We start from the raw sequence: 122,297 nt of genomic DNA, 5'->3' as shown, positions 1-122,297 counted from the left end.
TTAGTTACACTTGTATCTAACCCATAATCCAGGATATAACTTTCTATCAGAGATGAACAAAACCGTAATGTCACGTATATTTTGAAATACAAATACAATAAATATATATTTGTTCTTCTTTAGATACCACCTACAAGTACATTCATGTTTATTCTGTATATTCTTCTTCTTCTTCTTCTTCTTCTTCTTCTTTATTTCTTGGCAGACACCCTTATCCAGGGCGACTCACAACATAAGTGCAAACAAAGTGCAAGAATACAGTTCAATACAAGGCATCAAACATTACAAATTCATATTTTCATTATACAAAGCAAATCCAAGCATAATACATTACACAAGTGAATACAATAAACGAGGTCTTACATCCTGGACAGTAAAAACTGAGTGCGGATAAGATGTCAGGTCACAGTCAAGGGCTACGGGAAAGGGAACAAGGAGGAAAACAGAATAATACGAGTACAAGTAACGCAAGAAGCATGGTAAAACAGAAACTGCTATCCTACAAGTACTGTCTGCTTAGTAATATTCATCATCATCATCATCTCATAAATGGTGGTTTCTCATTTGAGTACTGTAACATCTCGTATCATACTTCGGTCTTAAAAAGGTAACAGGTGTCCTGTTCCTAATATTGAAATAACTGGCCATGCTGCGTGTACCGCTGCCGGCAGGGGGCGCCAACTCGCGAACGACGCGGCGTGACGTCACTGGGAATTTCCAGCAAGGAAGTAACATTTCTTACAAACTCGCCGAGGAATTGATACAGAGGAGCAATCGCGCCGTGAGGAAAAGAGCCGTTTATAAGACCTGTAGCGCGGATAGACCCTGTATTTGTGTGTCTGACAGATATACTGCAGTTTCGATTTCATTCCTGTCTGTGATTTAAATGCTCAGCCCTGCTTTGAGCTCGACATGGCGCAATAAGTGAGTGGACCCGAGCGGCGGCACTTTCACCTGATCTGCGGCTCTGCACCGACAAGGTAGGCTGGCCTGTGTGTTGCAGCACGGAGGGCTTTTCAGGCTGAGAGTAACATCTGTGCAGCTGCTGAAATCGGTTTCCTATCTCCAGTGTGTCCATTTCATCTGCACTGAGATCGGCGTGCCGTGACGTCTACTTCCTCATAAGAAAACTAGATACAAATATGCGCATTTGTTGCTACTTCAGTTTTCATGCGTATTTAACTGTTCGCTGTTTCATTGTAGCTGGGGAGATGAAATGCATCTGATCTGGTCTTCGCAAGGACAATGGGAGGAAATCAAATCTAGTTAACGTGTACAACAGCACGTCCGTCTCCCATGAGTATGCTTCAGTAGAGGTATAAGTCTGTGTCTTAGTCTAGTAGTGTTTACTTGTATATTTCCAAACCACGTTTTTCATTTAGAGCAGAGCAACAGTTTGAAATGACTCAGGTTTGACAGCTAATACCTGCTGTGTGCCGTTGAGCCAGGACCTGGGTGTGCGAAGTGCCTTGACTGATCATGTCGATTCACTCGTTGGACATAAATCAACTGGCATACAGAAATGTACCTTTACAACAACCTTGCTAAAAATAAGAATAATGATACAAAAACCCAAGCATCGTTACTAAAGATCTGTCTCAATAGGACCGAAATCTGACGATGAGTAGACCTCGTTGCTGTGCACAACAACAAACAAGGCAGATGACATCAGTATATATCGATGTGTCGAGTAGTGCCGGGGAAAAACCTACAGAAAAATGTGTGTTGTCAACGCCCAGAGCTCAACATACACAGAAAAACTGTGTAAATGCATCCCTCATAATCTTTAATCATAATAAAGATAATACTGAAACTACTTGAAACCCAAAGGAAATGCATTTAAAGGCAGGCTTTATTTTGTTATTCGACAATGTGTCTTTATCACATACACTATGTATAGTAATTAGATGCATATGGAAATGAATGCATCTCCAGTTCTCTAAGCTTTACTGAAAGCTCTTGAGACAACCCGTCCCAAACAGATGTTCTCCTGGCTTCATTCCTGATTTAAAGCATGTAGGCATATCCATCTTGTATGCCATTCATTACAAATCACTTAAGCCTTTATATTTTATGTATTTTGGGCATTGTAGTTGATTGGCTAGAATCATGCATTAGCAGTCAGTAAGCCACTTGTCAAAGCTTTCAAGATTAAAAACTACCAAAGTTCAACCTTTCTGACCACATCCTCTGCAGGCTGAGGATACAGAAGTCCTGCCTCCTTCAAACTGCATAAACACAAGGCTGTTAGTCTGCCTGCCTAGAAAACAAGCCAGAACTAGATTAGAACCAAGGCCTGGACTTTGGTCCTGTTTTAAAGTTGTTTTGTACAGATGTTTGTATTAGGTTTCTAATGTGGATATTGGTTAGTTTATGTACTTTGCAATGATTTAAACATGATTTTATTTATTTCCCCCTAAAACAATAAATAAACATTACAATGAATGCATAAATAATTTAATAATAGTTGTGCGCTAAATCAAGCATTAACTTGAATGCTCTACCAGAATATTATTAACCAATGCTGCAAGGTACTGTACCAAGGGGATGAAAGGGTTTCACCAAATGTGCATGCAAGTGTCCAGTTTTTTACATCTATCCTCAGAATTGCCCATTATGTTGAATGAGGAATATTAATCCTGTTTGTTTGACGAGTTGCCAGTATCGGAGGATGACCCAAGTTGAATCTCTTCTTTTTCAGGAGCCATGGCTGAAGAAGACGCTTACCTGCCCGGTCCTGGTGTGAGTATTGGGGCAGGGAGCACTGTTTGGGCTTGTTGTTCCCGCCTGATGCGCTTGTGTATTTACAATGGAGCAGAGAAACCGCAAACGCAATATATTCTTTAGTTACACAATGAGATGTCTGCCAGTTAAAAAATGCATGGGTGCAAAACTACAGTCATCTACTGTGCCTGTAAGAAGTATCCCCTCTTTGAATTTTTCACATTTGTCTCTGTTACAACCTGAAAGTTTGATGCATTGAAATGGGTTTGATTTATCTTTGAATAGCACAACAAACTCCTAAATAAGCTCCGGCTGCAACCAATTGCCTTCACAGTTCACACAATGAGATGAATGGAGTCTGTGTGCAAAAAAGTGTTTCACATGATTTCAGCGTTGAGCAGGTTGTTTAAATCAAAGGAAGAAATTCCCATTTCAATTAATCAAATTTCAGATCAATCAAATGTGAAAAAGTCCAAATTGAGTGAATACTTATACTAAGCAGATACTAGTAATAATAATAACCAGATTTTTAAAGTGATAATAATCTGAATCTAAAAATAGTAATCTTTTAGTGTTCACTTTAATCCAGGATAGTGGTGAACAAGAATCAATGTAAGAAAGAGAAACAATAAACTTACTGTCATCCGTCCAACGTCATGGTAGAAAACCTGTCCACAAGCAAGGATGTCACTGGCTTTATTAGGCCTAAAGTCTTTAATCTGGGCATAACTGCTAACAAATTAAACAATATGTTCAAACAATTAGCTGTTCAAAACACCGCACAAAGCTTGAAAACTTGTATTCCTTCAAAAAGCTGGCTAGTCTTGAAGATAAAATGATCGCAGTGATATTTCTTTTCTAAATCTATATTTAGGCTTGAAAACCCTTGATACAGCTGTTCCTGTTTTTGCACGTTACATGTGCTGCAGTATCTAGGCCTAGACACTTGTTTTATAGGTTGAATGGGTAAATTAAAAGGTCTTTATTCAGTCTTGTACCTTTGAAACCCTACATGAAGAGGAACCTGGCATATTAAGTCTGTATGCACTGTGTGACACAGGCACCGGTTCTGAAGAGGTATTTGACAGAGATTCATTACCGTGTTTGTGTTTTCCGCAGATTTTCGACATGGATGTGTTTCCCCCTATATTAGGAATGGATCCTTTTACTTTTACCCCCATGTCGTCTACGCCCTCTCTGAGAATAGGTGAGTACAAAGCTCTGTTTTAAACACCAAAGCTTTTAATGGGGGGGAAGGGGGGGGAATTATCTTTCGGGAAGAGCACTGTTTTCAAGAGGCAGGAAGGAAAAAAATCCCATCGTGGTCTAAAGCAGGACCAGGAGAAAAGGGATGATTTCTGTCAGAGAATAAGACCGTGACAGACTTCTGGTGTGTGTCAGAAGGTGTGATCTGAAGATAAGAATGAAAATTGCAGTTATCAAAAATCAGTGAACAAAATAGAGGAAATATGAAACAGATAAAAGCAAGTTATTTTTGTACAATGTCAGTGGATTCCTTTCTATAAATATATATTTTCTGTTCTGGTTAAGCTCACACATACTTTAATAAATAATCTTAAGAAAATGTAGATTACAAAATGTTTTTGATAACCTGAACATCTGAAAATAATATATAAACAATAAAGCATAGCATTAGACAGATTATCATTTCAATACACGGACACTGGAATAAAATAATGTTTTAGAGACTGATTTGCAGAAGCAGTTTAATTTTGTATTTCCACCTCAGAAGATTATGTAATTATGGGTATTTCTAACATATATTGGCAGGAATGGGATGGAGGTGTGGGCTCTCTGATATCACATGTTTTTAAGATGCCAGAAACAATAAGAATGTTTTAAATACAGTTAACCAACCCTTAACGGGTGCAATGATGCATCGACGCAAAATTCGAACTTAGATAGCCGCTAAGCTGCTGCCCGATTTAAAAAGACGACCTGTGGCTTCTCACCCAAAGAAGCGATGTCATCCTGGTGTTTTTATTTGATCGTTCACCCTTTATCTCCTTCACTGTGTCAGGTCAGAGTGATGTATTAATATGATCTCTGTGGACTGCAGTGAAGCACACAACCCCAGCTGAATTCCCGCTCTTTATTTAAAAAACATGTTGCAACGCTAGAGTGCTCACTGACATGTTGCAACAGTTATTTAAATTAATGTGTTGCATCTCTCACCCATATGGAAGCCAGTTAATCAACCTCCACCGATGGCATTGTGCCAGCTGGTGACTTTTGTTTAAATGAATGATCCCAGATAGCAGTGAAGAGGTTGCCATCAGGTTTTTCATCCTGTTAAAGACTTAAGAGTTGTTTCTGATCATTGTCAGTGCTTACGTCAGCCTTCCCTTCTGAAAGTCATCCCAGAGCAAACAATCAGGAGACCTTTTAAAGTCCTACTCGAAGGCAGTGGTTTGCAAATCTGGGTCGAGGCTTTGGAAAATAAAACTCCAAAGAGCAGTTTCTGTATTTCAAAAGGCCTCCAGTTTCATCATACAGACAGTGAGCAGTTCTCAGTCACCCAAGTCATCTCACTTCTCCATTCTGGGACTCGCGAAAATGAGGCCACAATTCCACACCTAGGAGATTATCAGTGTTGCTTGGCACCTGAGATGCTTAGCTCATCTCAGAGCGGAGGATGTGGGCAGACGTGCCACTGAAAGAAGCAGGAAGGCACGTCTGATTTTAGCACTGAGTGAAGGCTCTGTTCTCTGTCGAAGTGAAGTTGGGAAGCTGCTTCCTCTTTTTGCGGGTAATATTTTCTATTTCTGCCGCTAGTCGATGGTGAGATTGAACTTCCAAATCTAGTCCCTTACGTTGTGCCACTGAAGGGTAAAGTTGAATCTCTACAGTTTGAATTAACAAGTGGTCGACATGTTGAAACAGACACAAATTTTAGTCAGGCTTAAACCACAAAATTGATAAACCATCTTCCTGGCCTGAGGCAAACACTCCTATTTGGTTGGGTTTTCAACAGAAATTTGTTGAATCACAGTACTGATGAATTGCACTGCTGAAACCATTCATTTTTTGTAATTCGGATTTTGTTGAGATGCACTCACTGTTTAGTTTTGTATCTCGACTTTGAAATGTAAAGTTTAAATGCATATTAAACTTTGGAGACTTGCTCTTACTAAATACTTGTTTTGACAACAACAAAATGAGAAACTGAATTTAAGGAATTTGGAATTTATTCTCCAAAGTCGGGGCATGTTGAGAACTGTATTGGATGCCTGCATAATAATAAATAATGCTGGCACATTCTAAAGACATACAAGAAATTATGAATACCAGACAGTGTTTTTCTTATTATCCCATGGTCCAGACCTCCAGCTGATGTGTCATTAATAGTGCAATACAACATGTACTGGTAAACCGTTTTTGTTTTAAGCATTTGCTTATTTAACAGAGGAAAACAAATAGACCTTATAGGTTTGTGCTTCTGCAGAAAGCTGACCATGACCATTAAATGCTTATTTAAATATCAGTGTGGCAGGTCTCTGTAAATGTCACTCGCACTATTTGATTCAATACTAAAACAACAACAAGTATTTGACAGTGCTCTATAAACAGTTTTGTGTTCTGCTTCAGTACTGTTCCCTCTCACCTTCTGTGATATATGATGTTTTGATATGAACTATGACCCTGGACTGGATGAGCCTGTTATGGAAATTGGGTGGATCTTTTTTATATTCATAAGGACAGCAAGTTTAAATATGGGCTCTATGAAAAAACCCCAATGCAGACCTCTTCACACAAGGCTTGTGAATGATGGTATGCCTGTATTGTTTTATAACTGCTGACGTGTAGTTTAGTATATGCCATGCACTTAGCAAGAGTATTGCTTTGTAAGAATGTAAGAAGTAAGAATGCTTTCAAAAATAGACATGTTAATATATTATATTTATCAATTAACTAAATGCAAAGTGACTGAACAGAAGAAAAATCTAAATCAAATCTATATTTGGTGTGACCACCCTTTGTCTTCAAAACAGCATCAGTTCTTCTAGGTTCACTTGCACAAAGCCAGGGATTTTGTAGGCATATAGTCAGGTGTCTGATTAAACAATTATACCAAACAGGTGCTAATGACATTCAATTCAATATGTAGGTTGAAACACAATCATTAACTGAAACAGAAACAGCTGTGTAGGAGGAATAAAACTGGGTGAGGAACAGCCAGACTCCGCTAACAAGGTGAGGTTGCTGAAGACAGTTTACTGTCAAAAGTCATACACCATGGCAAGACTGAGCACAGCAACAAGACACAAGGTAGTTCTACTGCATCAGCCAGGTCTCTCCCAGGCAGACATTTCGAGGCAGACAGGGGTTTCCAGATGTGCTGTCCAAGCTCTTTTGAAGAAGCACAAAGAAACGGGCAACGTTGAGGACCGTAGACGCAGTGGTCGGCCAAGGAAACTTACTGCAGCAGATGAAAGACACCTCATGCTTACTTCCCTTCACACCGGGCCAACGCTGTAGAGTTCCTGGTGAAATCAGAGCCGAGGGGTTTAAATCTAGGCAGCACTGTGGAGTAGTGCTTAGGGCTCTGGACTCATAACTGGAAGGTTGTGGGTTCAGACCCTGGGTGGTGCAGTGCTGTTGTACCCTTGAGCAGGTACTTCACTTAGATTGCTCCAGTAAAATGCCCAGCTGTATAAATGGGTCTGCTAAATGACAAATAATGTAATGTAATTGAAAGATGTCCAGCAGTGCCATCAGCTCAGAATTGGCAGAAAACAGTGGGACCCTGGTACACCCATCTACTCTCCAGAGAAGTCTGCTCAGAAGTGGCTGTTTTGAAGGCAAAGGGTGGTCACAACAAATATGGATTTGATGTAGATTTTTCTTCTGTTCACTCACTTTGCATTTAGTTAATTGATAAATGTAATCTATTAACGTCTATTTTTGAAAGCATTCTTACTTTAAACATGTTTTTGCACCTGCCTAAAACCTTTTGCACAGTACTGTATTTCCCTTACAATTGACTTCAAGCCCTTCAGAGCTTCCTGTTTAGAAAGAGGCTGCTTCTCTTCAGATATGCTTCCTGTTGAAATAATATTGAAAATTAGGTGTGACTTAATGGAGTTGTCTACAAAAGTACATGCAGCACTGCAAACTTCCTCCACTGTATGAAAGTTTTTTTTTTTTTTAAATGGGGCAGGGCATTCTCTGTAATTTCAAAGACATTGAGCAGGATTTTGTTCAGATTTGCCTTTTATCTGCAGAAGACTTGAGGCAAAGCTTTGTGCATGCAGGTGGTTTGCAGTGCAATAAAGTAGGACTTTATCATCTCTGGAATGTCCCTTTTGCAGTTTTGCCGGGGTAGGGTGCAGGAAAGTGTAGCCGCGCTCTAGGGAGGTATTTCGGGGACTTTTCAAGACACAACTTGAATTCCAAGTGTACTTCTGACATTGCTTGCTCCTAGTCATCAATACATTTTTACAATGAACTTCTATATGCAAGTGAATATGTCACGAAGATGACAGAAGTTTTTTGAAATTCCCATTTTCAGGCACCCTGTGGTGTTCTGTACATTTAAACTTGAAAGATGGGTACCTTGAAGAGATGCTCTTAAATCTGGACAGGGTTTAAAAGGCTGTGTGGTTCATGCTGTATCTGAGCAATATCTGGTTCAGTCCTGGCATGTGTGCTTTGGGACAACCTGTAAGATTTCAAGACGGGAGGCTGTGGCATACATGTCACACCTTTTCAATTAGAGGTAGACACACGCTTTATACAGAAACAAAAGGAAATGGCTTGACATGGTTTGATTTCTGTAAGTTAATAATGACGACAAACATAGGATGGACATTCATTTTTTTTTTAGTATGCTCTTCACTTGCGGAATAACACGCAAGTGAGGATAGTGATATATTTATGTCTGCAAAGTTCTCATGAACACAGAAGGGAATGGAGCCAAATAATAGTCTTGTTTTTTTGTGTCCTCAAAAATAGGCCTGATGTTTGGGTGCAAGCTCGTCTTGGCAGAGCTTAATACAGTACTGTCTCCATCAGTCCACATTCCTCCCGCGTGTTTGGCTCGCCTAGTATTTGTAGAGGCTGTGCAGCATTGACCTGTTTGGATCGCTGTAGAAAGGCACGCCATGCACTGTGAGTCCCAGGTTGGCCAGGAACGCAAAACACTCCACAGATGTCTGAGACGCACATGCCATGTTGCGAAATTGTTACCTTTACACAGATGGCATAACATCGCTGCCATAGCAGTCTTGAATGCAATTATTGACTTTTACAATATTTATTTGTTTTTCTATTTTATTTTTTCAGCCGACGGACCCTACCTTCAAATCATAGAACAACCAAAACAGGTAAGACTCGTCAAACCTTCATATGATCATTCCGATGCCTAGATTGATCCGATACCTCCTCGCAGTTTAGCCTGCAGACTGAGATCGACCTGGTTTGTCAGACGAGTTTCAGCGGTAGTGGTTTTCCCAGGTAGTGGAGCAGATCCGTCCTCCCAGATCTTCAGTCCTAAAGGTTTCCCACTTGTCTTTAACTCCTTTGTTTTAATGATCAGAGAATAAAACAAGAAAAGATGAGAACAGAAATCCTCTGTTATTCTCGAGGACCACCGAGTGATTAAAGTAAAGTAAAAGAGATTATAATTTTTTGTTGATGATGAAGTATGATTACTTCTTCTTCTTGTAGAGGGGCTTCCGATTCCGTTATGGCTGTGAAGGTCCCTCCCACGGGGGTCTACCCGGAGCATCGAGCGAAAAGAACAGGAAATCCTATCCACAGGTCAAGGTAAGCCAGAACAGAGACTACTACTGTATTGGTTTTGTTCAAGAATCAAGGCAGGCAGCCAAGCGATCTCTAGGACCCATCCTAGACTGAGTAGTTAAACATTGTCTGTGATATTGATCAACACAGTTCTCGGTAAAACAAGTGCTGGTGATAACAAGTGGATAAACTCTGTTTTACCCTAATGGCCCCATCTACCACCAGATCAAACGCATTCCTCCAACATGATAAAGGGGAAAAGCATACACAGATAGAATTAGCACTGCTGAATTCAGAGGTGTGTGTCAATGTTTGTGTCTAGTATCAGATAAATGACATGGAAGCACAGTGTTATTTTTGACCAGTTGTCTTCCATTACCTCAGGTTGTCTCAAAGCAGTTTGTTTCTTAATTTCTGGATGGGGACGAGGACTGTAAATGTATTCTATATAAATACAAACATATGTATCTTCCAATATAGTAAAACAAAACAAAACAAAAAAAATATATAAATAAAATATATGATTATAAAAGTACACACTAGCAATGTGGTCCAATTTAGTGATTAACATATCGATTTGCTCATCACTGGGGAAATCCCCAGTCTGAAATTCTCCAAGAAATGTGCCCAGAAGCAGAAACTAGTGAGGGGCTGTTGGGAGGCCTCAGTCTCGCTGAAGCGTGTGTGGGTGGCTGCAAGGCAAGTGTACGCCCAGCTGGGAAATTCCTCTTATGTCACGGCTGCTGATAGGAATGGCTGAACGTCGTCAGAGAACAAAAGCAGAACAGGAAATGAAACGTCTAGCTGAAGTGTTAACTTTCTCTTTTAGCGCACCATATGCCAAACCCTGCCATTTGTTTTTCTTTTGTTTTGTGAAATAAGGTTTTGTTTGAGAAATTTGATATCAGCATTATAGGAGAGACAGGGAGGTTTAATAACAGTCTCTCTCTCTCACACACACACACACACACACACAGTGGACAGTACTACTACAAATAGTGTAATATTTAATATTTAATATTTAACTAGTTTTGAATTTGATTAAATTGTTATTGACTGTAGGGCCGACCTTAGCGTGGAGCAAAGAGCTCTTATCAGCATAGTGTGTAGAGTCTATTTTTATTGATGTATTTGTCATGATTTCATGGTTAATTGTTTTGTTTTCCTTTGTTGGTTGTTGGAGGAGAGTGATGCAGGTTTTTCCTTCTGCTTGACCAAAAATAGTGTCTTGTACCAGCAATCACTGTTGTTTACAATTCTGTTCACGATTCATGAAATCTCTTGTATATGCATGTGTGTGTGTGTGTGTATACATATAAATTATCTTCAGTCATGTTATCATCATTCTTTCAGACTGTGTTATTTGCAAATTATATGAAATGCTAAGCCACATAACGGGTCGTATAAAACCACCAGCCCGGTCCTGTTGCTGATGTCATCGAGAGCCTTTTGCAGGTGAAACCATACGGGCCATCCTTGCAAGCTTTTGCACAAGGATGAGTCAGGCTAGATATTTAAAGAGCTAGGGTCAAAACTGCAAAGGAAAATGATGGACTAAGCAGATTCATTGCTTGGATATTTGCTGAATATTTCATAGGTCTTGTCCATACACAACGTTAAGAATATTATTCAATCTGTGTAGTTGCTTAATTCTGAATGGAAATGAGAGAATCACGTGATCCTAAATCAATCTTTACTTTTGATCGTACTGAGAAATCTGTGCTGGCTCCAGTGATGCTCAATAAGGGGCTCATTTCAAATATTAAGGAATATAAGTTTTGGGTCCAGTGAGAATTTGAAATAGAATAGCACTATAATAATAATAATACACTTTGTATAGCACTTTCTATGGGGGAAAAACAGAAATTATAACAACATCTATGGAAATGATAGACAATATAAAGAGACAGAATTAAACAAAATATTAATTTTGAAAATAGATTTTAAAAAATACAGTAACACAAAACATACACTAAAACAACTCAAGTGCATTACTAAAATAAACAACAAAACTGCTTCTTAAAACTGTTCAAGGAGGTTGCCTGCCTGATTCTAGCTGGTATTTTGTTCCAAATCTTTGGTGCATAATGTTTTTTGATTTTTGGACATTTAATAAGCCTGCACTATGATTTCAAATATACCATATCGTTAAGAGCCTTAAAACAACAATAATAACAATTTAAACCTCATCCTAAAAGCGACACGGGTAGCCAATGTAAGGATGCTAGTACAGGGGTTATATATTCCTTTTTTGTTTTGTTTTCCTTAACACTCTGGCTGCTGCATTTTTTACGAGTTGGAGTTTATCATTTTCTTGGGGAGTCCAGTGAACAGCGCATTGCAATAGTCTAATCGTGAAAAAATTAAATCATGAATCCCTTATTTTGCACCCTCCAATGTGAGGTATGGTCTAACTCTGGGAAATGGGAAAAAAGCAGTATTGGTAACGCTGTCAATGTGTTTTTTAAAAGGCAGATCAAGTACCAAAGTACTCACTTCAGACTTAATCTGTGAGGCTTAATGTCAGTTTTTCTCTTTTTACACTAGAAGTCAAGTCAACAAAGCACTAGTGTAACGAGACACATGTATGTGAAAACCTTACAGCTCCTTCCCAGATTTATTTGCTGAAAGCATCTTCAGAGTTTCAACCTCAGGGCTGTTATTGAACAACATCCTAAACCTCCAGAGTTATGTAGCTGGTGTCTGTGGTTAGTTTGCTTATTTGATAGCTGATGCTTGCATGTGCTGAGATCAGAAAGCGTTTTTTGATTAATGTTTGATGTGTGTGTGTGTTTTTATAGCAGTCTTTTTTACTACATTTTACTATGTTTTATTGTGTGCTATACTGCTATTGTTGTCTGCTGCCAGTCTGTGATAGTGTTTTACTTTGATCTCTGTCCTTATCTTCATTGTAAAAAGGGAGTGTGTCAGCATTTGACTGATTTGATTCAATAAAGTCTTTGTGAGTCTGGTTGAGTGACCTTTGTCTGAAATTTCAAAACAACACTTGTGTATCATACTAAAGCGTACAGTCATGGATCATTTTATTTTACCTTTCTAGTGCTTGAATTCTTGCTAATTAATGTGAAACTATGGACCTGAGTCAAAAACCTACATTATTTGTAGTTGTAGTTGTCCTAAAATGTTTTCACACCATTAATGTTGTCAAGTAATTTTTCTCTGCTTCATGCCTAATGATTGTCTTTAATATTTTCTTTTCCATTTTTGTATCATTATAAGTTTTGTGCTATCATTAGTATTATTACCAATGTTTGTATCTGTACGATTTGGTTTTAAGTGCTCTGTGGCAATTTGTTACGAAGGGCACTCTTTAAAAAAAATAAAAAAAAAATAAATAAAAAAAATTCAAATAATAATTGGTGCCCTTATAATGTTCAACCTCAATACGTACTTTGAATTAAATCACTGGCCTATATGCGACACATGAGACCGAATGGGCGGTTTGTATCATTCACAAAATCTTTCTTGATAGCCAGAATTAGTTATTAGTTAAAATTATTTATTTGTTTTCTCTTTGTTCAGAGAGTTTGTGGTCGTGCTATGACTAATTTCACCAGAATGAAATTGTCTCTTTAAACCACTCGAAAACGAACCCAGAGTGATGTCAAATAATCACATAAAAAGCCTAAATTCTGGCCATTATGACTCATAATGGCGCGGATGTGCTCCTTTTGAAGTTTGAGTCCCAGCGCCGTGGTTTGATATGCCGTAACAAGACGTATTCATATTTGGGTAGAATAAGCCAGGGGGATTCGATGGAGGCAGAGATCTACGAAAATCTGAAAGCACTCTATAGGCATCGTAAAAGACCTCAACATGTTTTTGTTGCCCCCATCATTCCCGTTAGATCAACAACTATCAGGGGCCGGCCAAGATTGTGGTGCAGCTGGTGACCTACTCCAAGAACGTCAACCTCCACGCTCACAGTCTGGTGGGGAAGCAGTGTGACAAGGGCATCTGCATTGCCGACCTGCAGCCCAAAGACAGCAGCATCAGGTGAGAGCGAGGCCGCTGCGACTCCGTGGGACTTATGTAAAGTGCCTGCTTTCACTATTAGACTCTGTTTGTGTTTCGTTTTATCTCGACCAGAGTTTGTGCGTTCCTTAGTGAAAGACTGACATGTAAATGGCTAAAGACCGTTGTCGTTCCCTTCCACAGAGAAGTACAATCTCCTCTCACCTGAAACTCCTGACACGCTAGTGATCTTTCATTTTTCTTGTATATAAAGCCATGAGAACTCCCGACAGGAGCACCTCAAGGCCAGCAGAGTGACTGAGTGCGTCTTTTACTCATTGTGTGTTTTGCTTTTGCTAGTTTTCCGAACTTGGGGATTCTTCACGTCACTAAAAAGAACGTCAGCAAAACCTTGGAAGAGAGGATGACCGAGGCATGCAGGATGGGCTATAACTACAGGATCACAATCCACCCAGATATAGACTGCCATCAGAATGAGGGACAGATACCCAGAGAACTCACAGGTAAGACCACACCCCCATGCAGCTGGATCTTCTGGCCATTGTGTTAATAAATGGGTGACGGGTTTTCGAGCTATCGATGAACGTGTTGTGCAACGTGGAAGTACTGCAGACGTCACTGTGTCTGAAATTTGAAATTAAAGATTGTGACCAAACCACAATTACCTAATGAGCATCTTAGGACACAACTGATGTCTCCCTCTGTGGTTCAAACTTGTCTGTTTTTCACTGCATGCCATTTTTTATAATGATAATCAAATATAACATTTTACAATGTCACAGACATTAAAACCCGACTCCAGTTTGTTTTTGTGTGCTTCCAATGTGAGGGATCGTTATGAAGTGTCCTAGTATCGTCTTGAAGTGATCCAGTTAGAGCTCATCTAGATACTGTGGACAGTTCTGTAGCGTTTTCTCTCTATGCGCCTCTCCAGCAAATCCCTAAGGACTGTGGTATTTCTTTGCTTCCAGAGCACGAGAAGAGCCTCATAGCAAGTGCAGCCATTAACCAGGCCAAGGAGATGGACCTGAGTGTGGTACGTCTGATGTTCACCGCCTTCCTGCCCGACAGCGATGGGGGCTTTAGTCGCCGACTGGAGCCGGTCATCTCGGATCCCATTTACGACAGCAGTAAGTAAGAGGGCTAGCCCTTATAGACTACACATTGTTTGCCCATAGTGAACACATTGAGGTTTGACTATCTCTCTAAGCATTATTGTCCAATTGAAAACATTTCAGGGAATCCCATTTTGCATGGAAACCTCATTGTTTTCCCCAAGAAACTCCTTGTTTGACTCAGACTTCGTTACTGAGGAAGTACGAGTAATATTGACACTAAACCAAGTGGGTTAAATCTGTGTTTCTTTGCACAGTGCTATTGTGCTGTCCCATCCCAGTTCGTAAAATAAAAGCACTTGCTAATTTTGTAATCGTGTATCTTTGGTTGAGTGCTTTAAAAAACGGTTGAAACTTTGCAGATCAGTGGGCCTTCACTAGATGAGCAGAAAACCACATCAGTCTCTGTCTGATGGTTTCATTTCTACTCTGTCATGTTAGTTGCCACTGTCCTAAAGCAAACGTTATTGTAGGAGAAGGAAACCGGGCCTCAGGTTTCATTGTAGACCTTTATTTTTTCCCATGTGAAACTAAACTGCCAATTATCATTTCAGAAGCGTTTTTTGAGTGGCCGATCTGTAGTTGTGCCTTAGAACTTTTAAGGGGATATCATACACTCAGTATTGGTAATTAATTATGTTCTGTTCAGTACAGTGTATAACATTTAGACTTCATGGGAAAATGGAGGTGTGAGAAGAATTTAGCAGAATGGCTGGATGTGGGTGACATATTGTGTGGAGGTGGCTTTGAAAGTATAAGTATTCATAATATCAGATAAAAACCTAGTCATGGAGTTTACCAATATAAAGAAGGCATTCACCATGGTTTTCTCTCAAAATGCCCACAGGGTAAAACAGCTGCTGTAGTAGTGAAGACGTACATGTAAGACTCAATTATTAATTTGACATTTCCATCTGAAATGGTTGGTTTTGCCTCTGGTTGTTTAATCTCATTTAATCCACAGTCTCCACAGTACAGAAACCTTGATTGATGTATTTCCTCTTCACCTCACGACAGAAGCCCCCAATGCCTCCAATTTAAAGATCGTGAGGATGGACCGCACGGCGGGGTGTGTCACGGGGGGAGAAGAGGTTTATCTCCTGTGTGACAAGGTGCAGAAAGGTAAGCGGGTTTTTCCTTTATTTTGTGGTCTCTTCACCATGAGTCCGCCGCACTCGCTGTGAAGTTTAAGCAACGTTTCTGACTGCATGTGGGGCTTGTTGTCGATAATGGTTACACGAGCTCTTTGGATAGTTAGTTTCAGCTAGATCTTATGATCACAGGTTTTATGACACGGTGTACACCTCACTACCCATCCTCCTTATCCTGCCCTCGGCCCCGAGCCTGTTCAGCGCCTTGCTCTGGAATTCTCTAGCGATCTAGATCAATGAGGTCATGTCCTTGGACGTTTCTGTTCCTCTTCTGAGGTGGAAGTCAGGTATTGTTCCTCTATTGTGTCCAGGCCGCTGTGCATTGCTACACCACCATTTCAAAAACAAACAAACGCAGCTAATGATAAGGATAATGAAGTGTGATAACAAACTGCATCTGGGGCCAACTCAACATTTGTGCATTCAATAAAAGTAACAATAAAAGTAATTTATGCTGGTTGAGTGTCGTGTTCAGGAGGCATTTAGAAAACGAAAAAGTAAACTTCCTGCAATGTGGAGCACATGTTGTGCGCTCGAGTTTGCATGATTACGATCTGCTGTCCCTGGTGGTTTCAGTCGAACGCAGTCAGGCACTTGTTCTTTTCATTAAGGAAGTCATAGGCCCTGAATTTCTAACACTAGGGGAATTCCCCAACTGTTATGTAAATCGTGTAACATACAAGGGCACTGTACTTTTTGTGGATACTGGAAGGCAAGAACCGACCTGATCTGGATGCCATTGTCTTCCATTTACTAATGGAAACTACAAAAGAAAATCTCAGGCTAGCTTCCTAAGTAGTACAATGTTCTCTCGTTGTGGTTTCATAGTCAATGTCCTGTCAGTTGCTCTGCTACGCTTTGTTTTATAGTTGTTTTCCTTTTTTTTTTTATGTGGTTTTATATCAGTTAATATGTAAAAGAAAAAAATGAATGGACGGCCGACAGTGCATCTGGGTTAAACCCACACATTTTCATATGTTTCTGTTTCATCGGCCGATTTGTACAAAGAGCCGAGCTTGTGAGGCCTGAAAGTGATCAAACAGCCGGGGGCGGGGAGGGGTCTGCTTATTTGACCTGGAAACCTTCTTGTACCCTTTATGATAGACGATATCCAGGTTCGCTTCTACGAGGACGATGAGACGGGTCTGGCCTGGGAGGCTTTTGGTGACTTCTCACCCACAGACGTCCACAGGCAGGTCAGTCCTGCTGGTGAAGACCACTTGACCTGCTTTATCTGGCCCTGTTCTGGGTTAAAACAAACTCAAAAAACACAAAGTATTTTTTGGTTTACTTTACGGGATTCCTTTAAAGCCATTTCGATATTTTGCATTGTTTAATCAGGACAGAGCATTCATTCGCTTCCAGCAGTTTATTATTTCTTCCGTGGTAAATATTATTCAGCCAAAAGAACACCTTAAGTTTTCCTGTTATATTTAGTTTCATTTTACATTCATTGCTGTTATCTGGAATGACATACCTTTTTAAAGTTTTGTGTTTGATGTGGTTGGGGAAAAAAAGGGTTAAATGTTCTGTACATATAAAAAAAGAGATGGTTATTGGTCGGGGGAATGTTAGCCAGCAGGACTCCTTCAGCGTCGCTCTTTTCCCTTGCAGTTTGCGATCGTCTTCAAGACGCCAAAGTACAAGGACCTCAACTTACAGAAGCCGACGTCGGTGTTTGTGCAGCTGAAGAGGAAGTCTGACAACGAGACCAGCGAGCCCAAGCCTTTCACATACCACCCGCAGGTCATAGGTAAGTGTGCGGTCTGTCCTCCACCATCACTTTGACAGATACACAGACACTGGTGAGACCTTGAGCAGAGATTGTCCATCTGCCTCAGAAATATGAAATATGTTTTTTTTTTTTTGCTGGAATTTCCAGCATGTGATTAGAATTTTCATTCACTTCAAAAACCACAGCAATGGACTTTCCTTTATGTCAGCATCAATATTTTCTGTTTCTGGGCATTGTTGATCCTGTTCAAAACACTAGCAACAACCAGTTTTGTCTTACACACCACTGTGAGTCTGAAATATGTTTCTGTTTGTTTAATGTTGTTTATAGGGTGTGTATGTATAGATATACATATAGAGAGCAAGTCTAGCCTGAAACCAGGCTGAAACCACACAATACATCAAGGCCCATATGTGCTCTTTAAAGCCTGTATTGCTCGTCTCAAAAGGCTTCCCTGCTTTGTTACACAGACAAGGAGGAGGTGCAACGCAAAAGGCAGAAGACCTTGCCCAACCTCCAGGACTATGGCCCTGGGTCTGGGTCAGGAGGGGGGATGTACAGAGGAGGAGGGACTGGTGGGGGTCCCGGCACTGGAGGAGGTACCCAGACGCACCTTTCTGTCATTCCTATGGGTCACAATCTGCAGTGAGAGGCTGAGGGGCTGTCAATAACAGATCATTTGTGTTTTTAATTGCCGATCTGTCTTGTAAAAACGGCCTGTCAGGGAAGGCAGTTGAGTCGTGTTATGTAGTGTTTTGGATATGTTTCTGAGCCCCTGTCTTCTGTCAGGTTTAGCATTTGAAGGCTGGCGCTGCAGTTAGTTTTTCCTGGAGCGTTTCCAGAACGATAAGGAGTTTAGAAAAGTAAAAAAATACATATATATGTTTCCAAGGAACTTCCGAAAGAGAGACAACAGATTTGTGTTCGCTCTGTTTGTTGATCTGGGATTTGGGAACAAAACTGAATGAATATTTCACTGTTTCACTGTTTCTCTATTACAGGTCAATATAATTTCCCAGGATACACAAACTATAACAACTTTGGAAGCGGGTATTCGTACTCCCATGGCCAGCCTGGTCCGGGAACTGGCATGAAGCACGGTAATCACCAGAGAGCACTCTCACCCCTTACAGTTGCCTTTAATACACAAACCTGTTATAGCCAATAAAAGTCTCCCGTTGACTGTGAGCCTGTTAATGAGGGCCTCACCGTTCGAGAGGGCCACACATAGGATATTTGCACCAGAACACACGGGGGAGGTTTCTGTGTGTTTGCCTGTACCCAGTGCACCAGTTACAGGATTCATGCTGAGGTTGAGGAGGGGGCTGCTGGGTGCTCAGATGTAACTGGCGTCTCTGTGTCTCAGCTTCCAAGGGCCCGGAGGACGACCCCAATGACGACAGTGACAACGACATGGATGAGAACCCGGCAGTCGCTGGGGCCCTGCAGATCGGCACACAGCAGTTGGTTTTGGTTCCCAGGCAGTCTCTCGAGCAGGAGGCCGGCAGCACCGCAGACCTGGGTCCTACGGAGGACTCGGCACTCACAGAGGAAGTGCAGGACACAGCGGGTAAATTACCTGTTGAAATTAAGCATAGACAAACAGCCTAGTAGCATTTGAGTCTCCTCACTTTGTTTTGGGACTTTGCATTCAATGGAGAGGTTTAACAGTGATCTTGTAGTGTGTAAAGCACTTTAGTAGTAATATTCTGACTGCCGGGTGGCCCCCTGAGCAGCTCACTCAGCTAAATCCTCCACAAGGCGAGTCACTGTCCAAACCCGGGCTCCACCGCTTGATGACTGCATCTGGGAAGAGAGATTCAGAGTGACGATGAAGATAGCCCAGCTTTATTCAAATATTTGATACCTCTAAAAGTGTCTGACACATGCAATTATCAAGTTTGATCTTTAACTGTGAAGTGTCAGCGTAGTAAAGCTCAGTGCCATTTTGAAGTGCGTGCAAAGTGATTTTTATACCCATTGTAGAACTACAGCGAATTGCAAATCCAGTGTTGGAGAATTGCCGTCTGTATCGCTCGTCAGAAACACAATGGAGACACTGAGTTTGATGTAATGATTTGTAAAAGTTGCTGCTTATATAAGTTTAAAGAATTGCATCTAAGGAGTGTCAAAATCTAGCCTTTATGAGTCCTATGACAGACCCACAATGGCTCGTGTAAGTATCTTCAGTCTTACTGCACCAAAACTGCAGCTCATGCCTTCTCTCTCTCTTTCCCTCTCCCTCCCCCTCCCTCTCTCTCTCTCCCTCCCTCTCTCTCTCGCTCTCTCTCTCTCTCGCTCTGTCTGTCTGTTCAGACCTGCTTTTCGGGGAGAAGGCCCTGCAGCTGGCGCAGGTTCACACAGAGGCCCTGTTCAACTATGCTGTCACGGGGGACGTGAAGATGCTGTTGGCGGTGCACCGCCCACTCATGGCAGTGCAGGACGAGAACGGAGACACGTACGTCAGCAGCGTGCGATCGCCCCGCTCACGTGCACAGGCTGGGCACAGGTCAAAGGGCACCCACATTCTGGGAACCTCACCGGTTCATTAATGTTACGCAGGAGTTTGTGCTGCTGACTTCGCCTTCAGCACAGAAGCTCCACGCTTGTGCCAGAAATTGTCCTCCCTTCTTGTGCTTCACCAGTGCTCTGCATTGTTCCAGAATAAATCGGTTCTGGTTCCAAACGTGGGTGTCAATTTACCCGTGTCACACTGATTGACTCCTCTCCACTGGCGAGACCTGCATCCGAGATGGCTTATTTTACCAGAAGAGGACAGTCCACCCCCCACAAAGGGGATCTGTCATTTTAAGTGCATTAGAATTTGTAAATCATCTGGAAATAGAGATGCATATAAGCTATGCCCAGAAAGTCAGGTGTGTGGGAACACAATGAATGTCGGTGCAGCAATATTAGCAGCAGGGAGTGATGTCTCTCGTCTTTCCCCCGTTTCCAGAGGCCTGCACCTCGGTGTGATCCACAGCCGGACTGACACGGTGAAGGGCCTGGCTGAGGTTATATCTGCTCTGCCGGGGGAAGATGTTGTGAACATGAGGAACGACCTCTATCAGGTACAAGCCTTGGGGTGTCTTCAGACTCCGCAGTAGAGAGTTTTCACTCATCTCCTGTATTGTGGGTGGCAATACCAGTATCACCAAAGGCTTTTTAATGGTACCAATGCCTTTGTTTCAGACACCTTTACACTTGGCGGTCATCACCAGGCAGGCGGACGCAGTGGAAGCCCTGATCCAGGCTGGCGCAGATGTCAGTCTAACAGACCGCCACGGAAACACGGCTCTTCACCTCGCGGCTAAAGAAGGCGAAGGGAGGATCGTGGGCCTGTTGCTCCGGCACAAGGAGGCAGCAAAACTGATCAACCTGCCCAACGCTGCGGGTAAACGATCCAACCCTGCCTGTGCCATACGAAGTGTGACTTACAGAAATGAATGCCACAGATGTTTATAACACAGAAGAGAGGTTTTGATTGTGCCGTGCCAACGTTCCCCTTCCATGCGTTAATCGAAAACGGTCTTTACCAAATCATTCATGGCTTAGTGACTAACTCAGTCGCTATATGCGAATGACGGTTAGGTTTCACTTACATTAGAGAGTCATTAGTTCCATTGATTTATTGCATTGATTCAAACTGACACTCAAGAGTTAACAATAATTTCCTTCAGTGGGCAAACCTGAGAAAAAACTGCATGAAGATCAGGGAGAAGTTTCACGTGTACTTTTTTTCTTTAATTTTTTCCAGTTCACATTTATAAACTCTTAAGAGATACGAGCACACTCTCCTAACTTAATTGGTCCCTGGTGTTGAGTGTGAGTGGAGACTCAGGTGCCATGAGTCCAGGTTAATACTCCAGGTGCCTTGTTTTTGCCATGTCCTCCTCCTTCAAAGCTGTCCCATTGTTTGCAGGCTTCTGTGCTATCCACTTGGCTGTGCTGGCCAACAGCCTGTCGGCCCTCAGGGAGCTGCTGGAGTGCGGGGTGGACGTGGACAGCTGTGAGCTGAGCTGCGGGAGGACCGCCCTGCACCTGGCCGTGGAGCTGGAGAACATCTCGTTGGCCGGCTGCCTTCTTCTGGAGGTATGCTGTGGCGCAGCGCCCATCCCAGGCATTTGGCTTGACAGTTTGGTGGAACCTACCTACCACAGTGCAATAAGAATATTTTTAACTTCAGAGGTAAACGAAGGGAATTAGTTTGTCACTTGAGTCCAGATATGCTTCAAAAAAACATCTCGCGCTGCGTCACTTGGATCACTTGGGTGGAACGGCTGTCAGGATCATTGACTGTGTGCAGGTGGGGTTGGAAGGGGTTTAGTCAGCTGGGTAACCTTGGCTAGGTGTGCAGCAGCGACTGGCTGGTGGGGCTGGTGGGGGATTGTGTGTTACTGGCAAGAGTTATGCCTGTCCTCCATCTGACGACGTAACTCACAGCACTCTGTCTGAAGAGAAGCCAGCGGTGTCGGAGTGCCTGTTTCAGAGGATAGTTTGGGGTTTCTAGCAGCCTGGCTAGTCATTTTGTTTTTGTCATTTTCAAACAAAACGGGGGTTATTATAATTTGTATTTTCAAGATGGTTGACAGAAAAAAAGTTAAAGAATGTCCTTTTTGATGATGGATGGATTTGAAAATCATTGAAATCGCACCTTCCGGGAGATAATAAAAGTGGTGTGGTGTCTTTGCAGGGCAACGCCCATGTGGACGCCTGTACGTACGATGGATCCACGCCGCTCCACATCGCGGCTGGGCGGGGCTCGGTGAAGCTGACCGCTCTGCTCATGGCAGCTGGTAGGTGACTCCACCAGCCTTGCTTTAAATCTCAGTCCATCAAAAACGCCACAGGAACGTGGTTGTAATCTCTGTACTCGAGTGTGGTTTAGTAAGGGAAGAGAAAGGAAGTCACTGCGAATCTGTCTTTCCCCTTTTTCATCCCCAGTCTTAAAGCTATAGCTTATATCTGGTATGTAGCTGATGACAGAAGGGGCAATATGTTAATGAGGCTGGCCCTCAGCTGGGTAACGTTAGACATTATGTTGAAAGATTTTATTTGTATCTTTACAATTCCATTTTCCTACTACGTTTCCTACTTCCTCATTTCCAGAGTTCTCCAGTCAGACTGCGTGTTTCAGGCTACATACTCTGTTCATGATTTGTATTTCCAAGAACTGTAGATACTGTACCAGGACATGTTGTAGATGAAAGGATTGCTTGGGCAGAAACTATTGTTAGATAAATACATCTCCAAAAATATTGATCTTGGCATTTGATAAATAGTTTTCAGTGAATCACCTGCACTCAAGGCAAGGGGATTCCCCCACAATGCACTGTTCTCTCAGATGAGTAAATGGTGGTTTCTGCTCCACGTTGCCCGCAGGCGCCGACGCGCATAAGGAGAACTTCGAGCCGCTGTACAACTTGGAGGAGGAAGGCTACGCGGAGGTAGAGGAGGAGGACGACGAGGGGTTCATTCCCGGGACCACACCTTTAGACATGGCTGTGTCTGCAGAGGTGTGTGTGTAAATCAGGGAGAAGACGATGCACATCATCTGATGAGTAACTTCCAAAAAGTGACAGATCTATTTGAGATTGTTTTTAATATGTACCTAAAGTGATTTTCTTTACATTTAAATGCATCACTCTTAAACCCATTAGCCATATTAGCGTTGCTTCAAGGTAAAGACACGGACTTCACCGGTGATTGTGACTCTCTCCCTTCATGAAAGAACTGAACAGTTCAGCTGTGTTTGATTCAGGCCAGTGATCTCCATGCTGGCTGTGGCCTAATGCTGTTCCCTTTGCTGTTTCCATTTCCAGATCTATGACATTCTGAACGGCAAACAATACCAACCAGATTCAAAATATGCCACCATGCTTCCTCCAGGTAAGACATTCCCTAAACATATGAAGATAAAGACTGCTCCTCCAGAATGCAGTCCTTTATGGCAATTTTGAATATACTGTTAAGGTTTGCTTTGATTTCCTAAGTACCGCAACCCAGTGTACTGATCAGCTCTGCACCCTTGCTCTCATGCACTTTCTTATTAAACTACGCTCCTGGTTACTTATTTTAACACTTTGATCATTTTACTGTAACTACTCCTGTTTTGATGTAATATATTCCTGGTATTTACTTGGAGTCACTGTAATTTAAATGTACAGGTTTCCATAGTTTCTGTTAGGTCTATGTTTGTCATAATAGTATAAAAATTACATCAGAGAATAAGTTGATTGGCCAACAGATTATATTTTAAGCAGATAAAGACCCCCCCCACCATACACAGATCAAAGAAATGCAAAATTCTGCTCAAGTTTAGCCAACGTGACAACTAATTTCTGAAGTGATCTCATATTTTTGATGCGTGCCAAAACCACCAAATGACAAACCTTCCGATCTACACCACGTCCTACCAATATGACAGTTCCTAATACGTGATGTGGTAGTGCATGTGGATTGTTTATTTGGTGCCCTAACCCTCCTGGATGGGTGAAGGGCAGCTCCTATATCACTGGTGGCTTTTCTTTCTAGGGGATATGAAGAACCTGGGTGAAGAAACCAAACGGGAGCTCTGCACAGTCCTGGAGCGGCCCGCGGGCAACTGGGAGATCCTGGCCCAGAGGCTGGGGCTGGGAATCCTGAATGGTGCCTTCCGACTGAGTCCCTCGCCAGCCAAGACCCTGCTGGACAGCTACGAGGTGCCACCCTTGCCCTTTACTTCATGGGCTCTCTAGAGATTCCTGGCACCAATCTAATCAGAACACACCGCAAAATAATCGCTTTCCAAACCAGTCCCACTGGAGTCGCCTGCAGAGAGAGGGAGATTTAGAAGGAAGATGGCTGTTGTTTTTTATAGTAGTCCTCACCGGGGCACAATGTTCAGAAAGCAACAGGCCTACACATAGAAGTCATATTCTGGAAATAAAAATGTCACCACGGTCGGGCGAATGCGCATGATTTTACTCACAGGTCTCTGGTTTAAGATTTAAGATCATGCGCTCTTGTTGTCACGTACATTTGAATTAGATTTTCCATAAATCATTAAAACCAACATATCTTACACTCCTAAAACACCGACCCCCTTGTCAAACCCTTTGCTAACGATGCCGTGGCCATCCTGAGCAGCCGCTAATGGAGCTGTCCCGACTGTATCCACAGGTGTCCGGGGGCACCATGAAGGAGCTGCTGGATGGGCTGAAGTCCCTGGGCAACGCTGAAGCCGTGGACATCGTGCAGAGAGCTGTGTGTGGGGCCATGTGCACGAAGACGGAGGACAGCGAGGACAGCAGTGCGCTGCCCATCGCCGCAGAACAGACGGGTACGAGCCGAGCATTGACGGACACACCGACACACCTCAATGATCAGCCTACTCAGCCTGCCAGTTCAGACTTTAAGACATTGCTTTACCTTCTTTCCCCCTCATCTACAGAAGCATTTCACAAGTATATTTTAAAACTAATAAAGGAAAAACACATTGTCATGTAGTGAATTGGGCAGAGAAGTGTTACATTTGTCACATGTTAAAAAAACTAGACTAGAAATATGTTCCTATAGAAGAAACCACTCTGACACATTTGTTGTGTTTTTATGTGTATTAAACAAACGGAAAAGAAACAATGAGCATAGGCTGGTCTTCCCTGGAATTTCTTCAGAAGCAGACATTTCTTCTAAATGTCGAGAGGAGGGGCTTTCTGTTCTGCCGTCTGAGGGGAATTATGCTAAATCTCAACTCCAGAAAGATCGTAAACCCAATGGTCCCGTCGTGACAATGGCGAGAGGCTATCACACACACGTCAGCGATGTCAGATTACCGCTGTAGGAGTTTCCCTGAACCAGAGGCCAGGATTGACAACTTATTTGATCTTTTGTCTTTGTTGCACTTTGCTCCTAGACAATTTTCATATGCTAATTCTGTGATCAACAGATACAAGGGGAATCCCTTGGAAATTGTGAGGAAAATCCACCTGTTTTGGGGAAATTATACAAATAGTGACATTTTTCACTACAGAAAGGAGTACTGGCATGTTATTACATATTCATCTACACTAAGTGGATTTAAACAGTGAAGTAAACTTAACTCTGTTGAATAGGTTTGTGATCAAATCAGGGATGGATTTGTTGGTTTTTTACATTTAGTTTGAGTGAGCTTTGTTTTAGAAGTCATTTTCTGTACAGGTACACAGCAGTAGTGAACACAAAGTATTCGGCCTCATGTTGAATATATTTGAAATGTTTTTACTATGAGCTGTGAATGAACGATGCGCTTGGCCGCCCGGCTGTGCGAGCGATGCCTGACTCTGGTCTCTGTCTGCAGGTGTCCCCCTGGCCCAGCGTCTGCAGGGGTTGAAGAACGACAGCCACGAGGAGAGCAGCGGCTGCGACAGCGGCGTCGAGACGTCCTTCAGGAAGGTCAGCCTGTATTCCTGCGAGTCTCTGAGCGGCCCTGCCGACCTCGCGCCCGCCGCCCCCCAGGAAGAGGTATAACCTTCACCCGCGCCCCCTGGACACAGGCTCTCGGCTGCAACTTAGATTTTATTTTGAAGATGTATTGTTATTTCTTGACTGTGTTAAGGAATGAAGTAAATATTTATTTATGCTCGGGCCTCAGCTTTATACCATTAGCAGTGTATGTTGTGGACTCTACAAAGGGCATCTCGGATCTTCCTGGGTGAGTCCGTCATTATTAAGACGTTATTAAGTGCTGATTGCCCTCAAGTTCTCAGACTCATCTCTGCCAGTAATGGGGGAGATTGTCACAGTGGGTGGGCTCAAACCAAACCCACAGCCCAAGGGTATGAATTGCAGCTCGTTTTAAACAGACCCAAATAGTTTTAATTAGATCCAATATGTGATTTACTTTAAACCACCTTAAACCAGCTCTGTGCCATCCTGCTTGTACTCTTGATCATTTGTGAGGAGTTGTGAACTTTGCAAATATGGCGTCACAGGGAACTCTGTTGAACTTTAAAGCAAAATAACCGTTCAAAACACAGAGCTAGAAAAACCAGACTGGCCACTCCTCTTTGAGTGAAGCAGAGGTTGCAGTACGCAGATTGGTTTTGTTACAGCAGCTTTTGAAAAGCAGTGGATTAAGTTTCAGTATATCTTGTTACCGGAGCAATGGTGTTTTGTAATTGTGTCGTAATCTAAACTCTGTACGCCAACATCATAATGCGCCGGACACTCGCGGAACTCGATAAACAATTGTAATGTTTTATAATCTCTGTGGTATCATTCTATAAAATGGTGAACACATGTGTTTTGTGACTCATGGCTACAGTTTTATATCTTGAAGATGCCCTCCTAATACACTTCACATTGAAATACAGAAGAAAGGCTGTAGAATCATCAATCGTCACAATGTGAGCCGTCTCTAATCTGTGGGTATATTTCCTTAGTACTTCATTTTTTTTTAATCATTTATCATGGCTTTTCCATTGTTTTTATGTTAATTAGATATTAATGAATCTCTCAGCTTTATAAAATACTAAAATAATAGAAAACTACCAGACATATCAGTCCAATTAAGACTAAATGGTTTCAGCTGAGCCACAGCTAATGCGCAGCCCTGTGGGCAGTGGCACGCCGCAGTCACGCTCACAGAGAGCTATTGTTTTCCAGATGCATTGGCAGATCCAAATAATTGCCCCAGCTCTGCCGAAATAACTGACCCGATTTTACTCCTGAGCTGTCCACCCCGTTTGTGTTTTCCTGAGACTGTGAGGTGGAAAACGAAGCAAACATGAAACTTATAATAAAATCGCACTTGAAAAACTGCTTCTCAGGTGTAGCAGAACTCTGATCTCAGTTAGAGAGGATGACTGTGGTGAGAAGAGTCGGGGCCTATTACCCAGTGATCTTTCACAGCCTAACGGGAGTGGGAGTCGGCCACTGCAGAGTAGTGCAGGGCTTGGACTTCCCCGTCAGAGCAGGAGTCGGGAGGCGTGGTGTTAACCTCTGAACCCACCGAGGCAGCGGCAGCAGTGGTGTGAACAATAGTGTGAACCGCTCTGTAACTTTGTATCCGCTGTGTTTGTTACTCAGAACACTTGAAAAGGCCACTTCATCCATCGTTGGACACGGGTGGGAATGGCGTTCGAGTCGTTATAACCACTGCCAGGTAGAATAGTAAAAAAGGGTTGGAACTGGATTGTGATGAACTGACACTGTACATTGGGAATGACAGTTAATGAAATGCGTTTCAATGTGAGTAGTTTAGATTATGCTCGTACATTTATCTATAAAGGGATTATCTTTTAATATTGGTATACAGTATGTATTGCAAGTCAAAGACATCACACAGCAGCTCCACTCATATCCCAGGGGTCAGTTTGGGACGTCCCGGCATCCCAGAGCGTGAAATGAATGTTGTTTTAACCATTCAGCCTGCTGCTCCGGCAGAAGAGAAGCATCGTAAACACTTCTACGTCATCACATGTATGAGGAGGTTTGTTTCCTTTGTATTTCTTGAAAACATTAACTGTCACTTCTATTGGGTCTGTGTAAATCCTCCAGAAATATTATGCTAGTATTTTTAATTCCCCTTTTTGTTTGAGTAATTCAGTTATACCATTATTACCTGTTGATGTTGTTGTTGTTGATGTTGTGTAGTTAATGAACTAAAAAAGCTTTACATTTTTAGATAATTGTTTTTAAGTGGTACTTTCTTTAAAAAAAAAAAAAAAAAAAAAAGTATTTTCATAAATGATGTCCTTTTATTCCTACGTTACAACTTTGTACTTTGTATGACTTCAACTGTTCAACTTGTTATTTTTTGTACGGACAGATTCTAGGCATTTTTTTGCATTTAACTGTAAGTTAGGAAGACAGATTAGGCTTCCGCTGTGCCGGCCATTACAGTACTGCCCCCCCCATGCAAAGTCTATGCATATTTTACTTGAGTTAACATTGAGCTTCTATACAAACACAAGGTTTTTTATTTCCCCATGCGTTGTTTGAGGTACTTCATGAAGATGAGTGAGTGTTTAACAACCTAAACCTCAAACACGACTCTCAAACAGCAGCAGGTGGCACTTAATTTATTTGCAACTCCACAGGTTCCTTGTACAGATAGGCTTTGGAAAGAAAAAAAAATGCTGTGGAATTTTTTTTTTTAATGGCTTTTTAATTGGTATGTTTGTAATACTTTTATAATAAAATGGTGAAAACGAAAACAAAAACAAATGCTCCTTTGACTGCGATTATTGCCTTTCTGACATGTATGTGTGACTGTATATTCTCTATCCCCCTAAAGTCAGTCTGTGTCTGTATGGGGAAGTCAAGGCGGACCCCGGCCCCGGACACGCGTGTGCACAGTCCCTCCCAGCCTCCCGTTGTCCCAGAGCAAGTTCAGCTGGCTCTGATAATGGTCACATGACCAGGTGCGGCCAGCTGCCAGCACTCGGTTTCGTTTTGCAATTTAGGCACAGGCGCTAAAATGAAAACCTCTTCAACCACAACTCACTATCAAACCCTGCGGCATCATTTTTTCCACCCTGGTCCTAAAACCACAGTTTCGCGTCTCAGGGTTGTCACCCTCTCGTGATCTGTTTTTTCCTATTTTCATTTCAGTGAAAGTTTAAAATAAGACCTCCACAGCAAGGTTACTTATTCCCCCGCTGCCAGCAGAATTACTTAAATTAACACCAGCGTTCACATTTGGATTTCATCGACCTCGTGGGCCGTCATCTTGTTTCACCTGCACAGGAAGAGCTGGCGATTTTGTGTCATCTGCAATTAAATGCTTTCAGTAAACGCGTCACGTGCAAACAGACGTGTGAAAAATAAAAGTGAATTGTATCCGTCTTCCTTGCAAGTCAGCACACTGCGCCGATGCCTATCAGACGCGTCCGCTGTGGTCCAGAGCGCCGGGGCCTCAGGTCAGACTCGTGAGGGACGTCACCTGCAGAGACCGGGCCAGCTCCTCGCGGCTGCTGGGACGCCAGGGGTAGAACTTCACGGCCCTGCATTTGTTCAGCATGTGGAAGCCATTGGCCTCAAATCTGCCCGGGATGTCCCCAGCATCCAGCCACACGAAGGGCGTGATGGCAGACGTCTGAAGGATGATGACGTACGTCTCGCCCTGCTGCTCCACAGTGGCCTGAGGTGCGAGACAGAGACATGAGATCACCCCGCTCGATGGGAAACAACCAGCCGCTGCGTCACGAAAGCAACAAAAATTGTAAAAATGCTTCCGGCGTTGTAAGAGCTTCAACAACTAGTTTCTTTAGAAGGTTCCCACGGTAATATACTTCAGGACTGAGCGCACACCCCTGCTAAGAATAGATTATGCATACTGTAAAGATGGTCTGTGTTGTAAGTTTGTCATTACCCCCAAACTGAGCGTAGTAAAAGAGATGGGATCCTAGTGTTGCACACTGCTCTCTCACATTGAATCTACCTGGACCAACCAAGACCGGATTTTTATGTCTTACGGAAAGTTTCGGCTTTTCCAGCCCCTCTGCGTCCTTGAAGGAGGACAGGAAGTGGTAGTTTGTTGGGCCGTGCTGCTCCCGTCCTGCCTCCAGTGCGAAGGTGAAGAAACAGCTCTTTCGGGTGCAGTTCCCCTTCCCCAGCATGTCCTGCACGGGCCGCTTAAAAACCAAGAGGGAAGAGGCGGACCGGACCTCCACCGGAGAGAGCAGCGTAGAGGCGGCCTCCATCCGGCTCCACTGGTACACGCTGACCTAGTGGAGGAGGAGGGGAAAGAGTTTAATCTGAGCAGGCCTTGTATTGAAAGGAAAGGGTATAGCATGACACACACACACGATCAGTGATTATTTATTAGCATAGTAACCTCAGATCACTACATATTTAGTACTGAAAGATCATTTGGCTTTTTCTTGTTGCATTTAAAGCTTGAAACAGACCTGCAGCGTCGCAGACAGGTTACTCTGCAGGTCTGACACAGCGTAGATGTGAAACTCCTCCTCATCCTCGCAGCCCACCAGCAGCACAGGAGCAAAGAAGTCCTGGGCAAAGTAGTGCAGCATTTTCCACTTGCCCCCATACTCTGTACAGAAACGCACAAGCCGGTGGGGGTCAGGTATCTTGTGCGCACACTTCACTGGTGCTTTTAGCAAGTGAGCATTCCCATCCTAATTCACATCTTCAAATACATTTTTTCCATCAGCTCTGGCAACTCGATGCCTGACAGTTATCCAAAAGGAAAGCCTTTCGTTGTGCAAGAAAATAAGATTTTGAACAAGCACACTACCTGTTTAACTGTTTCACACACTTTTTATATAATCTGCATCCATGTAGCCAATACATAATAATCAATTAAAATGAAATGTATACAACATAGGGCAGCGAGAGCAAGCAAACGCCTCACACTCTGTGAGGTCAGAGCACACAGTCGCCAACAGCAGAGCAATTTAAAGAGGAAAAAAGACACGGATATAGTCAGGAGCATCAAGGTGTGCAGCAGGTAAGTGCAAGTTAGAAAGTGCATGAACGTTTTTCTACAATTAAGAATGTAAGATGGAACCAATCGCTGCGTTCGCATGTCTGTCATTTGAGTCACTGAAGGCCAGCACATGTATCTGGGTGGTATCGCTCTCTCTAACACGCATGAGCATCTGTACATCATGCCGCCACTACAACGTCATTACAACATCCTGCCAGGGTAACGCAAGCGCTCTGGATCGCTGATGAAGATTATCTGTGAAACAGCGACACCTGATGGACAGTGGGTAAAATCTCCACAAACACCAGGCCCTCGGCTGTCATGATCAGCTAACACATTTTAATTGCTCTCAGATTACATTACTTTAAGGAACATACGAATAACATCATTAGCCGTTAAAATGAGTTATTACTTGCTTTCTTACACCAATCAGTGTTAACTAGGGTAAATAGTTACAGCTGTATAACTAATAAAAAGGGAAATTGTGAATTCTGAATAATAATTAGAAACGATAACTTGCAAAGGAAGCATATTGACTTTTGGTTCACATAGTTCCCCTCATTATGATGACGTTATATATTCTTTCTTTGGTCCTTCTTTGGTCTCTGCAGGGCCAACCTTTAATTAGAGTAATGCTGGATTAATTGAGGTTAACTGGAGCTCAGCTCAAGAGCGGGGCCAGATTTCACACCGTCATAAAGCCACTGGTAGGGTTTATTCTGCTAAAAATATCTCCAAAAACGTAGAAGCGCCATCCCAGGTAAAAGCACACACTCCTGCCACTCACATTATTACAGATGTCTATTCAAATGAAAGCGCTGATCCACATGGTATCGATATGCAGAACAGGACGGGTTCAGGGAAAAGACCGCTCAGCACTCGCTTCAGGAGAGGAAGAAACAGTCTGGAGAAGCAGGGCAGAAAGGCTATACATCAGGGGTCTCAAACTCCGTCCATGGAGGGCCGTGTGTATGACACTGGTTTTCGTTCCAACCGAGACCTCAATGACTTAGTCTAATTGTTTAATAAGCTAGATACATTTAAACACCTATCCAGGACCAGCATATTTTATAAGATACTGTACCTCGAATCAAATGCACTTTTAGACCATCAACTGTAAAATACCTCGCAATATATTGTTTAATTAATTATTCAATTTGATATATTTAAACAAATTAAGTAATCGAGGACTCAACCAGCATACATGGCCCTCCAGGAATTGAGTTTGAGACCCCTGCCACATAGGAACAGGTAGGGGATTCAATCGCAGCAGCGTGCCGTGTTTCCCTGTCCCAGACCCCAGCAGTGCACGTGAGGGGCGCTGTGCTCACCGATGGAGGACCAGGACGGGCCCTGCCAGATGTCGTTCAGCTGCCAATACAGGGCCCCCATGGTGTGGCCCCGCCCCTCGATGATCTCACTGCGGCTCCTGCGATAGAACTCCGTCTGCGCCTTGACGCACTGCGCCTGCATCACCTGTACACAGGACACACGCACGCACGCACACACACATAGGACACAGGACACGCACACACAGGACACACGGAAGCACACACGCAGGACACAGGACACATGACACACGATGCACGCACACAGGCTGTTGTTAGTAAGATGCCCTATTTATACACTTCGCTGCGGTTTCTTTACAATGTGCTGCGTTGTGCTGCAGGTTAACCAGAGACAGTTGTGTCCTGCTGCTCCGCGCACACGCTCTGAACACTGCTGCAGTATCTGCCACTGGCGTCTGAACATGCCATATCAGAAGCACCTTGCCGTATTGGATGTGTATTGGAATGGCCGATGGCTTCTATAGGTTACCTGTGCTGTGCATGTATTACAGCTGCCAGTCCTACAGTGTGTCCAAATAGACAGACTGTCCCGTGCCATTGAGGACCTCACTATTCCACACGTGGATTTACTACAGAGGAGCACAAGAGAATGAGCACGGAGCTGTAAGTGTTTAAAATGATGGGCAGCAGCGTGGAGGAGCAGTCAGGGCCCCGGACATTGGAGTGGAGGGTCGTGGGTCCGATCCCGAGAGGGGGACCCCGATGCTGGACCCTCAAGCTAGATTTCACCAGTAAAAAAAAATGCAGCTGTATGTATTGTAACAACTGCAGGCCACCCCTGGATGTGGGCACCTGTGATGAAATATAATACAACGATTGAGACCTTTCAGAGGTTTGGTGTTGTCCATTGTTACAAAAGAGAGAGAATAGTTCAGGATTAAAAACATCACAATGAAGTAAATCACCCGGATTGTGTCTATTGCCAGATCTAAACAAGGTGAAGATCCAAAACACAACTTTAAGTGTAGAACGGTGTTCTTAGTTTGTAATTAATTGAATGTATGTTGATCCTGCAAAGAACATAATGACTGAAGTGGTTCGCAAAGCTCAAAGTAAACGCAAAGACAATCACTTCACTTAAGAAATCAAATCAATGACTGGGATCTATGCAAGAAGAGAGTGAAACGGGGCCAGGAATATCTAAAATAACTTGACTACATAATCTGGTCCAACGGGGAGAATTTCATTCACACAAAAACCTCCTGTGTGGGCGTTTAATAAGTCTGCACCTTGCAAACAACAGGAGACATTATCCAACAAGTTAATTCCTGCTCAAGTGATCATGAATATCAGGGTGTCCAGTTACCTGTGTGAGGAACAGCGTGTCTTTATACTCCTGCAGGGGGTCAGTAGACACTGGCAGGGAGAAGTGCAGGCCGGCCTGAAACAGCATCTGCTTGTTGCCGGAGAGGTGGTGCTGCCGGTGGGCCGTGAAATCACTGGAGTAATGCCAGTCCTTGGGAGCAGAGACCTGGGGAGGGAGAAGGAGCGCGTGTGAATCCCCAGGTCTGCTCGGGGAGTCTGTAATCACCCCCTACACACAAGAGCTCATTTGAAACCAAATGGTTATTGAGATATGATATTAATTGGTATGTTGGGGTTTTCGGTTTGTTTTTTTTACAGACACATGTGCCTGTTTTACATTGAAGGCATCGAACAGCCCGATTCCTCAAATGTTACCAGTTGATCTTGGGAGGCAGTGCGGCCATCAAATGAAAGCATTGATAATTAAAAACAAGCATGAAGCAAGCGATTTGGCACAGTTGTCTGTCATTTCCATAGAAGGGAAATGTTGAAATCTGCTAATGGGGACATAAAAGGGGAAGCAATTTTGAATACATTAGTTCGACCTTCTCAAGTGAATGGGAGTGAGAATCTTACTCGGAGACTCCCGTGCCACGAGAGGGAAACCATGCCAGAGCAGCACAGTCCCACTCAAGAGTACGGGTCTCTGGGTCGGAAAATGTTGCATTATGATCTCCATCTCACATGGACTTCAATAGACACGATCCAAAGGAAAGGGGGGATTATGTCCTACAACTTGGCACACACAACATTTCTCACCACACCCCCACACTTCACCTTCTGCAAGGTGGAAAATGACGGCCACGACTGGAAGCCGTACTCTGACGCCAGCCTGGTCCTGGGGAAGTTTTTCCAGTTCCAACAGTCATCCACGTAGCTGTAGAAATGCGTGTCTCCGTAATTCGGGTTATAAGGATTCTCCGCTATCCAGCCCTCCTGCACAGACTCCTCTCCGTTGGTGGGGCTCGAGCTAAGAAACGGACGGCTGCTATCCTCCTAGAATTGAAGAACAGAAGTCCGATGGCATTCACTCCTGGGTGTGATTTCCACTTATATCTTAATGATCTTTGACATGCTGCCATTTCAGTGACAAATTACAACAATGGAAAAGTGGGAATCTTGGAAAACTGGCTGGTTTTAGCAAATGGTAAAATAAAGCCGTTTCATACAGAACTCAGTAGGTCAGATTTGGAAACTGCTGGTAAAATAAGAGAGTCAAATAAAATCTTAAGAAAGAGTAAAGACATTTTAGAGCTAAAACAAAAAGTCTGATGCACATTTATTCTGGTTAATCTGAACATCACGTATGAAGCTGTTGTAATGAGTGGAGTAAACAACCTGAGAGACCAGACCTTTTATGTGCTGAAGATGTGAAATTGTACACAGAGTTTAAACTTGAAAAACAAAAAAGATGCCTGTGTGACAGATGACACACGTTGTTTACTTCCTGCATCAGAAACCCTGTTAAAAACGGTACCTCCTGGTACAACCGGTATCAGAATAATATCGGAGACATACCCTTGTGCAACATCTGTCAACAGACTTGTGCAAGAACAAGACAAAATCAAGAACTTCTTTTTAATAAACAGCGACATTCAAGACCAAAAACACTTCAACATCTGGGTGAAAGACGGGGGGAAAAGCTGTTCTTACTATAATGGTACCTCAAGGGTTACCTGAGGAGGCACGTCACATGATCGGTGCAATGCAGTTCTGCGTAACTAGGCTGAACAGCTGCGATTCATCCCAAATCTGTGCGAAGCAGGAGACCAACACTCGTCTCTGCGTCGCAATCTCCCTCGGCCACCACTAGGCCGCACTACTGAGGCCAAAGCCAAGGCAGACAACATGCCGTTACACTGGTAGGGAGGATGAGTCAGCTCAGAGGCACGCACAAGGCATTTTTTCCCACTTCTTCACATGGAGTCATTTCTCACAGGGAAATCAGCAGTAGTAACGTCAGCCGTCATTACCATCTCAACAATCCTGTACTTCAAAACAGATGACATATTTGGAATTGCTCATGAATTTACCGTTGGCAGGAAGACACCGGTTTTCTGTCTGACATGTACAAACTCTCAAGCTAAACTCTGGGAATCGCCAATAAGAGGTGGAGCAGAAAGACAGGGCTGTAGCACAGATATGGCGCTCAGGGGGCGAAAGCAAGGCTCTCGTGTGACGCTAAAAGACACAGTCACAGTGCCAGCTACTTGACTCTTCAAACGTAAGGACACAGCCATTTCACCAATCAAAGATTAACCTTGCAAACAAAGATCATGAAAAGAAACCAATATGACATGGTGTCAAACTGCCACTCGGTTGTAACTGGCTTGCATTCATCTCGAAGTACTCTTCACACAGAGAGGCGTCACAGTCTGAACAAACTCCCCAGCGATGTGGCTGAAGAGACAATTTGGGATCATTCAAAAACAGACTGGATAGGATCCTTGATCACTTAGTTATTAATGGACACCAAACGGGCACGATGGGGCGAATGGCCTCCTCTCGACTGGACACTGTCTTATGTTCTTAATTTAGCACTTGGCCTGTCTCTTATCCATATGCCACCCAAACAAACAAACTAACATTAGTGTTATGTTACCGGTTTGCATCTATGCCTCTCACAATAACACGAGACAGGAGTAAAACTGAAAACAGTCGGCTGATGACATTTCAATTTGAACTATTTGAATACCTCAGATGCCCTACCAACATAACCTATTTGCATGTGACACCAGTGCTGTCATGGAGGGATAGTAGGTGGGTGGGGGGATACGCCGGACTCGTTCTTTAGGCAGGTTTCGTTCGGTCTGAGTGGAGGAAGTGCAGGTCAGTTTTTGATACAGGAAGTGCATCCCAGTTTATGAGGGGGAGGAAGAGACTAAGTAAAGCTGAGAAAAGGGGACAGGACACTTATGAAATGCAATCGATACAAATATATATTTAAACTAAAATCGAAATAATGAATAATTAAATTACATAAATGTTTCTGTTAGTCAGCTGACCAAGATAACATTGCTTACTCTTAGAATAATCTCCCTGATGTTGTTGATATAGAGCTGTACATAGTCTCTGCGGTAAACCTCTCGCTCTGCGGGGGGGATGTGGAACCAGTCCGTAGCGATGGCCGCCTCGTTTTCATTGTTACCACTCCATACAATGATGGAAGGATGGGACTTCAACCGCCTGACCTGAAATAGAATCGGGATAACCCGAGAGCTTCAGAAACAGGCTTTCACAAGCCAGCTCTTCAGAGAAATGGGCGCCACTCCCTCCGTTATGCCTGGAAGAGGAAATTATGTTAATAATGATGTTCTGTCTTTCACATCAAATGAGGCATTATTTTTCAGTCTGTAAAAATCAAACCTTTCATTTACATCAGAAGGTTAGGGCACACTTCTCTCCTTTGATGGTCATAAGGCAGGCCGTTGTCATTACTAGAGTGACCACTTCCTCATTCGTTTACACTTCCAGTAAAAACATTTCCATAAATCAGAAGCATTCACTTTAATTACACATAAGCAAATTAGGCTTTTCCCAATAATATGAGTGAATGTGCATCACTTGTGTTGCAGTTAATATCTGGACAAGGCATTTCTGTCAGTGAGCAGAAATCACCCAGAATAACCCCATTTAACTGATAAATCAGACACCAGACTTTGGGTGAAATGCATTTAAGAGCAAATTCACCATTATTTCCTACGGTCAAAAATGATGCACTCCAAATCCAGACACAAACAAGTGCCTGATCAACATTCAACACAGATTTCAAGATTTCAGATTTCATCTACTTTAAGACCTGGTAAAATTCAGGACTAATTGTGATTGCCTCATTCAACTCTCATGAGAAGTCTTCATTGTTCTACGGTACAGAGACTGGACTCTCTTAACCTGTCCAAGTATGACATAACACTCAGTCCTGGGATGATTTGGCTTGTCACAATTTGTGCCGTCCACAAAACAGCAATGTCCTTTTGTACGACCGTGAGCAGACCAGACACATCCATTCCAAATGACCAGATCATTAGTGATTTGGTTTCCACTAATTAAGAGCTTGCCTCTTAAATGAATGCTACCCCTTCAACACGGGCAAATACTTTGTTGGCAAATAAAGAGACTTAACATAATTTGCTAAGAATCCACAGTCTGGATCGCTCTGGGTTGTCTCTGATGCTGGCAGCATTTGTGGCCCCTTCATTTCGAATCCCACGGTTTTATTTGACAGGTCTGTCGACGAGACCAGAGTTTGGGTCATTCATGTAAACTGTGAAAGGGCAGACGAGTTAAAGTTACTCGCTGCCTACAGCTCTCCTAAATGATCTCCTACACCAAAGAGAGGCTTCTGTTCTCCCAAGCATGGCCTGTTGACTGTACATAATCCACTTCTCAGGCACCATGCATTCACAACACGCGATCGTCGCCGACGTCACTTTCATTTGTCAAAGCACACTCGGAAATCTAACACCAGCATATCCATATGCATTTCATGTGTTGCAATTTACAAGTGCGACGTTTTAGTTCTATAAAATGTGAAACATGCATCCTGAAGCCAAACTTGAAACCGCATCTTACTACCTCTAGATCGGTTCTGCCAGTTTCCCAACTCGAGAGAGAAAACCTGCGTCAATTCCAGTTACTCAAGATTGTACTGTTACTGTAATTATCTTAGGTATACTTCGCATACATAGAAACTATTTATATTTACTGCAACAGTAGAGCAAACTTGGATGCCGTTATTCTGTTGTACGTGTAGACCAGCAAAGCATGGAAAAGTTCAGCTCTGGACTTTAAGTGTTACATAACCCTCCCGAATGCCCTGCTGAGAGAGAGCAGTGCTCATGAAACAGGCTGCCAAGTGATCCTGTTGGCAGATTGTGAATGCACACTGAAGAACGGGCTCCAAAAAGGGATTCTAACTTTAGAAACAACAAAAAAAAAAAGAAAAAAGAAAACGCTTTGTGCATCAAACAAGAGAGGCTTCAGCAATTCTACAGCGCCTTGAAACAAAAAGTGCTGCGTGCCAAATTTAGCCTGCAGAACTTGACAGCTAAAAAAGACAGGCGGCAAAAATCACACAACCATGGCGGGCAGAATGAGAAAGAACAAACCCACTCCGCTGCTTTAGTGGCTAATGAATATTACAGCACATATACCCCAATTCTGAACAAGAAAGGGTTTTATAGACAGTGAAAAAGTCCAGTCTCTTCTGCAATGGGACATACCCCTGTTAAAAGTGTACTTTGTGTAATATTTCCACAGTTTAATGCATCATTTATTCGACAAACACCAATCAAGAATCTGCAACTTTATGGTAATCGGTTATTCTTTCCGCTTCAATTATTCCTTATCATGCTTATGGGCAATTTGCGCAACTAAGGAGACTCAAAGCAGATGGTGAATGGGTTCGGACCGGTGTCAAGCTGACGTGCTGTGCATCTCACCTTGTGCAACTCTGATGTACTTTCCAGCGTCGGCTCCTCCCATTCAGTTTAAGATACCTTTTCAATTTCTATTCTTAGCAGAGTACAGTCAGAAAGGTGATAGCAGATGAGATAACGGCAAACACAGAATAAAACATACGTGTCGTTTAATAAAACGACCAGCGAACCCTTCCTTCCCAAAGTGCAGGTTTCCAGATCCCCACTTACCTTTCCCTCGGGATCTGCAGACACAGGTGAACTCACCAACTGGAAAAGAAATACCTGTACAGGAGAACCACTTACTTGATGAGTGACTTCTTCTCTCACTGTGTTTAAAAAGCTGGACTCCGATGGGTAAAGCGCACAAGCAAACATGAAGTCTTGCCAGATCTGAAACACAGAAGCAGAGCGGTTGGGCGGGTGGGGGTTCCCTCCCACAATAAATTAGCACAACAATGGCTGAGTGGAATTAAAAACACCCCAGGAAACACGATGAGGCCTATTTAAAAGCCAATATATTACTATTGCTAATTCCACACACTAGTGTTTGTGGCACTTTTGCTTTGGAAGAATAAACTGCAGTATTGGAATCTAGTAGAACATAGTAGAGCATCTCAGACAATGAATTAATTATCTGATAAGGCATCCCTCTTCCGTATGTAAAATCTCTGGTACGTCGCAAGTTTCTGCATCTGATTAAGCTGAGTTAATGCTCAACATGGCGTAGATGGTGAGTCAGCAGTTCACTGAACACACACACACACACTTAGCAGGCAAGTGAAAAGGCAGCACCAAGAACAACAACAAAACCTCAAAGTCATTACCATGATCCCGAGCTCATCACAGATGTCATAAAACTCCTCTCTCTCATAGAGGCCTCCCCCCCAGACCCGAAGTGTGTTCATATTGGCATCAACGGCTGACTGCAGGAGGTTCTTGATGCTGAAAGGCAAGGCAAATACAGACTTTTTTTTGTGAACAACCGAAGTAGGATTCCTCACCTTCCTCTTAAGGGATTTAGCCTAACTTAAGTTGTTTCATGCAAAACATACTTAAACTAAAGTACCAGTTAAGATGAAAACTAAATGGAAAAGTTGTTTTATGCAACTGGCCACTGGGAAATATAATACCAGAACAAGTACTTGTTTCTTCAGGCGCACATCTCCAATTTACTCATGATTTCACAGACCTTCAGTCCATTCAACTCCAGAGAACTACGATCTGTTTTCAACATCATTGCACAATATCACAACCACAGAGCCTAAAAATTATTTTTCAAGCCTACCAAAGCTTGAGGATAGGATTCACCAATGGGCGAATTATTACGATCGCCTTTGGAAAGACTAAAGCCTGAAATAAAGCCACGGTTTTCACAGCACCGATAGGACTTACTGTTTCAAGAACAAGAGACGAATGTGAGGCTGAGGTGACGGTTATTAAACACACACACTCTTGGGATATCTCGAGATTGTTCTATTTGGATGCACTGAAGGTCAAGTGGTAATAAATTGTTCTCTCAACACAACAGCGATTAGACGGAGAGAAAAAGCAGTGGGGGGGAGGAAAACAAAAAAGGCCAAGCTGTTAAGGGTTTAAATTAAAACCTGAGAATAAACAGCTGATGACATTTCTTGTTCTAAACAGAGACATATATCGGAGTTTGCAGCTTAAGCAGAAAGGAGTGAACACAGGGTCTTACACATCATAAGTTACTCTGTCTTGGAATGAGTCAGCAGGAATCCAGTTGGAGCCCTTCAGGAAAACAGGACGTCCGTTGATCCTGAAATAGAAACTCAGGCCTGGAGATCCCGCAATGGGCTCCTGGATCAGCTCCACCGTCCGAAAATACACCTGCCCGGGAGAGACATCCATTACTGACGTGCCACGGCCTCGCACTGGCAAAGCAGCTGGTGTGGATACCGAAACGGACAGACGCCAAGTGGTACGCATGAAAAACCTGAACCCATCACTCAGAAACTCGGACACGATGCTGAAATTCGGGAAATGGGAAATTAATGCATTAAAAGAATAATCGCAAACAAGATGCTTGCGGAGCATCCAGATCAACGCAGCTCAAGTGGATCCAGTGCCAGTCCGCTAATGCAGAAAGGTACAAGAACAAACCAGTGCAGAAACGTGCGGCCGCCAACTTCATATTACGGCATCTGTGGCCGCTAGTCAGAGTCAGAGTTGCTAGTCTTTGTTCAAACTTAAACCAAGTAAAAGGAACGTAATGTGGAGCCATCTTACTGTAGTGTATTAAGAGCTGTAATTATGTCAGTTTTATACCAGGATTTGCCTCAGGACCTCTTGGACTGTTCTGAAGAGTTATAATTGCATAGAATTAGGCTCCATGACATATATATATATATATATATATATATTTCATGACCCAGTAAGACCAGCAAATTGCACCAACCAAAATCAGACCAGTGGCAGAGCAACTGGCACAGAAAAACACACTGGTACAGTGTCACAAACTACAGCAAGGGAAGCTTCCACGAGGAAACTACACAGATATATTTAAGCAAGAAATGTTTTATCTATAGAGCCGTGATAAATGAACCCACGAGCTGAAGGAATGAAACTCTCCCCCCCCCCCCCTCCCCAGGGCTTCTGCACTTGTGGCACGAAGCAGAAGCTGCTACACAATGAATGTGTTTACATCTCTTCCACTTCGTGCTCAGCCTTTTGTCACACTTGTACTATTTTAAAGAGCACACTGAGTGATTTGAATACTGCAGGGCTCTGATGAATGTACATTACGAACCGGCTGGATCTCGTTTTACCGGGCAGAGCCAGTTAAAACACCAACCAGCGATGGTGCACCACTCCATCCCCAAGAGCAAAACAACGCAGACACTTCATACACGGTCTAGCCACACGGTCACAGAAAAGCTTCAATTGGGATTAGACGGTCCGTTATAACATGTTAAGACATGCCCAGCTACACGTGCCGATCCTCATTTGTTTCACACCCATTTCAGATGACACAATATCCAAGATGGTTCATCACAATGTTTATATCATGGAAGGAGTTCATGACCTTCCTAATGATCAGTGTGATTCGGAGTTATATTAGATTTAACTTGAACTTTTCTAAACCTGCTGTAACGCTTCTGTGATGGAAGAAAGTGCGCGGGAGGAACAGCGCTACACAGAACTCAAAAGGATTATAGGCCAGCATGACACTGTTCCCCAAAAGTTTTGAGGTAGTACAAAGCTTTTATACCCCGTCTGGGACATACCCTTAAGGGGTTTGACATTTAACAAACAGTGTCTGAATGGTCATTTCTAATAACTATAGCAGTGATTTCATTGGCATCCTAAACTAAACCTTCCCATCTCATCAATATTATAATCAATACTCATGAATAATAATCATTAACCTCTGAATTGCCAGATGCATTGGAAGGAAATCTGCAGATAATACGTTGCAAGAAAGGAATGTGAGCTGCTGATAACCAAGTTAGGAGTAACAGCACACCAAGGACAAAGGCAGGATAGGATTTTAATATTGTCCCCCACACTTCCAAGGCTTAGGTCTGTAAAGATCTTGTTTGAGAAAATGCCGACAGACTGCAAAGCTATTTAAACAAGAACAACATCACGAGGTCCTCAGACGGCATACGATCATGAATCAAACTGAAACCTGGACTTGAATTAGATACTGCCAATACAGATTCAGAATTAAAATAAGTGCATTTACCTTTTATTAGATTTAGTAGAATTTCCATCGCTATAATTAAAAGTACAACAGTCAACTAAGGTTAATGACAGATGGTAACTTGAATAAGAAATAGCAGCTGTAACACTAGATGGTGTGAAAGCCTCCTCAGGGCTGCAGTTAAAACCAAAAAACTGCATCTGCACGAGTCCAAGCAAATCTTCAACACAACATGCTCGTTTCAGCCACGTCAGTTGTTTGCTATATAAACATCTGTGGTGGTCTAAAAATAATCCAAACCCTTCTGACATTCAAAATATTGAATTTCCTTGGACTGCAAAAGAAGTTCTCTTTGTAAAGAACAGTTCATACCAGGTCAGTGATTTAAGGCGGACCCGATAGAGGGATTTCATTAGTTAACATACATCACACATACATGTCTCACAATCACCCAGGTGAAATATATCACATCACAAACATGGCATTGTAGAAATGTTAGTTTCTTTATTATCGTTTAATCCCTGAAGTCTTATATCTGTGCTTTGTGAACTTAAGTCCTTCTGTTCCTCCCAAAAAAAAGCACTGTCACACTTGCTGTTCATTTCCTGCCTTTTCCTCCCTCCGAGCACACAGACTCCTCCCCTTCCCAAAAGCTGCAGTGACATCAGCAGGGCACTCACCGTGGTGCGTGTGTGTGTGGATCCCCCGCCCACCTCCACACCGACACTCAGCTCGTACCCGGTCTGCTTGCCCTGTCCGTTCGGCCACCATAGCTTAACAGGGACACTCTTTAAAAAGATTGAAACATACATGCGTAAGTGTGATGGAAGCAAAGAAAAGTGCAATGAAAGCACGACGAGACATTCCTCCGACTCTGGGAAAACCTCAAAAGCTACACCTCTCTAACCTCGAATGGCACGAGCGTGGCCCAGATGATCATAGCTGACTTAACAGAGCCCGTTAAATCTGCTATAATTATCTTGGCTTCGGTTAGACAATTGGCTGAACAAGTGCCGAGGCAAAAGGTGTGACCTGTTTCTCTGACTCAACAGAACCCAGGGCTCCAGTGTGCCTCCATCAAAGCAGCTGTGACGCAGTGCGCCGAGAGAAACTACGAACAAGGCCAAACTGTCTCAATGAGGAGCAGCTACTTCCCTGTTCGTCTGTAACTCTGAACGCACCTCTTATACTCGTTAACTCAACTGTTAAAGTAACTAATTATTTACACAGAACTGAAAAAGAGGCAGAAACACTTAGTTTACGTGGTGTCCACTAACAATTTGATTGACAGACGTATTGCAGAGTCATAGTATTCCTACCAGAACCAGACGTTCTCATTACATTAGGTTTACTACTGGATGCAGACCAGGGCTGTCTGGCTGGAATTGGGCTCCACCAACAACTCTGAACAAGTGGCCAATTCATGAGGTATGAACACGGGTGTGAATTGCACTGGATTAACCAGTCTTATAATAATTAACATGCTAAAGTTTGGCAAGGGTCTAATTACTTAAATTTCAAATTCAAATTACCTAAAGCTGGACACTTATGACAACACATACAGCTAAATACTAATTAATACTAGTTTCTAAACACGTCGAACTTGAAAATTGTTTTTAAAAAACAAACAAACAAAAACTGAGCCTCGTCAATTATATAGTTCAATTACAGGGTTTAATTGGCTGCAGTAATTAAGAACACAGTTGGAATGAAAGCATAAAAACAGCAGGTCCTGGAGAAAAGGAAAGGAAAAACTGTGAACATGAAGGTAGATGGGACTAAACACAGCTTTCATTAATTTATTTTTAATTATACATATTTTATACAATAACGGTCTCCTCTGCTTAGGCGAACTTCAAGGTTAATTTGAGAGCGTGTGCAATAAACAAAACATTTCCATAAACAAGTTTTTTACTGTTATGGTCAACCTAAAGTCTCCCCAGCAAATGACATAATAAGAAATGTTACTCTGACTGACAGGAAGGTCCCACTGTGTCTTTGGTTCTGAATTACTCAACTGAACTACTGCCAACTGTTAAAAACACACTAAACTGATTTAACAAGGTCTTTTTAATAAGCATGTATCCGAGCACTCAGAGGTAAAGAAACTAGAAGTCACAGGGGGCTGGACTGAATCAGAAATCTGACGCACTGACGAATCCTTCCGTCCACACCCTGTCCCTGATGGCAATTTTCCATTTCCCAGAGGCATCGGGGATCTAGCACATGGAAACTGTTCAGCTGGGCGTGTAATCCGAGACTGTCGGGTGGGGCCGAGTTTTTATTTAACTCGAGCCCCGATCTCTCCAGGACGGAGATCCAGAACTGCTGGCCCATGGATTCAAAAACTACAGCCTTACAACCTAATGAAAACCTAATGGAAAAAAGAGAACAGGCATGACCGCACTGCCAGGTGACGTTTCTGTGAACGGGAAACATTTACGAGTAAAATCAGTATATTAGTTGTTCCCGACACATGGCTCAGGCAGTAGGACTCTCAGGAGTCTCCCCATCCACAACTGACCGTTCTCACCCTGTTAACGGGAAGCAGGAATGCGTTTCTACTCATTCCAGGCTGAAGTTTGGCCTCAAAGGTGTTTTGCGTCTTCAACTCGGGAATATGTAGGGTGACGCGAGCCACTGCCGCTTCCACCACGTCGAAGAACAACTCTGCTTCGATGCGCCACTGGCCAGCGACGGGGTCTGTGGGTAAACAGGAAGTCAGGTACCCGCACAAAACCACCACAACAAAGCAAAGAGGAAATACAAAGAAATCCAAAGCTATACTGAGGAATTTAATAAAAAATATTCCTTTTGTATTTAGGTAAGGACTTATTAAAGACTTAAATGCTGAATAAAGTTTCTGTGGGGGACGGGACACTAAACCAGTGCAAATGTATCAAATGCAGTTTAAGATGTATGTTACCATTCGTTATCCCCCTCCAGACTATTTTTACAATCGACTGTCTGACTTTGCGGTTCAGAAAAAGAACAACACGCCTGTTCCTGGCTTTTCTCAGGGTTGAACACAGTAACAGTGTGTGTGGAAAGGGCGTTTCAGAGCACAGATAAAGTATCCCGCAGTCCCACGGCCTATCTCTCGTGACAGTTGGTACGTGCAACCCGACAGCCTTTAACATACCAAAGCTGGGGGTCGTGCTCAGATAGACCAATCGGCAGACGTCGTAGGCCTCGACTCTTAGGTCTCTCCAGATTCCTTGCGTGGGGAACGAAGGACCCCAGTCCCAGCTGAAGGAGGACTGTGCCTACACGAAACAAGGAAAGCAGGCATCTCGTGTGGGCATAGGGATGTGGTTGACCACCACGAGACACCCTACTGGAACACACAGTGGCATTGAACGAGGACAATTTGGATTCCCAAAAGTGAAGTAATGCTGTGGCATAATTAGGTCTAGGAGAAGCACCTGAACGGGCATGCAAGTGCAAGACTCTCTGAGGGACAACATCATAATGTTAATGATGAGATGCTAAATGATTCATTATAAAATGCAAAATAAATACATCTGACAAGACCCTGGAGGGAGGCAGGGGGAAACACAGCTGACAAAACAGTGTGAATAAGAACGAATTGCTCTCCTTTCATGTGTCCTGTCTTACACCAAAATGATTAATGATAAAACGCACACACCCCACAAAAATGCTGCCAACGCAATGAAGAACACCTCAGACAAGACACAGGGGGGAAAAAAACAACTGACATAATAGTGTGAATAGGAACGACTTGCTCTCCTTTCATGTGCCCTGTCTTGCACTAATCAACGTTTCAAGAAAGGCTTCATGTTTCACACAGGCACATAATCTTGAAAGGACTAGAGTATCAACACTGACATTTTTAGTTCTGCTACTTGAACTCAAAAAGCTAAAAATAGATCCCCAGTTGTCAGCTTGAACATTCCCAGCGCCACGTGAACCTGTTTTATTAAAGCTGGATCCTCATGGGACAGCTTGCCCGGAAATAGAAGTCTGCCAGCCTCCTCGTTCACCCTTCTAACGGCACAACTTTCTTAAGGTCTTGAACGCAGAGTGCTCTCTATATCTTACAATGTTACTAGGTTAGATCAGGGGTGTATTTGTCCACGACTACCACAGAGCTGTTTTTATTACAAAAATAATTTTAGGCCACTCAGTGCAGCATACCATATAAAATAGGGAAAAAGGGTTTAATCAATTACTGCATGACAGCTTTGACTGTTTTAGTGCTAAACAGGAGGACGTAAAAGAGGAGATTCATAGCTTCATAGGCACTTCTGTAGGGTAGACACACTGCCAAGGGACTAATTTAGTCTCACTCAAAAACATGAGTAAAAATAAACAAATTATATAAAAACAGACGGAAAAAAACGTGTGGAGTTTCAGAGGTTCTCCTGGCTGGATCCCAGTCTGACTGCGAAGCACGAAAGACTGTGCAAGCAAGAGAGAAACACAATGAATGCCTGCATGACTAATACATTGGGGCAATAATACTGCAACAGATCTGACATCCACATCCTGCGCCGTTCCTGTGAATAAGCGTCAAGTGACACGGAGAGTTACACTAACCTAAAGGTGTTCTGGTTCAGTCTATCTGTTGAATGCAATAGGCGGGGTGTGAGCGACTAGAAAACAACATTATGTCACATTGTTACGACTTCTTTGGAACTATATCTAATGAAACCGAACCGCTAAAAACACTGCGGTTTCATTGAGTGCACAGCTGATTGGGAAACAACGACCAAATTGTCAGGATGACTAAGAATTGTGTAAGTGCAGTATTTTCAGTTTGAGTCGTGTGCTGAAACGCAAGTCAAGGCTCGATACTTACAGCCCTAAGGTTAGCATTTCACTGGGGTTGTTTTTATTTGTCCCCCACTTTCCATACCTTTCTGATAAAGTTGACGTGGCACTCTCCTTTCTGCACGGGAGGGGGGCAGTCCGGTGGGACTTTGTAGGAGGCGTGGGCCGTGCTGCGCTGCGCTGCGTACGCGACGGCCGATACGAATCTGACCTCGATGACATTGCTCTCCTGAAGCAGCGCGCTGACATCGAAATTCTGCAACACAGAAGGAAGGGGTCACGCCATCGCGTTCACCGGCTGCCGGCAGCCCGTAGATGCGGTAGATGCGTAGATGCACGGCGTCTGTCCGCTTCGACTCACGTATCTGCGAAACATGTTGTCTGCGTTACCCACAGCAGCGCCGTTGATGGAAACCGAAGCCACCGTGTCCAGGCCTTCACACACCAGAACCATCTTTTGCCTTTGCCTATTGGTATTAAATTAGGGATTATTGTACAGCATTATATGTACAATTTAAAAGAGTAATATTAGTAACAGTATTTAAAAAAACAACAAGGTTTTAATTGAGTCGTTTATTATTTTTCGTGTGAAAAAAATGAAGGAAAGTTGAATCGAAATTCCAGAATCATTACAATATCTAATCTGGATTTAGATTCACTGGGATTTCAATGTAAAGTTTTCTTATTTCAATCAAATAAAATCCATCCACATCCTTTCACATACCCAGATGTTTACAGTGCTTGCCCACCTTTGTCCTTTAAAGTGAAGTCTTTCCGACTCATAAAAACACTTCCTCCCTTTGAAACAAGGTGGCACTTAGCTAGTTCCCTGTCCCTGCTCTGGCACAGTAAGTACACTAAAGCGGATTCCTGCTCTGGCACAGACACGCTTCATTGCTTTTTAATGAAAGCCTCTGCAAGTGAGGGCGCATGTGTGTTTTCTTCTAAAAGAACGATCCTTCATAGATTTGTAGCGGAGAAATATTCTTTCAACTAAAAGCATGTTACTTTAAACTGCACAGCACTTTTGGAATGGTTGGTTTCTTTCCACCCATGGTATCTCTAACCATTTCTATACGAACAGAAAACTCTGTTCCTTTTGGGATTGACCAGCTCCACACAAATTAAACCATCTGTAAGAAATTCCCAGCTTTGCTCCCTACCGATGCAACTGTATCTTTTCAGGGATTAGATTCGGTAGCAAAACTGAAGTGTTTCAATCGAGATTTGAAATGGAACTGGATTGTTTGTGTGCGTTTGATATGATTTGATGATGGGCTGCGTTCATGTCAACAACACTAGGTCTTATTGGTTGCTGCAGTACGTAAACAAATAAATAACTACATTTCTGGGTCTTTTACCTCAGTGTCAGAAACAGTCAACATTAGGATGAAGGAATCTGTGTAGCCAAATATGAACAATGCAGTAAATCTAATGTTAGGAATCCATAACAACTAGAGGAATAATTACTAAGATTAATGCTAGAAAGAGCTTCTTTCTACCTGAATTCAAGGGGGAGAGAAAACGTCCTTGTGTAAGTCCAGTTGTCCAAAGCGATCCATCTGTAAACCAAATCGTTGAACCTATAGTATGGATCCTACAGGAAAGAAGCAAACGTTGCATCTTAAATATACAAGATGTATAAATAAAAGTAAGAATATTGACGGTAATTGTGTATATTGTGTACAAAAACGTGATTCATACATGTACAGAATTCTGCTATAAGAAATCGTAATACAACACAATGTGGGAAGGAGGTCACTTCAACAGGCAGAAGCCTAAGCTGATTAAAATAGCAAATTCAAATGGTGTTTCTCATGTTTAGCCCTCACTCCCACCCCCATAGGTGCTTAGATTAACATACTGAATAAAATATGGCAAATAAATCCTACTTATAGTATATTTCCTACAAAAGCAAAATGTTTGATGTTTTAATGTGTACACTTTTTAGCACCTAAAATCCAGCATTAGACCATGCAAAAATAAAAATAAAATATGCACCAGAGATATTCATCACTGGAGTAGCAATACCCTGACCTCACATCAGAACACAGAGCTCTCATTCTTATAGAAATACAAAACATACGTCACAAGAATTACGCATATCAATACTGACAGCCATTACAGAGCACTGTTGTGTGTCCCGTTAGGTAAGAAGGCACTTTGAACATGTATTAAAAAACCAAGACCCTGTCACTCCTGGAATGCAGTGAATATTATTCAGGACCTTCCCATAGCAGCAGCACCGGGTTGAGCGTGGTCAATGCCGTGTTTCACAGCTCACTGCTCTGTGATGGGCTAGAATAACAGCCCAGCTTCACACAATGAACTGACTTGCCAAACCCCTTCGAGCTACTGCAGGGCCGGGAACAATGGGTTACACACGCTGGGTTCTCCAGCTTACAGACATTAGCTTATCAACACACGCTCGCTGGGAGTCTCTGCAAAACTCTGCGATGTGTACAGTCCCCCATGGACCAGATATTATCACTGGCACAATAAGAAAACAGGAAATTAGAACTTGAATGCTAAGTTTTGCAACAGAATGATGAACCCATCACAACATCCATGCAACATTTAGTGCCTATTGATATCTAGGCTGTGTGTAAAAATGCCAAACAGTAGCCCAGCACAGCCCGAACGCATTGGTATGAGCAGTGAAACTCATATCAACCTGCCAAAAATATACTAAATAAATATTAGGATATGCAAAACCCTCTTTTCAGCAACAAGCAGATAATGCTTGCGAACTACCGAGCCAGAATAATTAACACAAAAATACATGAGATTAATTTAATGAATATAGAAAGCAATGGTCGGGTAAACAGAAAGTCTGGTAGCATCAGCATCAAGCTAATTGTCATGGGCTGTCGTTTATTTATTTGTTTTAGAGAAAATGGTACCAAGGATATGGTCTATCTGTTTGGAAATAAAGCATCTCTCACAATAGAGTCAAGGCAGCACTGGGAATAGTTATGGCTGAAGAAAACACTGTCGGACATTGTGCAATATGCAGCAAAAAGTACAAAGAGGTAGGCCTACATAGATCCCACTAAGTGAAACATCTCTAGTGTGCAAATTGACGCACACAATTTAAATGATGCAATGGCATAACAAAGATAAATCATTAAGCACTTTGTATTGTACTTTCAAACCAATGTTGAATTTTGCATTAACTTAGCCTCAGAGGAACCTTGTGTAAGACAAAATACACACCAGGTGCATATTACTAATAGGAACAGTAAAACTTTATTTTATTGCAAAAAGAAGCACAACAGGTTTTAATATTGATGTGCTGCTCTGTCCTATTCCTTATATATAACCATATACACCGATCAGCCATAACATTTTGACCACCTGCCTAATATTGTGTAGGTCCCAAAACAGCCCTGACCCGTCGAGGCATGGACTCCACTAGACCTCTGAAGATGTGCTGTGGTATCTGGCACCAAGATGTTAGCAGCAGATCCTTTAAGTCCTGTAAGTTGGGGGTGGGGCCTCCATGGATCGGACTCGTTTGTCCAGCACATCCCACAGATGCTCGATTGGATTGAGATCTGGGGAATTTGGATGCCAAGTGAACACCTTGAACTCGTGATTCATCAGACCAGGCCACCTTCTTCCATTGCTCCGTGGTCCAGTTCTGATGCTCACGTGCCCATTGTAGGCGCTTTCAGCAGTGGACAGGGGTCAGCATGGGCACCCTGACTGGTCTGCGGCTACGCAGGCCCATACGCAACAAACTGTGATGCACTATGTGTTCTGACACCTTTCTATCAGAACCAGCATTCACTTTTTCAGCAGTTTGAGCTACAGTAGCTCGTCTGTTGGATCGGACCACACAGGCCAGCCTTCGCTCCCCACGTGCATCAATGAGCCTTGGCCGCCCATGACCCTGTCACCGGTTCACCGCTTTTCCTTCCTTGGACCACTTTTGATAGGTACTGATCACTGCAGACCGGGAACACCCCACAAGAGCTGCAGTTTTGGAGATGCTCTGACCCAGTCGTCTAGCCATCACAATGTGGTCCTTGTCAAAGTCGCTCAGATCCTTACGCTGCCCATTTTTCCTGCTTCTAACACATCAACTTCGAGGACAAAATGTTCACTTGCTGCCTAATATATCCCACCCACTGACAGGTGCCATGATAACGAGATTATCAGCGTTATTCACTTCACCCATCAGTGCTCATAATGTTATGGCTGATCGGTATACTTGACAGGAGAGTTAAAAATGAGTTTAAAACGACGATCAGCTTTCTATGTGAGCAGATTACAACAAAGGTATGCCCAGCTGTACTTAAGGGGTGATATTTGCAAACACAAACCATTCAAATAAATGCTCTGTCTCATGATGGTATACACAATTTCAAATGGTAGCACAGTCTACTCAATGCAATATTGTAACGCAATACTCTTATTATGATGCAAGAAAACAGGATATAAAACATTAAGAAACAACTGATATAAACACTGCAGTGTAAAAGGTTTCTGCATAGTTACAATTGATCATTGTTATTTGTATTGATGGCATTTTCAGGGCACGTCGCCTACCTGTATCAGCCCCTGTTTCAGCAAAGCGGTGTGCACACAGCCGGGCACGTCCGCAGGGACGGCCAGAGACGCGTTGTCGTTGCGCAGGGTCCATTTCCCGCTCAGACTCCGGGTTTCAAAGCCCTGGCCGCCGGCCCGCAGGGTGCACAAGCCCGCCACCAGCGCCAGCAGCGCCGCCGCCGCGTCTCGGACAGAGGAGCTCATGTCGGCGGCTGTGCAGAGACGGGGATCCCGTAAAGCCTTCGGGCGGGTCCGGTGACGGAGGGTACGTTTCAGTTTTGGAAAGACTGCACTGAAGGCTGATTGTCCTCCATCGGCGCCAACTTCCTGCTTCTGACAGAAAGGTCATGTGACCGATCAGCTGACTGCGCTGGCTTCTCTCGAGTGCCGAGCATTATTGCAAAACAGGCGAGTTTGATCAGATATCATCGTAGGTGTGGTTGATTATCAGCTAATTCCTAGTTTATAATTGTACTTTTATAAGTGTAATGTGTGTCACAGATATGTTTCATCATTTGTCTGTACCATGAAGTTTAACACTGGTTTTAAATATATAATCGATCTGGATTGTAATGTTGCTTGTTTTTTTTTCTGCTCTGCATGAACAAAGTTTCTGTTTCTTTTAAACAAATACAGTTTTTTAGTTGCACGGCCTGCAGGGAAGAGATCCCACATTCATATGCACGCTTATGAAATGTACCAAATTAAGTTACAATGCATGTTGTGTGTTATGCATATGGCGTATTCTTTTATTCTATTTAGCACACACCTATTTTATCTAGTATAAAATGTATTTTACTTTCCTAAACCCTTTCATGTCAAGACAAATCTAAGCAAATCAAAGTACCCAGCAGCAAAATGGCAAGACTGAACATATGGTTAGATGTTAATGGCAGCAATTGGGTGGCTGATGGATCACAGTTGAAGGCCAGCTGTATAGTGGAATGAATGCATTTTCAACATTAAACACCTCGTTAGCAAAGCCACTGCTTTGGTTTGGAGCAATTACATGCGAGACCTGCAGGCATCCGTCCTGAAAACATTGCTAAAGGTCACTGTGGCCCATCTGGCCAGTTTTCAGTAACAGGTCTATACATATGCTTTTGAAACCCAGCCTGGGTATCGAGTCATCAGTCAGCTTCTTCCTGGGTTGCAGGCTGCGATGTGGCTCCTTGATATGCCTGCCTGCTAATTATGGAGGTTTGCAGACTTCATAGGTCTCTGTACATCAGCCTTGAAGTCCATTTTGGAGCACATGGTCAAGTTCAAACCCCTCATGACAGAGAGCGTGCTACTCTTGTGGAGTGGCGAGAATGAGGTGTGCTTCAGACGGCAGTTGAAGTTAAGCAGGTTCTTACTCCACTGACCAGAACCCCGTCAGGCCATACACACTTGCAGAAATCCCATATGGAGCACACCTACAAGTCCCTGCACTTAATACCTGAAGCAGGGAGATCTTCCTTCTAGCCAATGTAACTGCATGGTCCTGCAGACTGGAACAATGACACTCATGCTTGGTTTCCACTGGTGCGAGATTCGACAATCGTCACCCCCAAAAAACATCCAAGCTCAGATTTGAGAAGATGGATAAAAAAAAAAAAAAAAAAAAATCTCAAAGGCTTCATTTCCAGGAGTTGCTGTAGCTAAAACGTCCTGTTGCTTGTAGCCCTGCCACTATCCCTTTAGCAAAATAAATGGCCAGTTCGCAATGGAGAAAATCATGTAGTTGAAGACTGATGTATACACATGAAAATAACCAATCAGAAGTATAATTGTGGCAGTCCATTTCAAAATCTCTTCATGAAGACCTTTAGTCAAAAACCCACCAAACAGCATTTGTAAAGTTTCAAGTACTTATGCTACTCATCACGAAAGGGCAAAAATTGGTTTCTACATCCATGTCCATCAGAGTGCATCTGAGGAATAATTACCCAACAGGAAGCCATTTTGTCAGAATCTGCCTGCACTGACAGCTCAAATTATGTGGAACTAGCAGCTGGAATCCTGTCCATTTAACTTCATAATTAAAAGCTCTATTTGTCCAGTGTGCCACACTTTAATTACCCAATATCAGAGAAAACCATACAAAAGGAAGCGCCATACAAACAGAACCAGGCTATTGAGTATTGGTTTATGCAACTTTATTGAGGAAAAATAAATCAATAACTAGCAGAGCTATTAGTTGATCAGTCAACCATTGAGAGCTTTGCATCATTTATTCAGTGCTACAGAAAACAGTGTTGTGGAAGATAGATAAACTAATAGCTCCCGACTTCTAAAAACAAAACTGAAAATAAAAAACAAAAAAAAAAAAAAAAAAAAAAAAAATACAAAATGATCGGACCCTAGTTGGGGATTTAGGAGTATTCCCCACCCCCCCTCCCACACCCAAATCTCCATTCTCTGCAGAACATAAACTGGTTATTCCTTTATTAACATGCATAAAATACAGCATTATTTTTTTCTGCACTGCTGATGCTTATACACTCTGCAGCAATTCTCCATCCACACTGTCAGTTATGAGCATAAAATACATTTTCACAGACCTCAGGTCTCTAACACTATTCAGAAAAGCTTACAAAAAGGTGGATGCTATCCCAGCAATGAGGTGATCCTTACAAGAAGAGGCTGATCGCGCATGGAGCATCCTTTTTTCGTTGGCATCTTCAGCACGTGTTAGAGCAAATGAGGCACACTTTTAGTCTCATAACCAAGGGACTGTGAAGGTATATTGGCCATTTAAGGACACATGCTCCATTAAAGAGTTCAGAACTTTGGGCGATTTTGGATGAAAACTACTTTTAGAAATTCAGAAAGCTGGTCTTGTCCAAGCTGGAGAAACTATCTTCTTGTAAGAGCATGTGAATGAATGGGGAGGGTGAGGGGGAGGAGGGGGGAGGGCAAAAAAAAATATATGGTCTGATAAGGGGAGCAGCCAAATAAGATAACCAAAAGAAACCAGTAATTTAAAGTTTATTCCAGCTATAATGCAGGTTGTTCCGACTTCCACAAGGTAGCATCACATTGCATACTTCTGAGTCCATTCCCGGGCTATTCTGTTGTACCTGTGTGGAGAGAAGACGTGGAAATTGAGCGAATCCCCGTCCAGAAAGCATCACACCACAGAAATTCTTATTTCCTTAAAGGCTGGTGGCAAGTTGTGCAAAAGCAGTGATACACATTATACAAGTCAGGTCAACACAGCAAAGATCAGCATATCGCCAAGTGCTCATTTCCAAACGTGTTCACACTGAATGGACTGAATATTTAAAAGAAAAGGCTGAAAAAGCAAAATCATGGTGATCTTATGATGTCGAGAGTCAAATCGACAGCAGCTCAGTGGCACTGTTATACTTCTTACTAGCTCAGGAAGATCAGAGCGGGGATGTAGACAGTGACAGCACCGGCAGCTGTGGAGGCACTGAATACGGCCGCGATGTGGATATCTTAGGCGCCTGCAGACGTTCACCGGGAAGTGCTCTCTTGCGGCGGAGGCTTAACTGAGCTGGCAGCGTTACAGGAGCTGTAACGGGGCCGAGCGTAGCTTTAGGAGTGTGTGGACAACGGCAGGTGGCTGTCTGCCCAAAGTACAGTATGGATCACTGGCAGCCGTCTCCCATGAAGGGTACGCTTCCAACAGAAAAGGTGGCATTGACACGTCCTCACACCAGGCCTCTGTGCTTTTTTAGGGCTGAAAGAGGTGTGGAATGAGCGAGTGCTCGTATTATAGCATCTCAATCCTTACATTTAACTTAAGTACAAGTAAAATTAACCCACGGCCACAACACACCACAGTTACCCCAACCCCACCCTGTCATGAGGACACTGATGTCCCGAGGTCTGGCTCATTTTAAAAGGTCCGTGCATTATGGTTTCATCAATGCCTTTGAGATTCCAAAACTAAAAGTTTAACATTTAACACTTAACACAAATATTTAGTCTCTGACCTGCTGACAACTCGTTCACTTTGCACACACCAGCAAGCCTGTGGCTGATCAGGACACACGGCCCCTAAACTGAATTGTGAGAACAGTTGTGCCAGCATCTCCGATCTTCATGAAAAGGGTCTGTTTTGTTTTGGTTGGGCTACTTTGTGCAAAGGACAATCCGTTACCGTATAGTCATGGAACACGAACACCACACTAAATGTATAACATTTGCTGATCAATCGGGAAGTGAAATCAAATTGTCACATCAGGTTTTTCTGAATTTGTAACATCGGGAACACAAAAGGGATGAACTCAGGGTGGCAGAACATGTCTACGAGTACAGTGCTTCGAAACGTACAAGAGATTTTACACTGTTTCCTCAAAACCAATATTGAAATAGATTTTTGCTTAAGCCTCCTTATCAAACAAACAGCACAACCCTGCATCTCCAAGCAGTTAATCCATCACAGGCCAGAGTGCCTCAGCTCCATTAGTTAGTTCACAGCAGCAGTGTGGTCCTCATGCAGCACTTCAGTGCAAACGGTCCTGCTCACTCCAAGATGCCGGGGATCTTACCCTAAAGCATTGCATATTTCTCTGTCCATTCCCTCGCTAGTCTATTATACCTAATAAAGCAAAATGGTGCCACGTTACTTGGAGAATCAAGTGTTTATGCTCGTCAACATCTAGCAGTTGAGACTAGTTAGTTTTTAACATTTGTAGGACAATTGAAACTGCACGAATTGAAGGGCCCAGGCGGTGGATGCATACTCACTTTTCCCTATCTGTTTTGTAGATGCGTGCGATCTCTGGCACTAGAGGGTCATCTGGGTTTGGATCACATAACAGTGAACAAATGGACAAAAGAACTGTAACAGAAGAAGTTCAGCATTAAAAACCTGTTCCATCAGGAGGTACACAAGAAAAATCAACGCTTTTAAAATCGGGCGTGCTGAATGACACCACAGGAGCCACTTTGACTGTAACCCCTTCCTTCCGAATACAGCAGAGCGAGACAATCACAGGAAATTAAACCATCACAAATAAGCAATCGTCACGGTTTAAGTGTAGCCATTTAATACATTCAAAAGCAATAAAAGCACAAATTTGGTAAACACTTCCAGAAGAAATAAACCAGCTACTGCTCTCTTCACTCCTTTATTAACAGTTATTGTATTTTTACTGCTATCTGTGGATATATTGTTACTTTTGAGGTGAACGGTCAAATTCATAGGCTTGGCAATTCATTTCCCTCCTGGGAACAATTTAAACGCACACATTTACATACCAAGGCTGTTATTTACTTACATAAAAGTATTTTGTTGCTGGTATTTATGAAGGATGCAATTTTGAGAAAGCAATGCATAGACATTTAATATTTGCTTAGAGAAAAATCATGGCTTTCCAAACAAAGCCCTTACCTTTAGAAATAGTTAACGCAGGAGACCACTGTGATCTTAGAATATCAAGGCAGATGCTGCCATTACTGTTAATATTTGGGTGATAAATTCTTGTGGTAAATGCAACCTGGAAAATAAAAACAATCCTTTTATTTTCATAGCACACAATTCTCTTAAAAACATTCAGGGGGGGAAAAGTCAAAGTTGAAGGAACAAACAAATGAAAAATACAGGGGTGCATAAAGATCAGTGCTGAAAAAACTGATTTCCTCTGCAACTATATGCAGGGCAAAATTATTCAACCCCATGCCAAATAATTTGCCCTCTTAATATGCTACATCCAATAAGCATGTCCACACTAATATAAATGCAATCGAGCAATTAGTGTTGCACTGAAAATGTTCTATCCTGCAGGTTTCAGCCCCTCAAGCTGAATGGATACTGCACAATGGTTAAAATTCATCCTGATGCCCCTAATTCTTACTACAGGCTCATTTTCATTAAAATACATGAATAAATAAGTAATTCTACAAAAGCATGATCCCATGGTAAAACCCTGTCTCTTGCTCAGGTTTGCTCTTGGCATTATCTAGAATACATTAAACAGACGGTAATTGCAGCACTGGAGGCTAGAGCAGTATTACAGCGGAGCACTACTACCACAGACTAAGTGATGAATTTCAAAATATCAACTGGACACATCAGGTGTGTGCAAATGGTTGTGCTGCTTACCTTAGGTGGTTTGAAGGGGTAGTCTGTGGGAAAATGAATTGTCAAGAAGAAAACACCACCCTGATATGGACTGTCATTCTGTGGGAGAGAGCAACAGATGTCAAAGGCTGACCAGAAGAAACAGTACCTGAAGTCCAAAACGCATGCACAGAAAAGCAGCAGTACTTACAGGTCCCATGATTGTGGCTTGCCAATGAAACACTAAAAAAAAAAAAAAAAAAAAAAAAAAAAAAAACACACAATTAGACCGTTGGAAGAGATAGTTAAACGAAACACAAAAATGCTTTCATAAAACTTACTGTCATCCCCGACTGGACCCGCTGAACACTGTGCTGGTGGGTCACGTGCCAAATCGTTCAGCTCCTGGAAAAGAAGGTAAAGACTGTCAGAATCCAGGGTGCAGATGAACAGCAGCCATTTCATTCCTGTTAAACACCGTAGACTAGAACTCATTTTGCAAGGGTTAAACAAAACAAATTATGAACAAGAATGAGGTTTAACAAGATGAGACACTGACGTCCAGTATCACCAATTCACTGAACACAAGCACGCCGCATATCATACAAAGTGGTGGAAATACCGCACTAGGCATCTTCAGAAACCAGGGCTGAAATGATAGTCATTGATGGTATCTGTGCACTGCACCTGGACCTAGACTTGGGGAAAGCAAGCCTTCTCAAAGCACACATCTCCACAGCATGCAAATCAAATCAACAGACAACCACCCACACTGGCAGCACTCCAGATACATCAGCACATGCGGCAGGCTGCAGACAGTACTGCGATTAGTTTTACATTAGATCTATTTATACACGGGACAGAAGAGAATGAAGAAAGCAGAAGTTCATTAGAATGCATGTTGTCCATCCAATTTAAGACACCGAGGTTGACTACATCCCATTACACTGGTGCCAAATGTATTCTGAATTTTTTTTATGAAAAAGTGCTTGTGGTGAACTGCATGCATACCAGAGAAAAATACTACTTTCATATTCATATTACTTTATATTAAAAGTAAATTGAAAGTGCTTGAGTTAATTGGGGTTGTGTAATAGTCTCACGAACAACCAATTTCACAAGGTGATTCTTAAAAACAAACTATATACATACAGAAGATTTAAATGGCAGACACTTAAATACTGATGAGCAGCAAACCTCAGTACTCAAATGCAGCAGTACAGAAACCACAGAAAGTCTGAAAACATGCAACTCCGATTTTCAGTTTTTAACAATTTGTTTTTACATGCACAGAACTGCCAGATGTGCTCTCAAACTGAATGAACCTGTGCACTGGATTCTACAAACATGAACTAAATTCAAAGTATGTAAATATTATGACAAAATCAAAGCCACTTCTGCAAAATTTCATTAGATTTAATACACGTGTTATTTTTTAAGCAATCTGCTTGTCTGGGGAGATTTGCAATGACGCCTTAGAACAGTACTAGCAGGATTTAAACATTTGGCGTGAATTGGCACAGTATCTTCACCTATAAACGAGAGTAGCTTGAAGTGTGCACGATTCTCACAACCCTGAGCTGAAGTTGAAGTCTGGCTCATGCATCTTTTATGATGGATAATGTAGCTGCAGCAGATCAGCTGTGCCTGTACAATACTTTTTGATTCAGCCATTTCCAATCAGCTTCATTATCATTGACGCTCTTACTTTCCATTTTCACCTTTGCTTATTTTTAAGTAAGTAATAAAATAAAATCACTGATAACTGGTTGAGAATAAAAAAGTAAATTCTGACCTGCTGATTCAGTTATTCAATAATTTTTAAAATCAACCCTTTAATTAAAAAGTTGCACATAGAAATCTGAACTTTTACATGCAAACATTCATAAAAACTGCACTGGACATTAAAAAGTAAAATCCATATTTCTTATTAATGGGGGAGAAAATTATACAGTTACAAATTGTAGCCTTACTCCATCTTAGCTCCCACCAGACAGTGGGATAGAACTAAAAACAGTGCTTAACTCAAGGCTATACATTTAAGAGAAGGGACTGTGGAAATTACAAGCTCTACCTGCAGGATGCCAAGTGCTTTCTGTGAAACAAAATTCTCAAATTACACACAATTCTACAGATACACTGTATTGGTTTCAACAATCTGAGTCTTTCAAAAAAGGACAGCAACTTCATCATTATTTTTCATACACTAACATCCGATTAAACTGGTGGATACAGGTAAATCTAGAGTACATCACTGGTTTCAACTGAGGGACAGTGCAAAAGTCCAAGTGCTCAACCCTTCTGTTGGACAGCTTTCATCCTTTACCTTTTCACAGATGTTAACATGTCTTAGTCATATCGACCCAGTCAAATCAGGTTTCAAATACAGCCCTGTGGAAAACTGAACAGCCCTATCTCAGTTAAGTCAGTCATCCGAAATGTCTAAATGTTTATTTCATCTGTCTGGTTACCTTAGGTTAATTCTATTTAAAGATATTTACTTAAACGAAGTTACATTAACCTACAAAAACTACATTCTTCCCTTACTTAAAGGTTTACATTGCAAATACATGTAAATGTAAAAGGGACTGCAGATAAATGTTCCTAGAATACATATTCCCCAACTTTCATAAAAAGGTTCCATTCTGCAACTCTATGTACGATGTTTTATGAGTCACTCGGAAATGCACAACTAGCTCTTTACATATCCAACGTACAATGGGGCCAATAGGAACATTTTACGTCAAATGTATGCAAGTCAGGTGTTACGTAACCCGGGGAGTGCATGTATTTATAATTTGTTTTAAAAAAACGAATACCTCTAGGACCAATCTTAAAGTTCTTAATGTTCCATACCAAGCACACACAACTATAAAAAGAGCAAGATGGGGATTTAAATAAGTACTGTATGGACTAAGAGAATAACACTTCCGCAACGGGCTTTTAAGTGTACTATGCCATGTACCGCCCCCATCTTACAAGGCAATCAGCTCTGACATTCGCAGGAGCCATAAATGAGAATATTCAATTAAAAATTAAAAATAATCCTACATGGAGCAAATCAGAGAGCACAGAGGGTTTGGTTCGCTTTGCAACAAACAATGGCAGGACCATCCTTAACCACATTCATTTTTAAGTTTCTTAATTAACCTGGCCTACAGTTCTTACTGCAACATCTGTACGGACAGCTGCCCTGCCCCCACGTGTGTTCTGGCACAGTTTACACTGTTTACACTCCAGGATATAAAAGCATGAGAAATACGGGCAGTTCACCTGAGCTATACTCTCTCCTAGCATTTTTAACACTAAATCCTCAAGGCAGTGTCGGATGTTTTGACAAAATTAGTCAATGTCATCTTTTAATTCTCTTTTGCATTATCAAGCAGAATGCTTTGAATGTCCAGGCCTACTTCAGTACAGCATGGTCCACTATATTGAAGCAGTTGGTTCCTGTGAAAAAGGCCCTAGAACCCCCCAGGGTTTTAAAACCCACTTCTCCGAGGCACAGTCTGCATACGGTGCAGCCAGCGCGTGTGTGATCGTGATCCTTAGGAGTTCCTCATTTGACTATCTCTACACCTATTAAATATACACGTCATTCTCAAAGGACACATTTGTTTAAGGTTAAGGTCAAAGAGAAAAGGAAAATTTTAAATCACGCAGGGTTTTTAAATGGGGGGAAAAGAAAAAATGCAAACTACACTGTGTACTACAGGCAGAGCCAGGAGTAGTGTTTGCATTTTTATTTTTCCTGAAACATTACTCAATTGGCAAGGCCAGCTAATAAAATCAAAGCAACTAGTAAATCAAGCTAAACTAGGGCAGTCTTTACCAATGATTTCATCAGGCCAAGACTGACATTTTGTGACATCTATGATTGGTTGCAAAATACAGGTGGAGACTTGTTTTTGAAGCTCCGTTGTCACATTTGTTCGCATATCTTCGCAGACCTATAGTACAAGGCCAGTTTAACAGCTAAGCAGCAGCCAACACACTGAATATGGCTATTAAACTCCTGAAGTCTCCACCATTGAGAAGCCCATCGAGTTCTTAATCTTTCATCATGACAAGCAGAGTACTTGAAATAGCTGAACACAGCACAGACTGTTCGCTCTGCACTGCCTAAAGCCAATTACTTTAGCAGTGGCACATGAAGAGGCGAGAGCTACACAATGCAGACGTCATAGGGGCTCCACTTGTCTTAAAAGGAGGGCTAACCTGCCAACACTGCCGGTCAGCACAGTTGATCAAGCAGCTCAAAATTACCCATCAGCCACAAAGATGCTTTGCCTTCTTTCATGTAGCATGCATATAAACTGCCTTTTTATGATTGATGTTTAACCACAATTCCCAAATAAAAATAGGACACACACTTAATTCCTGTAGAGTTTCTTCAAATCACGTGCTTGACTAAAGCATGCCGCGGTGTGCGTCACAGATGAGTGTTGTCTGTAGCAGTCACATTCTAGTTGTGCATTTGAGTGCTGGACATCTTTGCCATTTATTCTTGTGCCATTCAATAGATCGTATGCACTATAGACAGCTGGACAAGATTTTGGATTTTCTTTTTCTGCATTCCAATAACTGCAATAGCATCCCCATGTTAATGCCATCTAAGCAATGATTCTTAAATATGAACAATGGCCTCTGGGTATTTCTCTGCACAGAAGCCCCCCACCCCCATTCACAAATCTAAGCACTGATTATTCTGTCCAATAGATCAATTTTGCAAGTAGGGTGCAAATTAAACACTTATCAAATTGACTCAAAACTACATACTAATTTGTTCATCTAGGTTTCCCACCAGACCAACTAAGCAGCAGGGCTCTTGACTTAGTCTTTCAACCATGTGATAGCATTCAACACCTTGCTGTTTTTGCAAGTGGCTTCTCTGAAACCAAAATCCTGTGAGACTACTGCTACCCAGAATAGCTGTTAAAAACATTGCACTACAGAGTGTGAAACAGGGATGGCAGCACCTACAGCAGCATTTACTGCACTAACAGATAGTGTTTTCCTCCATCTGTTACCAATAGATTAATCAAAGCAGCAATTACTCCCCTTTTAGATTAGTTGTCTAGAACTTCAGAACGCAATCCAATCACTAAAATGCTAGGATCACAAAGCAGTTACCTGAACACTATCTGTGCCACCAAAATGGGAAGTGATGGAAAGTTTTAATGTTGATGTAAGTGACCCACATGATAGCAGTGAGGGAGCTGTGGTGTATCAGGTTAACTGAACCTTCAGAGATTGAATACCAGTTATTCCAGTGAATTGTTAACAGCACTAGAGAAGGACTTTATAGCAATATCCTCAAAAAAGTCTGGTAGTATAGCCTTAATGTTGAGAGCACTACCAAGGAAACTGCAAAACTGCTGAAGGACATGGAGTTCCTATGGTTTACTTACCTTTAAAAAAAAAAAAAAAAGGTACATGCAATTTCTGTCATGTTTCCCCCCCCCCCCCCCCACACCAATGCTACTTGCAAGCTCAAACAGTACAACTTCAAAAACAGTGTGTGGCATTGCTCCAATCCCCCCTCAAAAGGTGCAGTAAGAGGAAACTGGAAAGGAAATGGCTCAGAGTGTTTCTGCAGTGGAGCATGTTGCTCTGGCTGAAAATAACCTACAGAATAAAACCTGTAAAACATTTAAGTGAAATTGAACAATTTCAAATGCATTGAAACAAATCTCATATGACAGCAGAACGTTTCTTCCCCTCTAAATAAATGAACAGTACAACAACTTTTCACACCACCTGCCAGCTGTTTCAACAATTTACAGAACAGCTGGAAGTTAAAAAAAAGTTATCTGCCATCAGTGCAGCTGGGTAAGGACATGAACAAAACTTAAATCTACCTTTATAGGTTTCTATGTACTTTTGATGTACTTTTAAAAACACAGTAAAATGCTTCTGCGTTTTACTTGCGTTCAAAGTAAATGAGCAGACATCCTTCATCTAGGAACCTTCTGAAATATTGCAAACCTGCAAGTCTTTCGACCATCAGCACTATGGATTGAAAACATTTCCATATTGAACCAATTCCCTAGGTCCTGCAGCATGCAGGTAATCTCAATCTGCAAACATGGGTATCTGTATAAATTATTCTGATAAAGCATCAGTGCTCAAAGTGGTCTCTCTCGAATAATTAAAACACTTTGCATCTCGTTATTTTTTCCACCTGCTGCTGATGGTCAGATAAAAATATATATACAAGTCAATTTTGTGACTATGTAACAGCACATAAGAGCTCCTCTCAAAACCATATTACTTGGTCATAAATCAGCATTCTGCAAGACTGCATTGAGCCCTACGAGACTCACAAGGCCAAGCAAACATCTGTGTATATAGGCACAGATGCTGATTTTAATAAGCCAGGCTCTGTATACACTTCATACTGCACGTTTCTTTTCCCCAAACCTTTGGAGATGCAGGTTAAATGTGTCCGTTTCAATTTGGAGAAATACCTTGCTCATCAATACAATGAGCCAATATTGACAAACAACTTGCAAACAGGGTTTTAATGGAAGACCTATAAATATGCTGTTATGTATAAAATACAAGTTATAAAATCATAGGAGGTGCTGGGCTATTTAACTGTTCATGGTGTACTATGCTTCACCAGTACAATGACAATCTAATAAACCACAAGGTGAAGAGATAAATTAATAAGGTGTACAAGGTCAAAACAGTGCTGAAGCACATGTTACAGATATAGAAAAGTAGTTTCTCACCATAATTCAGTTTAGGATATTTTTAACTACTATTTAACAACTATTACATTACAAACCACTTCATACATTTATGGTTTGTATATGATTTGTATCGCCAGTTACAGATCTATGGATTACTTGACTTTAAAATCTCACGCGAGAAAATCCCTTTCACAGCAAGTGTCTAGGCACGGTTTCATTAACAGACTAAGTATTGCCCTTAATAAAAGATGAGGGAGATGGTTTAATTTCTTTAGATCGGCTCTCGCAGTGAGAAAGCCCAAAAGAATGGGATATAAAGCCACGTATAGATTTACAGATAACACATAATACAGCAAGATCCAATAACTTTCCCAACTAGGTGTCCCAATATAGAAGTACTAAGTTATACGCATTTACACACATTATTCGTACATGCAATGCTTCAGTTAAGAACCTCAGCATTTACAGTTACAGTGGATACCTAAACCCACCCCTGTGCAAATGACCTAACAAGGTTCTATCTACTGTCCATGCATTTCTAGCCTCAACATGAACAAGAAAGCGAACATCCTTGGATGTCCCAAATCCCAATTCAACATATAAAAAGAGTACCATTTATTTGACCATTTCCTAATTTTACCAAAACAAACTCAAATGTAAATGGTTTACTTGTTCAGAGTGAAAAGTTGTTTGTAGCTTGTTCAATAAAAAAAAAACCCTCCGGTTTGTGTAGACAAGGGAGCAGGACACACCACGATTGTTCCAAATTTTAGGTCAGAATACAGAGTCGACAAAATTAAATAAGTTAATTTGCTCCCAACTTGGAATCTCCAGTTGTTCCTCAGCTCACCACTGAAAAAGCAGCACATGACATGGGAGGGATCTAAATCGATAAAAAGCATCCGAGATGCGTGCTGCCAAATCATCCCCTACACAGCATTAATAGAGCTATAGCTTAGAGGAACAGAGCCAGGACTGCCTGAAAAGAGGCCTTAATCTGCACTCTGAAAGGACTGAGCCCTCTGGAGTCTCACATTAATTTTTATTATTTATTTTTTATATTAAAGTTTTTTTTGATGTTTGAAGTCTTGTAATCATGTCTCACGTTCTCACAATTAGCTTCACAGACCATATATGCTTTGACTTCTTAATGAGAACTAAGGGTCTACATGTTGCTATGGCAATGTGGTGAAAATGGCAGCAGGGACAGAAAAGGAGGAAGACGAAAGTGTCAGGGTGCCAGCGAACGGTTCAGGAATACACTCGAGCACTGTGTGATCGAGCACACTGTGATCAGCCTACTTTTGTATTGTCCCCTGGAATAAGGAGCATTTCAGATACATTTAGACAATCCCACATGGGCTATTTCGGATGCAGTCAAATCCAATGCAAAAACAAGGGGATGTCGTATATACATGTACATGAAAGCATCTCGTGGACAAGTCAAATACACACACACACACGGGAGAGTGTTGCAAGTCATGTCGTAAGTGCAAATTTCTCAGTCACATACAGCCAAGCTGTAATATAGACCAATCTGACAATGCAACAGATCTCTCTGGTGTTAAAAAAATGTGTCAATCATTGATGCTTGTGAATCTTCATGAATAAATAAATAGATTCTATTAAGAATAAATTCCACTGACCTTGGCGAGATAAAGTTAATTTAAAAAAACAGTGGATGCCAGGCAACTCCCATTTAAATTGGTAACCCCATAAAACCAAACCAACAGCCCCAGTAAAGCAATTTGTAAGTGGTGCACCAACTAGTTAAACTACGGAGCGAGAGATCGGTCTCTTTCACACAACTGAACAGTTACACTATGAATTTCACTTTCTTTAGATTTTTTTTTTAGGTCTGCTTTGTCTTTGACTATATACTATTAGGACAAAGTGTACAAATGAGAGGCCATTAAACCCATTGTGCACATTTGGTGTCAATTAACAACTAAGTGATCCAAGGATCACATCCTGTCTATAAAATTAATTTTACAGTACTGGTACTTACTATCCAATGCACACTTTACTCTTTTTGTTCTAATTTCAACTGTAATTTGTAATACTGCAATTCCAAGAGCCAGTTCAAAATATATCACTAAGTATATGGGATAAGTTTTATTGTAGTACTTTTGCTAGTTTGAGGGGGAGAGCTGACATTGTGAAGAATCTTCTTTATCATAGTGACAGTTACACCCATGAAGTAGGTCTCTCAGAAGCCTTGCCCCTGGACCACAATGGGGGCCTAGGCAACCCTCAAGAACATGACCTACATTTTTTTTTTTTGTTCAGTCACGTAAATGTCTGTTTCATAACATGTTTAACTGTTCCAGTTTGTTGATATGAGCAGTTAACACAAAACAATACAGGCTTTTCTTCTCTTCTGGAAAGGGTTAGGTGTTTCTGGAATATTAAATATACCTTTAAGACAATGTCTGCTTTTATTTTCACATACATTTTTATAGACGTGTGCATCAATTTGTTCTATTATACACAACTACATTGTGTTTTTTTAGGTTTACCTTTTCATTACCTAATTGTAGATGCATGGAGTTACAGAATACATATTTTTTGATTATAAACAATTTAAATGTAAATTGTCATGTTTGTGTTTTAATACTTGCTATTTGGATAGAGAACATGAAAAAGTAAGAATTAATACTGTAGAGGTAATATTACAGAATATCATCTATTAAGGGTGGCATTATTAAATGACAAAATACATTAAGTAACTGATTAATCAGCAAACAGATTGATTAGACTCCTCCCATCAAAATAATTGTGCAGCACATCACTAATATACATTATATACATACACAAAGTACATTTTAATTTCTACTTTTAATATCAATGTGATCTTACTTGGGGATGTAGCAGACTGTTCAGTGCAGCAGGTATAAATCCTTCAGATATTAAGTAAATTGTACAACATGGAAATTAATAAAGGATGTACAATTATCAATCTACATAGGGCAACATTTTCAATTAGATCCAAATAGTCTACTGTAAACCTGCTTTTTACTGCTTTTTCGGTTTGGGAGAACCAAAACAACGGCACCGCCATTGGGAAGATACTCTACCTGACATAATATTATATAAAATATATAATCTGGATAAGTCTTGTGATGTTGACATATTTAAGTCTTAGACAAGCTAGATAACTACAGAAATGTAAAAACGATTGTTAACACTGAGTGGGAATAAGGGAAAAGCAAACCTATCTAGGAAACTAAACAAATTAGGCACAGAAAGAGATGCACTTTAAATGGCAGCTATTTACCAATGATCTGAAAATAGCATCCATTTCCATTACAACTGAAAAGCATTGGTTTTGAGCAGGAGAATGCTCTTGGCACACACTGCAGTTGCCTGGTGTTAATGCTACCTTAGTTTTGACATTTGCATTTACCTGTAGATCTGGCACAGTTTATGCTTCCTTACAAACAGTGTTCCAATCTTTATAATACATTTTCTGGCAATGGAAAATACATGAAATGTGAAGATAAGCATCAAGGTCACATTTCTGGTCCAAATATTACACACACGCTTGAAACACATGCCTAGGCTACTTCGTATTAAGAATTATACTAAAGCACTTTAGATGCAAGTTAAAACTAGTAACAGCTAAGTGTAATTGGGGATGTATATTATAAAAGAAAGTGGTTAAAAAAAAAACGTCTGAATAGGCATTAAAACGTACTTTCTAGGATGCATGCTACACTTGAAACAGTTAATGACTGCTAGTATTCATCAGGTTTGACTGTATTGCTTAAAAATGTGAAGCCATCAGGTTAGCATACCTGGTTTGCTTCATGTGGGCATGACGTCATACTTTAATGACTACCTGGAATCTCCCTATCCGAGCAGACGAGACTCAGGACCAATTAATCAATCAATCTGAGCACACGACGGGAAAACACTGGCCTAGGAGACGGATGGTATAACCTAAACAGGAGAGAAATTAGGGATCAATTGATCAATATCAGCCTGCTGCTGCTGAAAGGAGTGGTACACTTTTCCTTATGAATGGAGCACGTTAAAGCCACGTATGGGTTATTAGTAAGATTGTCACTGCATGTGTTAGACGGAGACTTTATTTAAAATAGGGCACGCTTTGACCTACACATCTCGACCTCTCAGTTGTGCATACAACAATAGGGCATCAAACTACAGGAGAAGTTACATGAAGCACATAACAGGCTATAGCGGACTGGATCCGCAGAAAGCCCTGTGAAGTGGTTGCATTTCCCGGAAACACGTAGATTAAAAACGCAAAAGGAAATCTGAGCACACGGCCAGTCCTCCCAGCCATTCCAGTGCACTTAATCACGACTGAGAAACGTGGGTTATATCCGGGAAACCTTCACGGTAGCCGGGCGAGATGCTCCACCCTTCACGGGGTGTGAAGGCGAAGGCAGCCTTTATCCCCCGTCTATCGGCAGCATCGCTCCGCCTCTGCTCCACACCACGGCCGCCGCGAAGGCCCCGCTTCAGCTCATTTACGGGATAATTGCGTTACTTTCGCCCATTTGCTTATGCCCGACACATTATCCACCCGCTTCATTGGCCTGCCAGCGCCTATACCACTACTACATCGGAGGACCCGCCATAGCCGCCATTTTAAACATGACAATGCGGTGAAAAGAGCGAAGGAAGCGTTAAAACAGCCTTTAAATCCGAGAGAAAGAGAAGCGCTGTGGAGCAAATAACGTGCTCGTCATGACACACGACACGGTGACGCTACCGCCGCTTAATCGCGCAATAGTTACACCGGATCCCAGACCCCCAGCTCTGCTGCTGTCAAACCGCTCACACACGCTCCGCTGGAGACCCCCGGACCCGCCGGCACGCCGTCCTCTGCCCTCCCGGTGGACAGAGCAGCTTATCCCCGTACAAAGCACACCACGGTTCCCACACCACCAACACAGCGGCGAGGGAAAGGACAGATTACATAACAGCCCGAAATACACGCGATTAAATCCCGAGGCGGCCATCATCTGTCCGTAATTCAGCCCCACCGCCATTACACCCCGGAGAGGACGGGAGAGCGCCCGGGCCTCGGCCGCGCAACCCGAGCGCCGGAGCGGCTCCGCGACCTGCCGCAGCACGGGCCTAGCGTTACATGAAGCCCGACGAGAGCGATCCAAAACCCGGGGAAAAACGCACACAAAACGACACGACAGCCCGGGCCCGCTGCGATGCCGCCCGGCTGAGTCTGGTTACCTTGTGGATTCGTTTCAGCGCCATTCTGTGTCTGTGGGTCGCCGAGAAGGAAAGGGGCGAAGTGTTCCTCCGAAAACCACCCGTACAAAAATAAAAAACAAACTGCCGCGCCAAGTCCCGGGCCTCGCACTCAGCGCTGATCACACGCAGCCGCTCTACAGTCGCCAGTCGCCGGCCTGCTCAATCGCTCGTCGTCGTCGATCTTCCCGAAGCCACTGACGGTCCTGCCGCTCCGTGCCAGCTCCTCCGTCCCTCTCTCTTGTCTTCTCCGCAGAGCTACTCCACAAGATGTCCGCCTCGGCCGGAACTACACACACCCAGCCGAGCCGGCCGAGCTTTACCGGATCACTCCGCCCACGCCGCACCACTGCGCCAGAGAAAGCAGTCCCGCGTCCTGCTTGCGCAACTCTGCATCACTTCCAGTCAATCCGCCCGGAACGACGTTTTAATTTGTATTTTGTAATGAGCAATACAGTTAGCAAATATATGATGTATGCCAGCATGAATGATCGTTTGTTAACTTAAACGTGACTAACATTACATCCACTTACACAATGAAGAACCCTTTATACGTGCAATTTAGATCAATTTCATCTCATATCATAAACAAAATCCTATTTTTTAATGAATGATATATGACCTGCTACACGATTGTGAGAGAAATCATTGTCATTGCTAATATACAATCAAGAAGATTCCTTACACTGATATGTATTAATAAACCAAGTTACTGTCTTCAGGATCTGTGATAAATATATGATAAATTCTGAATATCATGATGAATAAGTAATCTTAAAAACTCTGTGCAACACATAGACCTCATATATAGCTTACTAATCATTGGATTTACATATCACAAGGCTAGCTCTATTTACAGAACCGTTAATGGCCTTGATATTTAGCTAAAATCTTTCTTTCCCTTTGACCTGGAGAATGATATTGACACCAATGCTGACAATTCATATTATAGTAATACAAACAATGCACTAATTGTTGAGAAAATGCATAATTAACTGTGCAAATTCCTTTGTTTTAAATGATTGAATGAGTAACTGAAATTATTCTCTGAGTCACTGTTTGTGTGTGTATGCTGGAACTACAACAATTACACAACTGTTGTCTTGTTATTAAGGTTAATCCTGTAAAGCAGAAAAAAAATCGTATTTTGCATTTACTATCAATTTAGGTAACTTATCAAATCAAGTGCTTTCTTTGGGACTGCGGCCCAGAACTTCACACTGGAGTAACTCAATCTGCATGAAGAGGGCGACCCGTAATCTGCTGCAGTTTGGAGGAAGGATCTAGCTTGCCTTATTAGAATCTGTCTTTTCTCTCGACCTTTACAAACTGAACACTCAGCATATCGATGTGCGTCCAGATCTTTGCATTTAATTGATCACAGAACGTCGTCTGGGCAGTTCTTGAAGGATTCCATTGAATCAGCAGCCACAACATGGCTCAGAAACATGTTCCCTGTCTTTTTTCGCTTCCTCTCTGGTGTTGTTTTTTCTGAAAAAGGTTATTTTCTTAAACTATTGAGCACAATTCCTGCCTTCAAAAAAGAGATTAAAGTAATTTCCGTTCACTGGACTGTTTCCAAATATCCAAAGTCCTTTAATGAGACAGGAAGCAAAAACTGATATGGATAACTACATAGAAGGGTTGCAATAAAGAAAGAAATGACTTGCCCTGAAGCAGCACACGATCTGCTATTTAAGTAGCCCACGCTGATGTCAGTGTCTAAAGGCTAGCCCAGCGTGAAAAGACTAATTGAGAAATGGCTCAAGAGAGGCTCGTAAATTCAGCCATAGTATGACACCAGCAGTTAGGTGTGGGAAGAGCTGAGTAATGTATCTTCTGTAGGGTGTTAAAACATACATTATTTTAATATATGGTCTAGGTCATATGCACATGTGCGTTTGTGTTTTCTTCTCAGAGCTTTCTTTTCGGAGCCATTCTGGTTTTGTTTCCTGTAAGGTGTTTGCTGTATCCCCCTGTAGAAATGTTCTGGTGTTGTCGTGTGAGCTATGGCTAAGTACACTACGCCGGATCTGGCAGCCACAGGCTTTATTGACATCTACACATCTACCCTCAGTATCTGCTTGCATTAGAGCTGTCTCTTATGCAGAAGGTGTTTGCACAATCTACATGTGCCAATAGAACATTTTTGCTTTTGCTAGGCTGCTTACATTTCTGTCCTGTGATCTTTGTTTCTACTTGCCAGAGCTCGTTTTCATTCAATACGATCTACACAGTGTAATTATAAACATATTGTTTGTAGGGCAACATGTTATATTCTGTTTTTTGTTTTTTTGTGCATACTTGACGACAATGTTTACCACATCACCATCCAGGGACGGCATCGTGCGACAGCTAAGATTGACATGTTACGATATGATACGGGTCCCAACAATGCAAATGTTTCAGGTTTGCAGACTTCTGGAACCTCATTTATCCATTCAGTTTGCTTAAGAAAGAACATAAAAAAGTGTCCAGTTGAGAGGAGGCCATTCGCCCCATCGTGCTCGTTTGGTGTCCATTAATAACTAAGTGATCAAGGATCCTATCCAGTCTGTTTCTGAATGTTCCCACATTGTCTCTTCAGCCACATCGCTGGGGAGTTTGTTCAGATTGTGATGCCCCTCTGTTTGAAGGGGCATGATTACAGTTGGATTAAATAGATTATCCATCCATCTATCTATCTATCTTTAAAAATATTCCTAATACAAGAGATCTCTGGCCCTTACAAACAAGTAAATTGAAAGGCACTCAAAGTTTACCTGCTCCGTATTTGACCTCAGTTTTCACTATGTTCAGCTGCTGTTCAACTGACTGTAAACAAATAAAGACATATAGTTTATGGATAGATGATAAAGTATCCACAATGAATGAAATCTTACTGTATATTAACCTGCTATTGTGAAGGTGCTGTCCTTGGTTCAGGTAACCTGATATAAAATCCAGTCCTGGAGGACTGCCAAGAACAAATCCTGCAATTTAACAGTCTTTTGTTCCTCAGGAAAAATACTCTTAATTAAATCAAAAGATGCTGGTAGATCAGAGCAACATCTCACAGTAGTGTATTGATGCAGGTTTCAGTAAAACATGCTAATTAAAACAACAGCAAACAATGCTGTGCACGGCCTTTGAAGAACATCCGTCCGTTTTGAAAACACAGACCTTACTGTTTTTCAGTTTTATATGCACTTTTCTTGTTCAGGTTTATTTTATTATAATCCCTCCATTATTTGCTTGAATCTGTTTCTTTTGTTTGCCACAATTATTATTCTGTACTATTATTTAAAGGTTGTGGATGGTTACACAATCTTGACCAATAAAGTCACTAATAAAGCTTAAACACTTGTTGTAAACTAAATCTACTTTACTCACTTACATGTTTTAACATGTTTTTTATACGATGGCCTAAATAACATCTGAAAATATAGCACTGCGTTTGGCTAACAACAACAACAACAACAACAACAACAACAACAACAACAATAATAATAATAATAATAATAATAATAATATATCTGTATTAATCTGTTAGCTGGGAGAGTAGGTGCATTAATAATAATACTTTAATGTTCAGCTGGCAATGTATTTTTTAACATTTGAAATGCTTACACGCCCTCTAGTGATATTACTAGTGGTTTGCAGCACTGTTATTTACATACATATGCCATTATGAAATAAAATCGTATTCGACACTTCAGCCCAGACTAATGGTTTAAGCATAAATACTTTACAACTATTTAGTCAGAGAAATAGAAAAGTATCAATTATGAGAAAGGTAATCCCAAATGAATTTATAACACAAACACAGAAGAATGCAAATCCAGACTGAAAACATTGAAAACTACAGTCTGAAATCAGAATTCAGCTTTTTTGTACTATGTGGTATAATGAACATATGTTTCAGTAATACACATTTTCTATTTCTGGAGATGCATGCACTGTATTTACAAATGAATAAACCTGTCCGAACATGTTCAAACCTTTGGCTACAGGTTGCAGCTCTGTTGGATGAGAATGTGGATCAACGGCAGATGTGACTCAGCAGTCTGTATTATTATTATTATTATTATTATTATTAATTAGCAGACGCCCTTGTCCAGGACAAACAAAACTGTACAACTAACAACACTAGATATGACAAAGCTTACATTACATTAGCAGACACTCTTATCCAGGGTGACTTACATTTGTACCCATTTATACAGCTGTGCATTTTACTGGAGCAATCTAAGTGAAGTACCTGCTCAAGGGTACAACAGCACTGCACCACCCAGGGTCTGAACCCACAACCTTCCAGTTAAGAGTCCTGCACCCTAAACACTACTCCACAGTGCTGCCTTAAAACTAACTAGTTAGTTAATTTATAAAATAAAAATCTGTTCTTAGTCAGTCATTGCTATATCTACTTATTATTATCCAAGCTCTTATCCAAGCGATGCCCTTCATGATTTTGAAGACTTGGATCAAGTCCCCACGTAGTCTCCTCTGTTCCAGGGTGAAAAGGTTCAGTTCCTCAGTCTCTCAGTAGGACTTTCCCTTCAGACCTGGGATAAGTCTGGTTGCTCTCCTCTGAACTGCCTCTAGAGCAGCGATATCTTTCTTGATGTGTGGAGCCCAGAACTGTCCACAGTATCCAGATGAGCTCTAACTAGTGCATTGTACAGTCTCAACATCACTGCCCTTGTGCTCAATTCTACAGTTACATTCAACAACTGCTGTTGGAAATATACCATCTGATTTGTTTGTTTTGAATTCTGTTCGCCCCTTTAGTACCTCCACCTCATGTATCCTGATCTCTCTTAGGGCTGTTTTTTCTTTTGTATAAACCTCTGTGAAATACTCATTTAGAACATTTGCTACATCTTGTTTGTTTTCCAAGATACCTCAATTTTGCTCTTTATCTGTTTCACTTCCTCCTTTATTGACCGCTTGCTGTTGTAATATTGAAAAAAGCTCTTTGCTTTAGTTTTAGCTCCAAGAGCTATGTTTCTTTCCATTTCCTCCTTTGCTTTTCTGATCCCTTTCTTAAGATTTCTTTTCAGCTCAACATATTCTCTGTATTTTGTTTCGTCTCCATCCCTTTTGTATGCGCTATACAGCATTTTCTTTCTCTTTATATTTTTTTGCATACTTCTATTAAACCATTTTGGCCAATGTTTTCTGGTCCTCAGTTTGCTAAGTTTTGGTACAAATTGCTCCTGAGCCTCAAGTAGTATATTCTTAAAATATACCCATCCATTTTCTCTGAATCTGTAACCAGTGTGCTCCAGTCTTCAAGGTTTGCAAGACGGCAACAAAGCAGTACCCTGCCTTTTGAAATGGGAAAGACGACAGAGGAAATATGTAGGATGCACTAAGCCGAGTTGCCAGACTGCTGTGTTTGTGTGTCTGCTGTCTTTGGTGGCATACAAAAGTCAGATACGCAGAATTATTTGTGAGAAATCTGTAACAACAACAACAACAACAACAATGATGTGTTTTTGTAAATATTTTTATTATTATTTATTAAATATTATCTTTATATATATATATATATATATATAAAATTGATTATTCTGCCAGGTACTTGTGCGATCTTATTTTTGCAACACTAGAGGTCAGCATGTTTTAACTCCTGTTTGTCTGTTTTTCCACAGAAGAGCTTCAGGCAGATTAGCGCGGTTGCCACAATTTTGCATCTCCCTCCAAACATCCCAGCGTGAGATTGCAACCCTCCCTGCGGAGCAGAAATGCAAAGTGTCCGGCTGTGAAGCGCTGCCCTGCTATTTAAACCAGTCGCGTGTTGCCGGCAGCCAATCAGAGAGCACCAACTCTCTCTATTGTCATTGGCTGCATTGTACATCCTCCAGCTACGTGCGTTTCCCAATTCACAGACGCCTTTCCGCCGAGATCACAGCGGCCTCCGGGCGGCGCGGCGCGGCCCACGCAAGCGGCGCAGAGGGATGCGAGGAAGGGGAAAGTTCTCAAGTTTGGCGGATTAGTGCTCACTCACAGGATCATTCAAGATGGTGCTAGAAAGCGTTGCGAGGATCATCAAAGTGCAGCTCCCAGCCTATCTCAAGAGGCTGCCCTTACCCGAAACCGTCGGCGGCTTTGCCCGACTCACAGGTAAAAAGTGCATGTGTGAACGTTGCTTTGAGGAGAGAGACATCCCGGGTGTGGAAAGGCCAGTTCCCTGGCTGGTGTGTATGGGTCATGTGCATGTCATTTGTCTGCTCGCACGTCAGGCTTAGGCAACATTGTTTCACCACCATCCGCATCTGCAGCATTGTGACCCAATGCGCGCCGGCAGTGACGTTGCACTGTATTGCCAGACGGTGCGCGCTTCTCTGCGGCTCTAATGGGTTCATCTGGATGTTTTGGGGGCTCTTGGTGAGAAGTAGGTGGACCGTGAAGGTCAGGCTTCTCGTAACGTTACTCAAATCTTGTTCTACTCATTTAAAACTCATGCAGGAATGACCCAAGCGTGGACTGGACCTGTGCGGGTCTCTGTGTTAGTTTATGTTCATTGCTGTGGACATGATTGCAGAGGAGAGACAGTGAAGGTTACAGACAGACAGACAGACAGACACGGACTGCACATTCATAGCACAGACGCCACGTCCTGAAACAAACCGCCTCAATGAAAACACTCCACTGCCATCAACTTTACACTGTCTTGTCTGTGGAATTGAGGGATCAGATGATTAAATAAAGGATTCATTGTTTTTGTGGCGCCGTTTGTGCACTGTCCCCTACATCCTCCTGTCCTGTTACATCTGTCTGGCAGATTTTATTTACCCCTTGATTCCAAATGTGGATTTTTTTTATTTATTTGAATGTGATATTTAAATGACAGGCAGGAGTTTGCAGTTTATAGTGGTGAATGCTCACACAAATGTGACAGATGGGCAGTTTACAAACCCATGTCCCCTCAGCCATTACCACCAGTCTTGCATGAGCAGGTCTTTGCTCTGTCTCTGTGACCAGAGCTAGGTGCTGGCTTTGAATGCGTTCCTGTGTTATGCGTGTCAATGTGTGCTCAGGCCTGAATTAGACATGTCCGCTTCTAAGTTTCCTCTTGGTTTCTCAGTATAAACTTTCAATTTTAGTGTTGCTTCATAACCTCGCTAATTATACAGTGTTTTGATGGCAAGATAGGGCTATGGGTGTGATTGCTGAGGACAGGCAGTGTTTGACATGATGGCCATATATATTACAAATCCTCCCTGGCGTTGTAGCTTTTATAGTTGTATTGAGATACTCAGATGATGGTGTCTGATTACAGCTTTCTCCCTTTGGAATGTGACTTAACATGTGCGCTGGTCTTTGTCTTCCCTTAGCCTTTGAAAGGAAAATAGAAAGCAAGGCATGGCCTGTTACACCTACAAGAGAATCCCTTAACGATGTCCAATTATCTAATACACTCTCTGAATTCCCAGCTCTCAGCCTAGAGTCTCCAGATCTCACAAACTAAAGAGTTTTAGGGGGGAAATGGGATTGGTTTATATTTGGATGGAAGATCTTTGTGGATAATAGTGCACTTTTAGTGGATAAGCACTCATCGCTGTGGCACAGACGATCCCATTTAACCAAGGCTCACTGATAAGGGTCACTTGGCTATAGTGGCTTGTTTGAACTGCCAGTATTTTGTAAGAGCATGCTTTCTATCTTCCTCTGAAATGAAACAAAACAAAAAAACTCTTATCAACACAAGGTCATGTAAGAACTGTTTTTCACTCAGGCACTGACAATTTAGCACACAGCGAAACATGATCTTAATTGCTCTAGTACTCACGCTATTTGCTTCTAGTCTTTGAAGTTGAAATGTGTATAATTAATACTTAAAAATAGGTTGGCTCCTCCAGGCATCATCATTAGTTTAGCTTTTTCTCTCCTTGTGTAATAACACTTTAAGAATGTTTCTGTGTCTTTGCATGTAACTGCACATTGAGTCGCAAAGCTGATTCCCATACGTACTGCGTCTGCAGGTCCAACGAGAGAGCATGACTCAGCAATGCTCGGTGGGAGCGCAGCATGTTTGAATGATAAAGCTTCTCTGTCACTGCACACTTACACTGCAAGTAGTTTCTACATGAGTCCTGATCTGTTTCTCTTGGCTTTTCTTGAATTATTTTATGTTTGCTATTCCATAGCATAATTTTGTCTCTCAACTATGTATGCTGAACATCATTTATGCAAACGATGGTTGTTGAATCTTCAAGTACAAATAAATACTTGTATAATCACTGTTAACAACTACAAACAGAATAAAGTACAGACCACTCAACACCCTGGTGTAGGTAGTTCCCCATATGGAGTTTTAAACTGACAATTGGGAGGAGGACAACCCTAATCTCATGCCTGACTTCTGCCTTCCCAAGCACAAATATCTGGAAACAAACTCCCTTTCCCAGCATCCCTTGCTTTGCCTCTCTCCTCCCCTCAGCAGCAGCTCCTTGGCTCATTCCACCTAGTGGGGGGGTTTCCAATGGTCCTCATGGCCAGGTCATCATTCCCTCGGTCAAGCGAGTCGAAGCCAAAATAAATGGTGTACCTTCTGCTACATACGTCTGTTGGGGTTGTCCGCGCTCCTGACGAACACTTTTTGTAATTCAGCAGTTTTTTCAGAATTAAGAAAATGTGACGGACGTCGTATGGGACACCCGGAAGGGTTTTCTTTTCCTCTGCAACAAAGTACCATCGTACCCGTGTGAGGGACAGACAAACTGTTGTGCATGACGGATATTGTGTCCTATGGGATGCATCCGAGTCTGGCTTCTTCTAATTCAATATAAACTTTTCAATATGTCAAAAAAAAAAAAAATCCATCCATCTTATTGCATTGTTACTTTTTCCAAGTTTTGGAGAAACGCTTGGCTTTATGATGAAATGCTCAACGCTTAGTAACTGCCTATTTAATGCAATCTGAGAGAGGACTCTGAACTCCAGGCCTTTGGCATACCTAACAGGCCAGAGCTTCGATCCAGCCAGCAGGTTGTCATTTTAATATCGACTCTCTGTTTTGCATTAAAAAAACAAACAAAAACCTCTCTGACGGGTCCCAGAATTTGGGACACAGTGTAGCAGTTTAAATCATTGGCGGTTGCAAATAAAGATGAGAGTGCTGGCTGCGTATAAGACCAGTACTATTTGGTTCCCCCCTCCACCAAGTACTGGAATTCACAGTCTCTGACCAAGAGCTCAACCTCTTAACACAAATACTCGAGCTTCCTGGTAGAGTCCGTTCATATTTACATTTCCATAGCTTTCTGTACAAACCAGCCCGTGCAGACCACGCGCTTCTGCATGAACACCAGGTGAAATACTCGGCCTGAAGTTCTGCTAGAGCAGCACTGAATACAGCAAAAGACAAACTATTTTTAAAATCCCGTATTGAAAAAGAAATGAATAATACAAGCCACGTTTACCTGTATATAATTAAACAGACCATTATTAAAAGCAAGAAGGAAACGGTGTTGCACAACTGAAAGTAAAACAACAAACTGATTTGTTTAATCGTAGTAAAAGGTGAAATGACACACACTATATCACGAGGAAAATGAATGAAGTTTGATTTGGTCTGAGACTGAACAAATGCCACGGGACACAACAGATTACAGAAATGGCAAAATAGTTCTTCGAAACTCATACAGAACCACACTTCATCTGAGTAATTGTTTAACAAAGTTGTGTAACCTGTCTGCTTGTCCTCTGGTGCAGGGTGCAGCTACTTTCCACTGTCACCTCCTTGCACAGTAGCACCGCACAACCGGTTAAAGACATGGAAAACAGGAATTTTCACTTGGTCTTTAAAGTTTGTTCCTTTAAAAAAATGTATATTGTGTGTCACGGTTGCAACCTTTTGAACTCTTGTGGTTCTGGAGCAAAAACCCCTGTACATGCGAATTCCTGGGTAAGGTGTGAAATTTGTATCTTTGTGAATATGCGTTTGCAGCCGAAGCAAGAATGTATTTGTGGACGCAACTGGATGTGTTTTAAAATTGAAAACCCCCTGTAAAGATGGATTATTTTGGGGGAGTAAAAAAAATTGATCATAAATGTTTAAAAGGTAAAAATCTATCTCTGAAAATGGGTGTACAATTATGGGCCGGCAAAAAGCTTTGAAAACCATTCCGTTGGGTATCGAAGAGACATTTAATTACATCCTTTGCCAGAAGGGTAAAACAAAACAGGTGCTTCACCATCCTGAAGATAAGGACAAATTATGCCTATATTTATACCATTGGAACTTCTTTTAATCTGAGGCCAAAGCTATAATCTGTCCGAGAGGTATGGAGAGCAGACTTGGTCTGTAAAAGGTAGTTTCCGTGTTGCCTGTGTGTGTGTGTGTGTGTGTGTGTGTGTGTGTGTCTGTCTGTCTGACCCCCTCATGTCATTTTCAGTGTCCGAGTGGTTACGGCTGCTCCCTCTGCTTGGGATCCTGGCTCTGTTGGGTTATCTCACTATCCGTCCTTTCCTACCCAAGAAGAAGAAGCAGAAGGATAGTCTCATCAACCTGAAGATCCAGAAGGAAAACCCCAAAGTTGTCAACGAAATCGACATTGAAGATCTAAAAAGTACAAATGCCTGCTACTGCCGGTGTTGGCGCTCCAAGACGGTGAGATGTTTCTCTTTTCTAAATCCCGAGCGGTTCGAGGGAGATGTTTTGTTTATGACGTGTTCAGAATCCTCACATTCTTTAATTTCCTCGAAGATGCCATGGCAATACTTCATATTTGTCTTCAGGTTTTTTTTCTGTCTTTCTTTTTAACTTCTGAAATGATTTTCCAACAGGTCTGAGTCAAACGTATTTCATGTCTTTTCTATGATGGCAGTTTGACTAGAACTGAAAATGTTGAGGTTGCTGTTTCGTTTCCTTTCTAGTCTGTTTCTAAACCTAGTAAACCCAGAGTAGATTGTGAGTTCAATTCGGCACAGCTCCCCCCTGAATCCCATATCCCCCCAAAAAACATTTTACATTGGTGTTGATTATTCAAAATACTTTCCAGCAGTTAGATTGTGTGGTATATATTTCCCCCCCTTTTAGTTAAAGACTCCCACACAAAACAGATGGTTGCCTGGGGCCATTGGACGCTGTAAAGTCCTTGGCCTCTCTTTTATTCAGAGCTGTATTTAAACTGGCTTTAAATCCACGCTGTGTTCTTCCTCCAAGACTAAATCAGCGAAGGTTGCCTGTGAGGAACACGAACAAGCTCCCCATCTCTCTCGTTTGGTTTAATTTGAGATGAAGATGTTTTGCTTAATCTGTCATGAATCATTTAATAAACCATGGCAGTTGATACTTTAATCTGGATTGGTGAATGAGTGAACCAATTTTGTTATCTGTGCCTACTTGAGAAAAAACGCTTATTTTTCTCATGCCACATACAGTTATTCTGTTTGTAACCTTTCAATTAATATACTGGGCTTCGTTAAACTAATAGCAATAATCTATAGGGAAGTCAAGCCAGACATCTTCGAGTTCAAGTGTTTTTGAAAGACGTCTTCTCCCCCCACAGTAGTGTAGGAGTCTAGCTTTGTGAATCCATTGCTCTTGCGTCATTTCTTTTCACTAATTTTTACTAATTGATTTTTACTAATCAAACAAAGTGGGGTCTGACTGTGTGGAGTGAACGCATGGTAAAACGCTGGACGCATGAGAGAAAAGTTGCTTCCTGTTTTGTGCAGCAATGACTAATGTCCTGTCAATGGTTTTAATCTGAAACAAATTAAAGATGTGGGGCTGTTTTTCTTTCAAAAGGACCAGGAATATGGCTTTTCAGTTGCATTTTCCTCCACCTGTACCCTTATTTATACAGAACTTGCATATTTTCTTAAGACTTTAAATACAAGGCCACATGAATCGAAAAGCTGTGTGTCTGTGCAGGCTGATGGGCTGTGCTTCATGAGCATACAGGCTTTAAAATGAAATGCTGAAACTATGCATTTGTAAGACAGATACAGATCCAGTGGATACGGTACAGCAAAAGTATCAGTCGTGCTTGCATGTAACTTTTTTTTTTTAATTTCTTTTTTTAACCCACTCTCTCATGCACCATTCACATTTATCACAATTTTTTTCTTTCCTGTTTCAGTTTCCTGTGTGTGATAAATCTCACATAAAACACAACGAGCTGACGGGGGACAACGTGGGGCCGCTCATTCTAAAGAAGAAAATTCTATAAACCCACGGCTGTGTCGGAGAAGCCAAACGCTCCTCGCGGATCTTGTGATTCTGTTGTTTTGTGCGTGTTATTTGTTACTATTTCACACAACTTTGTTGTCTGTCATGGACGAACGATCTTCAGTAGTAGAATTGAGATATGGTGTCTAGTAAGAATTTGTACAGAATTTAAAGATGAACAGATGACGGTAAAAGGAGAATTCTACCCAAAAAACAAGTGTGTTCATGGTTTACAAAGGGTGTACAGTGTTTTCATTCATTTGTGCCTGGGCCATTTTAATGATTAACATGGAGAACAGTCCTTGAGTTATCCTGCAATAATTACTCGAAGCTTTTACTTTTTTAAAAGACTTGCTTCACTGCCTTTATCAACATTTTATCTCCATCAATAGCCCTGCTTTGTGTAGATGTCTTCATTAATCAAAAAAAGACATCTGAACAGAAAGGCGAAGAGCAGTGGAGTGGTTTACGGGAGTTGAAAGCGGAAGTAAATGTGAAGAGTGCTGTCAATATGATCACCTTTCTGTATGTTGCACAGTTGCTGTTGTTTACATGTCCATTTTCACAAGTCCGGCCCTCCTTTGCGATAAACAGTGCCAATCCATTGCCTTTCACTCGGGATATTTTCACATTGGTCTTTCAGAAGATGTAACTGTTCTCTACCTATTTTTCCTATGGTTCATTGTATACCTATTGTAAAATAAAAATGGAAATGTAATGTTTTGGCAATAAAAAGATTGACCTTATTTCACTAGGTCTTTGATAATTATTTTGAAAACTTGCCCATTTGTACAGCTAAAAACATTGTCATTCTTTTTGGTGTATCCTTTTGACAGCCTGTTGTTTTAACTCTGTTGTAAAAGCTGTTGTAATATTGAAAGAGCTTTTTTCAATATTACAACAGCAAGCGGTCAATAAAGGAGGAGGAGAAACAGATAAAGGGCAAAAATGGAGGTATCTTGGAAAATGAACAAGATGTAGCAAATGTTCTAAATGAGTATTTCACAGAGGTTTATACAAAAGAAAAAACAACCCTAAGAGAGATCAGGATACATGAGGAGGAGGTACTAAAGGGACTAGCAGAATTAAAAACAAACAAATCACCTGGGCCAAATGGGATATTTCCAACAGTACTTAAAGAAATTAGGGAAATTATTTATAGGCCGCTAACTCAAATATTCCAAATGACACTTAGAACAGGGGATGTGCCAACTGACTGGAAGACAGCAAATGTCATACCAATCCACAAGAAAGAGGACAAAACTGAGCCAGGAAATTACAGACCAATCAGTCTCACCTGCATCACCTGTAAAATGTTGGAGAAAATGATTAGACAGAAAATAGAGGAGCATCTCAATGAAAACCATATTCTTGGAGATAGTCGACATGGGTTTAGACGAGGCAGATCATGTCTTACTCATTTATAAAAAAAAATTTAACATGCAACTGCAGCTGTAGATCACGTGAAATCATATGATATGATATACTTAGATTTCCAAAAAGCTTTTGATAAGGTTCCACACCAAAGACTGATCCTCAAATTGGAAGCTGTAGGCATTCAGGGTAATGTAAGTAGATGGATTATGAACTGGGTGATGTATAGAAACAGAGGGTGTTGATTAGAGGAGTCGCTTCTAACTGGAGTGAGGTTGTTAGTGGAGTTCCACAGGGATCAGTACTAGGGCCTGTGCTTTTTCTAATCTATATTAATGATCTGGACTCTGGGATAGTTAGCAAACTTGTCAAATTTGCAGATGATACTAAAACAGGTGGCTCAGCAGATACAATCTCGGCAGCACAGGCTATTCAGAGGGACTTAGATAATATTCAGTTGTGGGCCGACACCTGGCAGATGAAATTCAATGTGGACAAGTGCAAGGTAATACATGCAGGTAACAAAAATGTCCTCTATAATTACACTATGGGAGGAATAGAACTAGATGAAGTAACGCATGAGAAAGACCTAGGAGTCTATGTGGACTCCTCACTTTCTCCATCCAAACAATGTGGGGAAGCAATAAAAAAGGCAAACACAATGTTAGGGTATATTGTCAAAAGTGTAGAATTGAGAACAAGGGCAGTGATGTTCAGACTGTACAATGCACTAGTTCCTCATCTGGATACTGTGGACAGTTCTGGGCTCCACACTTCAAGAAAGATATCGCTGCTCTACAGGCAGTTCAGAGGAGAGCAACCAGACTTATTCCAGGTCTGAAGGGAATGTCCTACTGAGAGACTGAGGAACTGAACCTTTTCACCCTGGAACAGAGGAGACTACGTGGGGACTTGATGCAAGTCTTCAAAATCACGAAAGACATCAACCACATCAAACCGGAGGAGCTTTTCCAGATCAGCAGGGACACACGCACCCGGGACACAAATGGAAATTGGGCTTCAAGGCATTCAAAACGGAAAACAGGAGACACTTCTTCACACAGAGAGGCGTCACAATCTGAACAAACTACCCAGCGATCTGGTTGAGGCTGAAAGTTTGGGAACATTTAAAAATAATCTGGATAGGATCCTTGGATCAGTTAGATATTAATGAACACCAAACGAGCACGATGGGTCGAATGGCCCCCTCTCGTTTGTAAACTTTCTTATGTTCTTATGTTCTTAACTCCTCAAACACAATACACGCATTGTGTGGAAATGTAGAAACATTGTTTTATTAATTTTACCGTTGGATCATATGTGCATCTGCATCCAATAAGCATTTGAACTGAATACTGAAGTTAATCGTTTGGGAAAAGTAATGTCTACATTGTACATACGTGTAACTCACAAAATAACATCTCGTCGGTTTTTAATGTATTATTCTCTGGATGTTCATGAACTAACACTGTGTTTAGTTCCTCTTCACAGTGGTACACGTTTGTAAGGAGAGGGTTAAAACAAAATCACCATAAAGATGCATCTGCACCACCTTGTACATGGCATATTGTCCCCAGTCAAAGATTGTGACTGAGCCTAGTGACATGAAGAATAGCACACATGTATTTACATGTCTTTTGCATACCGACTATCTGAATATTCAAACTATGAGGATGCCTTGTCAAAGTACTCTGTGTAGGTGTAACCGATCTCATGGTGATGCCCTTCGTTATCCCTGGGTTGTGTTCAGGGTGAAAATCCTGCCGAGCTTTGATGATCAGAGTGGGTCCGATCTCCGCTGGGGTACGAGTGTAGAGCGGTCACACCACGTCTGAGTTCAATACAGAGCCAGACTGGCGTTTGTCTTGGGCAGCGATTCACACCGATCGTAACCCAACACGACAACACCGCTCCAGATGCCGTCTTAAACTCACAGAGCTGGGAGAAGTCTGTGTCTTTGATTTACTTTTTTAAAGTAAATTACGTTTTTGTGATGCAAATACCTTGTGCATTGTGAGAAGGTTTTGTGTTTTTTTACACAATCAATTGGTGGTAATAAGCCAAAAATACTAGCCAAACTTCTTCCTAAACGTGTTCAGGATGTCTTTACTGAACTACACAATGAGAAATAAACCAATTTTGTCACCTTTTTATTTGTTATTAAAAGGTCAATCTTGTACAGAACAATACACATTAAAAACTATAGACCACCATTTAGGTTTTTTTGATTATTTTTATTTTGCCGTGTTTATGGATTCATTCTGAAAATATCCTGCATTGGAAACCCAATAAATAGGCACTCAGAAATTAGTGTAATCTCTTTAAGCCCAGTGGTGCTGAATAGATAACATTTTAGTTTATGGCTGCTTTAGCTCTGTGAATGTATATGAAATAATCAGAGCCTCCAATAATAAGTTAAACCAACAAAATAGATCTGCGTTTCAATATAGAGCTCTGTGATCTGGGCAAACGCATTAGGACGACAAATCAACACTTATTCTTGACAACTCAAAAACTGGCACAAACCCTCAGATTTTATTCCATATTCTGAGATGTGCCTAGAGATTTTTTGTGGTACAGTATAAAACAAGGATTTCAATCCTAAATGTGTATCCACTATTTACAGGGTTATACATTGTGGTACAATATTGCACACCTACATGTCAATACCTCTTTTGGATAAATTACATCTTTAATAGATTAGAACATTTTAGCCAGTGTGTAAGTACAGTGACTAGCTTGTTTATAGTTTTCACTAGCATGGGGAAAAAACTATGTAGTTCACACTTACAAATTATAAAACAAAATGAGCATACTTTCTTTACAAATGGCAATTTGTTTACAGTATGTGCAGTATTAAAAGTGATACTTAATTTGGTAAGGGAAGATCATTTAACTGATTACTGTCCTCTCCTGACAGATGGTCCATTTGCTTACAGTTCACTGCAGGGTGAAAGCTATGTGGGTTTTAAAGGACTCGAGGAAGGGTAGGGATGGGGATTGCTCTGCTGGTGTATCCCACCTCACACGCTCTCTGTACAAACACGCTCCACAGAATACAGAAGTCATGCCACAGGTATAGCAACCTGCTTCTTTTGATATTTTCTCAGTTTTGTTCTCTGTGGATACATTTCTGAAAAAATAATTCATTAGCTGTATCAATCTTTCTGACTGGAGCAACCGGTGAACATCTGTGCTGGCCTGAAGCCCATGGTGTCGTTTCTTGCCATGCAGTCAAAAGTGATCTAATACTGAATGTTTGTAGTCAATTGCCTCATTTGCCAGGCAATTCTTATCCTTTTCATTATAGTAACCGCACATTAACAGGTAATGCATCATGCTGTGGGATGTCACCGCACGGATCACCCATGAACACGGCTCCAATTGAAAAAGATGAGCATGCTTGTGAATTGGATACAGCTGTTCGGGCAAACGACGGCCATTAGTAAAACAGGTGGGGAATGAAATACAGCTAATACAATCCCCACCCTACCCTTCCCCACGTCACTCGCCAATTCCAAAACTTTGAAGCTCTGTGGGACAGCTCTGAATGTTGTACCTTGTAGAAATCATTGTGTTTATCATATAAATAATTATTTTCTTCTTAATCTTAGTTATTTTCTGGTTTCTGGAAACTGATAAATAGAAACGACACATAAGTGACACAATGTAAGTGCTTTTCAGACCTATAATCCACTGAAACCCCTAGACATCTCCTGGGGAAAAAGACTCAAAGTTAAAAGCCCTGTCTGTACAGGGAAATGACGGCTCGATTTCTGAGATGACTAGCTGTAACGCTTTGATCCCGTTTCTGGAGTGCTATCTTCTCGTGCTGTACTCACCCAAGCCCCCTTCGACTGCTGGGCAACAATCAGCATATGTGTATGTAAAGGGGGGAGCGATTCCTTCTGAATCAAAGGCTCAACATACAGCATGTTTCTGTGCATTTTGATTTACAAACCAAACTTGTAACATCTGCCATCCTTTGCCTTTTCTAAAGCTGAATTAAGTTGCACAAGTTAAACTGTCACTTTGAGCAGATGTGTTGGAACTGTGGTTCACAGGTCTACCGTTGATGGTATAGCTGAAATTATTGAATGCAATACAGTACACGATTGCACACTGGCCTGCTGTGGTACAGTACATCTCCCACAAAACCCATCTCAATGAAATACATCTCCACATGTTCTCAGAGGAGCTACATACTCAAAATCGCAATAAACTTAAAAACAACAAATAAACAAACATTGAATCTGAATTGTACAAACTGGATTTAGGTATCTAAGATATAAAGGAAGCAGCATAAAAAGTCCAGTGGTAAAAAATAAATAAAAACAACCCACAGAAACAATACACGCCTATGTGGATAAATCTGTAACTCCCTATTGACGGGCCTACAAGCTGTGCCACTCTTCCTCCAGTCCTCAGGTGTTCTCAATCTCTGTGTCCGTATTTAGTGGCCAGTTTCTCTGCTCTTCAGTGACTGCTCTGGCATCAGATCGTACTCTCGTTCGAGTTGGACGGCTGTGCTGGACCCTCTCCTCTTGATATGCCTGCAAATTGAAGAGTATGGACAATGGATCCATGAACCAGAACACTCCGGTCGTATTCTCGAGTATGAGAGAGTGTTCTCGACTACAGGACTCGGTGCCGTGGCCTCTATCGGACCGTTGTTACACTGCTTTAGGACCCAAGTCTTCTTCACTAATCGTCCCATAACAGCCTGCGATCCCATCGTGAATACAGTTTTTTTTTCCCTCTCCTGTTTATACCTGCATGTATCCTATGAATTATGTTGCACTGGAGTCTCAAAGTTTGTCTGGTAAAAGGATGTCTTGAGAGCTTGTCTATTTCTCAGTCGACTCCAGAGATACTGATACTGTTCTTGATAAAAACCTGTCTGTCCAAATGTGTTTCAGCCATTTAACTCTTTTGGGCATTGTGAACTCACAGGGGAACCGATAAGAGAAGACAAAACGAAAGACTTGTGCTGTAGAGGTGGGTTACCTTTGCTAGTGATGACCTTATCTTGGGTCACCATCTAGGCGCAGTGAAGAGGTGTCAACTCTTGATTGATTGAGCCATAGATACCTCCGCATTGTTGCCGTTTAACCCATCTCACCTCAGGTCATTGTGGTCACACTATCACAAAGGTCTCTTCCTAGGACTTTTCAGCCACCGTCTCGTTGCTCTTCTTTGACAAGAGCGTTTAATAGACAGAATACGGTTCAAACCAAGGCCAGGCAGAAGACACTTAAACCTGCAGCCCTTATTTGAAAGCGTTAACTTCATTTCACTCGTACATCAACGTCAAAGGGGAAGTGACATCATCGCACCTAGCTAACGCACTGCCATCTCCATCTGCACAAAGGCTGCACTGTTGTCGTCAAACAGTGAGCACAATGCGCCAAACAAAGGCTGCCAAGAGATGTATGCAAATCCCGAAACCCGAGGAAGGAAAGCACATCGCGCAGGGCAGGTCGCCGGGCGGTCTCACCTGCTTCCCCGTTCTCCCTGAGCTCTGTCTTGGGCCTCTGCAGCAGCCTGGGTCCCGCCAGGCCGATGACCAGCGCTCCTATTGGGGCAGTGATGAGGATGGCCAAAAAGGCCACCGTGAGGACGTCCATGCCATACCTCTCCAGCTCAGGGTCCTGTTTAGTTCTGGCCATGTCCAGTGCTACTGACCCAATCGCAGCCTGCAGAGTAACGAGACAGTGAAACCCCCTCAGTACACAGGACAGCAACGGAGGTCATTTCCCCCAGGATTCTGGTACATTAATGTGACCGGGGGATGTGGGCAGGGTTTAATCACAGCTTCAAGCTAGCAAAGACATGCAAGTTCTCTGTCAGATTAGTGATGTGATCCTACCATAGTGGTGGCGGTCTTATGAGATCTTGGCCTATGCCGGTTCAAGGCAAGGCTAATGAAGAGTCAGCTTGCAGACGCGCAGGGTGACCAGGCTGAGATAACGTGTGCCCCACAGCCATTTAAGAAACTCCTCATCTACTCACAACTTCCTGACTCATAAAACCTCATTAGTTAACGATCTGCTGCACGACAGACAATACCAAGTGGGTCTGAAAGCAATATGGTTATTTGAATTATTTGGTACCAATGCCAATACTTTGGGACAGATGCATTACTTTTGCATACAGTAAGTATTGGAGTATATAATGTATTCATTGCCTATAGTAAAACCAACCCAGAAAAATCTATACCAGGTCAAAACTCCCTGAAGAGAAGAAATGCATCTACCGTCCGGTATTGTCAGAAAGATGTTCGTTCATTGTTTAAGGATCCCAACCACACAGCCCTATCTTTTCTGGCTGTACGTTTCCTCTACAGTGAACAATTTGAACAGCATACTTTGTATAATATGAAAAGGGGGACAACAACTATCTGTGTTATTATTCAAATTGTAAACTGCACCGCTGCACATCTCAATCCTGCTGGTCCACAACCCCAGATATTCACAAAGTTCTGCAAGGAGGGGGATACAGCAAAAATAACAGAAAAGCCAAAGTGACTGGAGAAGGATCAAACACATCTGTGAAGCACATTTACCTGAACGGTGGCTTTTGGTACCCAGGCCAGAGAAACAAACAGCTTCTCCTTGAAGTTGAACCCAGCGAACATCACCATGAGGAAGGTCACCAGCACGCGTAACACCAGGGCGGCGCACAGCACGGCCACCCCCAGCCCTGCGGACACGGGCAGAGCATGAGGGGAGCAGAGCAGGGGGGTCTCACAGGGACAGACCAATTCCTGAAGTTGCATTGACAGTGGCTGCTGGTAAGTATGTGTAAATAATCGGAGCAGCTCATTATGGCTCATTAGTAGAAATCTACATTTGAAGTCATGAACCTCAGCTAAGCTTGGAATGGAATGCTTTGTTGATCCTGTGCGGTGTTGAGAATAATCCTCGTTCTGTGCTAACCATTCAAGCAGAGGCAGCTTTGAGCAAATGCAGTCTGCTTGACTCACGGGTGTCACAGGGCCGTTTATAGCACGAATAAACAAACTAGCTTCCATTGTTTAAAATCATCTACACTCATGTGCTTGTGCAATGTGTTGCCTAAAGATGGATTCAGTTATAGTTAGCTGGTAAACAACTCTTACCCACTGTACTTGGATTCAGGGACGAGACGGATATTTCTGCTCCAATCAGGCCGAACAGAAGAGGTTGGAAGACGTCCCAGGCCCGTCCGACGACGTTCGCCACCGAGCCCTGTGACACACCGTTAAGATCGTCCGTAGTTATTCAACGGCGATTTTGACACCACAGATGTTTGTTCCCCCGTGATTAACTCATTTTACTGCATAAAAAGCTACTAAGCACCCAAGGCAGACAGACAAACAAACAGAAAATATGATTCTGTAATTCTAATGTAGTCGTGTTCCTTTTTTGTTAAGACAGTGTTTTCACATTGTCAGTGGGAATGTACAATAAAAGGACCTTCCGTTTTACGTATTGCTTGGATTACACGCATGGTGTTCAGCTTTTCTAAATGTCTTATGTTGCACGATTAATACATGCTATTTGTTTTGTTTTGACGGTGATGTACGTTTATTTCTCGCTCTGCTCTGCAGAGAGATGCGATGCCAGCACCAACTTCTACATCGACTTGAGAGCAACAGAAACGGAAGTGCAACCTAACACACACAGCACCGGCACAGATAAGCCTGCAGTTTAAACCGTTGGCCCCACTGACCTTTGAATCCGCCCAACCTACTCCCGCTAGAAATGCCAACACGAGGGTGCACAGCCCCCCCGAGCCTGGGAAGCCAGCGACGTGACTGCCAAAGACAGCAAAGATGGAGAAGCCCAGCAGCAGGAAAGAGCGCCTCATGACCAGATCTTCCTAAAAGGGGAAAAACAAAATAATAAATCAGAAGCTCAGTTTGATCTGTTTAGCACACAGAGCACATCTCCTTTCGCAGCTTGGATCTCTCCAGTGGAGTGGACTCGTGGGTGGACACTGTTCTGGGCTGCAAAGCTGGTTCTTCTCATCTGCAGTCTTTTTTTAAATGCATTATTATAAAGGGATCTTCAAAAGCTGGGTCAGTTAAGAAGTTAAGGGGAAGTGAAATAAACAATAAGAAAGTAATGCTGTAGCAGATATTGTTCATTAATAAAGGTTCATTAAATTGTCTCTGATATAGGAATATTTATTTCCTTAAGAGAGATTAGGAAATATGATTATGTATTAGTAGAGGCCTTTACACAGTTCCTTACTTACACATTTCCAGGAACATAATACAACAAGAGCAAGGAAATACAAAATAACTGGGTCCTCCTAACTGGTGCAAAATGAAATGAGGATGATATTACGGCGTGCAATGTGAACTGTACACGCCATGAGATAGTTCTGCCACTGAGACTATGAAATTGACCGTCCAATGACTATACCACAGTTGTAATAACCCCCAAGTCCATAACAACTCACTAGGGCCGTACCTGCTCCTTACTGGGGAAAAACCGGAGAAAGAAGCCCAACGCCACTCCAGCGATCGTCCCGCCGGCCACCTCCATGATGCCCCTGAACACGTTGTACAGAGTGGACCCTGCAGAGAAAGACCCGCGGGTCAGCCGGACACCAGTCAGCGGATTCTGACAGAGACCGTGGAGGACAATCTCACTGCACTTCCTTCAAGCAACAAATCGCAGGTTAAATTCAGGGAGAACTAAATCAAAGTGTGCTGTACTTGTATTCAGTTAAATTTGTTGTCGTTGTCCACACATTGTGATGTACCACTGGCTGAAAGTAGAGTTAAAGGAAACATCTATCCGTTTTATAATGTACCACCCCAAAAAAAAAATATATATATACAAGAACACTTATCTCTTATCTCTAACCGAGTGTATTGTCTCAGATTCAACATTATCATGTCATAATTAGCCTACGGTAACTGTAGCCCAATGCAATGCTCATTTCATTAGCATTAAGAGACCACTAGATGGAGGCACAGTACATTATGAGAGACAAGGCTCCTGGCATACAATTAACCCCCCGAATTTCTGCTGTGTACGTTTCTTATTTTTATTATTTAAAGGCCAGTGTTGTCTATGATTTACCACACAAAATGTCACTTGTGATGCTATCAAGTCTTTCTAGTGCAAAGTATCCGTCTTGACTTAAATGCAAACTGTTGAAAACAACAACAAAAACTAATTATTTGCATTTGAAGCATTAAACTCCCTCTCTGGGAAATCAGTTTGCCGTCAGTATTTCCCACTCAGGTTCCAAATAGGTGTTTGTTCTGCACAGCCGCGCTGCACCGGGCCCGGATCAGGACACCCTGTGTCATGCCACACCTGTAGCAAACGCCATGCCCACACATGTGGTGAAGCCGGTGATGGCGAGGATGTCGTCGAAGCTGCCCGCGGCCATCAGCAGCGTGGGGACGCCCTGCTCCACGCCGTACCCTTCCTTCTGCAGGAGAAGCATCGAGGGCACCACCACGGCCGGGGACACCGCCGCTAAAACAAACCTGGAGAGAGAGGGGCTCTTAGACTCTACAGCCGTGCTCCCTGGGGGCGCATCGTACACAGAGACAGGTGTGCACACCATAAGAACATAAATGTCCAATGGAGAGGAGGCCATTCGCCCCATCGTGCTCATTTGGTGTCCATTAATAACTAAGTGATCCAAGGATCCTATCCAGTCTGATTTTGAACCAGAAACATGCAGGGACAAAAAGACTACTGTATCTGTGAAGCCTGGCTTAGTGCAAATGCTGATGCCTTGTTCCCACCTCTTGGAAACATGAGAAAGGCCTGAATGAGAGAGGTGTCTGTGTGGAACAAGTGATAGGCGTGCAATGTGCAAACCCTACCCACATCACACGAGCAACTCTCGGCCCTAAACAAATTACAAACTACTCAATTACAATTGCCACTAGGTTTTTAATTACTTTTTCCCCTTACCCCAATATGAAGCCCCAAATCCAAGGCAAATTCAGCATAAAATGACTGAGAACGGCAATGGCACATGCTTCTGCTGTACAAGGTCCAATCGCCAGTCTTAAACACACTGCCTTCAGCTTCCGGAGAGCCTGACAAAAAACAAGAGCGAGAAATACAAAAAACGCCAGCGATAAACAACCCAACTATTGTTACTACCAGGTACGATTATATGTAATTAAACACAAACACCAACTTCATATTTCATTTTGCAAATTCAGAACATTCTCCTCCAACTTGCAAAGAAATGTACTTGTGTGCTGGACCTACACACCTGTGTTTCGAATGAGTTTCTGTGTGTCTGTCAAAAATGTCTTATGCATATACAACAGTACTCTCATTACAGTTTCAATAAAATAGAGTGCCCTGTCAGGGACTGATAAGCTTATACACAATCAGAGCTTAATGCTTCAGTGACTAATCTATGCAGGGATCATGTTTCTGAGGTTTCTGACCTCTTTCTGATTACCAGTAAAGTACACTGTCTTTCTTAGCCGCAAGGAAATTATAACGATTGTAACACTTCATAAACGTAGACATACGCTACCAGAGACGTGAGAACAGTGCAACCGAATTAGACATGCAAGAAAACACTGATGTCATCCTTGTAATTACCAGAAAAGACAACGCACTGGAGACACGGACAGGGGGGTTGGACAGGGATCTCTCCCGCGCCACACACTTAGATCCCTAACCTCGGCTCGGTGTCCGTTTAAAACACCAGCTACGCGTGAGACTGGTGTCTGGAAAACAACACAGATGTCACACTCTCTTCAGGTCAGTTCTCGGAGGACCGTAATGAATCGGTCTCTGACACGACGGCAGGCAAGGGTGTGTCATGTACACACACCAGCCCACGGCCTGCACTGTACTCACGCTTAGTTGGTGATCTCTGGTTTCAATATCTGTGTTCAGCCTGAATTGCCCAATTAAATCTCTCTTATTTTTTTTAGTTTTGGTCTGAGCGAGGACAGATTATTATTTTTGGCCTGTGGAGAACACACTATCAAAATAGCCATCTATTCCATCAATTCTATAGATCCATTTGCTGGTCCGTTTCACACGCACATTGTGTGGATAGGGGCATTGAGGATATTACACACATAAGATTCCTTTTCGATACCACACCTTTTTATATGTGTGGCGTACATTCCTGCTGCCTGAATGGAAGACTTTGCATTTATTTACCTTAAAGTTGTCATGAGTAATCAGACCCCTGGGGTGTAACCATAATTACATTTTAATTAGAATGATTGCAGGAAATGCCTCATCAGGATTCTTGCTAATGATTTTACTACCTGGCACAGACTCATTAGGTGACGGGGAAAATGACAGCGTGGTTCAGTGTCTGAGCACAGCATGATCCATGATCCGATCCTATCCTTGTGGTCCTGCCTCCCAGGTGTTGTGTGTAATACTGGCCTACAGTACCTTGGGGTCAAGTCCCAGCCCGGCTCTTGTCAGGATGATGGCCAGAGCGATATTCCTCAAGGAAGCAGACCAGTGGAAATCAATTCTGATGGCATCTGTGATCACCGGGATGTTGCGGAGAAGAAAACCAGCCAGTAACATTCCTGCAAACACAGGGAGCGTCAGTTTCCAGGGGCACGTGCGTGAGAAACCGCAAAGGCCAGACGCTGCTTGTTAAGGGATTTACATCGTGGAACCGGCAGGGGAGCAATAACCCTTGAAGACGTAAACTAATAGGTTTTCAGTAAGCATTCAGCTGATGTGGACAGGAAAATGAGAGGTTCCCTTTTGTGACAGTCGATAATAAAAGACTCAGACCTGAATCCGAGGTTTCAGACAGGCTTTATGTTACAGACAGCTGATAAACTTGGTGAAAGCAGCCAATTTGTTTGTAATACAAGCCTGCAGTTACTCGTGGATTACCACATAAGCCTCTGACACTTGAGTGAGAAGTGATTGTGTGATTTATGATTAGAAAACAGAACTTCTCAAACACACAGCTGGTAACAGATTCATATATTAAATGTTATGCTGCTTTTTTTCCCCATTAACTGGGATGCACAGCATAATGCTGTACAGAATCAGACAGTACAAAAGTCCTCTCCAACATGCCCCAGCTTGACTGCAAGACTGCGTCAGCCGCACAAGAACTTAATTTGTGTTGGAAAGTCACACACTTTGTTCAGTATTTACAGTACTAATGTAAAATGAAAAAAAAACAAAAAATTGTAGTCTAAACATTTTTACTTCCTCATTTCTTCTGATTAGCAGATTGATTTCGTTGTGTACAAATGGGGGCTGTGTGAAAATAGTGCGTCAAAACAGCATGGCGTGGCCACACAATGTACACACAGCGCTATCTCGCTGCTTCGGCCATTAAACAAACAAGTGTGAACGGTTGCTCACAACATTCAACGGTCAGATGGTTGCTATCAAGCTAGAAATGTGAAATATGCATCTCAGCCAAGACAATCAGATTGAAGAAAAAAACAAAACGTACAATGTAAGTAATAACGTGATGATGCAAATGTCAAACCACCTGTGTACATATTTCTAGATCAAATCTTCTGCAGCCTACAAAATGTAAATACTAATTAAACATCAAGACCAATGTTAACAGTTAAAGTAAGTAAAGTAAGCCTCGTTGAGCAAACAAACAGCCTAGCCAAAGCAAGCATCTTTGTTTTAACCAAACCTACCGGGGCTGTATGAGAAGGCCCACTAAAGCCTTTTACACATTTGTCACAGTCACCCACGAAGCAAATATGACATTTATTACAAACATCCCCAAGAACCTGTTGATTATAATGCCTTGAAAAAGAACAGACTCTTTTGTCTTTAAAATGGAAAGAATACCTTCATCCTAAAATCCAGTGGAAAAGCAGTGTAGTCTATGGTTTAAGAACATGTCTCTAAAACTGTATCGCACAGCGAGGAGCTTAATGATGGGCCGACTGTTCTCCGTTACTGAAATCAGAAAATGTCAGGCTTTTCTGATGCAACTTACCAAGGAGTGGAGGAAGGGGAGGTAAAGTTGGTATTTTAATGAGCCCCACCAGCTTTCCCCCGACCACGGCACAAATCAGCAACACCAAGATACCAAAGAGGTTCCCCCCAGGGAGGCACTGGGGGCCTGTGATGGACCAGACCACACCAAAGAGCAGCAGCGCCATGGTCACTGAAACAACAGATTTACACTGAATTTACACTGAAGATTTACTACCTTAACGAAAAGCACATATAGAATTTAAAAACAGAAACATCACAGCTCCAGCCTTTGCACTGAAAAACACTGTGGTTTCAAGGAAAACGATTTGTCTCAATTCAGAGTCCTGTGCCGATGTTTTGGAATGTATTCACACTGTTAACCACTACTGGGAATTAAACTATAACCTACTGATTTAAGTGGGGTATATTTTCAGAGTTTGTTGAGAACTGGATTGACCCCAAACATACTTTCAAAATCCACTCGAGGTAGTACAGCGAGTGTGTAAACTGGTGACTGCTACTCCATAGGAATCAACGCGTTTCCCCCACCTTTGGTGACCGAAGACGCTAGGAGGCCTGCTGGAGGACAAGCACAGAAGCGCGTGCAGCCCTTGGATGGCTCCGCGGGCTGCCGGACCGCGTCCGCTGCGCTTTCATTCAGGAAAGTCGTCTCTTCTGTGACTACAGGACTCTCCGAACGTCCCACTGCAATCTCAGCCTTCCTCACAGCCACGTCCTTGAGTTCCTGCGCACAGAGAGGACATGCACATAAACAAGGCTGTCTTTTTCAGGTCAACCAGGAAGCGTTCATTCTTAGTTCAAAAGAGACCAGAAGTGTATGGAATATATCGAAATGTCGCATTGTATTCCGAAAACTTACAAAATTAATGTTACACAAACACAGTGTTGTGTTATTGCACTGAACATGTGAAATCTGAGCGAAGTTTCTGCTCTGTTCTGCTGTCGCCCAATGTTTGCAAAGAAGATCTGTGCAACTCTGTGAGAACTGCGTTGAGCTGGTTTATGTAATCAGAGGAAAGCGTCCTTTTCAGAAAAATCCATTTTACAATTCAGTGCAGTCTTCTGAATACATTAGTTTTCAGCAAATTCTATGTTGTGTAAAGCACTCTGAAAGAGATTACACTCATAGTGACTAACAGACGTGTCCGAATATAATTTTGCTGGCTCTCCATTCAAAATATCGTTTTCTTCTGAAGTGGGATTAAGCTACATGTCCAGGTCAGCTCCAGAAGCCTGTCAACAGCGAGTGTTTTAGTTATTCATTTTTTAAGTGTACATAATAATTTTAAAAACAAAAAAGAACGTGTTTCAATGTCACTTGATATGGTAACAAAGCCACACACTGTACAGGTCGGTTTTGAAAAGCCGGCTTTACTGACAGTTCCTGTAATGCCAGTACTTTTGTGGATGAAGCTGAAATTGAGTTGTCAGTCTGGCAGTGAATGGTTTCCTCTGAGCAGATAAGTGATGTTATGAAAAATTCAAGTTTCCTTCTTTTCAGAGTCCAAACATAATCCACAGATACGGCAGCTTTGTACAGTGCACACATTTATTTTTCTATCAGGTTCTTTGTCCATATATTTGATTTACCAAATCATGCAAGACACAGGGCCACAACTGTCATTTGATATTTGATCAAATTAATTGCGATTGCAGGGATTTGGAAAGTTAAAAAACATCAAATCAAGCAAGAAAGAAAGAAAACCGAAAACAAACTGAACACACGTCTCAATCCCAAAGACTGTGCTGCCTGGAGTGGCGATGCTCCATTCATCGTTCTTCTTATTCAAATCATAAGCGATGTATTTAAAGCAGCTTGTTCCTGATATTTGTTTTGTTATCCAGCAGTGTGCTATTGTTAAGTAAATGTTATCTCTTGCCGTTTCCACCCGCATTAGTCATGCAAACTAAACACTGTAGAGAAAAAATAAAGCTTCTGGAAAGAACCTCTAAGGCCGAGTATGAGGAAGTGAGGTGGGGGACTTTATCAGGGTGACACTGATTAAACACAAAATTAGCTTCTGAGCATTAAATGCTAAATGGGCTTCTGAACAGGGAACACTATCTCTCTCTGTATATATTTTTAGAACTTCCTTACAGTTGAATCAAAGCTGGGTTTGTCAGAGCAGTAATTGTCAAGTGGAGTAACTGATGAACGACCAGCAGACCCAAAGACAGAACATGCAGCGTAATAAACTCATTCCATTTGAATTATGCAACTGAAATTGACCCGACAGATAAAACAATCAGGGACTTGCATAAGGTTAGACAATAGGAGCGCGACGCCGCACACAGCCCGGAGGACAGCTCGAATACACAAGGAGCTCGAATGAATGAGCATGCAGTGGAATGCATATTTACAATAAATATAGAAGAACATCGCAGCGTGTGCAAACAGAAAATGTATAATAAACACTGACACCCTTCTGCCAGGAATAAAAACAAATGTGTTGTTACACTGTATCCTCATGTACAGTGTAAATCACACTCTGCACGCTCGCCCTGCTCCACTGTCCTGGTCACTGTCTGCCTTTCAGTCTGAATCAGTGCATTGCTTTTCTATTCCTCAGGCACTGTGCATTTGTAAGGGGGCGAGCCGGCAGTTTAAATCTGAAGGCAATCCAGATGAAAGGGGTTTGAGTGACTGGGCTCCTACTGTGTGGCCAAGTGTAGGGCATGTGTGTCGAGTCCTATACATACATATAATATGTTTAACACTTTTTGAGAACTTTTTGAGTTACAGTGATCAAATATATTAGTCGTAACTGTTTCCATAATAATATAATGTATATTCTGTTATAGTGCTTATTCATAGCATTTCTCCTTTCAAAGTTAAAATGTCATCTAACAAGCATCCGAAACATTACAGGTCGGGGGCTTAAACTGCAAATATTAAAAACAGGATCGCCATGAAGTTAAGAGAGATAAAACAGCATATTTAATACTGCGCCTGTGCATCAAACCTCCCTCTGCATAAAACAGAATCATAATGAAGCCTCCAGAGCAAAGGTCTGCACAGGAACCCCTGCACAGAAACGTACATCATTAAAACACCAGAAAACTGGCAAACCCTCAAAGCACACCAGGCTATAGCAGTGCAGAAGTACCTCCGTGTGCGCACCGGCCGGCGCTGCTGGTGTCCCCGGCTCTGTCCCCGCCGCGTCCCCGCTGTCCATCCCGTCCACCTTGTCCATCGCCTCTGCAGAAACAGCGCAGCAGTCAGGGCTGCGCTCACTGCACACTGGGCGGCATTACTATTAATACAGGCGTGACCTGGCCGGCAGTGGCGCTTGATTAGCAGGGTTTAGCACGGATTACCTGCGGGACGGGAACCGCGATGCTGCTGCGTGACGTCACGGACACGCACGCAGTCGCGCAGCTCTGCGCGCATCATGTCTGGATCACAGAGCTTGTGTGCAGGTGCTGCTCCGTCATCTGTATGATGGCCGGCTGTGTTAAAGATCACCAGCAGACCACACGGTAATGCTATAACAATACACCTGCCCTCCAACAGACGTCAAACCCGTTGACAGCATCACTGTCTCTCCCACATCAAGAGCCCTGACACATTAAAATGAGCAGCCTGGGTAACACTGAGCGGCTGCTGCACATTCATTCTCCACCATTTGTTTTGTGGGGGTTCGTCTGAATATGGCTGGTGCATGCATGCATATATATCTGCGGTTCAACAGCTTTTGGTGACAGTGTTTTCCTGATTGCTGGTACTTCTGCTGCCTGCAAGAGCCAGCGGTATTATTAGTGTTTCCTGGTGCTGATCGTTAAAAGCAGCTTAACTTACATCAATCCTGGCGCTGTGTTTGGGTGTCAGGGGCTGAACCAGGTTGCAAATTGTTCACCTGGTTTGTTTTGACAATTGATCCACCTAATAAAGGGAGAAGGTAAAGAAATTAATACATTAAATGAAACAACCGCAGTTTTTGCTCGGTGTTACTATGAGGAGATCACTTCGTAAGCATCCTAGCAAGTTCCCCTGTTTTTCATGTAGTTGCACACGATTGAAACGTGATTTCGACAATTGCTTTAAGTTACAATTAAAGAATTACTAGGCAACCCAATAAATAGATCAATAATAACAAACACTACATTGTCATTAGCAGCAACATTATATGACCTGGAGTGAAGTCGTCTGTCGAAACACATTTACATTAATAAAATGTTCACGGAAACAGTGGGGTCACGTTTTTAATTCACTTCAATGCGGGGTTAGAGGGCGTTAACATTGATATTGTAAATCAAGCATCTCGTACTAATTATTGGCAACACATCGGGACTAAGCGGTTAATTTAACACGGCATTTATACATTGTCTCATGCTGTTGGTATTAATACAGCCATGCTAACACACTCACTCATCGTCAGCTGAAGCACAAGTCCAGAAACATGACTATCTGTGAAGAGCGGCCGTAATAAACCCGGATAGCGGCTTCACACATGGGAAATACAGGGTTAGCGTTGGCCGACAATGAACAACACGGAGTTGACACGGCGCCTTCAAGGAGGCAGTTCTTGTAGCTATCAATGTGTCCATAGAGTTAAAAGCCGATTTATTTTTAGCTTTTGTAAACAGCTGTCTTTACAATGCAATTTATTTTAAGAAACTATACGAATGAAAATCGAAAACAGTCCTTTAGTATTGTCTTTATTCAGGTATGGCTCGTATGTCCTTTTTTGATTATATCTTATTCTGTATAGATTAACATGTATACTGTTGTTGCGACCAATCAGCCCTAAAAAACAAAACCTTTCATTAGCATACGAAAATATGAACAGGCTATAAAACAAAATACAGTGTTATACCTGTTGCACACTCTTCCCACCACTTCTATACTATAAACAGGTTATTGTGTTTCACACATAGGGGAAAAAGAAAAGGCAACTGAATTGCAATCTCATTAAGCTGTGCAGAGTTCAATGTTAGAATGAACAATTCAATAATAATAAAACAACTGTATGGTATATACAATTAATTAAACATGTTATAAATAAATGCACAGTTCAGAAGGACACATTCAGAAATGGAAAGAATTGATTTACCCTTGAGAGCTTCAGATGCCAAAGTGGGGTTCACTCCGGTGGGTGAGCAGCTAGTTAGTCTGAGCTAAATCACAAGGCGAAGTGAATGGCCTGTATCACTGAGTCAGAGCTTCAGATGAGATATGAACCGAAGGTCTCCTGACTATTCACCCGTTCTTTAATAATATCCTAAAAAAAAAAAAACTTGCATGAAATATTTTCCTCAGAGGAACTTCCATTATTAATCATGCTCACACTTCTATTTATTGCATCCTATAAATAAAGTTTACAATTGACTTTATCTTTATTTATTTATTTATTCAGGTAATTTTCTAGCTTAGTGGGTTTATACTTCACATTGGTGCCACAGAAAAACCTTGTGCAGCAAAGACTGTGATACACCAGTAAAAATCATGAAGGCTACTTATATTTTGAGTGTACATACTATATGCCATTAAATCACTCAAGGCCTAATGGAAATAATCTGAAAAGCCACTTCATTTCACAGTTAAATTGCCATGAATTCGGTGGCAGCAATAACTATATAATCACTAATAAAAGGCTGACAGGTGTAGTCTCGAAAAAATGGTTGACAATTAATGAATAACCATTATTGATGGCAGGTAATTTAGGCAGTAATTGCCGGGTGTATAAACATCATTAGACAGGCTCACACACACAGCTGTAGTCTCTTCATAATGGATAGAAGGAATATTTCTAAAACAGAGGCTTCTGTAATACAAAGGCCTGTATTTGATTGTAAATGTATATTAAGGTTTGTTGGGGAAATAGAATAGAGTAAGCTTTTACTATGAGGTGGTGGGGGGCAGGACAGATTTATTGTAACGAAACAAAATGGAACAAAGAAATACACTTTTCCTTATATTAAAGGACAAGAATCTATCTATCTATCTATCTATCTATCTATATATATATATATATATATATACAGACAGGTGTCAAATTAAAGAAAACCCTGAATAAATAGGTGGAGGAACATAACAAATGCAGACGCCTCCAAACAGGTGTTCTGCATGATACAATTAAGCAATTAACATCCCATCATGCTCTGTGGCATGTATACAAATGCTGAGCAGCCCAGCTGACCTCAATTTTGGATCAAGATGGCAAGAGGAAAGGATCTAAGTGGCAGGAGCTTCAGTCACACAGACGCTCAACTGGCTCGTGTTCTGGACAAGTGGGCGAGTGCATGTGTGGGACACCAAGAGAACGGGACAGGCCTGACTGCTGGACCCTACAGTGAGGGGGTCCGGAGGCTCTGTTATGCTGTGGGGGGCATTTTCCTGACATGGGTTGGGTCCACTTGTCCCCTTAGAGGGAAGGGTCACTGCAAATCAAAGTTATTCTGAGTGATCACCTTTATCCTATGGTGACACATTTCTCTCCTGATGGGAGTGTCTCTTCCAGGATGACAATGCCCCATCCACAGGGCACGAGGGTCACTGAATGGTCTGATGAGTATGAAAATTGTGACTCATATGCTATGGCCTTCTCAGTCACCAGATCTCAACCCAATTGAACACCTATGGGAGATTCTGGATCGACGTGTTAGACAGCGCTCTCCACCACAATCATTGAAACACCTGGCGGCTCATGGTGCCCAACACCTTACTGAGACACTTTGTTGGTTTTTCATTAAATTTGTCACCCGTCTGTATATAGCAAGACATGTCATTAACATTTCAATGTACTTGAACAAATACACAATGCAAAAGTTACAAGGTGTGGCAGAATGTAAGCTGCAAGACCCACTAAACTTAAGGATAATTTCTGCTTGGTTAACTTCAACATATAATTTGTCAAGTATGTGACTAATGCTATATTATAAAACTACATCATGTATACCTGATCTTCACATTCTAAGTTGAAATTAACAGTTTGAAAAAGTTTTAACCTTTTTCTACATTTATAAAGTGCTTGTTAAATGCAGTGGTATTTCCTATTCCAATTCTGTGCCTTCAATTTCCTTAATATCCTGACCAAATAATATCTGACGTTTGTTTTGAAAACAATCAGTCAATATTCGTACTGTTCGGTTCACAGGCTGTGTAAGATTGTATTTGATACACTAAGTGATATCCTTCTCTGAGGTCAAAACATAGTGGTGGCTTTTGATTATCGCACATTTACATTCATATCACCATTTTGGCTTATATACAGATCTATCAATTTTTTTTATTAATTGTAGCAAGTTAAGATCACATAACGAAGCACTACATTTTCTGGTAGCACTTACTAAGCATTTTGTTTTTGTCATGAAGATAATTGGGTTTTCAAATGTTTTCGCCGACTTAGTTTCTTAATTAGACTCCCGTGAAAGCTTGTAATTGTGATTGTTTTTACACTGCTGCACTGAGCAACAACCTCCAGATCATGTTGTATCAAGGTAACTCCACCACAAATGTTTTTTCCTAATTGTTTTTCTGCTTAATCAGTCACAGTGCAACATGTGTTCTACATTTCTACAACGTAGCTCTGTAGCACAAAACGCTTCATTGTCTTTTGCTCATACTAGCTACAAATTGGACTTTACTACAACAGCTTTCACGTAAGTCTTATTGTGAAACAACGTCGGCTACAAATGTTGTAAAAGGCGGGTATGTAAACCCAATTATCTCGGTGACAAAACGTAGCCCAAACAATGAGCAAAAACACATTTGTTTTGAAAACACACTCAACAGTTACTAAAGCACTCAACTGCGATAACATGAATGACTCAGTTTTCAGATTTCACCCTACGTAATTCACACACACCCTCAGCTAAAAAAGACTAAAGAAATGCATATTTTGGTGTAAGAAGTGGTTTTATTCTCCGTTTGCCAGTTTGTTTTTTAGCACAATCATACATTTCACTACAATAGATGACAATTATCCACTAATGAATAAGAAAACGTCAGTCTTAAAGGATGACAGATTTTAACATCTTGAAATGTACTTTAATGATTAGGGAATGTCGATGAAAGAGCACCCCTGAATTATTGTCAATACCCATTCGTGGAGAATCAGATTTGTTAAGTGCTTTAATTTTCCATTAAACTCCAGGTCGGGACAGTGTCTTCCCAGGAACGTCCTGGACTCTTCACAACGTCCATCCACCATCAATAACCTGCTCTGTCCCGGTCACATAGACACTCTGCAGCATCAGAAAAGAAACATTTACCTGTCGTTTTGAGTTAAGGACCATACATGTTGCTCTCTAAGAAAATAATGCAACTTTTTGTTATGCAAGTCAGTTATAATTATATATTCCTACAGGCCTTTTTATAATGAGGGCAAAGAGTCTGTAATGTCTGCACAGTGTCTGAATTTATTTCCAGCGCTCGGCTGAACTGGGAAAGACCCTTTGCAGGCCTTGAGTCTCTAAGCCAATCATATTCGGTGAGCAATACTCATCGTGCTGGGCTGGGATACCAAGAAAGAAGCATCTCCGAATGTTGTTTTATTTTCAGAGCATTCGAGAATAGAAATCGTTTGAGTGAATCAGATGTATCTGAGGCATATTGTGTGAAGTGGAAATATATTTTTGTTTTTCGCTGCTTCACAAAGGTGCAGAAAATATACAATCCAAGTTATTATTGGTACCTGACCATTTCCATGCACATTTTTTCAAACTAAATGTATCAGAGACACAATCGACTCACATGTGATAGAAAGGCAATAATGTCTTATGAATAAATAGAAAAACATTTTTCTAACAAACATGTTTTGGCTTGAATGCTGTCTAAAGTCTTATAATGAAAATAAAAGTTTACTTACTTTACATAGCTGTTGTGACTAGCTTACACATACACTCACCTAAAGGATTATTAGGAACACCTGTTAAATTTCTCATTAATGCAATTATCTAACCAACCAATCACATGGCAGTTGCTTCAATGCATTTAGGGGTGTGGTCCTGGTCAAGACAATCTCCTGAACTCCAAACTGAATGTCTGAATGGGAAAGAAAGGTGATTTAAGCAATTTTGAGCGTGGCATGGTTGTTGGTGCCAGACGGGCCGGTCTGAGTATTTCACAATCTGCTCAGTTACTGGGATTTTCACGCACAACCATTTCTAGGGTTTACAAAGAATGGTGTGAAAAGGGAAAAACATCCAGTATGCGGCAGTCCTGTGGGCGAAAATGCCTTGTTGATGCTAGAGGTCAGAGGAGAATGGGCCGACTGATTCAAGCTGATAGAAGAGCAACTTTGACTGAAATAACCACTCGTTACAACCGAGGTATGCAGCAAAGCATTTGTGAAGCCACAACACGTACAACCTAGAGGCGGATGGGCTACAACAGCAGAAGACCCCACCGGGTACCACTCATCTCCACTACAAATAGGAAAAAGAGGCTACAATTTGCACAAGCTCACCAAAATTGGACAGTTGAAGACTGGAAAAATGTTGCCTGGTCTGATGAGTCTCGATTTCTGTTGAGACATTCAGATGGTAGAGTCAGAATTTGGCGTAAACAGAATGAGAACATGGATCCATCATGCCTTGTTACCACTGTGCAGGCTGGTGGTGGTGGTGTAATGGTGTGGGGGATGTTTTCTTGGCACACTTTAGGCCCCTTAGTGCCAATTGGGCATCGTTTAAATGCCACGGCCTACCTGAGCATTGTTTCTGACCATGTCCATCCCTTTATGACCACCATGTACCCATCCTCTGATGGCTACTTCCAGCAGGATAATGCACCATGTCACAAAGGTCGAATCATTTCAAATTGGTTTCTTGAACATGACAATGAGTTCACTGTACTAAACTGGCCCCCACAGTCACCAGATCTCAACCCAATAGAGCATCTTTGGGATGTGGTGGAACGGGAGCTTCGTGCCCTGGATGTGCATCCCACAAATCTCCATCAACTGCAAGATGCTATCCTATCAATATGGGCCAACATTTCTAAAGAATGCTTTCAGCACCTTGTTGAATCAATGCCACGTAGAATTAAGGCAGTTCTGAAGGCGAAAGGCGGTCAAACACAGTATTAGTATGGTGTTCCTAATAATCCTTTAGGTGAGTGTACATGCTATAATACATAGCTTCCTGCAGTGAATACATTTGGAGTTGACACAGCAAGTGCAGTTTTCATATGGACTTACATTTAAGAAATAAACAGATCTTGTCGTTCAGTTCTTTATCAAGCGTGCCAACAGGCATTCAGACTCATGCAACCTTTGCAACCTTGGCATAGTGAACATACACAGTCAACAATTTGCCATCGAACGGTTTGTGAACTGCAAACTTAACAGTAATTATTGGCAAGAGTTAACGTGCAGATCAAAAACTAAACAGACAATACCGAAATCAGCAAAATATTGGATTGTTATTGAGCCGTGTGATATGAACTAATAGTTTCGTTTTGCAATATTCGAGACAAATCTGTACAATTATTTTCACGTCTCCAGTTCACAGCACAGACGACACATTTTGAATAATCTGAACACCCACACTCTGTTTTATGCCATTTAATTGCCTTTTTTGAAAATCCAGAAATTGTCCGAAAAACACTGAAAGTGCTCTTTAGGGTAGAAATTCGGGGGAGATCATGATTTAGATGTTTTTTTGGTGTATTTACATCATCCAATGTATAGTCTATGTTACAAAAGACGAAGCATAAGGAAATCTAGAGTCACTGACCGTTTGGGATACAAAGCTCCACAACCAGCTACATCAGCAATAGTCTTTGGCCTTTACTTCTGGTTCATTGTTATTTTATTATTTTTCAATTTGGAATCGCCAATTATTTCTGTGCTTTCTCCCCCTAAGTTTTAGAATCACCAATTATGCCAACGCATCTCGGCTCGCCGCCACGTCCCCCGCCACCACGCGTGGGGAGGGTGAGGAGGTACGACTGGGCTGCTCCAATCCCAGCCACCCTCGAGCCACCCGTCATTTGACGCACTGCAGCTACACGGCCCACGAGAGTGGTTCAGCGCCGACTGTAGGCGAGGACTGCAGGCACCCAGGTAGCTGCTAGTGGATGCTCGTTAGCGACGAGCCAATAGAGACCTGGCAGATTTTGCCCTCTTTTTTCCTCTGATTTGTTTGAACGTCTTGGACCGATAAGCGGCCACACTCGGCGCGGCGATGCGGCGGGCAGATCGGCTCACCTCGTCGGATGCCAGGTACACACACAGATGCGCCACCTCCTCCGCGGTGCACATCCTGCCAGTTTTCTGCCTGGCAAGGAAGTCCTTCAGCGCCTATTAAAGAGACATTCTGGGGCTGAATTTTCAAAAGCTGGTAAAATATTTCTTCATGAGCAGTTTTAATACAATCCTGTGTGAGTAGAGAAGCTGTTTGTCACAGTACATCTAATATACACATGTACTGCTCTTACCCATTGGTAAATCCCTCACCAAATTCACAAACTCAGGGCCCTCACCCGTAACAATGCCTCAATCTTATCAATATTACCTGCGTAACGAATGGAGGCATTTAAAAGGAGGCTGACAGACAACCATAGACTGGCACAACTGGGAACCTATGGCACAGATGCCTGAACTGTGAAGAATCTGACAGGTCCAAAAAGGCACTTGGACACATGGTAGAAGCATCCTTTAAGCATCTAGCTTTTGTCTTTCTGCCAGTCTAATCGCCCTCATCTTTATCCTCCCGTCTGCCTGAAGAGCTCTTTTGTGCTGCGATATTGTCGTCGGTGGTGATGCTGCCGTCATCACTTATCTTATAGAAACATGAACTGGGACTGAGGGACCAAAGGCACGGTCCCAACTCCGAATCCTCCTCGTGATTGTCTTCAAATGACCACACTCCCACCCACCTCCTCTCAGAGAATGCAAATACAGGTTAACCCAAGCTGACAGAACTTAAAAGGTACTGAAGTACGATGGTCAGTCTTAAACCAGCTTCGTTCCTACAGCACAAACCAATGAACACAACTATAATCAAAACACAAAATGAATAGCCTAGCCTTTCCCTCTTGTTGTTTGTAATGGACACTTCACTTAACAATGTAGTCATGAGGTAACCTTCAGCCATGCTTTGACCGTCATGATTATTATACGACTACCGAGTTTAAACTGTATTTGTATGCCTAACCCATCATTATCCTGGAGCACTCCTGGCCATCAGTAAATAACATGGATTCTGATTGGATGAAACTCCTGGGCTTACCCGAAGATCAAGACACACAATCATATCCTCGGTTTTGTTTATTCAGCCCATCATTTATGTGTTTTGCGTAATCTTTGAGGTAGCTATACAGTCCTTGGAATGATTGTTATTATTTCAATTTCATTTGTAAGAAAGTATAGTTGGAAGAATATCAGGCCTAGATTCGTCATTGTCAAATATCTGTGACACGCTTGCACTGATGCAGTGGGATCCTGGGGGGACTTCTGACCCACTGCAGATTAGTGTGCCAGTCTGACTGCAGTGATCTTTGTAGTATAAAATACCTGCTCAGGATCAGGTCTAGCCTGGATTCTCTCTCTCAGCGAAGGTGTGTCTACAGTTCCTGTAATCAGATCAAAATAATACAAATCAAAACCTTTAACAACTATTAAAAAAGTGCCGTAAGATGTTCCGCGCCTCGGCTACAGACACCTTATGAATCATCATGCAATTAACTCTTTTTAGGACCAGAAAGGACTATTTCTGATAAACTCAGAATTACTCTAGTCCCGTCATAATTCACCGCTCTGATGTACTAACGATGTGTGGCAGAGGGCACTATTGTGCAATGAATGGATATGATTATTCACAGTCTTTTCTTTTAGACCAAAGTTTACTTCTACTACCCCCCCCCATTTCTGTGTAGATCATTATCTTAAACATTGTAAATCACTGTAGATAGAAATATCAACCAGATGTTCACAATATTCTGAAAAGAAGGGTATGCGTTTATAACCCCTTGTGGAATAAACAGTTACTCACTGTCATGCAATTCAGAAAAGACAGAAAAGAAGCTGGAAAAACTGGTTTCATTGGCATAACGGTTTATACTCATTGCATGGAAATATATTTTGTATATTAAGCAGTTCATACAAAATAAAGGAGGACTAGCATTAGGACATTTTTGTTACAAGTGCAAGGTAATACATGCAGGTAACAGAAATGTCCACTATAATTACACTATGGGAGGAACAGAACTGGATGAAGTAACGCATGAGAAAGACCTAGGAGTCTACGTGGACTCTCTCCATCCACACAGTGTGGGGAAGCAACAAAAAAGGCAAACACAATGTTAGGGTATATTGTCAAAAGTGTCGAATTGAGAACAAGGGCAGTGATGTTCAGACTGTACAATGCACTAGTTAGAGCTCATCTGGATACTGTGGACAGTTCTGGGCTCCACACTTCAAGAAAGATATCGCTGCTCTAGAGGCAGTTCAGAGGAGAGCAACCAGACTTATTCCAGGTCTGAAGGGAACGTCCTACTGAGAGACTGAGGACCTGAACCTTTTCACCCTGGAACAGAGGACACTACGTGGGGACTTGATCCAAGTCTTCAAAATCATGAAAGGCATCGACCACATCAAACCAGAGGAGCTTTTCCAGATCAGCAGGGACACACGCACCCGGGACACAAATGGAAATCGGGCTTCAAGGCATTCAAGACAGAAAACAGGAGACACTTCTTCACACAGAGAGGCGTCACAATCTGAACAAACTCCCCAGCGATGTGGCTGAAGAGACAATTTGGGAACATTCAAAAACAGACTGGATAGGATCCTTGATCACTTAGTTATTAATGGACACCAAACGAGCACGATGGGGCGAATGGCCTCCTCTCCTTTGGACACTTTCTTGTGTTCTTATGAACCACATTAAAATGTATTTTAACCCAATTTTGACTTGTACAAACTGTTGTAATGATGCAGGGGAGCCCATGAGTGCACACAAACACAAAACCATGCACAAACACTGATCACCGATGCACATATTTACCAGGGCATATACAGTTGCAGCGTATTCCCTCCCCAATGAAGTCGGCTGCCACTGATTTTGTGAGCCCGATAACCGCGGCCTTTGATGTGCTGTACACACACCTATTCTCAACCCCTGTAGAGAGAGAGAGACACGTCAAAGCTAGAGTCCATTAAAGGATGTGTGTGGCTCCATTTAACATGACACGAAATATCCTCTGGACACCACAGTGTTAAAAACTGCTAACGACAACTACAAACAGAATCCATGATCAAAATCATTAAAAAAGATAACACTTTGTTGTACAAGAAAAAACAGTGTTTTGGCTTTTTGCAATTCCTAGGAGAGAGAAACATTTGTCACTACAAACCAATTGTCAGCGTCAGATGGGTTGTGAAGCCAGTGCTCATTTATAATAATCTATAAATATTTACTCTACTGTTTATCATACAGGAGCAGGGTAAACAAAGTAGGCAAAACTTTTCCTGCTCAATTTTCAGTTCAAAGCCTTTACACATAAAAGCCAATGAGGGCAAAGCAGGATATCTTTCACTTAATCTTCAGAGACTGAGAGATAAAAAGTGGGTGTTGAGTAAAAAGTGGCACTCATTTACATGTCATTTCTGTACACTTTTACAATTCAACAGCAGAATGTGCTGGAATGCTGCCGGCCAGATGTTTTGGGTGCTGGGGATGATCGGACACAACATACGAACCAGAACCAGAACCATCATCAAGATAATACCATCACATTCATCTTCAGTACTTAATTCATGACCGAGAGGATTTCTGTTGATGACTTTCATGTCAATCTACAGGCAACATCTAGGAATATGGAACAGGTGTGGAGGTTGAAGTTCTCTTTAGTGTAGACACTTTTTTTGTATGTGCTATTTAAACAGTCATCGATCACAGAGCACAAACATCAACCCATCATGAGTAAGAGCAAAGGACTGGTTACCTTTTATACTCGACGCCACTGAAGACATGTTTATGATGTTGCCAGATTTCCGAGCCAACATCTGTACAGGGGACACCAAAATCAAAGCCGTCACGTACATCAAATGTTCACATTCCTGTTAAACTGTGCAAGTGCAGTGAAATGGAGGAATCACCTTCGGCAGGAAAGCCTTTATCATCAGGTACATGCTGCGGACGTTGAGTTTCATGGTGAAGTCCCAGTCTGCCTCCTCGCAATCCAGAACCGTGCCGTGGTGCACGAAGCTACGGACACAGAGGACAAGACAACACCGATGATCTGGGACTATATCGTTATATCATTTAAACGCTTAAACTGTATCATGCAATGGACTGAAGTGGTAACGTTTTGCACCTGAATTATTTTAATCTCCCCTCGACTTATAAAGTATTATTATAACTTTTCTAATTGTGAAGTTGTAAAATCTTGGATAAAGGTATCAGACTAATCAAAGCAAGAAAAAGGTAAACCGCAGCCCCCATAAAATAACTTGGAAGGATGAGAGTGGTTTGTTTTTTAATAAAATATACATTGGTCTAATTGTTTGGTTTACTTGTTCCGAGTAATATTTTAATTTTAGTTCGATTAAAACTCACATTGACATTTTTTAAAATTTCTACAACAAGAGAAAATGTCAGAGCCCAAATCTGGTTCAAGTGGTGTTTGGAAAGCAATGTTTACCACACCTTTTTGTCTGTACTCTGGTAACAAACCCCCCAATAACCTCAAGACGAATACACGTGTGCAGAACTGCTATAAATCGAAAATATACCCAGCGACGTTGAAGAGCACATCCACTTTCTCAAGCTCTCTGGCCAGAAGCTCAATCTGCTCCTTCTTAGTCACATCAAGAACGCGGGTCTTGATGCCTAAAATAATAAAAATAAAAACGAAGAATGTGAAAAATTAAACGGCAAAAACTGAGAAGTGAACACGATTGGTGAAACTGGGATAAAACGGCAAGTCAAGTGGAAAAGTTGGCTTTGATTAGTAGAATTATTTTGCTGGCTCTGGATGATCATTGACACTGATGGATTGGACTTCACAGACTTCACTCTCCATGTAGACAGTGAAGCTAAACTCCAACTAGGCTGTGCACAGGTGAAAGTAACTAGCTGGCTAACTTAACACCAGTACAATGGACAGATACTTCACAAATAATCATTTCTAAACCAATGAGCATATTGTTTCATGCATTCTTCTCATGTTTGACTCCGCAAAGATAACTCAAAATGAGTGAAGGCAGTATGTATGACTACTATAACATACTAACAGCTTATCTACTCTCACAAAACGGTTTGCAAAAGTTCCCCTCAAAAAAATTGAAAAACAAATAAAGCGAGTAAATCATTTCCTGGCGTTAGAAACTGGGTCCAATTCTCACTTACGGCCTGAGCAGAGCAATCATTTAAAAGCTTCCAGTGGTTGGGTGAGTCTCTAAGCACGTCTGAAGCCCAGGGGCCAACACAGGGGCATGAGATTGACAGGAATATGCAATCAAGCAGTCAGGCGCACAACATCTCCCCCACCTGAGCTCAACCACAGCACACATTGCTCCTTTAAATGTTGCTTAATTTTAGATTTCCATGTCTCCTGTAATTATAAGACAATGTAACACATCACATTTTATTTCCTGTTAGCAAGGTTTACACACCAGGTGGCAGCACTAAACTGTGGGTTTAATCTAGAAACAAAAGAGAGCAAGAAGAGGAGAAGGAATAAAACAGTTCACCTGTGTAGCTGTCTAATTCCGCAAGTTTATCTCCATCGATATCTGTCGCTATGACATGAGCTCCCTCTTTAGCAAATGCCTAAACACACACGAGACACAAACAAGAGATAATATTAAATGTCAAATATTAGGAATAACTGTAATGATAATACAACAAAAAAAAACAGAACAAAAACAATTACCATGAGGCAGGGAGGAGAAATACTCCTAGGATCAGTGTCATAGGAGAAAAATCTCTGGGGGTCCTTGGCTTTAGGGCTAAAGACGTGTAAACTGATATTGAAATTCACACAGTTTTGCTTAAGCATGGGTGAACTGTGACAGGTTGGAATAGGAAAAGACTTGTGTGGCTCGGAGGCCACTTAATTGAAAGAAAAACACAGATAAATACCCATGAAGATACAGCTTGTGAATTATGCATTTCTGTGTTTCTTGCAAGACATTTAATTTATTATAATCCTCAACAACTAGCATTTAAATGCCCTTTCTGACACAGGTTCAGGGTTACTATTCAATGTCTGTTACTTTGCAAGCTATGAAATGCCTTCTCTAGTGCCGGCAGCACAACATGGCTTGTATTTTATATACTTGTATTAGAAAGTGTCACACTGTCAACACAGTTTTCAACCATCTGCAGATCCTACTTGGCTGTGCACAGGAATCTTGTGTCCTACATCACAATGAACCTCAGTTTAATCATTTAAGGGTCTGTATTCCTATTTTGTGTGTGAAGTTTTTAATGTGAGATATATTACAATAGCAGCTGCCCGTCCGATCCCCTGGGCAGCAGCTGACATCACGATCACTTTCCCGTCCAGTCGACCCATAATGCACAGCGGGATACAACAGATGATGTCAACTGCGACAACAAAAAAAGGGGTTTGTTGTTGGTTTACAGAATGTATACAGAATTCAAATTCCCATTTCAGTTACTTTTTCATAATGCGTCCGCCTACCTTAAAGGATGTTACACTAAAGGTGTCCTTAGTCTTAGCTGATTTACCACTAAATCAATGTTTTCACAGCAAAAGGAATTTACTCAAAATAAAGTTTGAATGATAATGATATAGAGTAAAAGGGAGAACTCCGTTTTTAAACTCAGCAAGCTCTTAGGATTATTATTGTGTTTAAATTTGTACTGATTGACAGATGTGGTCGTTCTCTCTGAGTTTAATTTAAAACTGAGCACATGAAATGTAATTAAAACTACCTTTCTGCTCCACCAGCAGCAGGCCTGTTTTTTTTAAGAAAATATATATATTTTTTACACAAGGTTTAATAGACCATGGTGTAATTTTGCTCTCATTTTACTCTGATATCAAATTTTAGAAACTCTCCTAACAATAGGAGTTTCATGAAAAGACAGTGTAGCTGAAAAAACACCCTCTCCCTCCACATCTCTCTGAAGAGGCACTACACTGTCTTAATTCAAACTCTTGAGCAGACAGTACTCAGTGCTGCATGAGACAGGATCTGTAGAAAAGTTGGCAATTTATTTAAACTTTTTAATTCCCTCAGGTTGGCATCTGTCACAAGTCACATGACTCAGCTACATGACAAACTACAGGCTTTGAATTAGTGAAGACAGAGCTTTTCTAGATGCTTTTTCACTTCCTGCAAGATCTCACAAGAAGCATGAACTGATTTCACTTCCTTAGATTTCACCTCCTGACCAGAGACTTTGCACTACCTTGTATCTCCTGCATCTCCTGTATTTTTGCTCTCTGTTTTGCACTTATGTTGTAAGTCGCCCTGGATAAGGGCGTCTGCCAAGAAATAATAATAATAATTATTATAATATGCATATCTGAATGTGTGTGTTTTTCTACTTTACTCTGGAAAACGAATTCATTGCAGTTTCTGTGCAAAATAGGTTGGACACACATTTTATTGCAATGTCGTGACATGTTTAAAACACTTGTGCAAGACAGCTAATCAAACAGCTACATTTAACATGAGCTTTGCTATACAGACTGGATTAACACAGTACATGTGGTAAATCAACACAACACCACCTCGACAGCAAACTACTTACCCTGGTAAAAAGCTACCCTGTCGCATCACAGGACTGGGTTTATTCTGCACCAGCGACGGACACAAACCGGACGTGACGTGCGCTGATCACAAGTACAGGCAGCTTCGTGCAGCGCAGATGTGCGCAGTTCCGCCAATGGGATCGCTGGAATAATGCAGATCTGCGCAGAACTGCACCATTACAAATACACATAAATGTATCTTTGTTAAAAATATGTATCTTTTTACTGGCCAGTCAAATTCAGATTAAAACATATTTTGCATGTGAAACCCAACCCAAATGCTCACCAGTATACAAATTGCCGACATCTGGCATAAAGAGCTATAAAACGTTATAAAGTTAACAAATGAGCCCATGCTTCTTGAGACACTAGAGGGAGGCCAATATTAGCACACAAATACAGCTACCAAGTCAGGGACGGCCATAAAATGCTCTTAAACATTGCTGTAAAATAAAAAATATATAGCTTTTTCTTCAATTAAAAACATAAATAAAAATAAATTCACAATCTTGGGTAAGTTAAGGATTATTTTTCATCACTATACCTTATTTTTACAAAATATATTTTATGATAAATGAATAAAATATGTATGTTGCCTCAAAGCAACATTAAACCACAATGGAATCTCAATTTCCAACTTTTATTTACATCAAGAGTAATTAGCTTATGTTACCATAATTATTATGATCATCATTAGTATTACTGTCTTATGATGAATAAAATATTGCCTTAGCTATTGCAATATTATACTGTAATATTGAGTATTATATAATCCGTGCAGTGTCATATAGTTCAGTATTACAGTGTTGTTGTATATGTAGTGTATGTATCTGTAGACTATGTTCTGTTTAGACATGTCGTATGGCAAGGGAGAAATTAAAAAGATAGAGTTGTCTACATGATAGTGAAGAGGAGCTGGGCTTTAATGATGAGGAAGAGGAAATGGAAAGATAGAAGCAGCAAAAGTGATCATGAGTCACAGGACAGTACGGATACAGATTCTGTACATAGAGAGTTAGTTTGCACTTTATGCTCATGTATGCATCATGAGGTCAATGTATTTACATTTAGAGTACATTTACAATTTGCATAACATTCTCTAGAATACAAAGATCCACAGTGTGGGGACACTTATTATTATTATTATTATTATTATTATTATTATTATTATTATTATTATTATTATTATTATTTATTTCTTAGCAGATGCCCTTGTCTAGGGCAACTTACAAAATATAAGAGCAATACAAACAGTACAATACAATGATACAATAATAATAAGTCGAACAGGAAGAGATGCGAAAGGGGATGAGAGGGTCAGAGGAGGGAAAAGACAGCGAGTGTAGAGAGAGAACAGGAGCGGGCCCAGGACGGAGCCTTGGGGAACGCCTGTGAGGAGAGGTTGGGGGGTGGATGAGGAGCCTCGCCATGTCACTTGGTAGGTCCGGTCGCTGAGGTAGAGAGATTCCGAGGTCAGCGAGGCAGGAGAGGAGGATGGAGTGATTGACTGTGTCAAATGCCGCAGAAAGATCCAGGAATGAGTAATGGGAGAGAAATGCACAGCATGCTCGAGGGTCTTTGAGAGGAAGGGGAGCCAGAATCTAGCTGGATGCTCTTTCATGAATTCGATTTCTCGTACACATTTCAGCACGTGACCCCCCCCCACACAAATATTTCCATTGTTCATATATATATCTATATATATATTAACATTTCATAATTCTTTCATACATTTCATACTTTTGTGGTAATGTTCTGGATGTAATCAGTATGCAATCTGCTTATAACAATACTTAAGGAATAGAAAATATATAGGTGTTGTCGTTTCATGTCTCCTACTATTGTTTTACAAGGCAGTGACAACACACGTGTCTATAAACGTGTTTTTACAGAAAATGACAAATTATTAAATTGTAAAGTTATTCAGTGTTTTTGTGTAACTGCGGTGTACAGCATACATTGCTGTCAATCCTTTATAGACTACAGGGGTTTTAGTGACTTGTACATTCAGTATGTGTTGCATACATTAATGACCACAGGACTCAGCTAAAATATATTATGTCCAAAATATTTGTTCATAAACAAATTATTCTCACTGTAAACATTCAAATCCAATCAACTTTGGACTGAAGTGTTTTTGCCTTATCTAACACTGATCGACTTAGTGTTTTGTATTAATAAAAAAAACTCACTGTAAATTTTGCTGTAATTTCTGTTGTTCCCGCTTTCCCTCGTTATTGTGAGGCACCTGCAAATAAAAACACGTATTTGTTCAAGTCTTTTTAAAAACATAAGAAAGTGTCCAATCGAGAGGAGCCCATTCCCCCCATCGTGCTCGTTTGGTGACCATTAATAACTAAGTGATCGAGGATCCTATCCAGTCTGTTTTTGAATGTTCCCAAATTGTCTCTTCAGCCACATCGCTGGGGAGTTTGTTCAGATTGTGACGCCTCTCTGTGTGAAGAAGTGTCTCCTGTTTTCTGTCTTGAATGCCTTGAAGCCCAATTTCCATTTGAGTCCCCGGGTGCGTGTGTCCCTGCTGATCTGGAAAAGCTCCTCTGGTTTGATGTGGTCGATGCCTTTCATGATTTTGAAGACTTGGATCAAGTCCCCAAGTTTCTTTATTGTCTTTATTCCTGGTCTTTTCCAGGGTGACTTGTATAATGGCCATATGATTTCTCACTCAGTGCACAACGCTGTCCCTCTCCCTCCGGCTGGGACTCCCTCTCTCTCTCTAGTGTGAGTGTGAGTGTGAGTGAGGGAGAGAGTGGGTGGAGGGAGAGGCCTGAGCTTAGCATGGTAAAAAATTTTTTTTTTTAAATATTATTACTATTTTTTAATTGAATTGAAATGAGTTCAAGAGTTGTGAATTTTAATGAGTTCGAGAGTTGTGTTACATGAAATCCAGCAAAATTAAATAAATCTGTTGTTCCCTGTTTCCATTGGTATGTGTATGTGATATGTAGTCTTATTTAATAAAATATATGCTTGACACTTCACCTGCCTCCACAAACACAAATACTAGTGCTGCATCGTTAGGCAGCCTGATGTAGCTCTGTAACACTACAGACTCACAGCCACCTGGTCAACATCTAAGTCAACCCAACCGAGGCAACACAGCCTTGAGTGCCAGCCTTTGTTGAATGCTGGTAATAGATAGCTGTGATCCACACGACAAAGGATCCGATTTTACTGTTTATTTGTAGACAAGTCCTATTCGGGGATCTACTGACTTTGCTTGGTTTTGTGTGCCAGAGGTGGCAACCCTAAAACACAGTAGACTCACACGCCCCTTAGAGTGAAACAAGAACTAGAGATCACGAATGGAAATTAAGGATTAGACGCATAATAAAGACTAACAACAGGAGATGGTAATCTGGAACAAGCTACTCAGTCTTGTAGTTGAGGTTCACTGTCGGGTTACTTCAAGAAATTATGGGATGAGGTTTTAGGGTCATTAAACCAAATAAACATCTAAGGAGAATTGCCCACCCTTGTTTGTAACCTTTCTTATGCTATATCCCTGTGCTCTCTTTTGTAATGCATATCATAAATGGTTATCTATGGCTATTAAACACAGCACAAGACATGAAGCAAAATGATACAAATGAATGCAGTACACCTGTCTGTATACAGGGAATTGCAAATATCAGCCCAGAAAAGTTAACGTACACGATTGTTCCTTTTTTGTAGGTTTGTATTTTTTGAAATTGATGAGGGTTTTTGAAGGCCTGTTCAATTACAATTTGTATGGAACTTTCTGTCATTTCTTTGATATCCCCCTTTTTGAGAAAGTACAGAAATATAACTCAGCAGCCTGGATTCCCAGATCAAAGGCACCAGATCTTCACAAGCCCTTTTCGGTAAACTTGAAAGGACAAACATAATGTGGATTCGGGAGAGGAGACATGGACCGATATTCTGGACGGATATCATTTCCCTGTCTTGCCAGTTTCCTTCCATTGTGTTTACTGGGCTATTGGTTCCAAGCAGGGCGCCAGTTCGGTTCACTAGCAAGAACAAATAGTCAAGGGAGAAACACAAATGATACGTCAATCTAGGGTGCGTTTTGGAGCTATGACCAGGTCCTCAGGCTGTATTATAGGGTGTTTTTGTGTGTTTTTTCATGGTCGCATAACAAGAGGCATTGTGTGGGTCTTATATATACTGCAGCAAAGTTAAATCAACTAAAATAAATGAGAAAAAAAGCATGACATGACATTGAGTGTATATTTATCTCTACCAAAAGTCTGGGTGTGCAGATCTGCGATTGATTGATTGATTGCTCAAAACAACTTATTTTATTTTTCATTTTTTAAAGTTGGACATTACTGCCTTAAAATACAATTAAACAACTTGAAACAAACTACCATCAGTGTCACTGTAATGCAGTGTAACACGTTTCTTATGTATAGAGATATTATATTTTGCATGATTTATTGGTATATAACGTCCGACATGTGTGACAGTAGTTAGCATTACGTATGCGACACCAACCTGTGGGTTATTATTTATTGTATTATTATTTATTTCTTGGCAGACGCCTTTATCCATTGCCAGAATTTGTTTTCCTACTCCATTCACACATACCCGTTGCTGGAAAATTGCTGGCATTTAGACTAGGACTGGGATTAAATAAAAACTTTGACCCACCTGCTAATGGAAAACTACACAACTGTAGTCAGTTGCGGCTTAATTTTTAGTTAGATGCCAATTTCTTCTAATCAGAAATGTAACCACTATGATGTACAGGTTTGTAGTTTGCAATTAGCAGGTGGGTCAACGTTTTGATTTAATCTTAGGTCCAGAGATGGAAAATTGCTGCTGTTGAAATGCAGGGATAACCCTTTCACACAGACCTTGCCAGCAAAACAAAATGTCACCAAAAAGCCAGCATTTCTTTTAGTGTGAATGAGGTATAACTTTCCTGTCTGATCTTTGACAATCCAAAAACCTTTTTCTTTAAGGATATTAGGAAATCTGCTTCAAAAACATAGTTTCGTAATGCCGTGCACCTGTCAGACTTCACTTGATCCTTTCTGCCCTCGGCACCAAATTCCCATATTTTGTTTTGAATGTTGGATTTCAGGAAACTACTTCGGTTCATCTTTTGTCACTTTCAACAGAAAAAGTTGACATTTCTCCATGAGAATTGCAACCGATAAGAATCACCTGATGTTTTTGCTTTGTTTATGTAGTGTAGTTGTGTTTTATCTTCGTGGATTCCTGAGCTACTATCAGATGAATGAATGAAATAGTCCGAGTGTCTCTATTCATTTGTAACCTTTGTGACATTCAACTTTGATCATGGTCATTCTGCAAAGCCTGGGTCCCTCATCAATGTCAGTAATGACAGACTCAAAAGCTCTTCGTTTAAACTCTAACAACGTGGATCAGACAAGTGGATCTTTCTAACCTATATTTTGTGTTTGAATGAGTCAGTCTGACAGAGGCAGCTGAGGGCTGATTCCAGGCCCTGTCAAGCCCCTCTCCTCTGAGGTATTGCAGTGATTTCAGACAGTGTAGGTCAGATCCCCTTCTTGTTTCTCTAAAAATGAAAAATGAAAATCCATATGTAACTTGATAATAATAACAATAATAATAATAGTAGTAATGACTAATATTATAATTAAGTATGTTTACTTTACTTTTTGTGCTTGTGTTTACTTATTTCAAAGATTTCAGACGCACTTTTCCCTGAATGACAGAGCAGAAACACTGATAAGATTGATAAGAGTCAACAATTGTTCTTACATATCATTGTCTTCATTAAAAGAGCACCATCAGATCAATTCTCAAGGTTCAATAGACTCTACCATACATGAGGCAAGCCACTAAATTGTTAAAGGCTGACCGATTCTGACCTGGGTGTTGGTTAGATGATCACCACACCACGAACGAGTTATTTTCTTAATTTAAGTTTATTCAGTAGAGAAACAAACACAACCCACTCAATATTAAATACAGTAAGTCTGCATCTGTAGGATGTTAGTGTTGAAGGAAATAAAGGTGTTGTCATTCTTTATTAGTGAATATGTATTTATTTATTAGCAAATGTCCTTACTCCTGGGAAACGTATAGCAAATATACTGTAATATTCAATCACTTTTGCGATAAAACTATAAGGGATGAGGTCAATAAATATTCTAAGAGCTACAGTTTTAACAGAGAGCGTAATACAAATACAATATTTTTGTTTCCATTTTTTGTTTTTCTTCAAAGAAAAAAATGCAGGTTTATTGACATTGGCATAGCTTTATCCAGTGTTTTTTTCTGGTAGTTTCATTTTGCTTTATTTGGCTCTTTAGAATACGCTTCTCGCTGTGAAGCAATTAAAAAACATGCCCATAGCTAGACAATCCAGTTCATGAGCCACTAATGTCAGTTAGTGCACAATCATTGACAATAACAGTCCATTAAACTCATGGAAAGAGAAAAGACTGACTCTAAGATGACCTGACGCCCCCTGGATCTTCAGTGAACACCCGTCCGTGTCACAGCAGAGGTGAAGATGCACGTGCTTTGTGAAGAACAACAGTGGAGCAATTGAACTCAATATACCAGTCTACCGAGATTACAGAACATTATTTCAAATATAACATATCATTCTCAAAAGGATTATATCAGAGTGAATGTGTAGAGCTAACTTTTAAGGGCCTGGCATGATTGTTCTGCTCTTCAATTGTGAGAAGAAAAACACACCTTCAGGTCAATTGAAGTGGTCGTATTTTCTTTTCTTTTTGGAAAATTTGGAAAGGTCAGTTCAATTCCTGTTCTGCTTCCTTCGGTAAATTAGTCAACAAATGACAAAGTGGTCTATCTTTCCTAGACTTAGGAATTAATCTGGGCACTTCTAGTCTCTTTACAGGAGTTTAGGTAACAGGTCTACTTTGTCTCCTTTACTATGAAGTCCCTGAACCTTTTCAGACATCTTCCTCTGAGCAACGGTTCTCGTTCTGTGTTCCACTGGCTCCCAGAATCCCATGATTGTTATCGGTGTCATACACTATAAGTCGATTACTTCCCATTGAGTGCTCAGACCAAGCTATCAAATCCATCTTTCAGCAGAACTGGAGCGGAGGGTTGTGGGTTCAGTCCCAGGTTGGGGACACTGTTGTTGTGCCCTTGAGCAAAATACTGTAAGTAGATTACTCCAGTAAAAACCCAGCTGTATGAATGGGGAATCGTATGTA

At 41.7% G+C, this 122,297-nt stretch overlaps 6 protein-coding genes across 12 annotated transcripts; 2 read left to right on the top strand and 4 right to left on the bottom strand.

Moving 5' to 3' along the window:
* Window positions 1-701: 701 nt before the first annotated feature.
* On the top strand, window positions 702-26,744 carry nfkb1 (nuclear factor of kappa light polypeptide gene enhancer in B-cells 1). The gene is made up of 24 exons (XM_066720743.1): window positions 702-980; window positions 2,702-2,742; window positions 3,844-3,931; window positions 9,031-9,071; window positions 9,415-9,513; window positions 13,358-13,506; window positions 13,825-13,988; window positions 14,457-14,615; window positions 15,618-15,722; window positions 16,856-16,947; window positions 17,366-17,504; window positions 17,957-18,085; window positions 18,488-18,586; window positions 18,853-19,056; window positions 19,803-19,944; window positions 20,443-20,557; window positions 20,679-20,880; window positions 21,409-21,578; window positions 22,180-22,282; window positions 22,869-23,002; window positions 23,309-23,375; window positions 24,021-24,187; window positions 24,648-24,807; window positions 25,804-26,744. The coding sequence occupies exons 2-24, from the start codon at window positions 2,707-2,709 to the stop codon at window positions 25,971-25,973; spliced, it is 2,934 nt and encodes a 977-aa protein (XP_066576840.1). The 5' UTR covers window positions 702-980; window positions 2,702-2,706; the 3' UTR covers window positions 25,974-26,744.
* Window positions 26,745-28,512: 1,768 nt separating this feature from the next.
* manba (mannosidase, beta A, lysosomal) lies at window positions 28,513-52,416 on the bottom strand. 2 transcript variants are annotated; one of them, XM_066720745.1, is made up of 17 exons: window positions 51,987-52,414; window positions 48,935-49,029; window positions 47,794-47,899; window positions 47,518-47,688; window positions 45,781-45,904; window positions 45,172-45,341; window positions 43,319-43,426; window positions 40,671-40,822; window positions 39,796-39,913; window positions 39,275-39,361; window positions 36,575-36,742; window positions 34,329-34,547; window positions 33,553-33,717; window positions 32,229-32,373; window positions 30,359-30,501; window positions 29,924-30,175; window positions 28,513-29,589 (listed from the first exon to the last, which is right to left on the bottom strand). In XM_066720745.1, exons 1-17 carry the CDS (start codon window positions 52,188-52,190, stop codon window positions 29,365-29,367), a joined length of 2,652 nt encoding a protein of 883 aa, XP_066576842.1. In that variant the 5' UTR covers window positions 52,191-52,414; the 3' UTR covers window positions 28,513-29,364. The 2 variants fall into 2 exon arrangements, with proteins under 2 accessions (XP_066576842.1, XP_066576843.1); XM_066720746.1 differs by lacking the exons at window positions 28,513-29,589; window positions 30,359-30,501 and having other exon boundaries at window positions 29,947-30,175; window positions 51,987-52,416.
* Window positions 52,417-54,112: 1,696 nt separating this feature from the next.
* On the bottom strand, window positions 54,113-70,231 carry LOC136766879 (ubiquitin-conjugating enzyme E2 D2). Of its 2 annotated transcripts, XM_066720741.1 has the most exons (8): window positions 69,924-70,231; window positions 58,347-58,410; window positions 58,217-58,248; window positions 58,048-58,125; window positions 57,337-57,442; window positions 56,691-56,784; window positions 56,492-56,541; window positions 54,113-55,051 (listed from the first exon to the last, which is right to left on the bottom strand). In XM_066720741.1, exons 1-7 carry the CDS (start codon window positions 69,945-69,947, stop codon window positions 56,493-56,495), a joined length of 447 nt encoding a protein of 148 aa, XP_066576838.1. In that variant the 5' UTR covers window positions 69,948-70,231; the 3' UTR covers window positions 54,113-55,051; window position 56,492. The 2 variants fall into 2 exon arrangements, with proteins under 2 accessions (XP_066576838.1, XP_066576839.1); XM_066720742.1 differs by lacking the exon at window positions 56,492-56,541 and having other exon boundaries at window positions 69,924-70,226.
* Window positions 70,232-75,821: 5,590 nt separating this feature from the next.
* On the top strand, window positions 75,822-82,853 carry cisd2 (CDGSH iron sulfur domain 2). The gene is made up of 3 exons (XM_066720740.1): window positions 75,822-76,049; window positions 80,327-80,541; window positions 82,019-82,853. Exons 1-3 carry the CDS (start codon window positions 75,947-75,949, stop codon window positions 82,106-82,108), a joined length of 408 nt encoding a protein of 135 aa, XP_066576837.1. The 5' UTR covers window positions 75,822-75,946; the 3' UTR covers window positions 82,109-82,853.
* Window positions 82,854-85,994: 3,141 nt separating this feature from the next.
* Window positions 85,995-101,708, bottom strand: LOC136766877 (sodium/hydrogen exchanger 9B2). Of its 4 annotated transcripts, none has more exons than XM_066720737.1 (15): window positions 101,480-101,708; window positions 100,225-100,308; window positions 99,744-99,875; window positions 99,533-99,624; window positions 96,954-97,149; window positions 96,424-96,594; window positions 94,878-95,020; window positions 93,411-93,538; window positions 92,799-92,974; window positions 91,941-92,047; window positions 91,195-91,344; window positions 90,602-90,710; window positions 90,047-90,183; window positions 88,979-89,177; window positions 85,995-88,034 (listed from the first exon to the last, which is right to left on the bottom strand). In XM_066720737.1, the coding sequence occupies exons 3-15, from the start codon at window positions 99,817-99,819 to the stop codon at window positions 87,976-87,978; spliced, it is 1,743 nt and encodes a 580-aa protein (XP_066576834.1). In that variant the 5' UTR covers window positions 99,820-99,875; window positions 100,225-100,308; window positions 101,480-101,708; the 3' UTR covers window positions 85,995-87,975. The 4 variants fall into 4 exon arrangements, with proteins under 4 accessions (XP_066576834.1, XP_066576833.1, XP_066576835.1 ...); XM_066720736.1 differs by lacking the exon at window positions 101,480-101,708 and adding an exon at window positions 100,795-100,874; XM_066720738.1 differs by lacking the exon at window positions 101,480-101,708 and adding an exon at window positions 100,795-100,874 and having other exon boundaries at window positions 99,744-99,860.
* Window positions 101,709-104,264: 2,556 nt separating this feature from the next.
* On the bottom strand, window positions 104,265-115,181 carry bdh2 (3-hydroxybutyrate dehydrogenase, type 2). Of its 2 annotated transcripts, XM_066720734.1 has the most exons (10): window positions 115,104-115,181; window positions 113,824-113,927; window positions 113,069-113,147; window positions 112,109-112,205; window positions 111,473-111,581; window positions 111,319-111,379; window positions 110,379-110,492; window positions 108,887-108,945; window positions 107,579-107,671; window positions 104,265-104,612 (listed from the first exon to the last, which is right to left on the bottom strand). In XM_066720734.1, exons 2-10 carry the CDS (start codon window positions 113,893-113,895, stop codon window positions 104,559-104,561), a joined length of 738 nt encoding a protein of 245 aa, XP_066576831.1. In that variant the 5' UTR covers window positions 113,896-113,927; window positions 115,104-115,181; the 3' UTR covers window positions 104,265-104,558. The 2 variants fall into 2 exon arrangements, with proteins under 2 accessions (XP_066576831.1, XP_066576830.1); XM_066720733.1 differs by lacking the exons at window positions 113,824-113,927; window positions 115,104-115,181 and adding an exon at window positions 113,251-113,792.
* Window positions 115,182-122,297: the final 7,116 nt, after the last annotated feature.

This window comes from Amia ocellicauda, chromosome 13 (assembly GCF_036373705.1).
Source record: "Amia ocellicauda isolate fAmiCal2 chromosome 13, fAmiCal2.hap1, whole genome shotgun sequence".
NCBI lineage: Eukaryota > Metazoa > Chordata > Actinopteri > Amiiformes > Amiidae > Amia > Amia ocellicauda.
This window is presented reverse-complemented; position numbering and strand designations above follow the sequence as displayed.

Bases quoted from the DNA above. Each gene is read 5' to 3' on its own strand.
- LOC136766877 (XM_066720737.1), bottom strand. From the start codon at position 99,819: ATGATGCGCGCAGAGCTGCGCGACTGCGTGCGTGTCCGTGACGTCACG. The intron at 99,625-99,743 runs GTAATCCGTGCT...CTGTTTCTGCAG, and splicing joins TCGCGGTTCCCGTCCCGCAG to AGGCGATGGACAAGGTGGAC. The intron at 88,035-88,978 runs GTGAGACCGCCC...TTCAATTTGCAG, and splicing joins CAGGGAGAACGGGGAAGCAG to GCATATCAAGAGGAGAGGGT.
- nfkb1 (XM_066720743.1), top strand. From the start codon at position 2,707: ATGGCTGAAGAAGACGCTTACCTGCCCGGTCCTGGT. The intron at 2,743-3,843 runs GTGAGTATTGGG...TGTTTTCCGCAG, and splicing joins CTTACCTGCCCGGTCCTGGT to ATTTTCGACATGGATGTGTT. The intron at 18,587-18,852 runs GTAATCACCAGA...TCTGTGTCTCAG, and splicing joins GGGAACTGGCATGAAGCACG to CTTCCAAGGGCCCGGAGGAC.
- LOC136766879 (XM_066720741.1), bottom strand. From the start codon at position 69,947: ATGGCGCTGAAACGAATCCACAAG. The intron at 56,785-57,336 runs GTAAGGGCTTTG...CTTCTGTTACAG, and splicing joins TGCGTTAACTATTTCTAAAG to TTCTTTTGTCCATTTGTTCA. The intron at 56,542-56,690 runs GTGAGTATGCAT...TTGCTTTATTAG, and splicing joins TACAAAACAGATAGGGAAAA to GTATAATAGACTAGCGAGGG.
- cisd2 (XM_066720740.1), top strand. From the start codon at position 75,947: ATGGTGCTAGAAAGCGTTGCGAGGATCATCAAAGTGCAGCTCCCAGCC. The intron at 76,050-80,326 runs GTAAAAAGTGCA...TGTCATTTTCAG, and splicing joins CGGCTTTGCCCGACTCACAG to TGTCCGAGTGGTTACGGCTG. The intron at 80,542-82,018 runs GTGAGATGTTTC...TTCCTGTTTCAG, and splicing joins GGTGTTGGCGCTCCAAGACG to TTTCCTGTGTGTGATAAATC.
- manba (XM_066720745.1), bottom strand. From the start codon at position 52,190: ATGAGCTCCTCTGTCCGAGACGCGGCGGCGGCGCTGCTGGCGCTGGTG. The intron at 34,548-36,574 runs GTAAGCAATGTT...CTTCAATTCTAG, and splicing joins TCAGGGAGATTATTCTAAGA to GAGGATAGCAGCCGTCCGTT. The intron at 30,176-30,358 runs GTCTGTTTCAAG...CTCCTCCACTAG, and splicing joins ACCTGTCTGCGACGCTGCAG to GTCAGCGTGTACCAGTGGAG.
- bdh2 (XM_066720733.1), bottom strand. From the start codon at position 113,376: ATGCTTAAGCAAAACTGTGTGAATTTCAATATCAGTTTACACGTCTTT. The intron at 111,582-112,108 runs GTATATTTTCGA...CTGTGTCCGTAG, and splicing joins GTGCTCTTCAACGTCGCTGG to CTTCGTGCACCACGGCACGG. The intron at 104,613-107,578 runs GTGAGCCGATCT...CTGATGCTGCAG, and splicing joins TGTACCTGGCATCCGACGAG to AGTGTCTATGTGACCGGGAC.